This window comes from Lygodium microphyllum, chromosome 22 (genome assembly GCF_053477565.2).
Source record: "Lygodium microphyllum isolate KBCC chromosome 22, Lygodium_microphyllum_v1.1.10, whole genome shotgun sequence".
Taxonomy (NCBI): Eukaryota; Viridiplantae; Streptophyta; class Polypodiopsida; order Schizaeales; family Lygodiaceae; genus Lygodium; species Lygodium microphyllum.
In genome coordinates, this window is record NC_141156.1 from 61,976,441 (window position 1) to 62,120,619 (window position 144,179).

Below are 144,179 nucleotides of genomic sequence, written 5' to 3' on the forward strand. Positions count from 1 at the left end.
CTGAACTCCAATCTCATAAAATAGTCCATACTGCAATGTGGACTTCACATACTTGAGTATGCGTCTAGCCGTATCCAAATGCAATTTCCTTGGAGCCTGCATAAACTGACTTACCAGTCCAATAGCATAGCTCAAATTTGGCCTGGTAATAGTCATATAAATTAAGCTTCCTACTATGCGTCTGTACATAGTAGGATCTTCCAGAAGCTCACCTACATCTGCGCTCAGCTTCACATTCTGCTCCAAAGGAACTAAAATAGGCTTTCAGCATGTCATCCCATATTTGGATAGCATGTCCAATCCATACTGCCTCTGCAAGAGCTGTATCCCACTTGGTGATCTAATCACCTCAATGCCCAAGAAATAACGCAGCTCTCCCAAATCCTTCATCTCAAACTTCTGCTTCAATAGCATTTTCACATGAAGGATATCTTCATCACTGTCACCTATCATAATCAAATCATCAACATAAATGACAAGTAGTATAATACCTTTCTTTTTTTTTCTCACATAAAGTGAGAAGTCTGCCTTGGAAATCTGAAAGCCAATAGTGACAAGATATTGTCCTATCTTGTCAGACCATGCTCTAGGTGCTTGCTTCAAGTCATACAATGCTTTCTTCAACCTGCAAACAAACTCAGGATGAACAGCATGCACATAACCTGGTGGCTGCTCCATATAGACCTCTTCTTGCAAATCACCATGCAAGAAGGCATTCTTTACATCCATCTGATGTAAAGACCATTCCTTTGATGCAGCCATAGCAATGACTGCTCTTACGGTTGCCATCCTTGCAACCGGACTGAATGTTTCTTCATAATCAATGCCATATGTTTATGCATACCCCTTGACTACTAATCTTGCCTTGTATCTGTTCAGAGAACCATCTGCATTGTGCTTCACCTTATAAACCCACTTACAGCCAATTGCATTCTTACCTTTAGGCAAAGGTACCAATTCCCATGTAGCATTTGCTTCCAAGGCATCCATTTCTTCATCCATGGCTTTCTCCCAATTTTCTTTTCCCATGGCTTGCTCAAAAGAAGTGGGTTCTGGTTCCTATATCACTTTGACCATATATGCATAGTGAATGGCTATAAATCCATCATATTTCAGCCTATCCACAGGATACCTAGCTCTGGTAGACCTGCGCAAAGTAGGTTCACTCCCAAGTGCTCTCAAAACATCCCTGGTCTTCCTTACTCCAAGTGTAAGAATAGAATGAATACCCAACTCATCATCAATGCTCTGTTCTGAGCCACTGGATTCACCATCCACATAAGAGTGACCTGCATTCACATCAAACATGGGCTGATCTACCTTCTCTTTTCCTTTTCGTGATACCTGCATACCACTATCTGCATTGCTTTGAGAAGATTTTCCTGATCTCAATCTGCCTGTCCATGGCGAAGAATGTGAACCACTGCTAGAGGACGCTCCAGGTCCACTAATATCTTGTGACTGCTGCTGTGAATTCTGTGCAGCATTACCATTTTGTGCATCTACATTATCAATCACATTTACTGGTTTATACCAGCTACTCATCTCATCAAAAGCAACATCTCTGCTCACTGTAAACTTACGAGTAGAAGGGTTATAGCATCTATACCCTTTTTGCTGCAGAGAATAACCAATAAAGATGCACTTCTCAGCTTTTGGATCTAACTTGGATCTCAACTCATCTAGCACATGAACATAGACAATGCAACCAAAAATCTTAAAATGAGAAATATCTGGTTTCCTACCAGTATACATCTCCTCTGGAGTCATCCCATGTATTACTGCAGTGGGAGTCATGTTCATTATGTAGACTGCTGTAGCAACTGCTTCAGCCCAGTAAAAATCTGACAAGTCTTTTTCGTTGAGCATGGCACGAGATACCTCTCCAATATGCCTGTTTTTCCTTTCTGCAATTCCATTTTGTTGTGGGGTATGACTGCATGAATATTGCTGCTTTATGCCATGCTCCTACAGGAACCTTGCAAACTCATTTGAGAGTACTCTCCCCCTCCATCTGACCTTAGGCATTTTATTTGCATGCATGTTTCTTTTTCAACCATAGCTTTAAGAGTTTTAAAATGCCCAAAAACTTCACTTTTCTTTTTCATAAAATACACCCAAATTTTTCTACTATAGTCATCAATAAAAGTGACAAAATAATGACAGCCTCCAAGAGATGCAGCTTTAGTAGTCCACACATCAGAGTGGATTAATTCCAATGGCTTCTTACTCTCTTGAACATGTCTAGGAAATGGTTTCCTTGCATGTTTTCCAAACTGACAGGCTTCACATACCTTATGCATTTCTGCAACCTTGAATTTAGGCAATCCTGCAACAATATTTTGGGCCTGCATTGATTTAAGTCGTTGTACATTAACATGACCAATGCGTTTATGCTAGATATCAATATTTGCAACTACACCGGTCCCATGTGCAAACATTGCTGCACTCAATTCTGGCATGTTTGCATCCAATGTAAACATTCTGCCCTTCTTCTTTCCTTTTGCTATCAAGCGACCTTTATTTTTCATATCCTCAGCAAAGCATCCATGAGTATTAAATCTGACCTGCAAGCCCTGCTCAACCATTTGACCAACAGAAACCAGATTCTTAGTGATATTCGGGACATGAAATACATCGAACAGGTATTTCTTTTTCCCATCCTGCATAGAAAAAGGAATTTTTCCAATCTACATAATAGGATATGCAATATCATCACCAGTCTCCACAAATCCTGGTTTTTCCATTTTCCTTGCATCCTCCATCCATTTTGCATGACCTGTCATGTGGTTTGATGCACGTGAGTCAACATACCACACATCGTTGCTTTCTTCTGCACTTGTCACAGAATTGTTCATGTGCTGCACCATAAATAAATACTCATTTCTATTATCACCCTGTCTACTAGAAGATGCATAATTCCCTTGTTGCAATTTCCCATTCATGATGTCATTCTGGTTTTTATAATAGTCTTTAGCCATATGACCCATTTTACCATAGTAGTAGCATTCAACATTGCTGTTTGCATTTTGGCCTCTTTGCCATCCACCATGACCTCTTTGGCTCCCCTGCCTCTAGAGTTACCATGTCCTCCTCCATAGGACTGGTTTTCTTGATTTTGCTGCATATTCTGATTTCTACCACGGCCTCCAAATCGGCCTCCTCCACCTCTGCCTCTACCTCTGCTAGCATTTGAGTAGAAGACAGCTTCTTTTGAAGTTCCTCCTGAAGAAGATGCACCACCATTTCTCTACTCCTCAGAAATTAGAAGAGCAATCAACTCCTCAAAATCAAGAAATCTTTCATGGACGGAAATGGATGTTCGGAACTATGTATAATCCTTTCCTAGACCATTCAAGGTCACAGAAACTAAATCATCATCTTCCACTGGCGACCCAATGGAAGCAAGTGCATCTGCAATTTTCTTCACCTTCATGTGGTAGTCATTGATACTCATATTTTCTCTTTGCACATTATGCAACTCTTGCTTGAGCTGCATTTTCCTGGCTTGCGTATTTGTGCTATACATTTTTGACAAAGTATCCCATGCCTCCTTTGGCGTACTTGCATCCTGAATATGCACAATCATAGAGTCTGAAATACTGATAGACAGCCAATACATAACTTTCCTGGCTCTCTCATGCCATGCTTTGAATGCCTGCATTTGCTGTTGATTGGGAACATCAGGAAGAACTGGTTCTTCTTCATTTCCTGCAACAAATTCCCAATATCCTTTTTCCATAAGAAAATTCGTCATTCTAAACTTCCATGCTTGGAAGTTGTTCTTGTCAAGCTTTTCAGTTACAATCTGTGAAAGAGAATCAGACGCCATTACAGAATACTGCAAAAAATTCTGTCACTGCAGAGAACGCAGCTTCAACCTCACAAGGAAAAATCTGCAAAACTGACGAAAGTGGTATTTAACCACATAGCCACTTCCTAGTGTCGATTTTGCATCAACAGGCAACAAGGATGATTTTGTAACTCCCAATGTCTCTGCGCACAGGCATACTATGCAATTTCTACATTAACTTTTCACCGACCTGTAGAACAGTGGCTGCACAGCATAAAACTGGGCCTTTTCCTGAGTGCGTGCAGAAAACTTCCGCCTCCAAAACAGGCCCCGAAATGGCCTCAAATCAAAAAAACAGGGTCGCCTAGGGCTATAGCCCTTTCCCGCAGCATATACTACCCTGTTGCTTCACCGCAAAGGGCGTCTCAACCTGAGACAATGCACTCTTGCAATTTCCGGCTGTGCTACTGCAGAGATCTGCTCCCAAAACAGAAAATGAAAGCAACACTGCTCCTCTTACCAGAACACCGCGAGCTTGGCTTGCTTTCTTGAGCTCCTTACCACGAACAAGGCTCTGATATCATGTCAAGATTATGGGAGAGAAGGAAGGAGTCTCACTTGTAGCTTTCTTGCTTGCACAATGGGGGCATACACACAAAGGTGGAGGCTGAAAACAGTTTTTCTCTTCTTAGTTGTGTAAGCCAAAAAGAAGTCACATACAAAGAAATAGAAGAACCCTATATATGGGTCTCAAACCAAACTCAACTAACTAAGGTGGCATACTAACTGAGCCACGAACTAGAGTAGATAAGGATAGCTGTCATGTAGCTATTATTCATGGGCGGTGTACCAACCGCATCTGCAACTGACACGTCGGTGACATAAATGCACAACGGTCACCCTGGCATATCACGAGTGGAGCTCAATATCTCAACATTACTGGTGGCTTGGACGCCTAGATTTCCCGCGACTTTCTTCTTAGGAGCCATTCGCCTCACGGAGATTGGGCAGTCCGGACCTTAGCGGTTTCTGTTTGACACGTTCGGTTGGGAAAGACCGCTGGACGGGGTTCGTTGCCGAGAGAGTGGTTTGGGTGACTTGTGGCGAATACTCTCTTCTCTCTCTCTTCTTCTTCTTTTCTACTATTTCTTTCTCTCTCTCTTCTTCGTTCTTATTCTCCTACTCTCTCTCCCTCTCCTTCTCTTCTTCTCCTTTCCTCTACTCTCTCTCTCTCCTTCTCTCTTATTTTTCTACTCTCTATCTCGTTCTCTTATTCTTCTCTTCTTCCACTACTCTCCCCTTCTTCTCTTCTCTTTTTCACTCCTTTTTCTATCTCCTCACTCCCTCTCCTCCTCCTCTTCTCTCTCTCCATCCTTTCTTTTTCCCCACTACTTCCTTTTTTTTCTACCACTCCTTCTCCTCTCCTTCCCCTCCTTCTCTTCTCCTACTTCCCTCCTTCTCCTCCTCCTCTTCTCTCTCCCTCTCTCTTCCTCCTCTTCTCTCTCTTCCTTCTTCCCTCTTTTCTTCTCTCTCCTCCACTTCTTCTTCTTCTCACCTCCTCCTTCTCTCTCCTTCTTCCCTTCTCTCACCCACTCCTTCTTCTCACCTTCTCCTTCTCTCTCTTCCCTCTACTTCACCTTCTTCTTCTCCTCTCTCCCCCTCTTCCTTCTTCTCCTTCTCCTCCCCTTCTTCTTCTCCTTCCCACTCTCTCTCCTTCTCTTCTTCTTTCCCTCCTCTCTCTCTTCCCTCTTCTCCTCCTCTTCTTCTCTCCCTCTACTTCACCTTCTTCTTCTCCTCTCTCTCCCTCTTCCTTCTTCTCCTTCTCCTCTTCTTCTTCTTCTCCTTCCCAGTCTCTCTCCTTCTCTTCTTCTTTCCCTCCTCTCTCTCTTTCCTATTCTCCTCCTTCTCTCACTCTCTCTCTTCCCTCTTCTCTCTCTTCTTTTTCTCCTTCTCTCCTTCTTCTCCTTCTCCTCTTCTTCTTCTTCTCCTTCTCTTCTTCTCTCCCTCTCCTCCTTCTACCTCTTCTTCTTCTTCCCCTTCCCACTCTCTCTTTCACAACGATCACCGGGGGGGAGACATGCTGTAGATCCGGAGGGAGGCGCTGATGCTCACGGCTAGCAGGGGGGGCTCCTACACATAAGGTGGGGGGCCTGTGCCTGACGAGGAAGGGTGGTCTTTATAAAGGGGGGGAGGGGGCGCAGCTGTCCGCCGCCACCTGGAGGCTGCATGCCCCCCCTTCTCCCACTTCACTCCCTTTCTCTCTCTCCTTGACCTACTGGGGAGAGGGAGAGGGATTAAAAAATTTTGAAAAAAATTAAATGGGGGGGGGGGGGGGGGGGGGGGGGGGGTTCCTATGGAGGGTTAGTACGAGTTTACGGGGGAGGGGAGGAGACATTACATATCAAACCTAGTTGGAGCACATAGGCGCAATGGACTACTAGCAGGCAAGCCTAGCCCAACTAAGTGACGCACCACTATTGAGAACGGACTCGCCTTTTGAGCTGCGAAACCAGGAGAGACTCACTCTTCTAGCAAAGATGGAGAGTTTGATTTTGAGTCAAATGTCAGCTCAGATAATGATATTGAGATTTCTCAACCTTCCAGAACTAGACACACCAAGGGGGGTCCACTCGTCCACCTAAGGCGCCGACAACTAAGGGAGGAACGACGAAAGCTATCTAAGGAAACACAGGTAGAGGAGCAATGAAAATCACAAGACCTACCAAAGTGATTCACGAAATTCAAAAAAGGAGATAGGGTAGTGATCTTGATGGGGGCCAAACGGCAAGGGCAAGCAAGCGAACCAATCGAAGGGCCCGCCAAGGTCAAGCAAGTCAATTTATCTAGGGAAGGGGAGACAAATCAACCTGTCTTTATAGCCGATGACTTGACTGAGAAAGAGGAAGCAAGTCTCATCGCTCTCTTACAAGAGTATATAGACATCTTTGCTTGGTCCCTCGAAGAGCTCAAAGGGGTAGACTCGAGTGTGGTGACTCATAATATACCCATGACACCTGACGCAATGCTAGTCAAGCAACGACCCTATCCCATGAATCCAAGGCATGCTCGCACCGTCAAGAAAGAAATTGACAAGCTAATGACAACAGGATTCATCTATGAAATTGAGTACATGGACCGTGGTTATCGTATTGAAGAAGAATGGAAAGAATAGAGTGTGTGTCAATTACAAGAAGATAAACGCTACTATGAAGAGAGAGAACTATCCATTGATGTACACTGAGCACATGCTCGAGAGAGTAGTTGGAAAAGAGGCCTACAATTTTCCAAATGGCTTCTCTGGATACAATCAGGTGCAAGTGCATCCTAATGATAGGCATAAGACCACAGTTGCCATTGAGTGGGGCGTCTTTGTGTACATAGTCATGCCCTTCAGATTGACTAAAGCACCAGCTACTTTCCAACGACTTATGTGCACTATATTCAAAGACATACTTAGGAAGGAGTTAGAGGTCTTTGTAGATGACCTATATGTTCACTCTACTTGGATTGAACACTTGGACAAACTTCGAGCGGTCTTTGAATAGTGTCGACTATATCGTCTCTCATTGAACCCCTTGAAGTGCCAGTTTTGGGTAAAGCACGGATGCATATTAGGGCACATAGTGTCGAAGAACGGCATTGCCATAGACTTCTTGAAGGTCAGGGTCATTGTTGATCTTCCACCCCCGACGATTGATTACAAGGGCGTTCTGTGCTTCTTAGGCCATACATGGTATTATCAGTGGTTTGTGTTGAACTACTCATTGATTGCTAGACCTCTATATAAGATGCTGATCATATTCAAATGGACCAAGGAATGCCAATGCGCAGATGAGAAATTGAAAAAGGCTCTAATCATGACACCAATTCTACGAGCCCCAGATTGGACACTCATGTTCCATGTGCACATTGACGCTTCGAAATTAGCCGTATGAGTTGTGTTGTGCCAACTTGGTGAACACAACCTACATTACCCAATGAGCTTTGCTAGCAGACAACTCACTAAGACTGAAATAAATTACTCAACGACGAAGAGAGAGGGCTTGGCCATAGTATTTACTGTAAATAAATTTTGGCATATCTTTTGGCTATGCCTTTTACTTTATTTATTGACCATCAGGCCATGTTAAATCTTGTTAATAAACCTTGTGCTACATGACGCATCGCTCAATGGCTACTTTTACTTTTAGAATTTGACTTCTATGAGGTGGTATGTAAAGGGAAGCAACACTACATGGCTGACCATATATCTCGTATCAGACAAGGCATTATAGGCGAACTGCAAGACACGCATCTATTCCACTTATCCAGTGAAAGAGATTTGTTTAGAGACGACATGACATCCTATTGGGTAGATGACATAGTACAAGTGCTTGAGCACGGACTACCACAACGACAATAGAAAAGGCTTGACTTAGGCGACTCATCTTGAAGATCCAACCTTATCATTTGATAAGAGGCCAACTTTATAGGTTGGGGCAAGATGGGTTGCTGCGCAGATGCGTATGTGAGCATGAGATGCATGACATACTCACACGAAGGCACACGACGGAATCGCAGGAGGATAGTTCAGCGGAGACACGACAACTTACAAGGTGTTGCATTCCCAGCTGTGGTGGCCTACTCTTTTCCAAGATGCAACACAATTTGCAAAGCATTGTGATGAGTGCCAATGGACTAAGGTCCCTATTCATAAGGATCACATGGAGCTAACCCCAATCATTGTACGACAACCATTTGAGAAATGGGGGATTGACTTCATCAAACCCATTAGTCCCATGGCACAGTATTCACAAGCCAAATATATCATTGTTGCCGTCAACTATCTAACGAAATGGACAAAAGTACGAGTTACGAGAAAAAATGATGCTAGAACTACTGCCAAGTTCTTATGGGAGTGACTTGGTGACATGTACATGCTATTGTCATGCTTCATGTATACAATTGATGCTTAGCGGGATGATTTGACAGTCCTCTTTGACTAGCACCTATTTGTGTCATGACGTTGTCAGTGAAGTATGCATCTCGGTTGGTTATGTATTGAGCTTCTATTACATTGTTCAATCTTCATTTCCTACTGTCTTTTACCCCAGTGGTACACTTTTGACCCCAAATGCTTCAACACCATAGATCCCAATTCAGAGTTGACTGAGCTAAAAGATGTAGTAAAGACCTTAGAGACCCTTGAGAGTGGCCAGCAACTAAGCTTGGAAGCACACCTAGCTGAGAACGTATAAGGGAGTGAGAGACCTGTATCTGCCGTCCTGCATTCACACCCCACAACTATTTTTGACACTTGAAGTGCACTGAGACCCACTCTATGTATGATGGTTATGCCTATGGGATATATAACAGTCTGACACACTAATTCTTTGACAGTTTTTTATGCCAGTCACATTTTCACTCACTGCTAGCTGGACCTATTACTTGGCAATTGCAATTTTTCTTATATCAGTGATTGCCCCTCTTTGGCATTGATCTCTTATTGATGTACTTCATTTTCAGCATGTTGTAATTGCAGTTTACTGCACTCTTTATGCAAGCATTCACCTTCATTCGATAGTTCTTTCCATTGACTTTGTGGACAGCTCATTACTTGGTCAATACCTCTTGTTTTCAACTTGATCTGGCAATGGTTTTAGAGTTGTTTGTAGTAATCCTTTTGTGCACTTGTTTGCCTTCATTATGGCTTGTGGCTCCAATGGTTGTGATATCTTTAATATTGACAAGTTGAATGGCACCAACTACAGCTACTGGAAGGCTCGAATCTAGCAAGTTTTAGTGCAAAAAATACAAGTTATGCCTTTGAAACATAAGGGTGTCAACCCTGAACTTATTGATACTATAGAGAATTGGGCTAAATTAGATGAGTTATGCAAGTCCATCATCATATTATCCCTCTCTAAGCAGGTGTTTTATAATGTTTTCTCTAATGAGTAGTCCACATGAGAATTATGGGAAAAGATTGGCAATGTCTATGACTAATAAAGCCTCGCTTCTCAGATGTATTGGCTAAAGCAACTCATGGACCTTTACATGAAGAAGGGCACTTTTATGTCAGCTCACTTAAATGAGTTTCATTCCATTATCAATCATTTTTCTTCGTAGAAGATTGAATTCAAATGTACTTTTCTTCCTTTATTCCTCTTAGTTACACTACCTGAATCATGGAGTACCTTTCATACTGTTATGTGTGCCAATATACCTAACTAATGGGGTATAGTTGCATGATGTAAAGGGTGTACTCTTGACTGAAGATGTTAACAAAAAGAATATCGATGTTTCTCGCACCTCTCATGCTTTGATAGTTAGGGGCAATAATGGTAGGAGCGATAATGACTACCGTAGGAGAGACTCTCAGCAATCTCGCTCTCAGTCCTCACTGGACAATCTCACAGTAAGTCACGTGGTCGTAAGTCCTCATTGACTTGTCATTTACTATGGAAAAGCATGGCATATTCAACTAGAGTGCCATAAGATGCATGATGACAAGTGCAAAGAAAAGGGCAAGGGTAAAGTACAAGATAAAAATGGTAATTGTAGCATTGTCCCTAGCAAGTCTAGTGTTAAGATTGAAGAGATTAATGTTGTGCAGACTGATTCTGATGATGATTTCATACTTGTAACTTCTTCTCTTGATACTTCACACTTGACTAATACTCTGTCAAGGTATACTTAGTGTTGACTAATACTCTGTCAAGGTATACAAAGAGTGGTTTCACTCATATCGCAATTTGATTGGATCTGTCCATTTGGATACTAACCTGGCACTCGAGATAGTTGGTATTGGTGATATCCAGCTGCAGTTTGGTTCCAATTGGATCTTCACGATGTACACCATGTATTGACTCTCACGAAGAGCCTTATCTTTGCTTGCACTTTGGATGATGCAGGTTATGTGGTTTCTTTTGGTGAATCCTCGTGAAAGATTACCCATTAAAATCTTATCCTCGCACATGATGCTAAGTCTGACACTCTCTATCCCTTACTTGTTATTGGATCAGTTGACCGTATTTTGGTAGTGGATGTAGTTCCACATGTATTTCTTTGGCATTGTTACCTTGGGCATATGTCCTTAAAAGGAATGAAAATGCTTACTTGTTTGCAGTATCTTCCATCCCTTGACTATAAATGTTTTGAGTCTTGTGATCATTGTTTAGATGGCTGGCAGACATGTAATATGCATAAAAAGTCTGGTATGACATGCATGGGTGAGCTTTTGGCTCTTGTTTTTTCGGATGTATGTGGTCCCATGTCCTGCAAGTCGTTAGGTGGTGCGAAGTATTTCGTTACTTTCATAGATGACTATACACATAAGGTTCGGGCATATCCTATTAAGCAAAAATTGAAAGTCTTAGCTACATTTCAACGTTGGCTTGCTTTGGTTGAGAACCAGTCTGGGTATAGGTTGAAATGATTAAGGTCAGGTAATGGGGATGAATATGTCTCTAAATCCTTTGAGTAGTTTTGTGACAAGAGGGGTGTTAAGTGTTGGTTGACCACCACTTACACCCCACCCCAGAATGGTATGTCTGGGCGCATGAATAGGACAATTTAGGAGCAAGTTTACAATATGCTTAGCCAGGCAAGCTTAGCATAGTATTTTTGGACTGAGATAGTTACTACTGCCATACACTTGATATATCGATCCCCATGTACTGCTCTTGACTAATAAGCTTACAAGGATGCTATCTGGTTAGGCTGCCTAGTAGGAGGTAGACTGCGAAGACAACACACATTGAGGTGAGTTACCACTTCAAAGAGGTCATTGAGAACATATCGATTGACCTTTTCAAGATCTCAACAACTGACTAAAAACCTGTAGATTTGCTCACTAAAAGTCTCTCAATGGAGCATTTTGCCTTCCTTAGGAAGTTGACAGGCATTGGATGAGACGATGTCTTTCCTCATCCTGTTGTACTTATGTACATTTGCACTTTGTCACCTTTTTTTCTTGTTCCCTCCTCCTCACGAGAGGCATATTTGCCTTTAAGTGGGAGGTTGTTGGGCATAAACTTACATGTGCCTAGCCGCCCATATATTAGTTACATTGACAGTACTTGCATACCTGCACACATGTACAGTGTAGGTCGTGGGCACCCATCACTACCACTTCATTCTTTATTCTTTCAATGACATTTGAATAAAGGAAAGGCTCATCACACATTGTGACTGTTGGAGTTCTCACATTGTGTGTGTGTGTGTGTCTCTCTCTCTCTCTCTCTCTCTCTCTCTCTCTCTCTCTCTCTCTCTCTCTCTCTCTCTCTCTCTCTCTCTCTCTCTCTCTCTCTCTCGCATAATGGCCTTTAAGTGGGAGGTTGTTGGGCATAAACTTACATGTGCCTAGCCGCCCATATATTAGTTACATTGACAGTACTTGCATACCTGCACACATGTACAGTGTAGGTCGTGGGCACCCATCACTACCACTTCATTCTTTATTCTTTCAATGACATTTGAATAAAGGAAAGGCTCATCACACATTGTGACTGTTGGAGTTCTCACATTGTGTGTGTGTGTCTCTCTCTCTCTCTCTCTCTCTCTCTCTCTCTCTCTCTCTCTCTCTCTCTCTCTCTCTCTCTCTCTCTCTCTCTCTCTCTCTCTCTCTCTCTCTCTCTCTCTCTCTCTCTCTCTCTCTCTCTCTCTCTCTCTCTCTCTCTCGCATAATGGGTAATTATATTAATTTCAAAGAGCATACAAGTGTTACAAAAAGTGACTAAAGAGATGGCAACACACCAAGGTGCCAGATCATGCCTAATAAGAAGACTTGTATGCTCCATGTTGCTCAATTGCCACCGAATCCAATCCCCTCCCCATGCGCATGGGCTGAAAGCAAGGTCTATTTTGGCCTTCTTTGTTCCCAAGAAGAGCTCCCAATACTATGTTTGACCCGCTAGAAGTAAATTTGAAGATTACCATGCACCATACCATTTGTAAGAGGGGCTTTCCACAACCCCTTTTCAAAGCATGGTGCACATTATGATTTCTACCATGCCTTTTTCACATAGTTAGCCAAAAGGATATCAAAGATCATATTTGCATTCATTAACACCTTGAGACATCAACGTATATCTGATTACTGGCCACATGCTATCAACTATTGAAAGGATCAACAAACGCTTCATAACTTACAAAGCGCATAAAACCAGCTTGATTTTTTTGGACCTCTACTATATTTGTCTTATGTGCTTGTCATAAAGGGGCCGTGTAAAGATGCTCTAAAAGCATACACCCTAATAGACAATGCTTAGAAACCAAGCAATCGTGCCAAAATTTTTGGGTTGATTTATGCTAGTGCAATCTTGCTCTCTAGTATAGCTACTACTAAATCGATGATTTGGGTGGCTCTAAGATGAAGAAAACATGGTAGCCTCCTAATCATAATTCACAAAATATATAGAAGCTCTAAGAGATGCTCCAAGTGAAGGTTGGAAAGAGGAGATAGAAGCAATCCACAAGTTGCAGGGTGGATTATGACCACAGACAACATCATCCACGTCCTATCAAAAACTTAGCATGCCGCCAACCATAGCCTCCTCTCCAAGCTCAAAACCAAGGTGGTTTCGTATGTTTAGTATGATTTGATTCATCCGTAAACTAGTGTGGTATAGAACATACACAAAAACTTCAAGAATAAAATGCATTGTTTCATACGTTCATTAAAAAATACATGTAGAGTTATATATATGTAAATATAAAAATACATATAAAATGTGCAACTTGAAAATAGATCAATCATCACATAATTTAAAGGTTTGTGAATTAGAGACAAGTTTAAAAAACAATTGCAAGGCTATATAGGTCTAAAGAGTCTAGACTCCAAACTAGAGTCATGTATTGAGCGCTTTAAAAAGATCCATCAATGGCAAATGCTCATGAAAGGACTCAAAATGTATAATGACAAATGGACTACGTGCAAAATGTCTAGACTCATGAGGACACCTCATCATCAGTCTTAGACATATCAAGTGGAGAGCGGCCTCACTAGAAGAGACCTCAAATGGCTCACCAAAATCGCCATCACTTACAACATTCCTAGCATCATCATACCCAGGCTCCCTAATTAGAGCATCCTCTGCAACAATTGCACATGCAGTAGAGGAACTCCCAGAGCCTCGCCTCACATAGGTCCCGATAGTTGGTGTAGGGCCGGTCCTAGTGCTCACAACTCCAGCAGCAACTCGACGGCCCTTATGCGTACGTGAGAATCAGTAGTCGATCTCCTCTAGCTCCATGTAGAGATCCCTAGAGACGGCCTCTTACTCCTCATTTCACTCCTTGTTGACACTCTTCAAGATAGCCCCGCTTAACTTGATCTCATCAACATTTACCTAATTGAAACAAAATGATAATTTGCATATTTAGAATCTAACTCATTGTTTAGAATACATAATAAGTGGAATACAACTAGTTACTTCTTACTTATCTAGCCATGGATATCTCATGCATAGTTCGAAGCGTACGCAAGTTAGAGCGATAATAAATCATTCTCTCATGCGCACTAGCTAAACAATCCTACATTAGACAAAAAATTCAAATTGTTTCAAAATTCAAATCCAATGATCACACAACAATTCAGCTTTAGGTGACAACTTACAAGTGGATACTTACAACTTACATGTACAAGCACTTTAAGAACAATATTTTGGACAATGGATACTTGATAGCCAGATTCCCACCAAAAAGAGACTTGACCAAAGAGACCTTCCAATATAGAGTGCAGGTAAAAGCAGTTCATGTTTGGTTACTATAATTTATGGTTTCTTGCAAGAATGTTATATGCTTATCTTCATCTAATGCCTTCGAGACGTAGACATCTCTATCAATTACCAACCCTTGATTCATGAAAATGAATGGAGCTTTATAACCAAGATGTAAAAGTGCAAACATGAGTCTTCTCATCCACTTTCGTATGTAACTCATCTCTTCTACTTATTTCTTAAAATTAAATATTAAATTAGATCCAAAGGATTTTGAAGATCTTTTAGATTTATTTTCTTAAAAATTTTCTATATTTTTTGTAGTTGGACTTGAATATACTCAATGATCGAAGTATATTCAAGGATATAATAATGCAAAACAAAGTATTTATCTATATGAGTGATTTTAACAATTACTTTAAAATATTGAAATAAAAAAACTAAGGTAAGAGTTTTAATTTAAAACTTTAAGGTTTGAAAAGAACCTTTATTTAAAACCTTAGATACATAAAAGCTATAACTCCAAACTCATTTTCACTTTCATTCTCTACTTCCCTACACTTGTGCTCTCATTCCTTTTCTCTTTGTGTGCCATGGCTACCACTCCCGCCTTTGAGGCCGAGAGAGTTTGTCAATGTCTTCCTCATTGTCCTCTTATACCTCAGTGCACAAAACATATATAGAAAATGCAACATCATGCTTTATGAGATCCACCGTGATGTGGTCCTGGGATGAGATGGGCACTGCACTAGCACGAAGATGCTACCCCACTTGCACAAGGGCTTCATTTATTACCTTTGCATGGCTTGATTCAACACATAAACTATATAAGAAATCTATGGGACCAAAAACACCACCCGTGGCTTCCTATAGTGAGGCTTACCTACACACCTTTTGCTTCCAACGATGGCAACGAAGCTTGAGGCCATTGAGTGGCATAGGCTAGAAGAAGGTATAGCATTAGGTATAGAAGAAGGTATTTTGGAAGCATCCACTTCCATGTCAAGGGAAACCACCTTCTCCTGAGCTTTTGCCATGCTCAATGACATATGGCCACTTTGACAGGAGAGGAAAAATTACTTCTTCATAATCTCATTGGCCATGGATTGAAGGATGGAAAGACATGGGCCACATTGACCACGCACCTTGGGCGAGTGGATGATGAGCCTTATCACACACTACTAGTAGTCTTTCCCACAAAACTTGTAAGTCCAATAGTAGCGATTTGCATTGCTTGAGGCCTTCACAAGATTAACGGTGTAGAGACCAAAAGCTTCATGAAAAGGCTTCGGCATTATGAATAGGGAAAGGGAGAGGAAGAGGAAGAGGGAGATGGATGAAATGAAGAGAGAGGAAGAGAGAGGGAAAGAGATAGGGAGAGAACATGAAGAGGAGGTGAGGAAAAGGGAGAGCAAGAGAGAAGGGGAGAAGACTCAAGAGGAGGAGAAGGTATTGGAGGTGCTTCAAGCTTGAGCTCAAGAGGGGAACTTGGAAGATTGAAGGAGGCAGCTGATTTTTGGGTGGAGAGGTGAGAAGGGGGGGCTGCCCTTTATAGTGGGCTGAGATGAGGGAGAGGAGAGGAGAAGTTAGAACTTCAGCCAACGTTCAAGTGCAACGTGCCAATAGCCACAAAAAAAGGGCAGAAAATCCAATTCATGCGCTTCTAGACTCTTCAATGGTGGGATCTGCTGGGCGCAGCACAAACACACGCTTCACTGCTTGAAACCGTATGGTACTATACCATCCGGTACATTCCATGCACGCACGGAATGCAACCCTGCTCAGAACAAACTCCAAGACACTCAGAAAATACTAAACAAAAGATGGCTTCTGCATCCATCCATAGTCTCATATAGATCCAAATCTCGTTGGAGTAAATATCTCGGTCTGCTCTGGATACAAGAAGTGATCCTTTTATATCATAAATCGTATGGCTACACCCTGCAGCATTTGATTATGGTTATCAGATTAAGCTCAAAACGAATATATTACCCTATCCCTTTACGAATTCTCATTAAGCTTCACACTGAACAATTCAGTAATCAAAAGCACCATAGAATCAAAATGGATGTTAGCATTTTGGTTTAGTTATCCATGCCACCCTTTTCACACCATGCACACCAAAGTAGCATCAGCAAGGCTCAACCTTTAATCCCAGCAATCAACTTTATGTTGGATAGTTAACACTGTTGGAATTATGCCATGTCTGCTGATCAAAAAAGCAGACTTTGGCTCGTTCTTGATTTCCACACCTTTCACACCTATTAGAGTTAACCATCCAGACTTTGGTCTCTTTCCTTAAAGTTTATTCAGATAAACAATGATAATATTAATACGAAATTACATATACAATGCAGACCAACACTGCCCAGGAAAAATAGCAAGCAAATTTTATATTTGCACATCTATCACTAGGTCTATGTCACCATTCTCTACTAGAAATTCCTTTCGAATCATCTTTCCATCACAAGTGTCTACTGTGACAGAATATGTGCCATGGTAGCCCCTGAAGCAGAAACATCCTGCTTTATTGGTTTTCCCCTCAAAGTTTGAAGTCCATTCCTGCTTTAATTTTATGAGAGCTTTCCCTGCCTCGTTAATTGTCCCATCACCATTCACTAAATGTGCATCCTCCCTGTGTATCATTGTTTCCCAAAATCCCCATAGTAAAACACCTTGCACTGCAGGATGAGCATACGCTTCTCGCAGAACTACTTCCAGATCATCAGCCCTTATGTAATCATTTGAGGATGACACGTCTAACTCTGTGAACCATATTGGAAGTCCAACCATGGCCAGTTTATCCAAAGCATTGCCTATGATGGCACCAATTGGTGTACAAATATGGCCCTGTAGACCAATTCCATGAACAGGAGCACCCATGGCCTGAAGCTCCTGAACCTGTTGAATATACTTCTCTGGAGAAGCACGAGCATCACATCCATCTTCCACATGGTAATCATTCACAAAAAGCTTTGCAGAGGGGTCAAATTGATGAGTAGCTTTAAACATATAAGGCAAAATCTCTGCGCCTAGACGGTCCTTAAAGAACGATCCATGAAGCATCTCATTATTTACATCATAGTGTTGGAACTTGCCTCTAAACCTTGGGACCAAGTCAACAATTCGCTTTTCAACAGCCGTAGCTAACTCTGCTTGATCCAGTGCTTTTATCCAGTTCTGTACAGCATCCTCTGTTTCCCAAAATATACAATGTCCTCGCATTGGAATGCCATGTTGTAAGCAGAAATTGCAAAGTTCCTCTGCATCAGTATAGTTCAGCTTATTGCGCTCTTTTTCTGTCCAATACCACTTCAGCTCATTCTCAAAGACTGCCCAATTAAAGGTTTTTAGGAAGAACTCTTTGTACAGTTCATTTTCAAGGGCGTAACGTGTGATACACGAACCCAGCGGGAATGAGTTCATTTTCTGTTCAACTTTCACAACTCCATCTGGCAATGGCTGCCTGTTCTTCCCTTTAACCTGGATTACCACATCTCGCTTGCGAACCTACCCACAAATTACAAAACAGGAATTTGTTTAAAGCATATAAATTGTGCATTCATGCAAAATTCACTAAACCAGTGCTTACAATGTAAGCGAAGCAAAACATCATCACCTACTTAGTCAGTAGCATTTTACAAATAATGGATGACCTGCATTATCATGTCTCATGACTGTCTTAACTAGCAAACGGTTTTTTGTAGAAGAATGAGAGTTGAACACTAGGATGACTTGCAATGCTACTGAGGTCTCATAGACCCTCTTATGACTAGTGCAACTTGTAAACTTTTTATAGAAGAATAAAAGTTGCACCCTTTTCTGGAACGATGAATAAGAAACAATACTTGGTGATGCGGAGGTAAAATGTTGCCTTATCATTGATGCATGGGATTTTGTAACTTTTAAGGGCAAAAGTTTAAGATCCTTCCCCCACAAATTGGGGAGGAGAAACTCAAAAGATTATGATGCTTTTTAGTTATTTATGCCAAAGGTCTGTTTCTTCCATAGCATGATCATGAGTAGCCTTGTAATTCTGACTCTAAGGTGTACAAGGGAGTGAGTCATGTGGGAAGTATCTAACACACATGTAGAATGGCTATACTTCACCAAACACACTCTCCATTACCATCTACGGAAGGAGTATAACTCTACTGACATGGATGTAGTCTCCAAAAGACAATGTTTCCTTTTGCATAAACTTTGTCATGTGACCCTCTATTGGCCAAATATCTCCCTCTTCTAAGAAATGGAAAAAAGGGCCCCCTCTTTAGGTGAGAGAGAGACGGTAGACCATTTTATAAAATTGTTGGACTGGCCGACCATCATGGAGTAGCTAACACTCAAACTCATATAATGTCGGCATAGTAGGTTCTGAGGGCACTTGTTGGACAAATTTGAAATATTTTTGGGGCAATTTGTTCAAGAGTGGGGAGGACTTCTCGTGTACTTGATCATGCTGCCTGAAAAGTACTTCCACTTCATGCAGCACATCATCTTGTTGCCCTGATTAACAACCTTCTATGAGTTCAAATGTCAGTTCTTGCGTGAGGAAACATAGAAAGTAGGACGACAACTGAAACACAAAGAAAGAGATTCAAGAGATATGGGTGGGATAGGAGGGGAGTGTGAAAGAGAAGTGTCAACTCCATGCTCAAAAGAAACAAAAGATACAGCGCCTACTAATGTATATTTGTGTCTCGAGCCTCCTCGATTAAAATTGACATAAAATTATCCGGATCTTGCACACCAAAAGGAAAACAAGAGAGGGTTTTGATTCATATGACTCAAAGGGGTTATACGAACTTGACACTAGGCCTAGTTGAGATGAAGAAGATGGTTGGCTAGTTGTCCCAAATGTTGTATGTCCTCCTTGATTGGAGAGGTAGCTAGCCTTACTAACTGGTCCGAATGTAGTAGAAAAGCTGGTAAGAGGGAGGTGCATAGCTCCTCATCTAGGGAGAAGAATTGAAGATTAAGGTGAAGCATCGTCTTCCTCAAGGAGTTCATAATGCCTCCTTAAGGCCTCCAGTGATGGAGAAGCATCAAAAGGCATTGTGAGATCCCAAGGAGTCTAAGATATTGTGAAATGGTTATGTGTCATCCATGTATCTTGCATAAAACCAAGCCTCCATAATACCATAGGATACTCTTTAAAAGAGTATCACCTTTGAAACCATGTGAAGATATGCTAGGACTTGCACCAAGAGACACAAAATCTACAAACTTGACTGAAACACAATAACTCGGATAATAATGTAATAAACGCAAAATATAAAACGTAAAAACGCAAGAAAACAAATAGAAACACAAACAGAGAAGAAAGAGAACTCTGAAGTGAATAAATCAATGTTGTAAATGAAGAGATGCTGAAGGGCAGAGTTGTCTAACAGCCAATGTGAAACGTCCCCCTAGGATCCAACCTGCACACAAGACATGACACAAGCCAAACCCACCATAAAAGGGAATGGACATCAAACTCGCCTCCCAATCATAAAGCCAAATGGGCTCACCCCTAAGCCTGGGAACTAGCAATTTCCGAATCACGACCACATCCCAAGAGTTCGCATACCATACCACCAACCCATACAATCCTAGTGTATGAATGCGTCGGCCAATGGGCCAAGAATCCAAGAGTGGTGATCACACGATAATGTGCGCAATAGGGCCTTAAGTCCTATAAATAGGACTCAACTGCCCTAAACTCGAAAGTGTTCTTAGTGCATTCACACTAAGTCACTTCGTAATCATCATGACCAATCCTACAAGCACCCATCCGGATGTCCAGGGATATAACACTTCTTTCCTTATAAATGATTGTTGTCCTTAGCAATATCCTCAAGGACGAAGTGACGAAAATGACTTTTCAATGAACATACGGACTCCCAAATAGCCTCCACCTCTGAGAGAGTTTTTCCACTAGACCAAATACTCGAGATAAACAGTCTGATGGGATCGTTTAGTCGTGAGATTAAGAACCAGTTTGGGTTCGAGTGGAACATAATGAGTAGTATCCTCAAGCCACGGGATTTTCTCAATCAGGACAATGTGCTTACCGTGTCTGAATCGTTCTTTAAACGACTCACATGAAACACAGGGTGAACTCAGATTTCCAAAGATAAGCCCAACTCATAGGAGATGCTACTTATCTTCTTGGTAATCTGGAAAGGACCGCAATACCTGGAAGACAATTTATAGTGCTTATCCGTAGTCATGGAATCGAAGTCCCTTGGAAATAGAGGGTAAATCCACATGTCTTCCTAGAGCTCCCTAGAAGTACGATGTTAGTTAGCATAAAACATGGCACAATCCTGGGCCATTTTAATGCTTTTCCTCGCAATCATCAATATCTCCTGCATATCGTATAGAAAGTCGATTACGGATTGTATTTTCACTCCCCTGAGCTCTATAGAAATTGATGGTTCCAGCTCATAACCGTACATAAGCATAAATGGGCTATAACCAATAGCCAAATGCTTAGCACTGTTCCAAGCAAGCTCAATCCGAGGAAGATAATGCTCCCAATCAGATTGTCTATGGGAGAAATATGCACGAAGCATATCCTCCATGATTTGATTTGTCCATTTGGTCTATCGGTCGGTTTTTTGGATATTCCCAAGACGAGAAAATAATGGAGTTTCCAATTTTTGGAAGACTGTTTGCCAAAAATGGCCAGTGAATTAGCATCCTATTCAATGACTATTTCATCAGGCAAACCATAAAGTCTATAAAGGTATTCAAGAACGAGACCAACAAGCTTTTTGAACTCATTAGAAACATGCTCTCCCCCATTATCAATTCTTATAGCTTTTAACTTAAGCCCTTTCTCTGTGGTAACAAAAGCATGAAACCTTTTAAAAACATCCAACGCTTCCTTTTTGCTCTTTAACACATACACCCATGACTTTCTACTAAAATCATTAATAAAAGTGACAAAGTACCGTGCACCCCTACATGAATTAATAGGCATAGTGCACACATCAGAGTGTACTAAATCAAGAGCATTGGACTTCTTAATGACACTAGAATAATAAGGAGACTTCACATGTTGCCTTTTATATCAAATCTCCCTAAAGAGGAGAGAACCTGAAGGCATTTTTCACTCATATGGCCAAGTCTTTCGTGCCAAAGTTCCATCTATGAATGAACTTCAGCCATAGCCAAGAACTTGCCAGGTAATGCTTCACAATGCAAATAATACAAAGTCCCCCTTTTGCTGCCTTTAACAATCAGCATAGAGCCCTTGTGGACCTTCCAAGATCCACCACCAAAGGTAGTAAAAGACCCTCTTGCATCAAGTTGCCCATCTGACAATAGACTTTTCTTTATGCCAAGTACTGACATCCTGTAAAATTAGCTCTCGGCCATTTTCAAGGACCAAGTGAATGGTATCTATACCCTCTTATCTCACACACATAGTTGTTGCCCAAGTAAACCTTGCCTAGGCAACTTGCATTGTATATAGAAAATGACTCCAAAGAGGGAGTAACATGAAAAGAGGCACCGCTGTCCAGTATCCATGATTGGGACAACCCATCATGGGCTCAAAGTAAGGCATCTATCATCTCCTTTTTGGTGATATGCATATCACTTGTTGCTGCCATAACATCTACATCATTGCATGAGGCTGCAACAACTATCTCTCCACTGTCAAGAGGTTTTTCAATGACCACACTAGATGCAACATTTGCCTTTACAACTTCTTTTGAGGAAGAGTTGTCATCGTCTTTCTTGTCATCCTCCTTTTTCTTTCCCTGTTGTTTCTTTCTTTCTTGCTCTTTCTTGTAGTGTTGGCAATTGGGCTTTTTATACCCTTTACACCCACACTAACAGCAAGTAACATCCTACTGTTTGCCCTTGCTTTTACTCCTTTTGCCTCTATTTTTCTGCACTAGCCCTCTTCTCTAACCTACCTCGTAGATGATAGATTGAACCACTGCTTTCTTCACTGGACTTTCTTTTGATCTCCTCATTGAGGATAGAGCCCCTAACACCATCAAAGGTTAAAGTAGTGTTATTGCTGAGTGAAACAACCAAAACCTCCCAGTTATCAAGCAAAGTCATCAACAAGAAAATAGCCTTTAGTTTATCATTGAAGGGTTGCAAACCAGAGTCCTGCAATTGACTCAAAATCCTTGTGAAAGCTCTCAAATGCTCAAATGCTGGCTTAGACTCATCCAACTCCATGTTCACAAGCTTGCGCATGAGATGCACTTGATTCATTGGAGTTGTATTTTCATAAGTATCCGTTAACTTTTCCCATACAGCATAAGTTGTATCGAGACACTTAATGTCTATAAGTACATCATTAGCACAAATCCCTATGGTATGTAGTAGCCAATGCATGGCTCACAGTACCCAATGTATCTGGATAATGCAAGTGGAATGCCTAATCCCATGTATGGCAGCATAAGCATGATGTCTGGGACACAAAGCAGGCCATATGGATATGTATCGGCACCCCCAGGGACTGTTGAAGCACAAGGATTTGCTACTGGTCATGTAGGTGCTTCAAATAGTGCTGGTTTTTATGCAAATACAGCCAATGCACCCTTTTTGCAGCAGCCCATTTATGATAACTTGACTCCCATAGGTCCGCCGAAGGACCATGATGAAGGTGGCAAAAGCGTGAAGTTTGAGCCTTTCAGTGGTGCACAAGATAGGCTGAGAGCAGGATATTGTAGCACTGCTTTTGCCAAACTGCAAAGTTATGTGCACCTTCAAGCTTCTTTATGTGCATCAGATTACTGCTGTCATTGCTACCAGCCATGATTTTCAGCTCAAATGTGACCCAAAAACTAGCAAATACAGGCCCAAACTATCACCCAAGTGACCAAGGTACAAACAAGTACCAATCAGCAATAAATGACTACGCAGAAGCACGGATTTCAGATCTGTAATTAAATTTTCAAAAGCACCAAACCATGTGCTACAGCATTATCCAACTGATTACAGCTGTTCCAAGGGCATATGCATCACATTACATGAGGAATCCCAAAATTTCAGCTGCAATTTCTGTCGTACATGTACCCATGGGCAAAATTTGACACAAACGGTCAAAAGCCCTAAAATTTTGTGCTCAAAGCATCAACCACACATCTACATTTTCTCTATCATGCATAGAACAGTCCAATTTTGCCAAAATAGAGCAATTTCAGCATAACCCCCAAATTTTACCAAGTGTTGATGTCCAAATTGCATGGAATTCAACCTGCATGTACATAAAATGGCTAAATGCTGCACAAATTTTGCCCAAACTGCAAAAGCTCCAAATTGCACGGGGTCTGATGGGCATCAATGTCGAGAAATTGGGTAAATTTCAGCCCAATTTGCGCATGTACATGAAAAGCCCCAAATGTCGGGGACAAAATGTCACAAATTCCTGCAATTTCTGAGACAAATTTGCTTGTCCTGCATCAAATTCCCCAAATCTAGGAAAAGGCCCAAATTTCTAGGCCAAGAATGCACAAAAATTGGAAGTTGTGCCTCCACGCGTGAACCCTCACGTAGGAAAACTTTTAAAAAAAAGAAATTTTGAAGAAGAAAAAAAATGTTGAACGGTGAGTCAACGGACCCGCCATGCAGGTCGCCACCACGCACTGGACCTGTCCCATCGTGCAGTGCGCCTCCAGTCCCGTCGCATGGTCGCCGTGCAGCGCTGCAGTCGTCGCGTCATCGACAACTACCCTGTCACCTGGTCTCCAGCCTATCAACTGGTCTCCAGCAATCATCTGGTCTCGTTGCGACTGACTGTCTTCTGCCGCTGCCCACTACCTGCATGTCACGTCGCAGCCCATTTCGCTGGAGTCGCCGGTCAGCTGTGACTGGCAACACAATGCCTGCAGCTCGCGCATGTGACTCTCCTGCTCGCCTTTGAGCTGTCTCGTCACCACACTAGTCTTTTGCCTCAACCTAACGATCGTCTGTAGCACCTTACGCTCTGATACCAATTTGTAGGGACTGGTTAGGCACGGAGATCGAGACAGATTGTCGTTGCGCGCAGTGAGAGACAGAGAGAGTGAGAGAAAGCAAAGTAGAGAGTGAGCACGTTTTCAGGTACAATGACGAGTGTGTACCTTTAGTTTTTTAGATAGATATATATGTGTAAGTACAAGTGCTAAGGGTGTGTTCACACCCGAGCACATTTAAAAGGCACGAGGCCTTTATTTCCAACAGGCAACCGTATTTATAGATGTTTAAGAGTGCCCCAAAAATTAGGGTTTTGGGGGGACCATTAAAACTCTCTCGAACCACGCACCAATTTTGTGTTTTTCATTAATTAATCCTGTTTTGGGGCTATTTAAAGATGCTAATCATTTGTAAAGCATATTTTAGCTCACATTCCCCTCTTAGGCCTAAATGAGCCGAAAGGGAAGATTTACAATGTTTACCCCAAGGCGTCCCACCCCAAAGCAACCAAGGCATCAGACAAAGGGTGCAGGTCGGCTACCCAGTGGCCTACCAAGACTACAAAGGCAATGGTTATCTTACCAAGGGAGTTCAAGTAGTCACCCTAGAGAGAACAGGGCATTAGACATAGAGTGCTCGTCGATTGCCCAATGGCCTACCAAGCCCTACAAAGACAAATGGAACCACATTGTACTTCTTCTTTTTTAAGTTGAAAGTTCATTTTATGGGTGGCAACTGATTAAGTAATAGTGACCCACAAGATGGAAATAGACATGGTATACTTAACACATCACAAAACAATACAAGCTTACCCATCCACTCGAGGATTGCAATGACGAGGGAAAGGTGATGAAGTATCATGTGAAGAAGGATGGTATTGTAATCTATTAGTGGAAACAGCTTAGGATCCGTCCAATGGTGCTCTGCACAGAGGGATATTTAATACACTACATGCTGAAGAATGCTCATGGAGTAGGTGCTCTGAAGAAAACTGCTAGTGTTTGCACTGAGGGGACACAGAGTGTACGACCATGACAGAAACACAAAGAGACATGCGTAGACACAGAGAGCAAAACTCAAACCCTAAATGCAAAACTCAAAACTCAAACACAAATAGAACAAGGGAGAGAGAGAAGACAACTCTGAAGTGAATGAATGTTGTAAATGAATGTAAGAGTGTACAGTGTGCTCAAGGGCAAAGCAATGTCGGAGTGTGACATCCACTGGAGATGGATCCCAAGTCTATGACCACCAATCGAAGTGTCTAAGGAGGTAGATGCTGTAAACGCAAGTGACAGCAGATGTTGATTAGCAAATACAAACATTAGGAGTGTGTGTGATAGTTGGCGGCTGTCCCAGACAGCAAATGCAGATCTGGAATTGCCACAGGATGATGAACAGCTGATGCCTAGACTGCACAGGTGCAAACGCAGGCTGAAACAGTGTCTGATGTGGCTGGCGATGACTGGATGATATGATCGCAGCAAATGATAATGTCGCCAGCAGCTGACATTAGCATGGATGAAGGCACCAGCAGCAGGAGCAAACACGGATGGAGTGGCAGCAGCCACGAGGGCTGGACAGCCACATGGGAGGAGGCTGATGGCTGAAATCTGCACATGGAGTGAGAAACCTGAACAGCCGGAATAAGACTGAATGGGGGCAGCCTGTCTATTTATAGATATGGAAAGGTGCCCCAAAAATTAGGGTTTTTGGGAGACCACTGAAACTCTCTCGAACTGCTCCCCTTTTTTAGGGCTTTTCATTAATTAGGTGTGTTTTGGGACTGTTTAAGAGGCTAATCAGCAAGTAATGCATGTTTTAGCTCAACACTCCCTCTCAGGCCCAAAACAGAGCCAAAAGGAAGACCAACCAATGTGATGTTTATTGACCCCAAGACGTCCCATCCCAAAGCAGCCAGGGCATTGGACAAAGGGTGCATGTTGGCTGCCCAATGGTCTATCAACAGAGGAGCGATGGGTATCTTACCAAGGGAATCCAAGTAGTCACCCCACAGAGGACAGGGCATTGGACAAAGGGTGCATGTCGGCTGCCCAATGGCCTACCAAGTCTTACAAAGGCGGATGGAACCACATTGAACTTTTCTTTTTTTTTTTTTTTTGAATGAGTGAGTCAAATGTTATGGGATGAAGCCGCTTGAGTAATAGTAACCCAAACGATGGGAGTAGGGAGTAATAGTGACCCAGAATAAGTACTTTTTGGGCAACTTTTCAAGAAGAATGTAACATGATCGTCATCTGACTTTGGAGAGCCAGTAGTGGCGAACTCGGCAAGTAACCACCTATATTCAACCAACTTGACTTTCAGATCATCACCTTTCTTAATAGAGAATTCTTGAAGCTCAAAGTCGAGATTGATGTGCGGAGTACGATCACAAGCCACATAGCGGTCGGAAAGGTGACTCCAATACTCTGATGCGAGCGGAAAGTGTTGCAACTGAGAGTGAAACTCAGGAAGCAACCCTTGCATCAGCTCAACATTGGTTGTGGCATTGCGGGCTCTCCATTAACGGATGTAGTCAAAGTGAGCTAATTGAGGATCCGGCATAGGCTCTAGACCAATGATGAGGTCCCAAAGACCCTGAGACTCAAGCACTGGTTGCATGAAATTAGACCAAGTGGTGAAATTTGACCTGTTAAAACATGTATTGTCCATGAAGGCATTTTTTCCCGTTGCAACAGGAGTGGTAGTGCTCGGAGATGGATAGTGTGAAAAAGTGTAGTGTGGGTAGGATGGGGGAGTGGAGTACACTTCGGAATGGGTCCCAGAGTGCCCACCAAGCATACGGGTAGTGTGCAAAGTGGATCCATAGGTAGGGATGGGCTGACTAGGCATGGGAATGGCAGCCACATGAGGAACCCAAGGAGGTGGGATGGGAACACAGGGAGCAAAAAATGGGAATCCTTGCGTAGGTGTAACCCAAGGAGAGTGTAAAGACGCACCATAAGCTGAGAATGGAAACCCCTACGTTTGAGTGGTCATGTGAGATATGAAGCTAGGGATAGTGAGGGAATGGGAACAGCCTGTCTATTTATAAATGTCAAAGGTGCCCCAAAAATTAGGATTTTTAGGAGACCACTAAAACTCTCTCGGACCACTCCCCTTTTTAGGATTTTTCATTAATTAGGTGTGTTTTGGGGCTGTTTAAGAGGCTAATCAGCAAGTAATGCATGTTTTAACTCAACAGGTGCCACTTGGGCAAAGTCCCTCATGGAAAAATTGTTCACTTACCCAAGAGCTCTAGTGCAAAGATTACGAAGGAAGAGGAGCCTAAGGATGTCAGTCTTCATCTAGTGCCGAGAACCATGTGGATGAAAATAATGAAGCATCCCTATGCAAAGAGCAAGGATAGAAGTCACCACCGTGATAGCATCAAGAGAGATGTTGCACAATCTGCTGAGAAAGCCTCCATGCCAATAGAAGAGCAAAACTCCAAGTAGAGGGAACCATTAAATGAAGGGTGCACAGCTCTTGTCTCCAACTCATGAAGAACTGACACAAAGTTGCATATTAGCCTTACACTAAACTACAAAACTGTGCAAAAGAGATCAAAATCTGCAAGCATAGAGGTGAATAGTGAGATGCTCTAACAAACAAAAGTCAAAGTACAGAAAAGCAAAGCTAAGTGGAATGCAATGAGTATGTAAATATGCAGTGGAAGTCTACAAAGAGAAAGCCTAAGTATGTGGCCACCATCGTGTGTATCAAGGTGGGAAAGTGGTCCTAGAAGGGCAATGGATGCCCTAGGCATGGATGTATAAGGTGCAATACACGAGCCACTAGCAGACCAATCAACAATCCTTCAAGAGTAGTGAAAGATATAGGTTGCAGAGGCTATCCACGTGCCACATGTCCAATAGCCACTGGGGCAGATGGAGTAGAGGGTGTAGCAATGAGAGGCATAGCCCCACTGGACTAGCCGGCCGGAGTGGAGACATCGTAGCAGTCTGCTAGGGTTTTCTAGATGGAAGTCCCTAGGCCTTGGTACAGCACTCCTTGTCCAAATGACCCAATCTCTAGCAATGTGTGCAAAACCTATTTTTCTAAGAAATTTGTTGCCAACAAGGTTGTGTTTCTTTGGTTCTGTCGAAGGAAGGGGTGTCACCCTTGCTTTGGCTTGCCTTTGCATCTTACGAGTTCTTGCCACTATTGGTTTTCCCTCTAGAAGAAAAGGCAACCAACCCTCGCCCCTCCGAATGGATGTGTATGGAGGACTTCTTGTGGACTTGATCATGCAACCCCATGTAACACAAAAACTGCCACTCAAACTCGTGGAAGATTAGCAATCTAGGCGGTGAGATAATGTGTTGAACAAAATGAAAGTATTTGTCAAGCAACTTGTTCAAAAAGAACGTGACTTGAAAATTGTCTAACTTAAAGAAGCCAATAGTGGCAAACTCAACACGTAACCGCCAATATTCGTCCAACTCAACTTTCAGATCATCCCCTTCCTTAATGGAAAACTCTTGAAGCTCAAAGTCAAGATTGATATAGCGAGTATGATCTCGTGCCACATAGGGGTCAATGAGATGACTCCAATGCTCAGAGGCGAGGGAAAATTGTTGTAAGTGAGAGTGGAATTCACTAAGAAAACCCTGCATTAACTCAACATTGGTTGTGGCATTACGGGCTCTCCATTAAGGAATGCGATTAGGGTAAGCTACTCTAGAGTTTGTCAGTACTAACGACGAGGCCCCAAAGTTCTTGAGATTCAAGCACGTATTGCATGAAGTTCAACCTAGTGGTAAAGTTTGACCCATTAAAACGAATCTTATTTGTGAAGGCATTCTTAATCATTGCAACAGGAGTGGTAGTGCTAGGAGATGGAGAATGTGTATAATGGAGGTAGGGTGAATAGGGGGAATAAGGTGGGAAGAGAGAAGTACTATTGGAAAGGAATCCCAAAGTGCCCACCATGCATACGAGAAGTGTGCACAGTGGTTCCAAAGGTGGGCATGGGCGGACTAGGTATGGGTATGGTAACCGCATAAGGAGACCAGGATGAATGGATAGGGACACATGGAGCTGAGGAAGGAAATCCCCGCATAAGAGTGACCCAAGAGATGTGTGACGACAGTCCATAAGCAAAGGATGGATATCCCTGCATTTGAAAGGTCGTGTGTGTGTGTGTGTGTTTGGGAGGGAGGGGGGTTTTGGGGTTTGTGAGTATCTGAGGATAGTGAGGGGGATGCCCATCAGAGTCGTCCCAAAGTGTAAAGATGTGGAAAAGTGGGGATATATGGAAGATACAATGTTAAAGGGTAGCATTCCCCCTAACGATACACCTGGAGGTGTAGTGAATGAAGAGTAGGTAGATGGTGGGACAGGGAATGAGAAAGTGTTAGGAGCAGAGATCAAAGATCCAACCCCTACTATGCTTTGAGCGCAAGTGGATTATAATCCAAGATGTTGAAATATCTATAAGATGACTAAAACGTGAAGACAAAGAGGGTAAAGGTGAAGGTGTGTCTACCTCCTCTTCAAGACCATAATGCCTTCTCACAGCCTCCAATAATGAAGAAGCCTGATAGAGCATCATAGGATCCCTAAAAGAAGGTGCTTGAGACATAATGAGTCAAAATAAAGTCGCATATGAGTCTTGCACAAGGACTAGCCTCCACAATCACCACAAGATACTCTTTAGAGGAGCATCGGCTCTAATACCATATGAAGATATCCTAGGGTTTGCACTGAGGAAACACATGTATGACCACAATTGAAACACAAAGACTTAGACAATGATAAGCAAAACTTAAACACAAAGTCCCAGAGAATGCATGAATGACCCAAAAAGAAACAGTGTCCATTAGTAAACTGCCTAGCGGCAGCATCACCAACCCAATCTGAATCATTGTATGCCTATAGATGCGAGTCTCCCCCCTGGGAAATAATAATGCATGTGGCTGAGTACTTTGCAAATATTTGAAGATCCACTTAACAGCTTGCAATGTATAGTCCATGGGATATGCATGTACCAACTTACCTGAGATACTACATACTAAATGTCAAAGCGTGTGTTGCAAAGACAAATAAGACAGCCAACAGCTTGGCTGTAAATTGCAACATCAGACATCTCTTCACCATTATGCATAGACAGCTTTAAGCTTGGCTCCATAGGAGTGCACATAGGTTTGCAATCTTGCATATTAAACCTATGTAACAGCTTACCACATACTGATATGACTGTGACATAATAATACCATGCTGATTTTGGGTGAGCTTAATCCCCAAATAATAGTGTAGACAGTCCATATCAAACATAGTAAATGTAACATACTATGACTGTGACATAATGATACCATGCTAGTTTTTGGTAAACTTAATCCCCAAATAATAATGTAGACAGTCCATATCAAACATAGTAAATGCATGTTTTAATTCAGCTTTAAAATGTGCATTTTTTTCTCTATAGGTCCAATGAGCAACATGACATCTACATAAAGAATGATAATCAACAAGTCCTCCCCTTCATTCTTAATGTGTAGAGTGGGAGCAATTGAACTATTTTTGAACCCTTTGCTGGCCATATAAGCATCAATTTTAGAGTACTATGCACGAGGAGTCTATTTAAGACCATAAAGAGCCTTATGCAGCTTGCATACCATGTGCTCTTTCCCTTTAACCACAAACCCTAGAGGTTGTGACACATAAACATCCTCATGAAAATCCTCATTCAAGAATGCTATCTTAATATTTAACTAATGTACTTTCCAACTGTAATTTATAGCCACAGCGATTGCACATCTCACCATACTCGTAGAAGATGTAGAAGCAAAGGTTTCCTCATAATCGATGCCCTTCTTTTGTGCATAGCCTTTTACTATCAACTGTGCTTTGTACCTATCAATAGTGCCATCAGCCTTGCATTTGAGTTTAAAAATCCATTTCGCGCCTATGGTCTTCTTACCAAGTGGTAAATCCAGAAGTTCCCATGTAGAGTTTGTAGCAATTGAGTCTAACTCCTCTTGCATGGCTTGCATCCAATGTACATCTTACTGAACTTCGTCCAAGGAAGGAGGCTCATCATCATCCAATAGTGAGCTCATAAACACATGCTCATCACAATCAACTACTTCCGTTATATCAGCCAAATGTGCCCCCCCTACATCATGTGCTACATGCCTAGCAGCCCGTCTAGTAGCTGAGGTAATGGGGCATCCATCTTACTCTCCTAGAGAGTTTGCAATAGCCATCTCGGGACTGTTTTTGTTGCATTTACAACAGCCCTTTCATATTGAGCTGCTGTATCCACTACATGTGGCAAACCCTCATCAATACCCTTATGTTCAGGAGCATATGGACCAGCAACAGCTTGCTGCAATAGGTCTATCCCGCCATTTACAATAGGCACGGACTCCAAAGAAAGTGATAAAAGGCCTTCAAAAATATCACCAATGTCATGTGTGGCTGGCATTTGAAATTGGTCATGAGAAAATGCTGCATTTTCAGCAAATATGACATCCCTACTAACAAACACCTTCGCACGTGGGTCGTACATGCGATAGCCTTTGCTTTCCAAACTGTAGCCAATAAAAATGCATTTTACAGCCTTATCATCAAGCTTCCCACAACACTCTTTCAGTACATGTGCGTAGGCTATGCAACCAAACACTCGTTCTAGTCAGCTTTGGGTTTCTTTCCATGCCAAGCCTCAAATGGAGTGATCGTTTTCAAAGCCTTTGTAAGTACCCTATTCAATATATATGATTTACACATTGGAGCCCTTCTGACCAAAATTTGTGCGGCAACCTCTTGCTTTTTAACATACAACGAGTCATTTCCGTGAGAGTGAGATTCTTCCTTTCAACAACTCCATTTTGCTAAGGAGTCGTTCTAACAGTGGCTTCATCGTAATGCCATGATCCAACAAATATGTCTCAAATGCGCAAGACATGTACTCCCCCTCTCTATCTGTATGAGGTGTTTGCACTTTTAAACCAGTTTCAACCTTAAGCTTTGCCATAAGATGTTTAAAATGCATGAATACATCACTCTTAGACTTCATCCCATACACCCATATATACCACAAGTAGTCATCAATAGATGTAACAAAATAAAGGTGACCCCCTAGTGCACGTGTCCTCATGGGACCACAAACATCACAGTAAATAAGCTGCATTTTTCAGATAACACGTACTGTACCATCCTTTCTAAAGACAAGCATGTGTATCTTGCCCAAGATACATCCCTCACATGCATGAGGAGGTGGAGTTTGAAGAATGCAAGAGGAAGCAATCAAAATATGCACGTAGATTAAGGTGTGTGCAGCAATATGTACCCACTAGTAGACTTATGAGTATCTAAGTCACTTGCCATGTCCACATCACAATACCCCTGCAAATCTAACGTACCCTTTCCATAGCAAATACATTTTCTTTGTGTGCCCTTAAGGGTACTATAAGATGCATTTCAATGCTTCCCAATGTGCTTTGCTAGGATTTGACATAAACCTACTCACAACTCCCACTGCATGAGCAATGTTAGGTCTAGTGGCAACCATAGCATACATGAGTGAACCACAAGCTGAAGCGTAAGGAACACCCTTCATAGAGCTAGTTGCATTATCATCTTCTGGGCAATCTTCTTTCCTAAGCTTAAGATATGGTGGTAAAGGAACACCAAGGTAGAAAAACGATCAAGTACTTTGTTGATGTACTTTTCTTGTAAGAGAAACAGGAGCTGTTGCTCTCTATCTCTCCTCACATCCGTGCCAAAATGTGTTCATCTGCACCCAAGTCCTTCATGGAAAAGGCTGCATTCAATTGTTTTTTCAATGCATCAACCTGGCTTTTATTCTTACCAATAATAAGTATATCATCCACATAAAGCACAAGTATAATAAGGCTTCAATCATCAACCTTCTTGATATATAAGCAATGATCTACATTGCTCCTTTTAAATCCATGTGAAAGTATGAAGGCATCAAACTTTTTATACCACTATCTAGGAGCCTATTTCAAACCATACAAGCTTCTCTTATTAAGCTTACATACCAAATGCTCCTTTCCTGGTATAACAAAGCCTTTTGGTTGCTTCATATACAGCTCTTCTTCCAAATCACCATGCAAGAATGCAGTTCTAGCATCCATCCAATCAAGTTCAAGATCCATAGATGCTATGATAGCAAACAATACCCGAAGAGTGGTCATTTTGATAATAGGTGAAAAGACTTCCTAAAAGTCAATCCCCTCTTTTTGTGTACAACCGTTAGCCACAAGCTTGGCTTTGTATTTGGGTTTGCCATCCACGCACTTGATATTATAGACCCATTTGTTAGGAATAGCTTTCCTATCTTTGGATAATGGAACGAAATCTCAAGTATCATTCTGATACAATGACATCATTTCTTCCTGCATAGCTAGCTTCCACTTTTTCTTTAACTCACATGATAATGCCTCTTTATAGGTAAGAGGCTCACCTTCGTCTGTGAGCAAAATGCAGTCCAAAGAGGGATCAAGCCTTTATATAGGTCTCCTAACACAAGTAGATCTTCTTACCCAATGATCTATGTTATCAAGCAATGGATCCACATCCAAAGGAATGTCAATGACCTCATTATTTGGCTGCTAAACTACATGTTCAGGCTGCTGTCTTTCATTTTCTCAGCATGCTAATTTTGTTGCCCAAGCTGGTTTTCAGCATCCCTTTGCTGCCCATTTTCATCTAGCTCAATGATGATACATTGATTATCATAACCAGCATCAAATGGAGCTGAATTTTCAGTGGCTGATGGCTGTTTAAATAGCTGATCATGCTGAAATTTCACTTTCTTTTTGTCCAAGTCATTAGAGATATGACATTTTTCAGCAGCTTTGACTCATTAAATACCACATCCCAACTACGTAGCACCTTTTTCATGCTTGGAACCCAAACTCTATAGCCCATTACACCTTCATATCCATAACCCGTAAAGATGCCTCTATGGGACTTCATGTCAAGTTTGGTTCTACTATTAACAAATACATGTACATAGCATTCACAACCAAAGACCCTTAAGTGGTCATACGAAGCAGGTTTGCCATACCAAACCTCTTTAGGGATGCCACTTTGAAGTGCACGAAGTGGAGATTGGTTGCAAATATGCACTGCGGTTTTAAGTGCCTCTCCCCAAAACGATTGCGGGAGATTAGTTGTGGACAGCATGCACCGAATCCTCTCACATAACGTGCAATTCATTCGCTCAACCACACCATTAGATGACGGATTACAAGGAGCTGTAAGCTCCCATTTAATCCCATTGACATCACAAAACTTACTGAATTCTTTAGATACATACTCTCCTCCATTTTTTGTTCTTACGCATTTTAATTTTAAACCCTTTTGAGTACTAGCAAATGCATAAGACCTTTAAAAGCATTCAATGCCTCGCTTTTCTGCTTAAACAAGTAAACCCATAGCTTTCCAAAATGGTCATCAATAAAAGACACAAAGTAACAAAAACCACTATGAATTTTTATTGGCATGGTGCATTCATCGAAATGGACTAAATCCAAGATACCTGCCGTCCTAGAGGCTCCATGAGAGTATGAACTCTTTACATGTTTTCCCAAAACACAGTCATCATAAAAGTCAAGCTTTGAGTTTTTTACATCAACTCTTTCAAGTGAAGAAAGTGTCTGCAAACCCTTTTGGCTCATGTGTCCAAGACGCTTGTGCCATAACTCCATGTGTGACTGCACTTTAGCAACTGCAACAAACTTTCCAAGAAGTGCCTTGCAGTAGAGATAATATAGAGTTCCCTTTTTACCACCTCTAGTAACTAGCATAGACTCTTTCTATATCTTTCACATTTCACCACCAAAAGTAGTAAAGTAAGGCCTGATGTCTAGCTACACAATAGAAAGCAAACTCTTCTTGATGCCAAGTACATACCTAACATCATGAAGGATCAATTCCTGACCATTTTCAAGAGCTAGGTATATGGTACCCATTCCTTCAATATCACATGCATGGTTGTTGCCTAGATAGACTTTCCCAAGATTACCTTTTGCATAAGAAGAAAAACACTCTAAAGATGGAGTTACATGAAATGAAACACTGCTCTCAATAATTCACGATTGTGACAAATCATCATGAGCTGACAACAAAGCATCTATCACATCCCTTTTAGTGATATACATATCCTCCACTATCATAGCATGTGGATCTAAATATACAAGCACCAAATCAGCATCTTTATCTTATTTTGTCTCCTCAATAACAACATTAGACACCACATTTTCTTTTCTGTTTCTTTAGGGGTAGAGCTGCCATCCTTTTCATTGCCTTTTGCATTAGCCTGCTTATTGCCTTCTTGTTCCTTTTTATAGTACTTGCAATCTGATTTTTTATGCCCTTTGGTCCACACTAATAACAAGCGATTTTTGTTCTTATTTGCAGCATTTGACCTTTTTTCAATTCTTCCTCTTACGTTGTAGGCTAATCCATTGTTTTTTCCACTTGCCTTGCGTCTTATCTTTTCATTGAGAATAGAACCACACACGCCATCAAATGTCAAGTTGGGGTTGTTGCCCAATGACACAACCAATGCTTCCCATGAATCGGATAAAGTCATGAGCAAGAAGATAGCCCTCAATTTAGGATCAAAAGCTAGCAAGCCTGCATCCTATAACTGACTCAAAATACCAGTGAAAGCATTCAAATGTTTTAAGGCAAGCCTAGACTCATCAAGCTTCAAGTTGACCAACTTTTGTATGAGATGTACCTAATTGACAACAGTTGTATTCTCATACGTAGACTTGAGTTTCTCCCAGGCAATGGCAAGTCCCTTGATATCAACCAAGATATCATTTGTGACAGCCATTTTAATGTAAATAATGGCCTTTTTATTCATTTTAGCCCAATCCTCATCTAACAAAGCAATAGGCTTATATTCTACCAAGGCATCATCACAATCCTTCAGAAAGAGTACACCCTGCATATGATCTTTTCAAAGATCAAAGCCTTTGCCCTCAAATTTACGAATCTCAAAGAGATTCTTTGTGACAGATGTAGATGCACTCTCAGCCATCTTCAGCAAAGAAACTACAATAAAATGCGGAATACTTTCAGCCAATAGGAAGGTTGTTGAATCCAAAGGTGTCCAAGAAGCAGATATTTGCTGCAATTTCAATCCCAAGAGTTTATTACAGCACGTACATGAACCAAATCTGATTCATTTGAATGAATGAAAGCTCCCACTTCAATAATACATCACCATAATGCCCAAATGCAATAACCCAAGTGATGTATGTACTACCCTTCACTGCATAATGAGCATACAGAAATACATGTACCAAGAGAAGTTGCCCTTTTACAACATTTGAAACATCCCAAGTTCAAATTTCTCCCACTCAACAGTTAACCTACTGTAATTTCACTATCAAAGCTCAAATCAGCTCAAAATGCATCACCAATGTGAAAAGCCCCAAAATTTTTGCAGTGAATCTGCCCCAATTGCATCAATACATCCTCCTGAGCATCAAATACGGGCAAATGTTGCAGAAATTTCACGAATTCCACAAAATCCCAAATTTCAAGGTCCAATTGTGCACAAATTTTAATGAAATCGGCTCAACTAAGTAAAATTTTACTTTTATATGAAAAGTCCCAAAATTTCCAAGGCATGTGCACCCAATGTCTGCAATTTCTAGGTCAACAATCATTGTTATGCGTGTCCAGCACCAAATTTGGGAAAAGCCCCAAATTTTCAGGTGCAAATTCGCACAAATCTAAACCCTATGCTTGTGTGCGCAAACACCTGGTAAAGGAAATAGAAGAAAAAACTGCATAGTAATAAAAAAGAGGAAAAAAACGAGTGCTTGTCATGACGTTGACCAGGCCTTGTCAATCACCAGACCTGCGCACGTGGTTTGCTGGACCTGCCTGCCAGATCATTTGCTGGACTTGCCTGCCACGTCATTGGTTGGACCTGCCTGCAAACTCGCCTGCTTGTCCAACTGCCTTTTGAATGCGCCACCAGCTACAATTCGTGCCCTGCAAATTGCTGCCAACAGCTGTAACCTACAAAAACTGTCCCGCCTGCTGTCACGATGATCACGACTGCAATGACTACTAAACATGACTACCAGCACCGATTCTCATGCTATGGTACCAGTTTGAAGAGTACAAGAGGAAGCAATCAAAATATCTGCATAGATCGAGGTGTGTGCAGCAATTGAGAGAGAGCAGTGAATGAGAGTGAAGAGTTGAGGGATAGGTGTGTACCAATGTGGTACACAAAGAATTAAAGAATGTATTTATACTTAGGGTATTGTACACTTACACCCGCAAGGGTGTGTTCACATGTGTAAAGTAATATACGCTCGGGAGAGCATAAGGACCTTTACACCCAACAGAGTCTCCCCTAGAGGCAATGCATCTACCATATGACACCTCTGAAGGGTCATCAAACTCACAAAGCTCATATGTCCATAACAAGCATGCCAAATCTCCGCATTCTGCATAGTGGGCATAAGACTAGTGACTACCACAACACCATGAGATTGTCTGTCATAAATGTCTAACAAGAATAAACCCTTGTACAGGGTATCAGACAGCTTAAGTACATAGTCCACCTCTCTATCTCTGACAATACATTTGTTATCCTCAAAGATGGCTTGAAAGCCATGCTTATTGAAGGAAAAAATAGATAACAAGTTCTTTGTAATGCCAAGCACAAAAAATACATCAAGACGTATGAAGTCTAAACCATCTACAATAGTAACAATGACTGTCCCAATGCCACATACATCATAATTGTTGTTGTTCGGACCTATGACACACTTCCCAGCAGGGGCTGGATGCAAAGAAGTAAACAAGCACTTCCTAGAATTGATGTGCTTTGAAGCACCACTGTCAAAATACCATGTTTGCTACATTTCAACAACATTAAATGTTGAATTAGCCATAGAAGAATCACAATGGCATGTGAGAAATGCACAATCCTCCTCTACCAAGTTGGCTGAAGCATCACCATCTGCTAATTTGTTGGTTGATGCCTCTTGGACAGCCAAATTGGAGCCTTTCTTCTTCTCCTTGGCCAATCTCTTTTGGCACTCATCAATATAGTAACCAAACTTCTTGCAATAGTGGCATTTTTATCTTCTTTTTAGACTTATCTGAGTTTTAGACAGCCTTGTTGATGATTATCCAACATCATCTTTCTGCTGATTTTGTGCATTTTGCCTAGCTTTACCCTTGCCTTAGAACTTGGAAAGCATAGCCACATCACCTGAATGTAACGCAACATTCAAAGAGGTATGAAAACCAAGATATGACTCCAAAAGAGAGTTCGGTGTGATATTCACCAATTCAACATCCTAAATAATCTCATCAACATTGAGCAACTGCTCACACAAATCCTGTATATGAGTAAGGTGATCCATCATGCTATAACCCTCATCCATGTTTACATTTGCCAACTCTCTGTAAAGATAGGAGATCCTAACCTCATTGCCGGCAGCAAACATATGCTTAAGTATGTCCCATGCTGGTTTTGAGGTCATGCAAGACCAAATATACGGAATGATGGCCCTTTTTACTAACAATGCTATCAAGGGAAGTGCCTAAGAATCCTTTGAATCCCATTTCCTTTGATCCTCTGTAGGACGGAAAGGAGGGCCCACAGTAGTAGCACCAACCTTCTATCCCTGAGCGTGACACTAAGATGTCTGACATGCGAGAAGTCCTAATCACTACAAGTTACCTGTAATATACTCCCACAAGTCCTTCACAACAAGAAGGTTGCGGATCATAAAACTCCACAATGGGTAGTTGGAGCCATCAAGCTTGTCCTCCTAAGTGAGGACACCAAGGATGTTGCTCTGATCATTGTTTTCCTTACGTGCCATGCTGCTAGAAATGAGCAAAAATCTGCAATCAAATACTTTGATGTTGAAGTATAGTGTGTGTACTGCTCAGAGTACCAAAAATCCCTTCCCATTATCAAACAAGTAACAAACTGACACACAAAAGCCAAAGTGTGCACAATGTCACCCAAATCAATGCTTAGCCACAAGAATAACAGCAATGCATTGCTGTATATTACTGTAATACACCTACCTCGTAATGCGTGCACAAAAAATTACAAATTCCGACAACTTAATGCTCATTTGTAACATCCCCGTGTCCCCCGTGCCTGCCCCCCAATAGAACTGGAAGAATAAAAGACCCTTGGTTGGGTTGCGAATAAGGCTTGTCCGTTGCCTTGGTTGACCACTTAATGCTTTGAGTTAGGATTAAGATACCATGAGGTAAAACCCAAGGGAAAGAGCAAGTCAAAATAAGTTAACCTACCAAGAACATTTGCTTGCATGATCTTGTTTGAGATTATTGGGATCTCACCAAATCGCGACCGATCCAAGATTGAATGCTGGGAGCATTCGGGAAAAAGGAACCACACCTTAGCAGTTGGTCGTACAAACGACCTTAGACATGATCGTGATTGTACACTTAGGTACATTATTTGAACTTATTTGCTCAAGGAACTAATTCAAGGCAAAACACTTAATGCTTTAGGTTAAAAGCCTGGAGGGAGAGGCAGGATCAGTTACCTCCGACTGTCTACTTGGCCCTATCCAAAGGGGTTGTTAGCCGCGCCAAGTATATGGACCTAACCCGCCGCGAGAGATCTCTCCGTGGGTGCTGCTTGGAGCGGGAGGACGCTTGGGTGCCAGCGGAGACTCTGGCCGTAAACTCCTTGCCTCCGGATCCCGCACAAGAGGCCGACGTGACTCGAGATGAGATCTCGAGGCCCGTGTACTAGTCTACGGACGGAACTTGGAGCAGCAATCCTGTAGATTGATGGGACACTGTCGCCTTCGAGCATGATACTTGATGTATTCCGAGATACGGAAGGATTATTTCTGCGGAGGCAGAAAGGGACACTTAATTCTCCTGTATGGGCAGGAGACAAATATTAACATGAAGATAAGTTAAGGAACTGTTTGATCTTGTTTTATCTTGTCTTTGTGTCCATGCCCTAAATTACGTAAAGGAACCTGTGATTAACGGGTTAATTAAGGAAGCTGCTTTTATGTGTCAAACATAATGTGGTAGGTAATTAGATAACTAAAACAACCCCCCAGGGAAGCGTGATGGATGTGACCATCTGGTCCATCCGACGGCAGGATGGTCTCGGTTAGCCAAGAGCTTTCCTCAATGGAATTTATTTGATTATTTGATGCGAACATTAGTTAGACAAGGACCTTAGAACTTATAAGTTGAAACCCTGATTCATACCATTTTAGGGGACCGGAATGGAACTATGCCCTATGGGCAGAGAGGTCGAGCGATGCCTCCCTCTCGTTTCCCATTCTCTTTGAACCAAGTGCGGTATGAGTCTGCTTGGGTCCAATTGTATCTACGCAAAGTGGAGCGGCTGTCGACCGACGCTAGAAGGCTGTTAGGAAGACCCGACTACTAGGAACCCGGACTTCAGGTCGATCCTAGTGGGAACGGCCGGATAAGTTCCATTGCGAGGCAAACTCGAGAGACCCTAGTTGGCAAACCCCGTGTCATTCCTGGGGAGTGCCGGGCAGCGTCTTCTAGATTGATCTCTCGATGGACCGCTAAGACGTGTCCCACAATTTGAGGGGCGGCATGTTACAGTTGGTATCATAGTAAAACTTCATAACGATACATGATTGATTCATGTTTGGTTCATAGACATATCCTAAACAAAAATAACCTAAGTGGTATGGCTTGACTGTCAGACACCTTCTACACCCACGAATGCTGAGATGCAAGAGAAGAAGTTCCTTCTCAAACAAATTAAGCCACCCGAGTTTGATGGTAAGGGAAGGACTGTTCAAGCTGACGCCGAGATCTGGATTAAGTCCATGGAGGACTATTTTGAGGCAGCAGAAACTGCACCTGCTAACCAAGCCATGCTCGCCAAACTTAAGCTTACAGGCGAAGCGAGACTTTGGTGGAAACAATGGTGCAAAGACCAAGCGATCTCGGAGGGGACAGTCACTTGGGATAAGCTTAAGGACGCTGTGTGAGGGAGGTATCTGCCACATGCCTACCGTACACAAAAGATGAATACTCTTGTACCTATGGTCAATTCAAATAATATGAATGTGCTACTCAAAACATTAAGAATAGCGCAGCGGATGCATGGTGGGTCTTAACCCACAGGTCATAAGCCCCATTAGTGCTTGTCTTCCCCAGTTTCTCTCGAGATGAGGGCATCTCGATTCCTCTAAGGGGGAGAGGATGTAACATCCTCGTATCCCCTGTGCCTCCCCCCCATAGGAACTCCCTCCCCTTAATGAAAAAAAAAAATTATAATTAGTGCAATTTTTTTTAACTCCCTCTCTCTCTCCTTGCCAACAGAACGTCGGGGAGAGAGAGAGAGAGAGAGGGAGTGAAGTGGAGGATAGGGGGGTATGCAGCCCCTGCGTGGGAGGGGTGGCGGCCATGCCACCCTCCTCCCCCTCCTATAAAGGGGAGGCTCCCCCTCCCTGCATGGAAGATAGGGGCCCCCTCCTTACTTCGTCACCTTCCCCCCCACTCCGTTGCAGACAGACATCGCCCTCCGCCCTGGTGATCGCCGTGCAGCAGATCTCCCTCGAGCTCGTCACCTCCCCCCCCCCTGCGGTAGCAGCTGCGTCCCTGGGGCTCCAACAGAGACCTCTCCTCCCCCCCACCTCGTCGTCGGGTGGAAACCCCCCCCCCTCGGTGGTCAACATCTGAAACCCCCCCCCCCCTCTTGGGCTTCCGACAGAGAAACCCCCCCCCCCCTCCTCCTCATCCGAAACCCCCCTGACGTGAACAAATAACCCCCCCCCCCCTGTGCTCAGCGAAGGGAAAGAGGGAAGGAGGAGAAGAGGAAGAGAGAAGAAGAGAAGGAGGGAGAGAGGGAAGGAGAAGAAGAGAAAAAGAAGAAGAAGAGGAAAAAGAGAGAGAGAGAGAGAGAAGAAGAGAAGGAGAGGAAGAGAGAGGAAGGACAAGAAGAGAAAAAGAAGAAGAAGAAGAAGAGAGAGAGGAGAAGAAGAAGGAGAAGAAGAGAGAGAGAAGGAGAAAAAGAAGAGAAAAAGAAGAAAAAGAGAGGGAGAGAGGAGAAGAAGAAGGAGAAGAAGAGGGGGAGAGAGGAGAACAAGAGGGAGAGGGAGAGAGAGGAGAAGAAGAAGGGGAAAAAGAGGGAGAGAGAAGAGAAGAAAAAGGAGAAGAAGAGGGAGAGGGAGAAGGAGAATAAGAGAGAGAGAGAGAAGAAGAAAAAGAAGAAGAAGAGGGAGAGAGAGAAGGAGAAGAAGAGGGAGAGAGAGAAGAAGAAGAAGAAGAAGGTGAGAAAGAAGAGAACTTGAAGAGAAATCAGAAGGACAAACACGAAGACTCGTTCGCGGCCATCAAGAAATCCCCTCGAAAATGGTGTCCTCTAACTCTCCCGCTATTCTTATTGCTTATTGTTCATGGTTTTCTTCCATACTTAAAGTGCATGATTATGAAAAGTTAAGTGCATGAGTTGCATGAAATATTGACTAGCCTAGTACATGAAATATTGTTGCGCGAAATATTGCAAATACGGGATGATTGCATGGGAGCATGGGAGTCAAGTGGACAAATAGAATGGATTCTGCATGGATTGACGCACATGAAATGATAAGGTCTTCATAAATTTTTACATAAAATGATAGACCTTCGCATAGAGCAATGCTTAAATTAACCAATAAAAATCACAATTTGCATCTGCAATTAAACTAAACACATGAAATGATAGTCTCTATTCACAGGATGCATTTGCACTGATGCAGGGAAACGTAAGCCATACAAGTACTTGCACATTAGGGTTAGTTACTCATTGACTAAATGTGAAAAGGGTTAAAGATCGTGGATTGTATTAATGCATTAAGAATTCCAAGTGCGAGTAAGATGAGTCTGATCGGAAAATTCTGCATAGTACCACACTAAGAGAGATGGAAGGGACGCATGCATCTAGACTGTATCCTGAAGGACTAGATGAAAAGTCTTGCGTTGCCAAGTGTGTTAATTGAACTTGGTTAGAGGGAGATGAGTAAAGAACTGGAAGAATAAAAGACCCTTGGTTGGGTTGCGAATAAGGCTTGTCCGTTGCCTTGGTTGACCAGTTAATGCTTTGGGTTAGGGTTAAGATACCATGAGGTAAAACCCAAGTGAAAGAGCAAGTCAAAATAAGTTAACCTACCAAGAACATTTGCTTGCATGATCTTGTTTGAGATTATTGGGATCTCGCCAAGTCACGAACGATCCAAGATTGAATGCTGGGAGCATTCGGGAAAAAGGAACCACACCTTAGCAGTTGGTCGTACAAACGACCTTAGAGATGATCGTGATTTTACACTTAGGTACATTGTTTGAACTTCTTTGCTCAAGGAACTAATTCAAGGCAAAACAGTTAATGCTTCAGGTTAAAAGCCTGGACGGAGAGGCAGAATCAGTTATCTCCGACTGTCTGCCTGGCCCTATCCAAGGGGGTTGTTAGCCGCACCGGGTATATGGACCTAACCCGCCGCGAGAGGTCTCTCCGTGGGTGCTGCTTGGAGCGGGAGGACGCTTGGGTGCCAGGGGAGGCTCTGGCCGTAAATTCCTTGCCTCCGGATCCCGCACAAGAGGCCGACGTGACTCGAGATGGGATCTCGAGGGCTGTGTACTAGTCTACGAGCGAAACTTGGAGCAACAATCCTGTAGATTGCTGGGACAATGTTGCCTTCGAGCATGATACTTAATGTATTCCGAGATACGGAAGGATTATTTCTACGGAGGCAAAAAGGGACACTCAATTCTCTTGTATGGACGGGAGACAAACATTAACATGAAGATAAGTTAAAGAACTGTTTTATCTTGTTTTATCTTGTCTTTGTGTCTATGCCCTAAATTACGTAAAGGAACCAGTGATTAACGGGTTAATTAAGGAAGCTGCTTTTATGTGTCAAACATAATGTGGTAGGTAATTAGATAACTAAAACAACCCCCGAGGGAAGCGTGGTGGATGTGACCATCAGGTCCATCCTACAGCAAGGTGGTCTCGGTTAGCCGAGAGCTTTCCTCAATGGAATTTATTTGATGCGAACATTAGTTAGACAAGGACCTTGGAACTTGTAAGTTGAAACCCTGATTCATAACGTTTTAGGAGACCGGAATGGGACTATGCCCTACGAGCAGAGAGGTCGAGCGATGCCTCCCTCTCGTTTCCCATTCTCTTTGAACCAAGTGCGGTATGAATCTGCTTGGGTCCAGTTGTATCTACCCAAAGTGGAGCAGCTGTCGACTAATGCTAGAAGGCTGTTAGGAAGACCCGACTACTAGGAACCCGGACTTCAGGTAGATCCTAGTGGGAACGGCCAGATAAGTTCCGTTGCGAGGCAGACTCGGGAGACCCTAGTTGGCAAACCCCGTGTCATTCCTGAGGAGTGCCGATCGGCGTCTTCTAGCTTGATCTCTTGATGGACCGCTAAGATGTGTCACGCAATTTGAGGGGCGGGCACATTACATCATTCTCACCAACATATCTGAATTTTCCCAAAATTTACTGTTCAATCTGACTGTAGTAGCATTTAAATGTTGTTGTACCACTGATTTCCTGCCTTGGGATGCATGCAAGGCAAAAGCCCCAAATTTCTTCCTGAAATTTCAAAGAAATTGAAGAAATTTTTACCTTACAATCGGAATTTCTCCAGAAATGTTGTCTCAAGACACATGCCCAATAGTAACCAACAGCTGGAATCCACCTTGTGATACATGCCGGAGTCAAAAAACTGAAAAGCCCTAGATTTCTCACTTCAATGTCAAAGAAATTGCTTAAGTTTGGCAATTTTAATGGAGATTCATGCACGGAAACTCGAATCGGGCAAAAGCTCCAACTTTCCTTAAAGAAATTCCAAGAAATTTTAGAAATTGGGAAAGTTGGCCAAAAATCCTCAAATTTCTTGGCACGGAGTGCGAGAAATTGACAATTTCTTCGAAATTAGATATGAGACAAGAAAGATGGATGAGATATTGTAGAAATTTTCAAAAATCCCCAAATTTGAAAAATTAGGGGTTTTGAATTTTTTCTCACTTGAAAACACCAACAGTACCTCCTCCCAAACAACAACTTCTCTTTCTCAAGCTGAATGTTGGCTGGCAACAATAGGACCTTGGCAGAGCAGCACCGACTAACGGTGGCTATTTGGGATTGGTGCATAGAAGCTGCTCTGATACCAAATATTGGAAAATGGAGAGAGAGAGTGAGTGAGTGAGTGAGTGAACACAAGACAATGAGGAAGAGTGGGCAACAATTCCAAAAGATGCAAGTGTTAGAATGATAGAATGAAAGTACAATAGGTCTTCAGTAAGTTAGACCTATCTCTAACTCAACTAGAGTTAATTTAACTCTAGAACTAACTCTAGAAGCAGTGACACAACTTATTAATGTAGTTTTGTTCACACTACAAACCAAATAACTAAAACATTGAGCATGGGCACTGCCCATAGAATTGGCAAATTCTAATATATCCCTTATATATCCATACTTCGAAGGGGATCAACTATATCTTGCTATACGTAGATGATTTACTTATCACACAAGCTTGGATTGTGCTGCCATAGCAAGAATAAAGGCCTAGCTTTGCTTTACTTTAAAGATGACAAACCTTGGCCTGCTGTCTTATTTTTTGGAAATGGAGGTAGTTCAATCTCGAGATAGTATTTTTGAGTTACAACGGAGGTACACTCTTCATTTAGTGGACCAGTATTGCACATATTCGACACGGCCTATGGCCATGTCTCTAGATCCCATTGTCCATCTTTCTAAGGATACCCTAGGTTAGCCCTTTGAGAAGCACACCTGTAGGTTTATGGTAGGGAAACTTCTTTGGGTGATTCACACAAGGCCACATTTAGCTTACTCAATTAGTTTGCTTAGTTAGTATTTCACTACACCAAGAATGTTACGTTGGATTGCATGTCTTCATGTTTTGAGATATTTGCAATGTTCCTATTCTTATGGCTTAACTTATGATTCTAAATTACGTTTACAATACACTAACTCTGATTGGGCACAAGATCCCAATACTCTGCGTTCCCATGGCGACTACCTCTTTACCTTGGGCACCCCATCCATCTCTTGGGTCAGCCACCATAAGCAAGGGACAATGGTAGCTTCCACGGGTAAGGCTAAGTATCAGGCTCTTTTTTATGATACTACGAAGGCTATTTATTTAAGGAGCTTATTGGCGGCACTTCAGTTTCCATACAACTCTCCCAACATTGTCTACTACTACGACAACCAAAGTGCCATTGCCCTTGCGTGCAATCCGCTAATTACACCACGAACGTTGCATGTGGAAATCCACTTCCACTTCACCAAAGAGCAGGTTGAGCTACGCACCATACACCTAGAGTTTGTGCCTTCATCCGACAACTTTACAAATATATTGACCAAGGTGGTTAATTGGCTAGTGTTGCAATACATTCTACCCAAAATCACATCTCTACTTCACATTGACAGAGAGAGGGTGATTCTCTCTAGCTTTCTCTTTCAATAATAAGAGGGGGAAGCTTTTTTCTCTTGATAGTAACAAGATGTTATTTACAATTTCTTTTTCAAACATTTTTGCATACCATACTTTGTATCTTCATCCGCATCATCAAGATGACATGATTGTGAAAGGGCACTTAGGCAAGTGAATAATTCCCCTGTGAGGGCATTGTGGCACCATTAGATAGCATTTTGCATGAGCATGATCACACCTGCGTTGCCTCTTGCATAACTCTAGTACATTGGTATTCTGTTCTTGTAAATATGCACCTATGCGCATTTATCCCTTTTCGGTCTTTCTGAGTGGTCAACTCTAGATCCACCATATTCGTGGCATTGTTGATGGCAATCTGCAAGGTAGTCTCGCTTGCTTACTTAGCTTTGCTAGCTTGTTGTCCGCACTTTTTTTCTACCTCTCCATATACCCACCATATCTACTTCACACACCCTTAGCCTCTTCCTTCATCATTGATATCCGGTAGTGGTAGGGATAGCTTGCTTATTTTGTGAAAGCCTTTGGGTCTTGCTACGAGTCTCCTGTCTATTAATAGACCGCCACCTCTACTTTTTGCACCAAAACTTATCACCAAAAAAAAAACACAATTCACTATGGTTCTATCCGCCTTTATAGGACTTAGTAGGCCACTAGGCAACCGAAGTGAATCCTTTCTCTGATGCCTTGGCCTCTTGGGGTGACCACTTGGAATCCCTTGGTAAGATACCATCACCTTTGTAGTCTTGGTAAGCCACTAGGTAAACACCATATACCCTTTGTCTAATGCCCTGGCTACTCTAAGGTAGGATCCCTTGGGGTAAAACTACTTTTTTTTTAAAAAACCCCCAAAACCTTTGGGTTGGCCTTCCTTTCTAGCTCAATTTTTGGGCCTAAGAGAAGATGTTGAGCTAACATAAGCATTACATGCTGAATTAGCCAAAAAATGCTTAATTAATGAAAACCATAAAATGGTACATGGTTCAAGAGAGGTTTATAACGGTGCGCAGTACAACGTCCCAAAACTTTCTATAAATAGGTAGGCTGCCCTCCATTCAATCTAATCTTATTTTTGCAAGCTTCAGACTCTCTGGCTTCACAGCCCATGCCATTCACATAGGACATCTCAGCTGAAGCTGCCATTGCTGTCTAGATCCATCAGGCACCTATTTTGAGCCGCTATTGCACAATCTACATCAATTTCTGCTGCATTTGCTGATCAGCCACATCGTCTACAGCAAACGACCTGCTGAGCTGCTGCATTTGCAATCTGCAGTGCTATATGGACTGCCACATCATCATACCTACGTTTTTACTACCATCAGCCTACTAGTTATTGTACATATGTTTTTACTACCATCAGCCTGCCATGTCATTATCAGCTTGCTGTGTTTGCAGTTTTCTCTCTCCTTTGTCTGTTTGACACTGATCCAGCACCACAAACTCCTGTATTTGCTACTATCCAACATCTGGAGGCTGCCTTGTTGCAGTCCAAGATCCATCAAGAGTACGACACACTCATACTCAGCACCTTTGCCTCGATCCTTGAGACACAAGAGTTTGGGATACAATTTTCATTCTTGCACCATTTGTTTGCTGCATGAGCATTGTATATTCAACATTCAGTCATTAATTCAGATTTCCATTGTGTTCATTGTCTCTAAGTTACCCTAACCCTAACTGTATTCTTTTGAGTTTATGCTTTGTTGTACGCTTTCATTTATGTTTCCGTGTTAGGGTATTTCTTCTCACAAGCTACCCCTTTGGTCTTTCAAAGGAAAGATGGCAAGAAAAAAAGCAAACATAAGGACATTTAAAAGTCATCTAAGTCATAGTTGGATAATAGGAAGGCATCAAATCAGATCTCAATAGAATGATGATATTAGTGCACCTTTTCAGTTTGTGCCTTCAATATAGTGAATCGTTCTGTTCTGTCAACTGCAAATATGTGCAAATTAGCTACCATTAAATCAACACCTGCAGAAGGACCTTGCACATAAAGTAACACATTTTCTGGCTTTGTTTCAAAACGGAAGGAGCCTGTAAGCTCTTTCCAACAATCTGGATCTCCTTCAATTTCACCACCATTCATCCACTTGCCATCCACACCCATTGCCACATTCACCTTTTGCAGTCCAACACCCCCACGACCTACCCGTACCCAAGCAGAGACTTGGTAAGGAACAAACAACTTGATCTTTTCAGTAATTGTCTGTGATGGACCTTCCCAATCATGTCTCCGGTTCTTTGCCACTAGAAATTTTCCTGTTACTGGTAAATCAATTTTCAAGGTATCTCTGGCAGCTGGCGGAAGTATCAATGGAGCTCCAGTTTCGATGGTTAAACAACATGAGCCAAGTGAGTTCCATCCATATAAGCCACTTGAAAAGTTAGGATTCTCTACAATATTTTCTCCAAAGTTTGCATCCTGCAGAGGATGGAAATGTTTCAACTAAGATATATAGCTTATTCAAAATCAAAAAGGTAGAATGCTGCAGCTATATTTGCAAAATAATCTTGATCAACTTTTCATAAGTTTTCATTATTTAGCTGTAACATACATTTAAACTCAGTGTACATCAAACTAAAGAAAAAGCCTAGGTAATTGAGGAAAGAAGTATCAACATACGCACTGCAATACACTATATAGGAATCATCATGTGCATGTGAACATGAGCTCTTCAAGATTCCATCTGTAAATAGGTGGGAAAGGGAGGGGTGGGTTGGGAAAAGAATCTTGATCAACTTTTCATAAGTTTTCATTATTTAGCTGTAACATACATTTACACTCAGTGTACATCAAATTGAAGAAAAAGCGTGTTAAATAGACATTTGTACAAGTATCAGGATCAAGATCCCAATCATAAACCAGCACTCTTCTCTTCGATTCTGGTTCAGTTCTTCTATGCCACACGCATATCCTCAATCAATTTTCAGCCATATCCTACCATGAACACTCAAGATTGCCGAACTCATGAACTCTCCCATTCACCAGCAAGACTTCTCTTCATTGCTCCTCACAATAGGCACAAACACAAGGTGTAACAGAATACATATCTGCTGCTCTTGATTCACCATGATCCTTGATCACAACCACTGTGCCCTTCACAGTCTGTCATAGTCACCTTTCTCCCCTTCTGGGATCTGTTTCCATCACCTTGACCTGCATCACCATATCTTGCTGGTGGTTGCACACAGGATCTGACTCTCATGCAATCCTACTGCTCACACGACTCTCTTGGCATGTCATCTTCCCCCAGATATCCCATTGCTTGCCTGGCATATGAGCACGTGTATGTGGGCAGTGCCAGGTGCATTCCAGAGGTTTCCCTTCTGAGGCCACATTTCAAGAACTCTTCGATGCTACACACGAACTATTCCTCCTCAGCTCTTCCAATTGAGGAGATTCTCCTATTTCTACATCCAGTTCTTGGCACCCACACCGAATTCAGCTCCTCCTTCGGCATAGGCTCCATGGTTTGATAGGGAGTTGCTTTCCCTTCTTGATACATTCAGGTTTCAGCTTGTCTTCTATTGTCTTTGACATCGACATCTTTTCCCATTTGTATGCATGCATTATTTCTTGTTGAGGGGCTCTCAATCAAGTGAACAATCCCCTATGACAAGGGAAAAGGGCACTCCTCAAGTGGCACCTCCTGCCATTAGCATTGTGTTCCCTTTCACATTACCCCTTGCATTCACATCATGTTTATGTATTATGGGAGCTTTGGAAGGGTGAAACCCAATTGGGAAGCCTTCCAAGTGAACACCCATGCATTAAATAGCATGCTTCCCTTTTACGTCATCAAGCTGAGATTTGTGCAAACATTATGCACAGCAGATCCCAAACAAGCGAGTGGTCCCTATGCAGCATTCACACCTTTCCTCACTGATCTTCATCCCTAACACCCTTGGGAAGTGCTTCTGCACTATGGTTCCCTTTAAGAGTTTCAAAATATGTATCGATGAGCCAACTCTCAGTTCAAAAAGATAAAAAAACAAGAGTGCTCAATCACCTTTGTGATCACCATAGGGCCTAGGCAGTCCATGACACCCTTGGTCCAATGTCTTCGTCTATTTGGGTCGGCTAGTCTTGGTAGGACAAATGGATGAAATCCACTGGACCACCCCCTGCCCCTTCATCTTCGCTTCCCATGTGTGTATTAAGTCTCTCACAACTATTAGGTGTGCAGATCAGAACTCACCCATGACCTGGGTCCAAGGAGTGGTGGGCTCACCCTTTGCAAAAGTGAAGATTTTAACCATGAATTGGAATCCCCTTAATTTGCACAACGCATGAGATTCTCAACAATAAAGATGTGCTCTGTCTACATAGAAGTACCCTTGTCAAGTACTGCAATTTCCTATTTTTGCTCTCTTGTGCATTAACTGTGTGGGTATGCCTTCCCATTTCACTTGATTTTGGTAAGCTCGTTGTCATTAAGGTTTCCATAATGGTATTAAAGCTTTGGTTTTGACCTCCAGCTAAAACTAAGCTTTGCATGGTGGTTGGTCTTGTACTTCCTGAAGATCTCTTCCTTTAACCTGTCGCAGTTTTATTTTCCCAAGATGCAGCTGCTGCTGGACTTTCACCTGCATGTTGAATGTGCATAAAATATTCGTCTTTGTGTTTTCACTTTCCACCTGCTGCTACCTGGTCGCTTAGGAGACTTAGCACATGATTATGGAAGCATTGATGTTGACACAAAGAAAGAGAAGGGCAAATCTAGCTTTCAGATGAGAGGTTGATATTGTGAAAAGACGGGTCAACAAAGGCATAACACAGAGCCAAGAAGGCATAGCGTAGAGTCAAAAACGAATTGCCAAATTCATTAAAAGATGATAAGACCATGGTTTCAGTTGCTGTTGGGGTGACACTGCCAAATCTGGAAGTACCGGTCAATGCTATCTGGTCTTCTTTTGGAGCTGTTCTTTTTGTGTATACTGCAGATCCAATACACCCAACCCTCCACTTGTTCCAACCACAAAGAGCATTTCAAGCTTAACAAAAATGAAAACTGCAGGTTTGATTTCCCAAATGTGATGGAAAATCAGGCACATGCAGTCCGAGCACGACCTTTTGACTTTAGCCATGTAAATTCTGCAAGGAAGGCAACCTATGCATCCCTCCTAGTACATCAAAGTGCTATCTACAAGGCCATATACACATTGGCGTGAAGCAGTGACTCCCTTCTTTTATATGTGAGAAAATAACTGTGTCAGAGGAGCACGTTGAGACTACAACATTGCAGGGCATGAGCCTGTAGTAAAGCAGGTTTTTGCTGGCTATTGTGCTATAAAACCTTGATTCTGTCATGAAAAGGTTCGCAGATATGAGCTAAGAAACCCCTTATTTAGTCTGCCTTGGTACAGGCAGCTCGTGGTTTTTAAGGCTAAACTGCTGTTGACAGTTGAATAATAGTTGCAAACAAGAAAGGCAATCTACTCATTTTTCCACTCATGACCTTGAAAAAGTATAGGAGTGAGTGAAACACAACACTAAGGAAGACAGAACCTAAGAAGTGTAATAGAAAAGTAGGAATAGATCATAAACTCAAACAATACATAAGAAGAGAAGCACGCACCTCAAAACTAGGCCTTACAGGCGGAGGCTTTATAACCGAAAATATAGAGAAACTGTCAACCAGCAAATCAATCCCTGCTGGTGGACCTTCCATATAAGCACATGCTTTTGTAGGTTTCTTATTCAGTAGGAGGCTTCCTTTTAATGTAACCCATCTGGTCGATGATGCTATTACCCTGTAGCAAAGATCACAAAAGAATGAAAACTGAAATCAGACTATGTCATTGAAGAAAGAAGCAACTATCTTTGATTGACCATGAGCACAATGAGACAAACTTTATTGATGCTGGACAGCACCTGACACTCATAAAACATTATTTCATCCAAATTTGCTGTCTCAAAACCTTTGACAGCTGAAGTGACCCAATCTTAACAAAGAAAATGACTGCAACATTGAGATTTGCAACTACAATAATAAACTATTCTAAACATGTACGCGAAGCTGTCCTTTCAGTGGGACCATACTGAAACATCTAACTGAAAAAGCTCAATAAGAAAGATATACACTCCTCCAAAAATCTACTAACATTTAGAAGAAGGTTCGTAAACCCATGATTTAGCTGAAAGGCCAGATTCGCACTTGCCAAGAGTGATGTACTTATCCCTTTGAGCTTCATCTTTTACCCAAAGGGTAGCTAGCACTTCTGCTGAAGGCATGGCTCCACGGATTTTAACAGTAGCAGAAACTTCGTATTTCTTGTTGGGCTTCAAAAGCCCTGTCACCTCCTGCTCAATGCCTTGCCATCCACTTGTTCTCTTACTTGCCACAGCACAGCAATCTCCTTTGGACTTTAAATTCCTTCCTGAGTGACCAGAGTCTAATAAAGAAATTGTGCAACCTTTACCGTACCAATTTTGTAAACCTTGCTCAAAGTTGGGATTCTTTAGCACCAGTTCCAAGCTGTCTAGATGAGACTTTTCTTTAACAATCTGCAACAGAAGTAGCAACTCTTAGCAGTCAAAAACCATAGACATCAAATATAGAAAGTTAGCATAGGTCAAAAACATCAAAAGTTTAAGGCTTCTTAACCTTGCACAAAGATTCATCTCTTTCTTTTGTTACCCCTTGTGGCCTAATGTCCACGTATTTCACTAGGATATCAACACCAGCTGAAGGCCCCTCTATATAAAATATAGCCTTCTTGGGGATGGCATTGAGTAAAAAGCTCCCATTCAGCTTAGTCCAGTCATTACAAGAAGCTATAACTCTGTTCATCAAGGTTAGATAGAAGAATCAATTAATTAGGGGTTCCCACTAGCAAATGTTATTAGTTCAAAACAAAATGTACCACATTTCACTTATTCAAACAAATACACAAAGCTTACAAATAACATGGACGTGTGTTGAGCTAAAAATGCATTACATTCTGATGAGCTCTTTAAAACAGCCCATAAAGCTTACAAATAACATGGACGTGTGTTGAGCTAAAAATGCATTACATTCTGATGAGCTCTTTAAAACAGCCCCAAAACATGTAAATTACCAAAAGTGCCATTAAATGGGGAGCGGTTCTAGAAAGTTTCACCATCCCACATGCAAAGCCCTCATTTGGAAGGATCCTTCTGCATATATGAATAGACAAGCTGCCCACCATTCAACCTGTCCTTGTCTTGCGGGTTTCAGCCATCAGCCCTCTTCCACTAGCTGTCCAGCCCTCAGCGACTGCTACTATGTGGTCTACAACTGTCGCCCAGCCTCCCACTGCTGCCAGTGATCAGCTGCCATCATCTTCAGGCAGTTACATTGCTGCATTTACCAGTTCCAGCCCCAAAACTGCTGTGTTCTAGCTTCCAGCCTGTTGCCCTTCCATTTCAAGCATCAGCCTAATTTGCATTTGCATCTACAGCAGGTCGTTTTTGTGTTTTCAGCACTTTTCTTCCACCAGTCTCTACTTTGGTGGTTACTACACTCGGGATCCAACTCCAATCGATAAAATACGTCAACTCCTTCCTCAGCCTACTCCCACAAGAGCCACCAACTGTTGGACAACTCTGTCCTTGAGCATTCTGTCCTTTATCTCATTCATTTACAGCAATGATTCATTCACTTCAGAGTTATCTTTCTCCTCTACTCATGTTTGCATCTTGTGTTTAGGGTCTGCATTTATTGTATTATTGTCTAAGTTATTGTGTTTCAGTCGTGTTTGTACATTCTGTGTTTTCTTTGTGTAAACCCTATGAAACCAGTCTTCCTTCCGTGGATGGGTGGTAAATCCCTGATTACAACCTAATTACAGCAGCAAACAATAAATGCAAATCTGAAAAATACAAATTTACCTACTAATCTTGGACAATGCACACCCGATTGGCCCCAAAATTGGCACCCCTTTATTTCTTTAGCTTTATTTAAGAAAGAGTTGATTTGCAATGGGATTCTCCCAATCCCCTTCACAATCCAAACTCCCATTACTGTCCAAAGTGACCAACAAGTCTTTGATCTGATATGCCCCTTGATTCGGGCACTTAATTGGCCTTCACCCACTTCATAGACGATGAAAATGCCCCAAATTCAATGGCTCGCTAATCCTCCACCTGAATTTAGCTGAAATTCACCTTTAGTCCTGAAAAATCCAAGTCTTGGATCTTCCAATTTCTGGCACGCTTCTCGAGGCCGCTGCTAAACCCTAATTTTTGTTGCAAATTAGGATTTATAGCACAGAAATCTGAAATTTCTCTGTCTCTAGTGATCTTAATGCTACAATCTTTGAAGCAAGGCTGTAGAAAGACTGGAAGATAAGAGAGAATGCTGAGGAGAGAGAAAATTCAGACTTTCTTCATGAAGAACTGGAGAAAATCTGTCATTTACTACTGTTGCCTTGTCTCGACAGCTTGTAGATGCAAAGAACCGAAGAAAATCAATCATTTACTATTGTTGCCCTGTCTCAACAGCCTATAGATGCTGTCACCGACTATTGATTGGTCTTCTCTTGCCCCTAGATGCCTCAGAAGGTCCTCCAATGGCTACAAATCACACCAGCAGCATCTCTTCTCTCTCTCTCTCTTGCAGGCTGAAATTAGACCAGCAGCATCTCCTCTCTCTCTCTCTTGCAGGCTGAAATTAGACCAGCAGCATCTCCTCTCTCTCTCTCTTGTAGGCTGAATACACTAAAAATGCCTCTCCAGCCTCTAAAGACGTTTTTCAATCTTACATGGGCATTTTTTACCAGTGGCAGCCTTCCCAAATGGTTTTTCCAGCATTAACCATAATTAAATATTAATTTTCAGTATTTAAATACTGAAAAATAATCTAACTAGTCAATAATTAAATTGGCTAGGCAACTTCCATTCACGAGTGTCTTTGCGCCATCTTTGACCATCAGATTGGCGTTAGGTATTATTAAACGCCACTTCTCTAGTGTCACCACAACTGACACTTAAGGCCAAATGAATGACCTAGGCCAACAACTGGCACCAGATACCACCAAGTACCTATGCGGCATAACTTATGGCAACTTTTGCCTTTAACATCTCATGATTTCCTCGGGTCCCAGGCTCATAAATTTACTCTAACCCCAGTTGCACCTCACATGTGTAACATATACTTAATCATGTGATTAAAAATTAATCCACATGTTAAGTGAGGTTTCAAAAATACGTCCTCGTGACACCCTAACATATCTTCACATGGTATTAGAGCCAATGATATTTTAAAGAGTATCATGTGGTATTGTGGAGGCTTGGTTTTGTGTGAGTTTCATAGACAACACGTAACCATTTCACAATGTCTTAGACTTCTTCTTCTTGGGGTCCCACGTTGTCTTTTCAAGATGCTCCATCATTGGAGGCCTTGAGGAGGCATTATGGACTCAACGAGGAAGACGGCACTTCACCTTCACCTTTACCTTCACTTTCTTCTCCTGTTCCTGACTTCATGACTGAATTCATACACAACAAGTATGGTCCAACTTACCTCCCTCCTACTAGCTTTTCTACTACATCTGGACCGGTTGGTGAGGCTAGCCACCTCTCCAATCAAGGAAGACATATGACATTTGGGATGACTTGTAAACCGTCTTCTTCATCTCAACCATGCCAAATGTCAAGTCCACATAACCCCTCTGAGTCATATAAATCAACACCCTCCCATGTTTCTCCTTTGGTTATGCAAGATTCGGATAATTTTCAGAATGTCAATTTTAATCAAGGAAGCTCTAGATGCAAATATACATCTACAAATATACTTGGAACTATGTCTTCTATTTCTTCTGAGCATGGAGTTGGCATTTCTCTTTCACACTTCCCTCCCATCCCACCCACATCTTCTGAATCTCTTTCTTTTGCATTCAATAATCTAGCATTGCATTGCACTTCTGCATTTAGTACAATAGGAGTTGGTGGGTTTTCCATCTTTGCTCCCAGTTTCTTCTCTCTCTCTACACCCCATGTCATCTATCCTCAAGTGAATGCCACTTTGCACCCTAGTATATCGCTAGGAGAAATACCACCCTTTAACAATGCGCCTCACCCACATCCGCAAGTAAGCACATATGTTTACCCTGGGACGTGGGTGATAGGTATCCTTCTCACTTCCCCTAGACACTCATCTTCTCATCTATGGACCTCCCAGATGCAAGGATTTCCATCCTCTGCTTATGATTCCCTGTCAAACGCTCCATGGATCGCTTTCACACAAGGATCTCCATCCTTTGCCCCATGTGTCCCTATTCCTCCTCCCTAGGCTACTCATGCAATCACCATGCCCATGCTTAATCAATCCATTCCATGAAAGCCAACGATTGTTGGACAACTCCACCCTTGAGCATTATGTACTCTCTCATTCATTTACAGCATCAATTCATTCACTTCAAAGTTCTCTTTCTTCTCTATTTGTATTTGTGTTTTGCATTTTTCGTTTAGGGCTTGCGTTTTTTGTATAACTAATGGAGTTATTGTATTTCAACCATGTTCGTACATTCTATGTTTTCTCTATCCAAATCCTGGCATATCTTCACAATGTGTGAAGGTGCATGTGCGCTCTCTCTCTCTCTCTCTCTCTCTCTCTCTCTCTCTCTCTCTCTCTCTCTCGTAATGAGTAATGAGTAATGAGTAATGAGTAATTTATATTATATCAAATGACTACAAGAGTACCAAATGACTACACAAGTACAAAAGTTTTGATGACTAGAAGAGTACAAAAGTCACTGCAAAGAAGCAGCAAAAATTGTCATATAGCAAAGGACCAAGTCCTTCGTGGAAAGGAGAACAATGTGTTGAATAAGGTCCACCTACCAATGTAGGGAACCTTTCAACTTAGCAAGGTGTCTCTGCACTTGAAACGCAGAATCAAAAAAACAAAAGCATTCCAAGTTGTTGAATGGTGCCAACAACCCCAAAAATGGAGGAAATGAAACAAAATCTTCATATGGCACGCGTACGTGCGCACACACGTCACACACACACACTCTCTCTCTCTCTCTCTCACTCACTCTCTCTCTCTCACTCTCTCTCTCAATCAAGTTACTGCCCTAGTGATAAGCCACTTATTTTATTAACTCACTAACCCAAGTTCAAATCTCCATTTTTTGGCACCTATACTAAATGACCGTGTGAGACGTAGAAGTTGAATCCAAGGCCTTCTAGTCACCATGCGTTTAACTTAACCAACTAAGCTACGTCCCTTTGTTTTCTGTGTGTGTGTGTGTGTGTGTGTGTGTGTGTGTGTGTGTGTGTTATCAGATGACTAAAAGAGCACAAATAAATACAAAATTCGAGGTAGGGTCATTGTAAGAGACTACCTAATGCCAAGATACTAAATCATCTCTGGTCAAGGTATCAACATGCTGAATAAGATCAAGATGCCACTAAAGAAGTCCCTTAAGATTCGCAACATGATGTTGGATGCCCGAGATGGCATCAAAAATGAACGCATTGCAAGTGACCCAAATATGCCAGCAACCCCAAAATCTGAGAAGGTGAAATAGAATCTTCAAATGGGGTTGTGCGCATGCTTAAGGAGATCTAATTGCCAATGTAGAATATCTGTAAGCCTAGATATATGTCCCTGGACACCAAGTGCCAATTCAAAAATGAATACATTTAGGATGACCCAATTGTACCAACAGCCCCAAAATTTTGAGAAAGGAACAATATCTTCGCATGCAAATGTGCGAAAGTGGGAAATTTTTCCCTAGCAAAGGCCCAATCAGAGGGATTAAAAGACATCTCTCTAAATACCAGACTAAGAATTAGATTTTTTGGTCATGGGGCAAAAAATAAATCCGTGATGAGAGGATTCCACATTGGTAGTGCAAAAAAAACAATTGCCATTCAAAATTCGGTGCTTGAAAAGAGCTAAGGTAAGAGAAATACCACCAATCATCACTCTCCAAAGAAAGACTACATTTGAAGCGAGTCTTATTTAGCCAGCCTTTCATCACAGTCATTTTCCACCAAGCCTTAGATTTATGCAAGCCCCAAATAGCATTGGCTTTGGTGACCAGCCAATGGTGATCTTTGATCATGAGGTGATACACCTGATTAGCCGAAGCCTTTTCAAGATCCAATCATCCTGCAATATCCAAATCCTGCCAAGGATTATCAGAGTTAAGGGCAAGAAAGTGTTGTCTATGCTGCAAAACCATCAAAATCTGACCCCATAAGTCACAATAGCCCCAAGGGATCCAAAAAAGCCTTCCACTTGTGCGGAAAGACATCAACACACTGCGGCTTGACAAGGTGGCATTAGCAGTAGAAATCAAGCCCAAACGTGCCATGCACTTGAATTTGGATCAGTATGTGAGAGTGCGCAACGGAAGAAGAACACGAACACAGAGGAGAGGAGAGAGAAAGCAGAGAATGAAGGAAGAAAGTCTGCACTGACTGAGATGAATGCTGAATACACTGAAATGGACAGAGCAGTCCCTACACGCAGCCCGGAGCGTCAGTGAGGGCACCAGAACAGATTGGAAGCAATGGCAGCACCAATGCCGGAGACGGAGATGACGGAGACAGTGCTGAATCTGCAGAGTACAATGCTGGAATGACTGGGGGGGCTGCTATATATAGCCCCCAGGCCAGTAAACTGGCCGACCTGCCAAATCTGGCCGACCTGGCCAGATTTGGCCAACCAGCCAGATCTGGCCGACTTTGGCCAGATCTGGCTGACCTGCCCAGGAAACTGGGCTGACTGCAGAATAACAGCAAGTCGGCCAGATCTGGCTGACCTGCCCAGGAAACTGGGCCGACTGCAGAATAACAGCCCAGTATGGGCTGTATGACTCCCAAAGGCTGCAGACTGACAAGGACAGCCACTAAACGAATTGACAGAGCTCCTCTGTCTCCTGTCAGACTCTGACAGGAGCTCACAACCAGGAGATGACAGACTGAGAATGATAAAGAGCAGGCTAACACCCCCTCTCAGATCCTGGGAGGGTCTGAAGACCCAAGAACCGCATGTGATGAAGCAAAGAAGCCTGAGGCAAAGGCTTCGTAAAGAGATCAGCTGCATTGGCCGCCGTAGGACAATAGACCACCACCAGCTCCGAATCCACGATCCGCTCTCGAACATAGTGATACTGAACCTCAATGTGCTTCGTGCGAGCATGAAACACCGAGTTCTTGGCCAGAGCAAGAGCACTCTGGTTATCCACGTGCAGCTCCGTAGGTCCGGTCTGGGAAAAGCCAATCTCCGCCAATAAGCGACGGAGCCAAACTGCCTCCATAGCGGTCAAACATAGGGCCCGATACTCAGCCTCTGTAGAAGAAAGTGCCACAGTAGGCTGCTTCTTGCTGCTCCAAGAGACAGCACCGGATCCAAGGGTGAAAGCATAACCTGTAGTGGATCGTCTCGAATCCACATCACCTGCCCAATCAAAATCACTCCATCCAGAAAGGGTAATCCCATCTCCATACATGATCCCGAAGGATCGAGTCCCCTGTAAATAGCGAAGAACCCGCAAGGCTGCCTGCCAATGATCCTGGGTAGGAGTCTGCATAAAAGAAGACAATAAAGCCACCACAAAAGAGATATCCGGCCGAGTGTGAAGCAGCCAGATAAGAGAGCCGACAAGGCACCTGTAACGGGTGGGATCTGAAAGGGGAACTCCAGCTGTCAAAAGCTTGGACTCGGGGTCCATGGGGCATGAGATAGGCCGACACTCAGCCATATCAAACTCCGAAAGAAGCTCGGAGATGTACCTGTGCTCCGAGATAAAAATGCCCTCTGCCATCTGATAGATCTCCAGGCCTAGAAAGAAGTGAAGGATCCCTAGATCCGCCATGTCAAACTCCTGCTGAAGAATGGACCGTGTATGCTCCACCTACTGAGTGTCGCTCCCTGTAATGATAAGATCATCCACATACAAGATAAGGAACACAGAAAGAGAATCCACAACCCGTAAGTAGAGGTTGGGATCATAAGCGGAGCGTGCAAAGCCACTCTGTAGAAAGAAGAGGTCAATCCGCTAGTACCAAGCACGAGGAGCCTGCTTCAAGCCATAAAGAGCCTTCCGCAGCCTGTAGACATGATCCTCCTTCCCCTGCACAAGAAAACCAGGAGGCTAGGAAACATAAATCTCCTCCTCAAGAATGCCATTCAGAAAAGCAAACTTGACGTCCATCTGATAAACAGGCCAACGGTGGTGAGCAGCAAGAGCCAAAAGAACTCGAATGGTGGACATCCTGGCTGTAGGAGCAAAAGTCTCGAAGTAGTCCAAGCCTGCACGCTGTGCAAAACCCTTGGCAACAAGCCTAGCCTTATGCTTGTCCAAGGAGCCATCTGCAAGATACTTGGTCTTAAAGACCCATTTCACACCTATCACCTTCCGTTTCGCGGGACGCAGAACAAGCTCCCACGTATGGTTTCGCTCGATGGAATCGAGCTCGGCCTGCATAGCCTGTCTCCAAATATCCTGTGCAAGAGCCTCCTCCACAGTGGAAGGCTCGGAATCTTGAAGAATCTGTGACATAAGAGCATAGTTCACACATAGTGAACTATCCCGCTAGGCCTGTAAACATGCTGATCGACGTGGGCCTGTAGAAGAAGCAAGAAAGTGAGTAACACCTGAATCCTGCATGAGCTGGCGATACCATAAAGGAATCCTGAGAGACTCCTGCTACTGTGAGGGAGACCGCGGGGTCTCCGAAACCTGCAAAGCACCCAAATCAGAGAGGGACTCCCCCTCACCGAGTGAAGGTAGATCCTCCGCATCAGAAGAAGGCTATGTATCCCGTGAAGATCCCGAAGTGGAGGGGGAAGAGCTCGTAGAAGACGGAGTCACATCCACCAAAGGGGAAAGGGAAGCCGAAGGAGGAGGAATAGGGGGGGTGCTAAGGGGTATCCTGGAAGGAAGTGAAGGGAGAGAATCAATCGGATCCTCAGAGGCCGAAGCCTCATCAAAGATCACATACCTGCTCACCTCGACCTTCCGCGTCATCGGGTCATAGAGCCGATATCCCTTCGTGGTCGTGCTATAACCAACGAAGATAAGCTGTCTCGACTTAGAGTCGAACTTCGTCTTCCTCTTCTTCTTGTCCACATGGACAAAAGCATCGCACCCAAAGATGCGAAAATGGGACACGAAAGGCTTCTTCCCAAAGAAAGCCTCATACGGAGTCATGTCCTGTAATGCCGAAGTCGGAGAGCGGTTGCAAATATGCACCGCTGTAGCCACCGCCTCACCCCAAAGGAAATGAGGAAGACTCCTATGCTCCAGCATAAATCGGGCCATCTCCACCATGGTCCGATTCGCACGCTCCACCACACCATTCTCTGATGGTGTGTTCGGATGGGAATACTCCACCCGAATACCATGATCCCTACAAAAATGAGAGAAAAGGTGAGAAGTGAACTCGCCACCGTGATCAGCTCGAACGCCATGAACCTTGGAAGTTGTTTGGGTCTCCACAAACACCTGCCACTCACAGAAACGGGAGTACGCCTCGCTCTTGTACTCCAAGAAATAAGGCCACACATAACGACTAAAGTCGTCCACAATCAGCATCAAATACCTAGCCTTCCCAAGGGAGGCCGTGCCCATAGGTCCGCAAAGGTCGGTGTGAACCAACTCAAGCGGAGAAGTAGCCCTCCTAGAAGCAACCTGAGGGTGTGGCTGCCTGTGCTGCTTGCCCCTCAAGCAGCTAGGGCACAAAGTGTGAAGAGGAGGGAAATCAGGAAGTCCCTCTACCATCTTCCTCCTAGAAGCCGACGAAGAGAATCAAGGTTCAAATGACCATACCGAGCATGCCAAAGCAGCCCAAGCTCATGGGAAGTCCGCGCAGCCAAGGCTGTGAGCGTATAAAGCCCACCCTCCTGTGTACCTGTCCAAAGAGCATCACCTGTAGAAGCATCCTCCATGGTAACTGCATCCTGTGTAAAAATGACTCCGGTACCTAACTGAGTAAGGCCATGCACAGATAATAGGTTAAAACCCAAATCAGGGACATAGAGAACTTTGGCAGAGGAAGACCGCCTGTCAGAAAACATAGGTAAAGTCCCCACGCCTCGAACAGGGACTGTAGAATTGTCACCAATGGTGATGGTACCCCCTCTGGAGCGAAGATCCTGAAGCCAATCCTGACTGAAGGTCATATGTGAAGATGCTCCACCGTCGACGAGCCAAGGCTTCTCCTGTGTGGTAGAAGCTAGGGCTGTATCCTCCTTAACAAAGACATGCACAAACGCAGATTCTATTGTGGCTGGGGCCGCCTTCGAGTCCTTCTCCTTAGGCTTCAAATGGGGATACTTCTGCCAACACTTCTCCTCAGGATGAGTGCCCTTCCCACAATGGGGACACTTGGGCTTCTTCTCCTTCGCATCCTTCTTGTCCTCTTCCTTCTTGTCCTTGGCCTTCTCCTTCTTTTGTTTCTTCTTCTTGCCGCCACCTGTGCCGGCCGTAAATGCCTTGGTGGAGCCACTAGCTCCCACCTCTTTGAGTCGCTCGTCATGCTCCAAGACAAGTGGGGGAAAGCTCCTCCCATAGGAGTGTCTCACGGGTCCTCGAAGTGATGAGGCTGGTATAGAAGACATCATATCGGGTGATGGCAGCTGAGTCAACAGAATCATCGCCATATCCTCAAACGATATCATACGACCAAGAGAGGCTAACTCGCCTCGCATATCCTCCATCTTCGTGATGTGCTCCTTCATGGAAGGAGAATCATCAAGACTGAGCATCCGCAACTTCTTCTCCAAGGAAATCTTGTGGGCAAATGTCTTGTGCCGATACAAAGACGCAAGCTTCTTCCACACTTCCGCCGCGGTCTGTAACTTGTGAACATGTACAAGAACGGAATCATGGAGACTCATAAAAAGAAAGGAACGGGCTCGAGAGTTGAGCCTATCCCATAAGGCTGCACGATCCATAGAGGTGCCATCGGACGAATCCGCGGGGGGATGGTCGATGGGTGAAGAAACAAGCTCCCAAAGGTCAAATGTATCGAGGATGCAGGCCACCTTGCATGACCAGAGGAGTAGTTGGAACCATCCAACTTATCTTCCTTCGGAAAGGAAGGGAGAATCGGCACCTGAATAGAGGGAATCAAGGAAGGCATCCACACATCTGAAGCAGTCTTCACTGAAGAAACCTTCACGGTAGATGGAACCCTCTGAGATGCATGGACTGAAGAAGGACAAGTGCGAGGAGGTTCTTCCCGACGTCGAACCTCATGATAATCCCGCCTCCGCTCAGGGGAATGATGAGAAAGAAGTTCATCCTCTGAGTCATCAAAGCCTGAAAACTGGTAAGACATCTTCCAATCTGCAAAATACCAAAGAAAGTTGTGCCGATGTCGAAATATGACCAGCAATGTGGTCACCAACCACCAAGACGCAGACAGAGAATGCCTACAAACACCTGGATCTGCAAAATGCAAAGATAACTGATGATGATCACCAGAAAAGAGACCACCAGCACCAGGAAACAGCCCGGAAAGAAGTCGCCAGCAGGAAATGTGCCGCCTGGAGTGGAAGCGACCAGTAGAACAGCAAAACGCAGCCTATAGAGAGGTCGCCCAGCAGAAGGAGGGACAGTTTGGTGGAAAACGCAGGGTTTCTGCGTCGCTGGATGACGTGGCAGCCTCTACAGACAGCGTGGACAGGAAAACGCAGGCTGAAAGGCCTCCTGAAGAAGTCGCCTGGCAGTTGTTGATCAGATGGCAGCAGCAGTAAGGTATCTCACTCCTGAGGGTATGTCCTCCGTGCTCTCAATCAGGCGATGATACCATGTGAGAGTGCGCAACGGAAGAAGAACACGAACACAGAGGATAGGAGAGAGAAAGCAGAGAATGAAGGAAGAAAGTCTGCACTGACTGAGATGAATGCTGAATACACTGAAATGGACAGAGCAGTCCCTGCACACAGCCCGGAGCGTCAGTGAGGGCACCAGAACAGATTGGAAGCAATGGCAGCACCAATGCCGGAGACGGAGATGACGGAGACAGTGCTGAATCTGCAGAGTACAATGCTGGAATGACTGGGGGGGCTGCTATATATAGCCCCCAGGCCAGTAAACTGGCCGACCTGCCAAATCTGGCCGACCTGGCCAGATTTGGCCGACCAGCCAGATCTGGCCGACTTTGGCCAGATCTGGCCGACCTGCCCAGGAAACTGGGCCGACTGCAGAATAACAGCCCAGTATGGGCTGTATGACTCCCAAAGGCTGCAGACTGACAAGGACAGCCACTAAACGAACCAACAGAGCTCCTCTGTCTCCTGTCAGACTCTGACAGGAGCTCACAACCAGGAGATGACAGACTGAGAATGATAAAGAGCAGGCTAACACAGTCCTCATGTTTCCCATTCCATGAGAGCAGCCTTGATACAACCAACAATTCCATCTAGAAGGATTTGGCAGCCAAATGATTGCCTGTTGGGTGCCATTGCACCTTCTACAGAACTACCTTCCATGAGGATACCAAATGATTCACCGAGAAAGAGGAAGATATGGAGAACTCACCAACATTATTAAGGATGTGCCATCAAGAGCCCCGAATGGTGGCATTACAAGTCCTCAATCTTCCAAAAAGAAACCAATAATAAAGACCCAAGGGTGATGATCAATGCACATAGCTCGAAGAAGTAACCAACAAAGAGTCACCATATGAGTCTCAGCATCCAAAATAGCTCCTCTTCCTATGGTTTTTGGGTTGCAAACGTGGCTCCAAGAAATCCAAGAATTACCTACATGTAGTGAGTTTTTTTTCCATAGCATGAAGCAGATGTGCCAAATAAGATCATTCAAGGTAGTAGCAATCCAAGGAAAAGGCAGCAAAAAATAAGTAAGCATAGGTAACATGATAGTCTATGTGACTTTGAGACAAACATGGAATGGCCTAGAGAAACCAAGTCATTCAATACATTTCTTCTCCTTCATTCCTATTTTTGGTTTCCATTTACAGCCCCAAAAAGGCTTTCTAGGTGCCTCCCAAGAGACTTCAATGGGCACCACTCGAGACAATCTGTGCCAATAAATACAGCATTGACTCCACCCATTCATAATCCCACTCATTCATTCCTTCCGACATTTTGTCATTCTCTCTCTTCGTTCCTCCATTCTCTCTCCAACCTCTCCACTGTTGTTCACACCCCTCAGGAGGACATTAAAATTCATGGCCAGCTTTCACCATCTCCATCCCTCTTGTTGCCAAGTGCCCTGTCTTCATCATCCTCAAGCTTACATTTTTGGTCGCAGACCTTGTCTCTCCTGCTAGTGACCTCACTCAACAATTGGCATCACCTTCTATAGCTCCAAGCAACTATGTTTGGGGATTTCTAGCCTCCACAAGCTGCATTTATCCCTTTGGTGACTACTCCATCAAGCGTCAGCTCTACTCCACTTAGCGTCATCTTTCTGCCTGTGTTTGAAAGTTCCTCTACATGGCATCAACACTCCATCTGGTATCATCTTCATATTTGTGTTTTGCAATCTGGATGCTCCTATTTCATTGGCGACCTTCACCATCATCAAGCGTCAATTGTCAACGTTTTGCTATCCAAACCCCTTTCTGGCATCAACATCAACTTCAATCAAGAGACTAAATTTGCAGATCCTACTCCACCAAAGATTGGATTTCTTCATCGGACAAGTCATCCTGTTGATCCTCATCTCATCTTCCAGAGTATGTGTTCCTAGCTGGTGATGATCTTCTTTCACTCCGATGGCCTAAGAGAACTACATTCCGCTCCCTCTTCACCTTTTGCATTTACCATTGATATCCTACTATCAAAGGATTGCATTTCACTCCCTACAAGGGCTGCCGCCTAATTCAAACAAGACAATCCACTTATCTTCAGAGCTTCGGCTCCACAGTATTAGCTTGATTTGCTTAGCATGATTCAATGATTTGTCAATCTGAGTTTCTCTTCTCTCTTGTGTTTGTCGTACACACTGTTTCTCCTCGCAAACCCCACTATCTCTTTGGTTTGCTTTCACATCAGTCATATTTTGACATGGTATCAAAGCAAGGGGAGCTTACGCATTCTACATCCCCTCTGTTGAGCTAATTATGCATTAGCTTTACTTAAACAGCCCCAAAACATGCTTAATTAATGAATAAACCTTGTTTATTTAAAAGAAACACAATCTTAGAGAGTTACTGTGTCCCATAAGCACAAACCCACTTGAGAGGGCCCAAACTTTCTATAAATACATATGTTGCCCTCCATTCAGTCCTTAATCTCGTTTTTGCAAATTCCAGGTGTTTCAGCTTGCTATCCACACCCCGTTCGTGGAGGACATCTTAGACCGAAGCTGTCCATTGCTGTCTCCATCAGTTAGCACCTGATTTCCAGCCCTCTTCACGCAGTTTGGAGCTGATTCCAGCCAGGTGACTGCTGTTCCTATGTAGACCTGCTGCCGTACAACCTACCACATCATCACAGTCCTACAGTCTGCGCTTTTAGTCTTTCTCTCTCCTCATTGCTATCTACATCAGATCCAGCTTCTCACTATTGCGTTTGCTGATGTTCGACATCCAGAGGCTGCCTTGCTACGATTCGGGATCCATTCAAAGTATGACACTCTCCAGCTCATTACCCCTGCCCTGATCCTTGAGACATAAGAGTTCGAGGTACAGCATTCATTCACTGCATAGTGTATTTGCTGCATGAGCATCGTATATTCGATAGTCATATCACTTCATTCATTCACTATGTTCATTGTCTCTGAGTTACCCTAACCCTAACTGTGTTCTTTTATCAGTCTTTGCTTTGTCATACGATTTATGTTTATGTTTCTGTGTTAGGGTATTTCTTTACATGGTATCAAAGCCTAGTACTCTCTGAGAAACCTAGACCTTTGATCTAAAAGCTCTACACAAGAAGCAAGAACAACTGTAGGTTCAAATGACTTCAAACACAACAACACCGATTTAGTCTCCAAAACCAACTATGCCGAGAACCGAGCAAGAGTAGGCCAATCAGCTTCCTCCACAAAGTTCCGACATGGTGGAAGACACTTCTGATTACATGGAAGAAAAGCTAGGCAAGCTGACCTCTGAAGAATACAAACTGATCATAGCTTATAGATGAAATAAGATTGAGGAGCTCAAAGGATTGCCCTTCAAGAAAGCTTCTAAATGAAGGTAGGCATAAATTTCTCTCTTCAGATATTGCGTGTAAATCTGATGATGTTATAGCACCTTCGAGACCTCCATCAAGGATGGGCCCTCCTCTTGGAGAACAAGACCCGGAGTACGTTCCTTTCTTCCATCCTCTTCCGTCCACTCCGATGCAAGGTACTTTAGATTCGTCTTTTGTTCATTCTTCTTTTACCTCTTCTACTTTGCAATATTCTGGTAGAGATCATGTGGAAGAAAGAGTCCAATCTGTTGACTACCGAAAAGGTCCTCTTGAGGACCAATTCTTGTATGTTAACACACGTCATAGGGATTATAAGAAAAAGCCAGGTACCTCTTCCTCTAGCCTTCTTTCTTTTCTGTCTAATTCACAAAATCAGAAAGAACTTAATTTTCCTTTTTCTTCATTGCATGGTGTATCATCATCTTTACATTTTCATTTCCAATCATTAATTGATAAAAATGAACAAAATGCATCTGCACCTCACACACCACATTTTCAAAACCCACCCATCCCACCACATTCTTCTACTGCTTCTCCACTTCCATTCACACCATTTACATTTCCATTTCAGATACCTCATGTCGCACCGCACATCACACCAAGGGATTATGGAAACATAGGCACATCCTTTAGGATCTCATCCTTCCCTCAGCCGGGTGGTTTTCCACCTACTTCACACACATTTTCAGGATCATTGCAGCCTGGGTATTCCCCCAGTCTCTCCTGAGTGTGGATCAGCTGACTCCACAGTTTACCTCCATGGGTTTACCTAATGGACCTTCTGGTCATACTACTATGCCCCAGCCTCACTTTGAACAAGGCTTCTGTGTCCCAGTGCCTCCACCTTCACCGACACCTTATGGAAACATTCATATTCCAATGTCTCCGCCTCAATCGGCACTCATTGAACACTCACAATCTACTTTTGCCTACCCACCTCTACCCCCACCCCCCCCTCCTACCTATCAAACATATCCACCTCCACCATCTTATCCCCCACATCCATCTTACTCCACCTTACCCGACACCTCATGGTTCTAGCTCATCTTCTGCCAAGCATGCATTTAATGACAAAACTTGTTTTAACGGGTCAAACTTTACCACGTGCTCAAACTTAATGAGACATGTCCTTGACTCCCAGAACCTATGGGATCTTGTGTAGGGGTTGAAACCCCAACCCGATCCCACACTTGTCTGTCCCATACAAGGTTATCCGCTCATGGAAGACTAGGAATGCCTCCGCTATTGTCGAGCTGATGCAGTGCTTATTGTCTGAGTTTCATTATGAAAAACTCTAGAGTGCGGCTTTCTTATTAATCTAGACAGCAAATGCTATATTAATGTCAGTTTTCGTAGTGTGGATGGTTCAAAAATACTAGATTTTTGGACAAGCTTAGCCAATTTTTTATATTTTAGATATTATCTCTTGTAAAAATCCAAAAACTATAGCCGACTTCTACAATAGAATGACATGTAAAAGAAAGCATATAGCTTGCAACCATTTTGGGAGGATTTTATGTAAAAAGAAGGATTAGCGAAATCGTGCAACGCAGGATCGCAGTTTTCAAGCAACGGACAACACTCCGAAGTGGGAGATAAAGGAGTGATCTAGCAGAATTCTTGCTAGGTGTGCTACTATTTTACCCCCCTTTCGGAGCCAAAGAAAGCATTAGATTAGCGATCTGAGCAGCATAGAGAAATGTATTATTTTATGCACGTTTTTTTCTACAAGAGATTTATCTTCTTATAATACAAAAATAAATTGATAGGCTTCAACTCTGTGAGTATTCTTCTACATCTTATATTTCTTTCTGTGAGTATTCTTCTGCATCTTCTATTTCTATGAACCCCTTCTCTTCCATCTACTCCTCTCCCTAAATCTCCCTTCACCCTGCTGTCTCGTACCCCCGCGGTAGACTTTCGACCCCAAACGCTCTAACATTGTCGTATCAATCTTGACCATGAGCTCCAGCTTTTCAAAATCACTGACCAGGATGACTTGAAAGTCAAGTTGACTGAGTATCGACGTCTTCTCGCTAATTCTCCACTACGGGGACTCCCAAGTCCTCTGACGATCACGTCACATTGTTACTAAATAAACTCCCCAGGAAATATTTCAATTTTGTGGAAGATATAGTTTCAAAGCCTACCATGCCTACATTCTATGAATTTGAGTGTCAATTGTTGCATTACGTACGGTTGTTCGATCAGTTTCATATGAATTCTTCTTTAGAGGGGGCTCTTGTTGCTCATTCTCAGAAAGAGCAGCAAGGGAAGGGAAAACAAAACCAAACCTCCACTCAAAATCAAAATCAAAAGCAAAATCAATCTGGGGAATCACAAGGAACATCCCAATCTCTCAAACCTGGGTGGCAGAATGTACCTAAAAAGAATAGGTATTGTCAACATTATCAAAAGGCTTGCCATTTCGACGACGAGTGTCAATCAAAGGCAAAAGGCACAACACCAAAATCTAAGTCTCAGACCCCCGCCCCTCAGTCGAACAACCCCCAGCAAGGAAGGTAGGGTGATGGCAAGGGGCAGTTTAAAGGTCAGACTCATACTGCCATGCCCAGCCATCTCAGTCGACAACGGTCTCAACTCCAGAGAGCTTGTCTGACTGTTTTGCAGAGGCCCACATCGTCTCCATAGAGAGCCTTGTCCACATCTGTGAGTTGCCTCTTGACAAGGTTACCGCAAAGGCCCACTCCACACAATCGAGCACTTTAGCTCCTATTTGGATTGTGGACAGTGAAGCTACACATCATATGACTCCTATAGAGGACATTTTCCGTTCCCGAGCCCCTCCAACCAAACGGATCCGTGTAGGAAACAACTCCTTGGTCAAGATTCGAGCTCAAGGTTGTGCCAGTTTTGCCACTGACAAGGGTCTGGATCTGGCTTCGTTGGACAATGTATATCATGTCCCTCGGCTTGGGGTGAACTTGTTATCTGTTCAGCAACTTTGCCAGTTGGGGCGAGCAGTTTTTTTAACAGCAATCACAATCGAGGTCCTAAACTCTCAGACTGGTTTAGCGATTGCTCGCGGTATGGCACAGCCTAATGGCCTATACCACATGACACATTTTCTAACCAAGCTGACAGCTGCGAGCTCCGTGTTCCATAGCTTCCAAGCCGAGGTTGAGGGCTTTCCACGCTTGAAGCTAGCTCAGCATTTTCAGCATTTTCGGCATCTTTGCCATTTTCACTTAGGGCATCTTGGTTATGACTCTCTTTATGAGTTGTCACGCCGTGAGCTGGTTGAGGGCCTTCCACGCTTGAAGCTAGCTCGAGATGTCTTTAAAGCATGTCAACTCGGAAAACAGCACCGTACCCCATTCCCTCAACAGACCTCACATCGTGCTAAGACACATCTTAGATTGATTCATGTTGATCTTTGTGGGTCGACATCCACTGCAGCCTTAAATGACGCATTGTCCTTTTTGATAGTGAATGATCATTCTAGGTACATGTGGGTGTATTTTCTCAAGCATAAGTTAGCTGCTTTCACATATTTTTCTGCTTGGGTGCTACTGGTTCATACCCAGACTGGTCCTCGTGTCTGTTGCCTAAAGAGTGATAGCGGTGGTGAGTTCATCTCCCACGAGCTTTCCTATTTCTATAGAAGTATGGCATCTCACGCTAGCTCACCTCTACCAACTCCCCTTCTCAGAATGGAGTCGTAGAGCATAGAAACCGGACAATCATGGAAATGGCACGCTTTAGGTTGTTCACAGTAGAGCTCCTTGAGCGCCTTTGGGTCGAGGTTGTCAACACTTCGATGTATATCCTCAACCGGTGCCCGCAACTGCGGCTCTTCCTCAAAAGACCCCATATGAGGCATTTTTTGGCTCTTGGCCTGTTATTTCCCACTTCAAAGTCTTCGGGTGTCGTGCGTACACACACACGCCTGATGACAAGATAGAAAAGCTCGCTCCCTGAGCTAATCTCCTTATTTTTGTGGGATATTCCTCTGAAGCGAAAGCCTATCGTTTGTTTGATCCTCGGACAAACAAGGTGATTGTTAGGCGGGATGTCGTCTTTGACAAGAGAGATATCATGCAATCCTTTGCACAGAATTCTGATCCAATTCCTTCTTCCACATCATCAACAGTCGTGCCTATTGAGCTTGGTTTACTTCCCGCTCTTGACATTTCCGCGGATTCTTCTGCTCCCAAGCCCCCTCCACGAGACCTATTACCTCGAAGGTACCAACTGACCATGCGGAATTCGGGATCCTACCACTAGATTCCACTCCGAAGAGACCTAGAAGATCTGCTTGGCTTGCTCCTCAGGCATCATTTGTGTCGTTGTTTACAGCTGATTATATAGCGCGTTCTGAGCCGGATATATGGCAAGAGGCTCTTCAGCACCCTCTCCGGGCATAAACCATGATGACCAAGCATCAATACATCCAATAGGACACCCGAATGTCAACAAAGAGCATTATACATAAGCCGTCCTTGATAAAACCTCGCTGCCCAAATAATGTACAGCAATAAATCCGTGCATAAACCGAGCTATGAAAGCTCAAATCAAGTCTCAAAGCATCTCAAAACATTGGGCAAACATCCCCAAAGCATCTAGGCATCAAATACCAAGCCTCAGGAGCATCACATAAGCTAAGAGTATGACATTTTCTTGCTATAATTTCGACAGAAGCATGGCATTGATTATGAAGAGACCTTTGCCCCTACTACGCAGTTGACTTCCTTTCGGTTACTACTCGCACTAGCCGCTCACCACGGTTGGCCGATACATCAGTTGGTGTTAGCAGATATTAGTCAGCTCATGGTGTGAGTCTGTGTGCAGAGGCTGGGCATTTTATGCAGTATTTTATGGCACATTTTTGTGGCCATTTATGATGTATTTTTAGCATTTGTTGCTGGCCGACCAGCATTAAATGCTGGCCGACCTGCATTTTATGCTCCCCACTTTTGTGGCTATTTATAGGGCTCCTCCTCCACGGTCTTTGGTACTTCAGCCATCAGTGGAGATCTTTCTAGGAGAGAGGAGCCGGTGCTGAGGAGCCCACGCAGCCAGTGACTCACCGTTGTATGCTGCTGTCTCATGTTCGATATGGATTTCATTTCCCGAGCATACATCTGAGTTCTCATCTGTCTACTGTGTTCATTCTTTCTTTCTTTCTTCTGTCTTGTGTTTCAGCATTTATTTCAGCATATTCTTCACGCTTCCATTGCTGCACCACTTCTGACATGGTATCAGAGCTCAGGCTGCAACCTATTTGTGCTGTGTTTTCTTGCTGATTTCAGGATTTACACCCTTTTTGCTGATCAGCCAGCTGTCCTTCTTGCTGGCGACTGCTGATTTGCTGCTGGCGACAGTGTTTCAGCATTTGCGTTTTGCGTTTTTCTGGACAGATTTGCATTTACTGCTGTTCACCTCTTTGCTGCCCGTGTTTCCTTCATCAAACTGCTGGCAACAGTCTTTAGCCCTTGTTTCTTCAGTTTGCAGCCTGCGTTTTGCTGTTTACAGCATTATTTTTGTCTGTTTTTCTGATTATTCAGGCCGTTTTTGCTGTTTTTGGCAGTTTTTGACTTATTTTTTCACTTTGTGCAGCAGCTTTTGGCTTATTTTGGTCAGCCTTTGGGTTATATTGCATGTGAACTCACTATTTTTGGTGTTTTTTGGTTGCGTTTTGGCTGTGCTCACTCTCCAAACGACCTTCTTTTCTTCTACTTCTCTTTTCTACCTCCTCCAGATGGCCCCTCCGCGCACCTCAAGTGAAGATAAGTTACATGGACCTGATTACCTCACATGGAGTGCTGTCATGAAAGCTTGGTTTGTGCAGAAGCGGCTATGGTACATCGTCTGTGGAGCTCTTGCTCGACCTCTCCGTCCTTTTCCTCTTCCTGAAGACTTTGATGAGGACAACCATGAGGAAGCGGTGCTCACATGGGACTCGGACGATGCCCGTGCTTACTCGGCGTTGCTTCGGTGTATTTCTAAAGCGGTCTTACCGGCGGTTACCTCCTGTAGGACATCTCCTGAAGTATGGCAGAAGTTGCAGCAGATGTACGAGGCACCTTCCACCATGCGGGCCGTCACACTTTATAGCCAGCTCCAGCAGATGAAGTTTGAGCCGAAAGATACTATTCAGTCTTTTCTTCTTCGTGTTACGTAGGTACAGGACCAGCTTCGGCACATGCAATCTGCTCTTCCCGAGGTGCATCTTGTCGGGACGGTCCTCTACAAGCTCCCCCCGGAGTTTGATGGAGTGGCCAATGCTTTGCGGGCGCAGACATCATCGTCTCCTGTCAGTTTTACACATATGACCTCGATGCTTCTTGAGCATGAGGCATCCTTGAGATTACAGGGGCGGCTTCCGGCACATTATGGAGGTGAGGCTTATGTAGCTTCAGAGAGGGGTGACGGGAAGAAGAAGTCGAAGGCCCAGTGTTACCACTGTGGCAAGAAGGGACATTTGCGGAAGGACTGCAAGAAGTTAGCGGCTTCCAGGAAGAAGGAGCAGAAGACGAAGCGGGATGGTGACTCTACCGATGAGTCCTCTCCTTCATCAGACTCCGACTCCGATCCTCCGACCAAGGAGAAGTCCAAGGCACAGAAGGGATCCTCTTCTTCGGATCGCGGGAAGGGCTTGGTGGCCCCTTCCTCGGCTGCTTTCTAGTGGTGGTGATGAGGTCATCCCTCACGACTCTCTTGTGCCAGAGAGGGAGTGTGAGCGGGTGTTGGTGGGGCTGCCGTGCCTCATCTATATTTTGATACAGGTGCACAGGATCCAGAGAGGGCTGTCCCTGACGCATCGACGGTATCTGGCAGTGAAATCCTAGAGATTGGTGTTGATTTCTGGGTTCATGATGAGCTGTTCTTCTTGACAGAGAGCAAGAGGCTTTCGTCTGGAGCTCACATGAGGGGACACTTTGGTGGTTTGGCCAAAGGCGGGAACTCCATGGTCACATGTTCAGAGACATGTTTGGCAGATTGGCTTTGTATGTCCTGAGTGACATAGGTGACATTACACAGAGAGCTGCTATGAGTCTTCTCTATTTTCAGGTGTTGTTGGTACGATCGACATCGACATCAGATACTCTCCGAGGCATCTTGGTGGTGGGCTGGCCACTCACCGCTTGGACATCCATGGTCCTTCTGGTGTTTATTTGTTGTGTAGTTTATGATTCTCCATCATTGTACTATTTCATTGTATCCGATCACACATGATCTGAGAGAGGGTGTTAGCAGATATTAGTCAGCTCATGGTGTGAGTCTGTGTGCAGAGGCTGGGCATTTTATGCAGTATTTTATGGCACATTTTTGTGGCCATTTATGATGTATTTTTAGCATTTGTTGCTGGCCGACCAGCATTAAATGCTGGCCGACCTGCATTTTATGCTCCCCACTTTTGTGGCTATTTATAGGGCTCCTCCTCCACAGTCTTTGGTACTTCAGCCATCAGTGGAGATCTTTCTGGGAGAGAGGAGCCGGTGCTGAGGAGCCCACGCAGCCAGTGACTCACCGTTGTATGCTGCTGTCTCATGTTCGATATGGATTTCATTTCCCGAGCATACATCTGAGTTCTCATCTGTCTACTGTGTTCATTCTTTCTTTCTTTCTTCTGTCTTGTGTTTCAGCATTTATTTCAGCATATTCTTCACGCTTCCATTGCTGCACCACTTCTGACAGTTGGATGTCAAGAGTGCCCTTTTGAACGGTTTCTTCAAGGAGGAAGTCTATGTGGAGCAACCACCGGGCTTTCCTTCAGGGAACCTTAGGGATAAGGTATTCCGCTTGCATAAAGCTCTTTATGGGCTGAAGCAAGCGCCACGGTCTTGGTTCCATAGGATGGATGAGTTCTTGCAGACTCACGGATACCATTCTACCCTTATGAACTGAACTTATATGTTCAATCTACTGTGGAGGGGTTTAGCTATATCCTGCTATATGTTGATGACTTACTCATCACAGGCTCAGATTATGCTGACATAGCGAAAATCAAGGCTAAGCTTAAAGCTACATTTGAGATGACATGCCTTGGTTTGTTATCCTATTTCTTAGGGGGATGGAGATAGTTCCTTCTGGGAGCTGTATTTTTGTGTCATAGCAGAAGTACGCCCTTCAGCTCGTGGAACAGTACACTCCGCGGCCAATGGTCACACCTCTTAATCCTACTATCCACTTATCGAAGGATACCCTAGGACAGCCCTTCGATGAACATACCTATCATTTTGTTGTAGGAAAATTTCTTTGGTTAATTCACGCTAGGCCAAATTTAGCTTACTCAGTTAGCATACTCAATCAGTATTTCATAGCACCTAGGATGTCACATTGGATTGCACGTCTTCGTGTGTTGCGTTATTTGCGATGTACTTATTCTTATGACCTAACATATGGTTCTGGTTTATGTTTATAGGGGTACACTGATTCTGATTGGGCCCTGTCCCAGCGCCACCCTTGCATAGCATATTACATGAGCATGATATCTTGCATCTCCCTTTGCATTATCCCATGCATCGGTATTCTGTTCATGTAAACATGTATCTGTGCACATTTATCCCTTTTCGATCGTTTGAAGTGGTCGACTCTAGGATCCACCATATTCGTGGCATTGCACATGGCAATCTCCAAGGCAGTCTTTCCCATCTTGCTTGCTTTCTTTGCTTGTCTTGCTTGCTTGACATATTTGCTATACACATATCTTAGCCATTTTCTTCGTCACCGACACCTAGTAATGGTAGGAATAGTGTGCTTGTTTTGGGAAGGTCTTGGGTGACCATCCCTTATCACTCTCCCGTTTGGGACACGAATACTCAATAGGACGAAAACTGATTTGAAACCCTCACTTAATGCTTAATCTATCAAACCTAAAAATCCCTCCAAAAAAAAACAAAACAAAACAAAACAAAGTCCATAGCTGATTCCATCCGCCTTTGTAGGGCTCGGTAGGCCACTCGACAATCGTCGTGCACTCTTTGTTCGATGCCCTATCCTCTCTTGGGTGATCACTTGGGCTCCCTTGGTAAGACAACCATCGCCTCTGTAGTCTTAGTAGGCCACTGGGCAGCCGTCACGCACCCTTTGTCAGATGCTCTAGCTGCTTTGGGGTGGAACACCTTGGGGCAAAAGATAAACTAAGAAAGGGCTTGGCTGGCCTCTATTCTCATGGCACCATTGTTGGGCCTAAGAGGGGGTGTTGAGCTATAAATGCATTGGCTTTACTTAAACAGCTCTAAAACATGCTTAATTAATGAAGAAACCTTGTTTATTTAAAAGAAACGCGATCCTAGAGAGTTTCTGTGTCCCATAAGCACAAACACACTTGGGAGGGCCCAAACTCTCTATAAATACATATGCTGCCCTCCATTCAGTCCTTAATCTTATTTTTGCAGATTTCAGATGTTTTAACTTGTTGCCCACACCTCGTTTGCAAAGGACATCTCAACCGAAGCTATCCATTGTTGTCTCCGTCAGTTGGCGCCTGATTTCTAGCCCTCTTCACACAGTTTGGAGCTAATTCCAGCCAGGCGACTACTGTTCCTGTGTAGACTTGCTGCCATACACCCTACCACGTCATCACAATCCTGCAATCTGCGTTTTTAGTCTTTCTCTCTCCTGCAAGCAGTCCTGCCTACGTTTTTAGTCTTTCTCTCTCCTGCAAGCAATCACGCCTGCATTTTGTCTTTCTCTCTCCTACAAGCTATCCTGCCTGCGTTTTTAGTCTTTCTCTCTCATTACTACTGTCTGTATCAAATCCAGCTTCTCACTGCTGCGTTTGCTAGTGTTCGACATTTGGAGGCTGCCTTGCTGCGATTCGAGATCCATTTAGAGTACAACACACTCTCTAGCTCATTACCCCTACCTTCATCCTTGAGATACATGAGTTCGAGGTACAGTATTCATTCACTCATAGTGTGTTTGTTGCATGAGCATCGTATATTCAATAGTCATATCACTTCATTCATTCACTGTGTTCATTGTCTCTCAGTTACCCTAACCCTAACTATGTTCTTTTATCAGTCTGTGCTTTGTCGTACGGTTTCTGTTTATGTTTCTGTGTTAGGGTATTTCTTTACACCCTTTACCTTACCACCTATTTCCATTGCACCATTGGGAGATACCCTTATCTTTTTCTCCGTCCCACTGTCCCTTTGCAAGATTATCACTCCAGTGCTATGGCCTCTACACAAATCGAAGGACCACCCATTGGATTCACCTCTTGCGACAAGAACAAGCATAAACCTGAAGATTGTCGACATTAACATTTACTCCCTACCCACCGGAGTATATGTCTTCCCCCTGGCACTCATTGTGCCACCTCACCTTTTTGGGCCACATAGCTCATTCTACATCAACTTTCAAGTTTTCATGCTCTAGGCAATAAGATGCATCCGATGCGCCCTAAGTCCTTCGAGCAAAAGGAGGCTCTAAGATCTCATCCAACACTATGATCTCCAAGAGACCACCGCAATGCACTATGGAGGTTTTCCCCAATCGGGTGTAGTAGCTTTTCCAACCACTGGTTCTACAATCCGCTCTACCGAGAGATAGCAATCCACTCCTTCGGGAGATAGTGGTTGTTCAACTCCTTTCTCTCCTTTGGCTCTACAGTCCACTCCACTGAGACAATGACTATTGTCCACCCTCACTCCCAAAGAGCTATCTATTTCCCCACCTCCCTTGTCTTGCTCCAAGGACACCAACTCAGATGCAGTCCTTGAGGAGATTCTATGTGATACCCCTTCCTCCACTCCCTCTTCTACTCAAGTTTAGGAAGCCATCTCTAGGCCCTCCCTAGCCTCTATTCCATTGGAGCCCCAAATACCTTCTTTGGCATCATCAGCGGCATTCCCTACGTCTTTAGATGTTTCAAAGGCCATGATGCATGAGTTTCTTGATTCCCTATCTCTCTCAGAGAGGGATTCACAGGGGGCTCATCTTTTTTCTTCAAAGGGGGATACCATTCCTTTGACTTTAGAGGGGGTTCCTTTCTCATCCTAGGATTCTTCACCCCCCTTGTCGACAACTCTTGGGGTGGATGACATCTCTATCCCACATCGCCCATCTCATCCCCCATTTCCTCATCTATTTACTTATCCTCTTTTCACCATTCACATCCAGGATCTACAGGTTCTTCCTAGTTCAGGGCTTTGGATGTTTTAACCATGGCTTAGTGGCTAGGACTCATATACCTTACAACATGGAGTAACGGAGCTTGTGGCTTCTCTCCGAAGGTTGAGTTTCGGGTTTTATTAGCTCATCTTGTCTATTGTTCTTCACTACATGTTACCTTGCAAGTGGAACACCAAGATCCTCAGGTTGATCTTCTTCTCTCTCGCACTTCTCTTTCTCACTCCTTTTTGAGCTTGAGAGGGGGTATTGAGAAACCAAGTCATTTGTTACATTTCTTCTTCTTCATTCCTGTTTTTTATTTCCACTTATAGCGCCAAAAAGGCTTTCTTAGTGCCTCTCAGGATAGTCGAGATGCCACCCAAGAGAGTCAAGGCACCACTCGAGAGAATTCAATAGGTGCCACTTGAAATAGTTTGTGCCTATAAATATAGCATTGACTCCACCCATTCATCATCCCACTCCTTCATTCCTTCCAACATTCCATCATTCTCTCTCCACATTTCTCCCTTCTCTCTCCAACCTCTCCACTGTTGTTCACACCCCTCAGGAGGACATTACAATTCATGGCCAGCTTTCACCATCTCCATCCCTCCTGCTACCGGGTGCCTTGTCTTCATCACCCTCAAGCTTGCGTTTTTGGTGGCAGACCTTCTCTCTCCTACTAGCAGCATCACTCGACAGTTGGTGTCTACTATAGCTCCAAGCATCTGTGTTTGGGGTTTTCTGGCCTCCACAAACTGCGTTTATCCCTCTCATGATTGCTCCTCTATCAAGTATTAGCTCTGCACCTAGCATCATCTTTTTGCCTACGTTTGGCAATTCCTCCACCTAGCGGCAGCCCTCGTTTATCTAGCATCATCTTCAAATTTGCCTTTTGCATACTGGATGCTCCTGTTTCATCTGGCGACCTTCACCATCATCAAGCATCAACTATATGGTGGCGTTTTGCTATCTAGACCCCTTTCCAGCATCAATATCGGCTCTGACAAACACCTGCTATCATAGGAGACTGCGTTTGCAATTCTTGCTTCACCAAAGGTTGGTTTTTGTCATCAGACATGCCATCCTGTTAATCCTCATCTTCTGGAGTATGCATTCATAATTGGTGATCAACTTCTTTCACTCCAAAACCTAAGAGAACTGCATTCCACTCCCTTGACCATTGTACTTCACCTTCAGTATTTACATTCAATATCCTACTACTGGAGGATTGCATTTTGCTCCCTTCACTATGTAAATTCATTGCAAGTATTGCTATCTCATTTAGACAAGACAATGCAGTTAGCTTCAGAGCTTCAGCTCCACCATATCAGCTTGATTCACTTAACATGATTCAATGATTCATCATTCCTCTTCTTTTTCTATGTTTTTTGAGTTTCTCTTCTCTCTGTGTTTGCCATACACGTGTTTCTCCCTGCAAATCCTACTCTCTCTGGTTCACTTTCACAACAGTCATATTTTGGCATGGTCAAGCTTGAGATCTCCAATAAACAAACTCTGCCTTCAATTTGTGTGAAATCCATTCCAGGAAGTGCTTCAACTAAATATCGACACCAAAGGATACCCTAGATGCCTAGTGGCATTGCCACGGGGTGTAACTACACCCTACCATCCCAATGTCTGCAAGTCCGATGTAGTACAACTGGTAAGGAAGGATTTTGAGGATTAGTATGAAGGCCAATTGCATGCCCAAAAAGATTGATTTCAAACAACCAATGGCTTGTGGAGATTGTCCCTTTCCGCTTTCAAGATCATGAAAGTATCATCAGCCAATGACTAGCCAACAAAGTACTGACCAAAAGGAAGGGATAAGTCAACCAACTGTCTAGTGTCGACCACATGGGATAACATGGTGAGGATTGGATGGGTTGCCACAGCAAAAAACGAAGAGCGCAAAGGACAACTTGTTGAGAAACTACTTCAATTTATACACTTCATTTAGGGTTTCGCACTAACAGCCCCAAAAAGGGTTGGTGTCCACATTTTGGCCATTTTTTCAGTGGACGCTCACACAATGGTGCACCACCCTAGGCAGCTTATGCCTATAAATAGGCAGAGTCACTTCATTTATCCTCTCACCAGCCCCTTCCATTGCCCTCATACCCCTTCAAGGGGACATTGCGGTTCATGGCTCATGGCTGCCTTCATCCTCCTCTTCTACTTCAAGTGCCTTGCTCCAGCATCAAGCTTTGCATCTCATTTTTGCAGCCTGGCTTCTCCTCCATCACCTGGCTTCACTTGTCTATCATAGGGGCTGCTAGGACTTGCATTTTTGTAGCTTGGCTCCTCCTCCATCACCTAGCATCACAAGGGCTATTGGGACCTGCATTTTTGTAGCCTTGCTTCTCCATCACCTAGCACTACTTGTCTATCACAAAGGCTGTTGGGACCTGCGTTTTTGTAGCCCCGCTCATCCTCCATCATTTGGCGTTATCATTATCCACTTGGCACGACACATTCGGGCTACTCTCCTTGCGTTTGATAGCTCCAACACTCTGGGATTTGCGTTTTGCTACCCAGGTCAATCCCCGGCATCAAAGGACTACATCCCTATCTGACCGAGTGTGTAATGGCAAGGGCTCTGTGACACCACCATTCTGCATAACCCACAAACCATCAATATAATAGTGTATATCAAATGTGACATACATGGACCAAAGCTCACAATGTGCATAAATTCCATAAGAAAAGACATGGACCAAGTAGTTAAAAGCTTCTTCCAAGTGTAACTAAACCATGACCACCTCCTGATTGGAATGCTTTGCATAGTCGATACCCATCTGCACATTCAACACATTGTGCAAAATATTTCTGCCCTTGATGAATCCATACTAATGGGGATACACAATGGCAAGAAGATGCTTATGGAGACGATTAGCCATTACCTTCGAAAAAAAATTATACATGGGCCCCATCAAAGAGATTAGTCTCCACTGCTTCAACATTGACAGAGAAGGGACTTTCGGAATGAATTTGATAAACCCTTCCTTCCAAGATCCAAGCATGATCCCCATCTCCCAAATCTACTAACACTAGGCAAAACACGATCCCTAACCAAGGGATAAAAAATCAAACGAACATGGGAAATCTACTCTAAAGGAGCCTATGTGGAACCAAGAAGTTCCAAAAAATAGCTTTTGCACGTATGCACAATGGTCTGTGGAATTGCAAATCTGTAACCATTCAACCTTCTACTTGCTGAAGTCTAACCATGTTTTCTCGGGCTGGCAATGCATGTAAGCCTCAATGAGACTAACAAGAATGATCTTGTAAATTCAGTCAAGGTTTCTACTTTAGCCTGCTGATAAAATCTCATAGCTGAAACTGTTTAATAAGATCAGCCAACCTCGCTGCCAACGAAAGCAGAAAATCGTCCTCTAGAAAATCAAGCAACAAGGAATGAACCATCCGTTACAGCCCGTCAACGCTGCCTGCAAAGGGAAGCATGATGAATGCCATACTACAAAGGTCCAAGCAACCCACTGCACATTATAAATCAATTGCTCAAAGAGTGACTACCCTTAGATTGGAAGTCAAGCAGGGATCTGTCAAGCGATTGCCCCATGTAACCATCAAAAACCTTATGTTTTGGGTAAGACAAATTGAAACGTGATGGTAGCCTGCCTAGAATCTCTGCAAAAGGAGCAATGGGTTGTGCAAGGATCTCAAACTGCAAGGGAAAGTGATCTGACAAAACATATTGTTGCAGTAATCTCATCACCAGAATCTCTGGCAGAAAAGCATGATCCTGCATATTTGCAGCTTTAAATTAAGCTTTCCAAAGACTGGTAGCCAATTCCTCCTAGCAGAACAAGAGCTGCCATGAAACAGAACCTTCATACCTAAGGTGTACATCTGAGAGAAGAAGCTATGTCAAGGACTTTTTCTATTCTTCTATGCTGTACCGGTGCCAGCCACCGCCCATTGTGTTGCTAAACACGAAAAGGCAAAGCACTACAGAACACTTGCTACTATAATGCTGTACACCAAAATGACATGGGCCAACTTTGCAGTCCGTGATAAATCAACTCCTCCCTGCCACTAGACCTCCACTTCTAGTTGATGGCCTCAACTGAGTCAAGCCTAACTTTCCTAGATTAAGAGCAGATAATACTTTTCCAAAACTCCAGTGCAAAAACATGCAACTTGATGCAGAAGAGGGTCTGTGATGTTTTGTAAGCTGGTGAATCGAGAGTAGGTTGATAATGAAGAAAATGAATTTTCATGGAAATAAGGAAGATTTGGAGAAGCCAAACAAAGAGCAGGCATCTCAAACAAGGAATACAACACCAACAAGCTAGTATAGGTTAGCGAAAAGGCAAACACTACTTACTTTCCAACTGGTAAGTATTTTGTTGCAGAACCAGGAGATTCCATTCGCAAAGTTGCCCTTACTTCTGCATGAGTCAGCAAGTTGTTCGAAACCCTCAAGATAACTGTTACATTGTACTTCACATCAGGTTTAACACGGGCACTGAGTTCTTGTTCCAACCCTTGCCAGGTCTCCTTTCTGTTTGTAACAACGCAGATGGGCTCCTCTTCCAACTTTTCACCTTTTGAGTCATGGTATTGTCTAGATGGGTAAAGTGTGCACATATTCCCATTCCATCCATGGACGCCCAGCTTGAAATTTGGATTAAATATAATATTCTGTTCCATTGACTTTCTTCAAATCGGAAAACCTGACAGCAAACTGTGAATCAGAAACTTGAGCCCGGTAAGAGCCTAGAGGTTAAAATAATGGAATGCATAATGGACTTCCAAAATGCACAGAATGCATACAGACTACTTATCATTCAAACCAAATTACTTAAGTTCCACACCATAGACCCAAGCCGGATTCACTTATGGAAGACTGCATTAGACAGATCAGTCACACAATGACTCTCGTAAACACAGCAAGGCCAGATTGTTCCACAAGGTTATTGACATAAGAGCAAAAGATGGAAGCTCAGTACACTTTTACTGTCTGGCTTCTCTTTGAAATCCAGACGATAAGACTGTCACCATCACAAAACTTAGCTTCACTCTACAATATGCACAGACAGAGCATGTCCAACAAGGGTGCATGGTGTGTGCTGGAGCATTGCCCAAAAATAAAAAGAAAAGCTCCTTCCTCCTCTCATCCACCATATCAATCGAACAGTCCACTCTAAGCAAATAACTCAAGTACAACAATCCACTATAAAATAACTTGAGTACCTTCCTCCTAACTCCGCTTAAGTAGAACCAATTTTTACAAATTAAAGTCATGTTTCATCCTGCCACCATAACATGCCTTAGAAGCAAATGTTTAGAAATGTAAATTGTTTCCTTTGTCGAAACTTACTACTGAGTGTTGACTTGCAAATAATGATGTATACACGTGCTTCAAGCAGTTGGACAGAAAAAATAAATAAGATTCTTTTACAGCTATCAAAATTCTGGGATATACTACAGCTTATAGTTATATCCCACTGTTAGCCCAAATATCATTCAAGTAATTTCCTTAGATGATGAGGTTTTATCATAACTCTATAAGTAATTCACACTGTCCTAAGCCCCACTGCAAATTGGTGGAATCTAATGCATGCTTGCATCTATCACATGCCACCTGCTACAGTGTTCACACATGTGCATGAATTCAGTTTCTGGTCTGTAGGAGTACTGATTGCTGGAGAGAAAGCACTGCATGTGACAGAGCTCTACGCATAAATGTTTATGACCCTCCTCTTGTGCCATCCTACAGCTATGCTACCCATAGTTACAGGCACAAGAAAGCTATGAAAGTGCAACCGTACACACCTAGAATCATGGTAATGTCACTAATATAGTAAACAACTCGTACAAATCAGGGTGAAAAAGATGAACATTATTAGTGTGTATTCAACGCCAGGATCCAGCTGGTGTATACATCTCCTTAACATGCAATGCTGGTCTTGCAAGAAGACACAATCTGTTGGCTATCACTTTCCTTCCAGATGTTTGGGTTCATGAAGAACCTGCATATTATTGAGCATGAAATGAATTACATCTCTGCCAGATCGTTAGACCAGAAGGGAATACATTAGAATTGACGTGTAAGATTTAATCTAAGTCCATCTTGTATTCAATTGATAAGTCTAAGAGCTTGTAACCATTTTAAATCAACTGGGGTTTACAACATGCCACCTCTTTCTTTCAGCATCAACCCGTCAAAATTTTGCGTTTTTTCAACTGAAAAACAGATCTCCTGAATGTTGCCGGGAATGTGCACAAGTGCTGTGTGAAAAACTGTTACACCTTGTTTCCCTAAACATAAGGTATGAGAACTGTAAGAGCAGACATTACTGCCGCACAGACACTTCGGATTAAAGAGATTAATAAAATCAGATGCATTTCATCCTGTGGATACAGACACTGTTAAACTAAAGCTAGGTTAGGTTTCACCTTCCAAAATATATGTTTGCTGAATCAGTTCCTCACAAACAGAGACATGGAGCTTTGGCAGGTGATAAAGTAGGCAAGACACATATGACATAGTTCCAAACCTCATCAACCAGCACAGATAGTATCCAGATATTGCTAAAACAATTAGGGCTTCATTCACAATAGTCGCTTCTTTCCTGACATATCACTATTGTCCAATCAACTTCTGTAGCCAAATCACCTTCCATTCTGAAAATACACTTCTTGCCACCCTTCTGAAAAGTTTCCACGCTCCACCTACTGCTTGTTTAATTATGCTTTCGATTACCTGGCTGTACTCCTTGTGTGTCTGCTTATATGCTTTAAACCAGAGACATAATTACCTGTTTCTCAAGGGCTGCAAATGCCGTCTGCAATATAATCCATTGTCTACCGAAATTTAACAGTTTGCATCTACACATGGGGTGCTGCTCACAAGAAATCGGTCAAAAGTACTACTACACATTTTGCGCATTGAATGGTTTGATCATTTCAAGCCATTAGCATCACAGGCGAACAGAGCTGGAACTTGAAAATGTCATAGAAATACAATTTTGGGGAATCGGCTTGGCCTCTTGAGTGCCTGGCGGAGAGCAGTTTGCCTCGTTTAGAATCTTGTCATTCGCCTATGTTAAACAGAATGGTCTGGCTTGTTTAGCAGGCACATTCGAACGAGGCATTATTGAAACTCCGACAGGCAGGCTATGGCATTCTTCAGAATCGCAAGATCACTTGAGAGGCAGGCTTCAGAGATGCAAAATCAGCCTAATCTTAGAAGATTAGTAGAGTGCATTTTAAAAATTCAGCATAATGTTGGTGTGACACATGAGAGCAGACTAGAAATGACAAAACTCCCTACTGCACCATTTGCTTGGCCTGAGGAAGACGGCTTGCAGTAAATCAGAAGCCTTTTCATGACGGTTTCTTTGATGCACACTTACAATTTGCAGACGTATACCAAGCAAAGCTCAGGGCACTGAAGATGGGATGTCGCCGCGTCACAGAGAAAGTGCTCTTCAAGCGTGCGCAGCTCTCTCTCTCTCTCTCTCTCTCTCTCTGTGTGAGAAGAGAACAACGGTACCAATCTGCTGACGGATCTAGTCTCGTCAATGGCGAAGCATACGAAGCCGCAGGGAGCAACATTGGGAGAAGAAAGTGCTGTCGCCATCCCCCTATTGCCGCACGTCACGCGCACGCCATCACCATTCGCGCCATTGTCGTAAGTGAGCTGACGTGCGTGGAACATTTTTGGGAACCAATAATAAAACACCTTGGCCTTTCTCTCCTCATTGCATTTGGGCTGTGATATGCACTTATGTGTGGCTCCAAGCTGCAGAGATAGCGCACATACATCCGTTTCCTTGTGCATACCTTGGCTCTTAAAGATTTGTAAAGCTTCTTCCAAGGTTTATTAATAAACCAACACGAAATCTAGGAAGAACACTGCCTCTTAAAGATTTGTAAAGCTTCTTCCGAGGTTCATTAATAAACCAACACAAAACGTAGGACGAACATTGGCGCAAATGACAAGCATCGGGTATTGCAATCTATGCTAAACTCCTCTCCTACCATGCAGTAGCAATTCAACTTCAAAGGGCTTCACACTATGAGCTTCAAATTACACCTCAAACTATAGTAGCGCAATTTGGAGGCGATCCTTCTCATGTAACAAAAATAATATTATGAAAATTGCTATGAACATCATATGATTTTATATTTATTTATTTTTAGGTTTTCTTTGCTTATTTGTCATATAATCACGTCATGTTACATACAAGCACTACGTATAATACTAGATGTATTACACTTGGTAGATACATGGCAGAGAACTAATATATTTCATATTGTGGTGAGTATCATATTATTAAGGTATGGATAATCTCTACGTGAATTTATACTATAAGCATAATGTACAAAAGTATGTATTTACACAGTATTATAATATATATACATTATATAACTTATATATACAATATTAGAAAATGACTTATATAACTTTTAATTATTTATAACTCTCTAGTTATTACCTTTAGCTAATTAAATATACTTACAAAGCTTTTCACCTAACTAGGCCTTCTAGACGACCTAGAGTTGGTAAATTGTCCAAACTCAAACCAATGTAGACACCTAACTTTCTAACAAGGCAACTCTCACTCCAATTGGAATTTGCATATACTTTTAAAATAAAAGTTGTAGCTATTACCAATATCTATAACTTGTATTCAAGATTGTTTTGCTTAGATGTACATAGTTTTTAAGTTTATATCAGCCAAACTCGACCTCTTAAGCTAGTTTTACAATTTTGTTTAAAAACATTCTCTCTCGTCATTTTCTAATATTTATTTGGTCAAATATTTCTTGTTTCTAGGACATACTTAATTAATATATTTTGTAGATCATTAGAAAATATTAAAGTTTTATTTGATGTATATTATTCTTATCATTCATGATTTTTTAGATATTTCAACCTTAAGATATCCATAACTCAAATTTTACTTCAATAACTAAAATAATAGCTTTACATATTTACATTAAGTAGTTATTATTTGTTATATATATATATATATATATATATATATATATATATATATATATATATATATATATACTTTATCTATATTAGGTAGATATTATTTATTTAATATCTTTGAAAGTTATCTTCATTAAAAGATAAACCCCCTTGATGTTGTTGCCTATGTATTCTTAGTTAGTTCTATCAAAATCTTTTAGACTAGTCGCCCTCAATATGCAAGACTATATATCTATTTTAGCCCAATTTAAAAACATGATTGTTAAAGAGTAACAATACTATACAAGGTTTAGAACAATGCAGTATAGCTAGTGTATTGAAAAGAGGAGGCTAAAATATTGTAAAGTATCCAAATATATAATAGCCTGAAGTTATACTCCTATTGGGCTTCTCCCCTCATAGTCTCATTACTAGATTCATTTTAAATTAAACTATAGAAACATTGAGGAAGACATTGAAATCCTAGTACTTGCAATTATCCTTGACTATGATGTCACTACTACCAAAACAAGTACTCAATGCCACTATTATGTAGTTAAATATGAAACATGTTCTCTTAAGAATCCTAGTAAATTAAGAAATCATATCTAACTCTAAGTTATGATTACCTAATAACTTCCTACCATTCATAATCGCATTAATGTTCAACAGGCATGGATTCACTACACGAGAGGATGTTCCATGAAAATTCTTGGTTGTCTTATTTTCATAAGGATCTATACAATTTTGCCACATTGAGAGAATACACAAATATTTTGGATTTCTCATTAATGTAATAAAGATTCATCGCATGCAAGGTAGCACTTTGGCCACTTATACAAATTTGTTATCAACTAAGGACAATTGCTTTTTAACCCCCATGCAATTTTATAAAATTTGTTATCAAAGCAAGCTTATTTTATATTTATTTATTTGTAAACTTTCATTGTTCATTTACCATATAATCATAACTTGTTATACATAAGCGCTACTTTTGATATTGGTCACATTGTGATTGGTAAATAAATAGCAGGGAACTAATGTGTTCTATGTTGTAGTGAGTAGATTATTAAACAAAATTAGGTAAATTTATATTTTTAAATAATATTGATTTATTTTATTTAAATTTTAAAATATATAGTACTAAAGTATTAGATTTAAGATATGCTTTTTGTCAAAATAATTTTTATTTATAGAATGCCTTGTTGTTTTTTTAATGTGATCCATTTTTTGACAACTTTCCTAACTTTCTTTATAAAAGTAATAAGATCACACACAAAATAGAAAAATAAGGTTTAAACTTTTTTTGGGGGGGAGGGGAGGTTTGCATATTTGGGATGCATGATGATGTAAAAATGTCATGATTTGACATACAAAACTCTCTACTACACAATTGTAGCAAGCTATAAGAAACCCCTTGATACACAAAACTTTGTATTTTGATTTATCCTTGTTTATTTTGTAATTAGATATTATGACATGAATGCAAACAACTATGTTAATCAACATTCCATAATAGAGGATGGCAAACTATGGCTTTTGTCGTGGGAAAGTTGGGTTCTATCATGCGTTTTCCTTTATGTATCTCCAAGTGAAACGAACATACCAAGTTGTGTAGTTGAGTTGTGGCTATCAACTTAGAGATAACTAGCGTTCTGCACACGCTTCGCACACGCAGAATGCTAGGTCGCTTCGTGACAGCTTCGTTGCCTCGAAGCAGCAACTTCGCTCAATAATCTATTTCTCATCTTTCTCTCTCCTCTTTTGCCTCTCTCTCTCTCTCTCTCTATTCTCCCCCCTCTCTCCTCTCTTTTCCTTCTCTCTCCCTCTCCTCTTTTTTCCTTTTTTTCTTCTCTCTCTCCTTTTCTTCTCTTTGCACTTTTCTTCTCTCTCTCTCTCCTCTCTTTTCCTTCTCTCTTTCTCCTCTATTTTTTATTTTCTTTCTTTTTAAATTGTATCTTTTCTCTCTCTATAATTCTCTCTGCATGTTCTCTCTCTCTTCTTCTTCTTCTTTCACTTTCTTCCCCCCCAGTCTCTCTTAAAGTATGTAAATTTTATTTTTTCCTTATATATAATTTTATGTTTATATTCTCTCTCTTCTCCTCTCTCTCTCTCCGTCCCCTTTTCTTCTTCTCCCCTTTCTCCTAATTTTTCTTTTTTTATTTTCTCCCTCTCTCTCTTTTAAATTTTATCTTTTTATTCTGACTTTTCTCTTTTTTCTTTTTCCCCATCTCTCTTTCTCTTTTCCTCTCTTTACTTCTTATTCTTCTTCTCTCTCCCCCCCTCTCCTCTCCTTTCCTTCTCTCTCCTCTTTTTTCTTTTTTTTCCTTCTCTCTTTAATATTTTTCTTCTCTTTTTCTTTTAAATTTTATATTTTCCCTCTCTATAATTCTCTCTGTGTTCAAATTCTCTCTCTTCTTGTTCTTATTTTCTCTCTCATTTTCTTCTTTCTGTCTCTGTCCCCCCTCTCTCCTCTTTTTTCCTTTTTCATTTTCCTCGCTCTCTCTCAAATTTTATATTTTCTCTCTCTATAATTCTATTTCTCTCTATTCTCTCCCTCTCCTCTTCTTTCTTTTTTACTCTCTCTCTCTCTCTCTCTCCTTATTTTAATTAAACAAAAGCTTTACAACAAAAAGTTTAATATGAGAGAGAGAGAGAGAGAGAAAACCTAGGCCCTATGCATGAGAGAGAGGGGGAGGGGGAGAAGAAAAATGTTTAATTAAAAAAAGACTATTCTCTTTCCTCTTTCTCCCCCTTCTCTCTCCATCTTCTTCTTTTTATCCTTCTTCTGCTTCTCCTTCTCTCTCTTTTATTCTATCTCCTTCTCAAAGTGTGTGAAAAACTATGTTCAAAAATTTTTTAATTAAAATTTTTAATTAAAAAATTTTAATCTAAGAGAGAGAGAGAGAGAGAGAGAGAGAGAAACTTTTGATTTAAAAAGGGGAGAGAGAGAGAGAGAGAGAGAGAGGGAGAGGGAGAGAGAGAGAGAGAGAGAGAGAGAGAGAATCTAGGCCCTACACATGAGAGAGAGGAGGGGAAGGGGGGAGGAATTTAATTAAAAAGGGAAGGGGGTTTTAATTTATAAAAGGGAGGTGAGGAAAGGAGGCTTTAATGAAAAAAGGGAAGAGGAAGAGAAAAGGAGATATTAAATGTGAGAAAGAGAGGAGGGGAGGGGGTTTTGATTAAAGAAAAGAGGTTTGGAAAAGGGAGTAGGTTCAGGAAGCCCTTTGGAGGTTCGAGGCTTTCCGAACCTATAGCTAAAATAATATAGTAGTAAGATAGAGACAAACCCGTCTCATTTCTGCTACTCCATATTTGTATTTAATACTCGCCTGCTCTTTTTATTATGGCCAACCATAACCTCCCAAAATGACTCCTTTTTGGCCCCCACCCGCTTACTAGGGCTTCTACACTAAACGCTAGGCCGCTTTGCGGCAACTTTGTTGCCTGGAAGCGGCAAGTGAAGTAGCATGGCAACTTCGCTCAACAATCCATTTCTCATATTTCTCTCTCCTCTTTTGCCTCTCTCTCTCTCTCTCTCTCTCCCCCCCAAATTCCCTATGTCTAATTTTCTCTCTCTCTCTCTTTCTTTGCCTTCTATTTTAGTTTTTTTTTCCTCTCATGGTTCTCTCTCCCTCTCTCCTTTTTTTCTCTCCCTGGTTTTCTTCTCTCTCTCTCTCTCTCTCTCCATTCTCCCCCCTCTCTCCTCTCTTTTCCTTCTCTCTCCCTCTCCTCTTTTTTCCTTTTTTTTTCTTCTTCTCTCTCTCTTCATTCTCTTTTTAAAATTTTTCTTTTCTCTCTCTCTCTCTCTCTCTCTCTCTCTCCCCTTCTCTTCTCTTTGCACTTTTCTTCTCTCTCTCTCTCTCTCTCTCTCTCTCTCTCTCTCTCTCTCTCTCTCTTTGTTCTCTCTTTCTCCTCTATTTTTTATTCTCTCTCTTTTTAAATTTTATCTTTTCTCTCTCTATAATTCTCTCTACATCTTCTTTTTCTTTTACTTTCTTTCCCCCCCTAGTCTCTCTTAAAGTATGTAAATTTTATATTTTTCTTATATATAATTCTCTCTTTATGTTTATATTCTCTCTCTCTCTCTCTCTCTCTCTCTCTCTCTCTCTCTCTCTCCTTTTCTTCTTCTCCCCTTTCTCCTAATTTTCATTTTTTAATTCTCTTCCTCTCTCTCTTTTAAATTTTATCTTTTTATTCTCTTATTCTCTCTTTTAAATTTTATATTCTCTCTCTCTCTTCCCCCCTCTCCTCTCTCCCTTCCTCTCTCTCTAAAAAAATATTTAAATTTTAAAAAGACTTTTCTCTTTTTTTCTTTGTCTCCATCTCTCTTCATCTTTTACTCTCTCTTCTTCTTATTATTTTTCTTCTCTCTCTCTCTCTACCCCCTCTCCTCTCCTTTCCTTCTCTCTTCTCTTTTTTCTTTTTTTTCTTCTCTCTTTAATTTTTCCTTTTCTTTTTCTTTTAAATTTTATCTTTCCTCTCTCTATAAATCTCTCTGTGTTCAAATTCTCTCTCTTCTTGTTCTTATTTTCTCTCTCTCATTTTCTTCTCTCTGTCTCTATCCCCCTCTCTCCTCTTTTTTCCTTTTTTTCCTCTCTCTCTCTTAAGTTTTATATTTTCTCTCTCTATAATTCTCTTTCTCTCTGTTCCCTCCCTCTCATCTTCTTTCTTAGTGCGTCTTTATTACTTTTTATATCACAACTGACAAAAAACAAAACCCTACACCTGTGCAACGCAACACAACCTAAACGTTAGAGGGAAAGGGTGAGGTTAAGAGATTAAGAGGGTTGAGAGGCCTGAGAGGATTTGAATCTTTGAAATATTTGACTGTGCATTGCATTTAGAATTGCGATATTTCAGTTTAAGAGGCTAGTAGCACGAGAAATCGGTGCTAGTCTCCATACATCGAATCATAAGTTTAGTGAGGATCATGAAAGGGTTGTTTTTGCACATCACAAAATGCTGATTTGATAAATATTGTTTGTGCACTAGGATCATATACACTATGCATGACACATGACATGGTATCAGTCCTGGAATGCATAACAATTGTCTTTCTAGGACATGACTTATACGTGGAGTGAAAAGGAGCCTAAAATATAGGTTAGTTATACGGTTTCCTTGGGACTGTTTGGTGAGGATCTATATACTCATGGATCGTACAAAATAAGAAAAGAGTGGAGTTTGAGCGTTATGTTTTATATGTTGAGCAGCACATCTTGGGGCCAATCCCCTTGATGTAGTAGAGCTATAGTGGAGCCACGACAGTTAGCCAAGAGGTGCTTCCCTATGCTTGTGGTACAAGGTGTTATACCTATATGTTATGGGATCTGGAGAAAGAAAGGTAAACGTTGGGGACTGCGTCCTATTACAAACACAAAATCCATATTAGAGTTTAGTGTAGAGTGAGTTTTAGATGGTCCTAGCCACGAGGCTGTGTGGGGTGTCTTGTGTGTCTTAGAGGTCCGGCTAGTGCTAGAGAGTCAATCTAGGGCCCAGTTTAGGTCCCGACAACCCTAGAGACCAGCAAGAGCGGCCAATGACCAAGCTTAAAGCCTTATTAGGTAGCCAAGAATGTAGATGGGAGTGCTGAAGCTGCATTTACCATTCTGCATTGCATCCCATATTGTTTTTTAACACTTGAAGTGCACATGAAGAAAAGTTGAAAGCTTGATTTTACACAATGCACGGAAAAGAGCACACACACACACATACACTGAGTGACAATAAATCAAAGATTGTTTTCAAATAACAAGGAACTCACTTAGACTTAAGAATTTGAATGAATCCACCAGTAGGAGAAGACCCTGAAATTTAAATGGGTAACTGAGAACCCCAAGTGGTAGAAGCAAGAGGAAGACATGAAACATGAGCTAGACAAATCAAAGGTTCAACATCATTGCAAGGATGAATCTACTTGATTTAATCAACCTCATCACACACATTGGTGGAATAAGAGACCACAGATATGGTAGAGACAAGCACGAACCACACACGCAACAAAGAGCTCGATCCGATGGATTTCTCGGATGAAATCCAATAGATTATGAGCAAGTATGACATGCAAACCCAGATGGACTACCACAATAGGCCATCTGAGGATATCATAGCATACCTCGAAGAGGAGAGGAAACTAGCACAGGAAGGTTTACAAGGCCTAATAGCATACAACTTGGAACAGCAAGCTAGAAGCTTGCGACAGAATGTAGAAATGCGAGAGATCCAGTGAGTGTTAGCCTTAGCAAATAGAAATCAAATAGGACCTGGCGTTAGAAGGAGACCTTATGTCGAGAGAGCTTCTTATGAAGTGACTATTAGATAACACGTCAGTAGAGCAAAGTGCAGTGGCACTTGCGACCTCATTGCTCACAAGGCTAGGAGTCAACCAGGACTCCAAGAGCTAGTAAAAAATCCGTGTTGTTGCTAAGCAATTAGACAAGTACTAAGCGAATGACGATTCCTACAGCTTCGTAGAATAGTTCGAGTAGGTTTGTGAGGCCAATGGCCTCACCAATCTCACCCAGCACTTGCAAGCCTTCGGTCTATTCTTAGGTGATAAGGGCAAGACTTGGTACACGAGCTTGGACATAGCAGAGCGAAACAATTTCAACCACCTCAAGAATCTATTTATCAAGAGATTCTTTGAGGCAAGCTACTCAAACAACATCATAGTTTGATTGATGAATGTCAGTCAAAAGGACAAAGAGGTTACAGGGGACTATTTTACCATGTGTGGAGTCTCTTTAAGAGAATCCCATATAATGAACGACCCAACAAACGAGTGGTCTCCACGGTGTTCATCAATGGGATCCGCAGTGAAGAGCTTTGCAAGGCTTTAGCGAGCAACTCCAACCTACGGAGAGATGTCCTAGCTAGGGTTTTTTATGAAGCCATAAGAGTGGATGACTAGCTCAAGGAGAGGAGCTCCACGAGCTTAACTCGAGAAAGTGCTAGTTCTAGATGCTCGAAGAGAGCTGCTACATCTACTAGTGAGCGATTGGCCCCTAACACCCAAGACAAGGGGAAGAGCATAGACCAAAGCCAAGAGCTAGCAGAAATACAGATGTAGATAGCGAATCTACAAGAGATGATGAGGAGACCTATGCACCCACACGTCTAGCGTGTGTATTGTGGCAGAAACCACCTACTAGCCGAGTGTCATGACCCTAGGTCCTGACACTTGGCTGGCAGGACCTAGGGTCCAACGAGTGGTCTCCACGATGTTCATCAATGGGATCCACAATGAAGAGCTTTACAAGGCTTTAGCGAGAAACTCCAACCTACAGAGAGATGTCCTAGCTAGGGTTTTCGATGAAGCCATAAGAGTGGATGACCAGCTCAAGGAGAGGATGTCCACAAGTTTAACTCGAGAAAGTACTAGCTCTAGATGCTCGGAGAGAGCTGCTACATCTACTAGTGAGCGATTAGCCCCTAGTACCAAAGATAAGGGGAAGAGCATAGACCAAAGCCAAGACCTAGCAGAAATGAAGATGGAGATAACGAATCTACAAGAGATGATGAGGAGACCCACACACCCACATGTCTAGTGTGTGTATTGTGGCATAAACCACCTGCCAACGGAGTGTTAGAACCCTAGGTCCCCACCTTGCGCCAATTGCGGTAGGTTCGGTCATGATGCCATGCATTGCAGACTAGTGAGACGACTCCCATACTCACAACCCTGCAACCGACCTTACTTAGGAAATAGGCCATCAAATTTCCTCGAGAGGGGAGCCCCATTGGCTCTCCCGGCACCTAATGATGCCAAACCATCCATTCCTAGGATGGAGATTAATCCCATAGGTATATCCAAGCCACCTAGACCTTACCTCACCCATCCATCAAATGACACTCCAGTCCACTACATGGAGGAGACAAACGATATTGAGCCTTATGTGAACCCTTACGTCTCATACAACAAAGAAGGTAATGTAATCCTCATGGATTATTGACTAGTATCGGTGATGGCACTAGGTAGAGGTAGAGGCAGAGGCCTAGGAGGGTAGACCCATGAGTCACGTTGGACTTGCAATCGCACCTAGGACACAACTCCTCACACTACCCTGAAAGAGAACAAACTAATTGAGAACATGCCAATTTCAGGTGCCTAGAGTGTGGAATCACTCACTTATTTGCCGAATGCCCTAGATGATGGAAGCCATCCTCTAGTCCGATGAACGAGCCATAAGTAACATTAGGGTTGTTTGAAGTTGAGACATTTTACGGAGAGGACACACCTATCCCGTTGCATGTCATGACCCGAGTGTAGACAAAACAGGTCGACATATCACTACCAAGGCCTAGCAACTTAGACGCAACCTCAATTAAAAAGAAGAGCCATAGGCAAAGAAAAATGAAAATTGATGCAAAGATCACGCTCAAAATCGAGAGTGCCACAACACTACTTGGTGGAAAGAAGGTCATAGACGCAGAGGTAGAGACATCCACTCCAAAGACTATTGAGAAAGGGAGTGCTAAGGTAGGGGAGTACCTTAACTTGAAGCGCCAACTAGAAGCCATAGAAAAAGTCAAGGAGTGGGTGAAGGAAACCTAGGAGCACCTTAAGGACACTTCTTTGAGCCCATCTTAGAGGATGAGATTAATGATCTCTCAAGGGTAAGCACACTAGTTTTGTATCCACGACCAAAGTCGAGAGATGCGTCTGCACCTCAAGTAGTGTTACCTAGACAGAGCTTAAACACTATGGGCCATCAAACCAATCAAGGCCATTGGCCAAGGAGCATAGGACTAGGAGAAAAGAAAGTAGCTAGTAATATTCTTACAACGCTAGTGACCACCCCATTGACTCTAAGCTTAGGAGATCTACTTAGGCAGCATCCAACTCTATGGGAAGAACTAAAGCAGTGGGTAGAGAAGGATTGATAGAGTAGGTAAAGTTGACTTACGTGAGCATGATGTAGTAACATAGATACCAAGTCTAATGCAGCACTCAGTGCCCAAGTCGTTACACGTGAATGCTTTTTAGAAGGGCACATAGATGCATGCAGTTCTATCGGTCCTAGCATTAGGAGATGCTATACGAAAAGGGATCGTGGACACAGGAACAAGAGTCAATGTGCTTAGCCACACAGTGCTCTAGGCTTGGGGTAACCCTCTTGTTGAGAATGCTAGGTTTAATGTCACATTGGCCAATGGAATGAAGGTTAGGCCATTCAGAGTGTTGAAGAATTGGCTATTGAAGATCGCCAATGTTGAGTTTTATGTGAACTTCATAGTCATGAAAGGAGTGGATTGCAACATCCCATTAGATCGACCCTGGATGCTCAATGTGCAAGTCATAGAGGACTGGGGCAACAATATGATATTCTTAGGTAACTAAAGGGAAGCAGTGAGAGTGGAGATGGACACCTGGAAGACCACTTCAATCGACTTGGATGCCATCTCTGCCATGTTGAAGGACAATGCATAAGTAAGGAACTCTTACGGGCCACTCACAAAGTACATCCCTTGCCTAGAGGATGAGAGGGATTGGATGCATCTACTTGCTATAATTGATCTACCATTCTCAAATGAGGAAGAGAAATACAAACAAGCATCATAGAAAGTGAGAGTGCCCAAGAAGGAGCCTACAATGCCACTTTGCACAATGGCCAGAAGCTCTTGTAGTCGATCCAAAGCTTTCACGTTCCATATCCTTAGCAATAAACGAGAGCTCCACGAGATCTTAGAGCACTTGATGGACAAGCTAGCTAGCAACCCAACCTCTAATCTCAAACTGCCCAATGATCTCTTGGGTGAACCCAAGTGGTGGTGGACCACGGTTCATGACCTGAACTTCATGTACAATTGGGCCTTAGTCACTAATGAAAAGGAAACACAACATCAAGACCTAGCTGATGATAAGCAATCAGATGAGGAAGATACTGATGCAATGAGTATGAAGATCGTTGTTCCTTCAGTGATGAGGGTGAAGGAGAGATGGATACGATAGAGTACGACATAGAAGGATATGTGATTATACAGATAAGGGCAGACTCCAATTTGTAGAAGAATAACATTTTCAGAATAGAGAGAGGACACATGTGTATGGATTGCGATTGCCCATGGTTGGAGTATATAGGTGCAATTGACTATGAGCAAGCAGGCCTAGCCCATCGTCTCATTATTCATCAAGACAGAGTTACCGTCTAAGCTACAACCACCAAGAGAGACTCCCTCTTCTAGCAAAGGCGGAGAGTTTGATTTCGAGTCGGAAGTAAGCTTAGACAGTAATCTTGAGATACCTCAACTGATGTACCAAGGGAGACCTACTAGTGCACCCAAGGTGCCAAAGGTTGAAGGAAGAACGAAAGAAATAGCCTAAGGAACCGCAAACTGGGGAGCAAAGAAAGCTGCACGACCTGTTGAAATGATTCATGAAGTTTAAGAAATGAAATATGGTAGTAATCTTGCTAGGAGCCAAACGACAAGAGCAAGTGAGTGAACCAATAGAAGGGCCAGCCAAAGTCAAGGAGGTTAATTTAGCTGAGGAAGGGGAGACGCCTTGACTTGTCTTTATAGCCGATAACTTGACCAAGGAGAAGGAAGCCAATCTCATTGCTCTCTTACGGAAGTATATAGACATCTTTGCTTGGTCCCTTGATGAGCTAAAAGGGGTAGATCCAAGTCTAACGACTCACAATATACCCATGATGCTTGATGCAATGCCAGTGTCAAGCAGCGATCGTATCCTGTGAATCCCAATCATGCTCATGTTGTCAAAGAAGGAATTGATAAACTGTTGAGAGTAGGATTCATTTATTAGATTGAGCACACAGACTGCGTCTCACCTAGAGTGATTGTATTGAGGAAAAATAGAAAGATCAAAGTGTGCGTCAACTATAAGAAAGCCAACGCCACTACTAAGAGAGACAATTACCCATTGCCATATGCTGAGCATATGCTCGAGCGAGTAGCTAGTTAGGAGGCCCATAGTTTTCTGGATGGCTTCTCAGGGTACAATCATGTGCAAAAGTATCCTAACGATAGGCACAATACTGCATTTGCCATTGAGTGGGAGGTCTTTGCCTACATAGTCATGCCCTTTGGGTTGACAAACATACCAGCCACATTCCAAAGGCTCATGTGTGCCATATTCAAATATATTCTTAGGAAAGAGTTAGAAGTATTCGTTGTTGATCTGTATGTTCACTCTAATTGGATGGAATACCTAGACAAACTTCAAGTGGTCTTTGAATGATGTCGATCGTCTCATCTCTCATTGAACCCCTTGAAGTGCCAGTTCTCGGTAAAACATGGATGCATCCTACGACACGTGGTGTCAAAGAATGGCATTACCACAAACATTTTGAAAGTTAGGGCTATTGTCGATCTACCATCACCATCTGATTACAAGGGAGTTCAATGCTTCCTAGGCCATATGGGGTACTATCATCGTAGCAAACCGTCTTGCCCTAGCCTATAGAGTTAAACACTTAGATAAGGTTGTATTTTAAGGATGAGTCACCTAAGTTGGGTCTTTTTGATGGGTCTTTCAAGAAGTTAGTGTTCAAGCACTTGGACTATGTCATCTGCCCAATATGGCATAAAGTCAGCTTTAAACAAATCTCGTTCGTTAGACAGGTTAAACAGATATGCATCTGGCAATTCATCCGTAATGCCCTGTCCAGGGGCTTCTCTTGTGGATATGCGAGACATATGGTCATCCATGTAAAGCCACTTCCCTTTGCATACAACCATGGAGAAGTCTAATTCTAAGAGCAAAAGTAACCATCGAGCAATGCGTCTTGTAGCACAAGGTTTATTTACAAGATAAAGCAAGGCTTGATGGTCAACAAAGAAGGTAAAAGATATAGCCAAAAGATAATGCCAAAATTTATTTACATCAAACACCATGGCTAAACCCTTTCTCTTTGTCATTGAGTACTTGTTTCCGTATTTGTGAGTTGTGTGCTAGCAAAGCTCATCGGATAGTCAAGATTGTGTTCACCAAGCTGGCACATCACAACTCCCACAGTAAACTTTGAGGCATCAATGTGAACGTGGAAGGTTATGATACAGTCAAGGGCTCTTAGAATCCATGTGGTGGTTAGAGCATCTTCTACTTAATTGATAGCAAATAGGCACATGCATAGCAAAGTGAGACAAGAACAATGCCTCGCTGAGATTGGTGAAAGAAATATGGAAGTCATGGCCATAGACCAATTTAACATGGCATTTATAAGAAGCCAAAAAAGAGTAGTAGAGCTTAGTATCCATAGGTGGAAACTAAAAAGGCAACAATGAAGTCACACAAACCTCCTTGACAAGTACAATCCTTCTCCAACAGAAGAGATTAGTCATGGACCGGGAGTGGCACATATTGAACCACTATAGGCCACTACCATCAATAGGGTTTCCATTTAGACTGCATAGGAAAAACTCACACACACAAAAACTAGGAAAAATAGGGGAAATGATTGCAAAAAGAAAATGCAGACCTAAAAAAAGAACAAAAATAGTCAAAGAAACCATGACTAAGAGGATTGGACTAGACAGCCCCCCAAGCAAATCACATTCTACAAAAAAAATTGACATGATCTATGTACGTATGTGGCTGAAAGCTTGGTGAAATATAGATAAACATGCATCAAAACCTCATTATCAATCACGCAAAGGAAAAGAAAATATCAAACATACCCTATATCTAACTCTCACCAAACCAAACAAATTAGAATCAATGTGTACCATGACCATGGCCTCATAGACCAATTAGAACACATGCATAAGACCAAACATGACTTAGTAACCCCATCTCTCATATGCGCATCTTGTTTATTTAATGTGTAGTGTAATGGGTAGCTGAAGACTAATTGTATTCCTTTTATTAGGTTAGAACTAATTCAATAATTCATTATTAGTTATCCATTAATGCACAATGAATTAGTTATATCATAACTCTTCCCCCAATGAATTCACATGTATAACACTAAACGTAAAACTTTTCTCAGATACCAATAGAGTTGCAATTTCTAACATTGTATCTCCATAAGAAACTCCTTTATACAAACTGATAAAACATTCATCATCCTACAACAATCCATGACATCTCATGTTTTTCTCAATCTTGTGTGCATATTGTCTTGCCATCATATTGATGTCTACAACTCTCTCATAACTCACAGAGCCTCCTACTAAAAATCTAAAAACCTTGATGAAAAAGCAGCTATGCCTATAGTAATAAGCGAGAGATTTTCCCTCTTACCACCACCATAGTCTCACATTACGATGATACAGCATTGGGTGGTATTGGGTAATCTCTCAACCCAAAGAGTAGCTATAATGTTAGGATAAGGGTTCTAAGTAAACATGGCCCATATGACAGCTTGATCATAGTGCTAATAGCACGTAATGGACCACTATGCTAAGGTGTTGATGAGGTTAGGGGGTCAAGAGATCACAATCCAATCCTACCACCAACGGCCTTCATCTGCACCACCACCACAACTCCTCCATGGCAAAACACAGCAGTCCCTTTCAACCATGTCTTCGGTGCATGCTAAAGCCTGCTATCTACAACGGTGAGTGCCATGGGACTGGCACTCGTCTAGGAGGGGGGTAATGTTAACCCTCAGATGAAAAATGTGAAAAATCTAAATTGGAAGACAAGGCCAAGGCAAAAGTGAAACGGAAGACAAATGTGCGCCAAGAAAAATATGAAAACATAAGAAGTGCAGAAAAGTCCTAAATCAAGGAGAAAGGTACACAAGAAAAAGCGCAAGTCAATAGTTTTGTAAAAGAGCACAAGGCACACCATGATTTATTTTAAGAGCATCAGGCTCTTACTCATACAAATTGTAAAGGTAGATGGGCAGTAGAAAGGAAGCTAGGAAGATAGGATAATGGAAACAATGCCCTAAGCCATGGCCAGCCATGTAAAAAAGGGGATACTGGCCAAAAGGGATTTAGAGTTTTGTATATAAAGTTAAAAAGTGAATGAGAAGCTCATTCTTGTGTGTGGCCAAAAGTAGCTCTCTTCTTATTCTTCTTCTTGCTTGCTTGAGCTTGTGCTTGAGAAAGGGAGTGTGAGAGTGTGAGGGAGTGAGTGTGTGAGGGTGAGAGACTGTGGTAGAGAAGCTCTCCATCTTCTCCTCTCTTCTCCTCTTCTCTTCTCTTCTCTTACTCATGGCAATGGAACTTGGAGTGTAGAGCTTGAGAATGGAGCTCACTTGAAGCTTAAACTTGGATCATGGAGCTACTGGAGTGCTCGAGAGAGGAGGCAACTCGATCGGTCATAGAGGTACACTTGTAGAGATAGATAGCTCATCAACCATGTGAGAAGTAGCCATTAGTGCTCAGCTTGGAACACTTAAACAATAAGCCGTCCGTGGGTCTTGGCGGTTGATCGCCTCTACAATCCGCAAATAGATGAGCAAAGGGCCGAGATGGCCAAGATTTCCTATGCATCCGTAGTGGGTAGTCTTATGTATGCCATGATAGCCACTTGTCCAAATATTGCATTTGCAGTTGGTGTTGTGGCATGCTATATGGCTACACCTGGTAAGAAGCATTGGGATGCTGTGAAGGGTATCATGAGATACCTAAAGGGCATTGCAAATATGTGCATATTCTATGGCAGCCATGATACATGAGTCGTGGGATACACTGACTCTGATTATGTAGGACATGCAAATAGTAGGAAGTCCACTTCTTGCTATGTGTTCATCTATGCTAGAGGTGTTGTCTCTTGGATGTCCAGGGTGTAAAAGTGTATGGCTCTTTCCACCAGTGAGGCCGAGTATATTGCAGTCTCACTGAGGCTTGCAAGGAGGCCATATGGTTAGGCCGTTTGGTTCATGAGCTTGGTATTGATGTTATCCCTACACATGTTATTCAATTAGCCAAGAATTCAGTCTTGCATGCGAAGACGAAACACATTGAGGTGAGATATTACTTCATACATGAGCTCATTGAGGACAAGTCTATTGACCTTTCGACTGACCAGAATCCTACAGATCTACTCATCAAAAGCCTCTCTACGGAGCGCTTTGCCTTCCTCAGGAGATTGATGGGCATGGGATGAGATGACATCTTTCCTAATCCTGTTCTACATGTGTACATGTTGTACTGACTTTTCTTTTTCTTTTTCACTCATCACTGGGGCAGATTCGCCTTTAAGTGGGAAGTTGTTGGGGGTAAATGTGCCTCCGCCTAGCTACCCGTGTATTACTACACTAACAATACCCGTGCCTACACACTGCAGGCGGCGGGCGCTTGTCAACGTCACTTTGTTCTTTATTCTTTTAGTGACATATAAATAAAGGGAAGGCCGAACACACATTGTGACTATTGGAGTTCCCACATTGTGAGTCTGTCTCTCTCTTGCTCTTGCTGTCTCGCCATAGCTCTCATGTGCAAGCTTTGATCCTTCTCACCTTTGAAGCAGCAGTAGAGACCCTAGACAATTCTTAGGAGCAGCCAGGGAATGCGCCTAGAGCCACATTAGGGTGCGAATGAAAAGGGAAGTGGCATGAGTTGCATTTTTCATTCTACATTCACACCCCACATTGATTTTATCACTTTAAGTGCACTGAGAAGCCGAGAGCTTGATTTCACACAATGCATAGAAGAGAGCATACGCACACATACACTGAGCAAGTTTAAGTTGAGAAGTATTTGTAAATAATAAGGAACTCACTCATACCTAATTGTCAAAATGAACCCACTACTAGAAGAAGACCCTAAAAAGTAGCCGAGTGATCAAGAACCCCAAGTGTAGGACCCCAACCAAGGAGCGACACCATTGGAGGAGTGGAACTACCCGACTTGATCAATCTCATAGACAACCTAGTGGAGCATGAGACTGCAAAGATGGCAGAGTCAAGCACTAATCACAGACGGGATAAAGAGCTTGACCTAGGTGGCTTTTCGACTCAAGAGAAATCCAACGGCTAGTTGCCAACTACGATCTATTGACTCGGACACACCACCATAGTAGGACATCTGAGGATATCATAGCGGAGCTTAAAGAGGAGAGGAGACTAGCATGGGAAGCTTTGCAGGGCATAATGAACTACAATCAAGAGAGCAGCAAGTTAGGAACTTGTGACAGAACATAGAAATGCACGAGATTCAATGAGTCTTAGCCCTAACAAGCCAAAATAGGATAGGACTTAACATGGAAAGGGAAAGAGCACTAGAAGGGGATCTTATGCTGAGTGAGCTTCTTATGAGGCGAATCCTAGACAACACTTCCATCGAGCAGAGTGTCGTTGCAATGGCAACCTTGTTGCTTGTAGGTTAGGTGTCAACCAAGGCTCTAAGAGCCAATCAAGAATCCCTATCATGGCTAAGCAGCTAGATAAGTACTAGCCAAACGACGACCCATATGGCTTCATGGAGCAATTCGAGCAAGTTTGTGAGGCCAATGGCCTCACAGATCCAACTTTGCACTTATAAGCTTTCGGCCTATGCTTAGGAGATAAGGGTAGGACCTAGTACACGAGTTTGGACGCTACAGAGCAGATCGACTTCAACAACCTCAAGAGTCTCTTCATTAGATTCTCTGAGCACTCCGATAACCTCTTAGTGCAGCTGATGAACGTCAAGTAGAAAGACAAGAAGGACATCAGAGACTATGTTACCCACGTGCGGAGCCTCTACAAGAGGATCCCAACTGGTGAGCAACCTATCAAAATGGCAGTCTCCAAAGTCTTCATCAATGGGATATGAAGTGAGGAACTCTACAAGGCCTTGGCAGGAAATTCAAGCTTGCAAGCAAGGCACACTAGCTAGGGTCTTTGACGAGGCAATCAGAGTGGATGACCAGCTCAAAGTGAAAAGCTCCAAGAGCTCGACCTGAAAGGAGACAAATTCTAGAAACTCCATAGACTGCAAAACTTCTTTGGAAGGGGAGCCCCATTGGCTCTCTTGGCACCTAATGACACCAAACCAACCATTCCTGGGATGGAGATAAACCCTACATGCATACCTAGGTCACCTGGACCCTATGTAACCCATCCACTGAGTGATGCTCCAATCCACTATGTGGAGGAGCCAAATGACAAAGAACCTTATGTGCATCTCTATGTGTTGTATGACGAAGAGGACAATGCAATCCATATGGATTACCGACCTGTACCAATGATGGCATTAGGTAGAGGTAAAGGCAAAAGATTTGGAGGGCATATCCAAGATCTGATCTTGTGTTGGACTTGTGGACACCTAGGACATATCTCCTCACGCTTCCCCACATGAGAGCAAGCTAATTGGGAAAAGGCCAATCTTAGATTCCCAAAGTCTGGAATCACTCACCTGTTTGCCAAATGGCCTAGACGAAGACTACCCTCTAGTGCAGCAAACAAGCCATCTGTACCATTAGGGTTGTTTGGAGTTGAGACATTTAACAGAGAGGACACACCCATCATGCTACATGTCATGCCCCGCACGCAGACAAAGCAGGCCAGCATATCATTACATGGACCCATCAACTTAGATGTAGCCTCAATCAGAAAGAAAAGTCGAAGGTGAAGGAGAAAGAAAGCTGACGCAACGGTCACACTAAAACTAAGAATGCTACGATGCTACTTGTAAAAAAAAAGGTGACAAACACAGAGGCAGAAACATCAGCTCCAAAGATGGCTGAGAAGGGGAGTCCAAAGGTCAGGGAGTACCCCAACCCGAAGCGCCAACTCGAGGCTATCGAAAAGGTCAAGGACTGGGTAAAAGAAACCCATGAGCACCTAAAGGATGTTGAGCTCATACTAGAAGATGAGATCGATGATCTCTCAATCATAGGCACATCAGTCTCACCTCCATGACCAAGGTCAAGGAACGTGACTATACCACAAGCAATGCCGCTTAAACAGAGCCTACATGCTACGGGCCAACAAACCAATTTAAGCTATTGGCCGAGAGATGCAGAGTTAGGAGAGAGGCAAGCAGCTAATGGCCTCCTCACCATGCTAGTAACCACCTCGGTGACTTGGCCTAAAAGATCTGCTTAGGTAGCATTCGACGCTATGGCAAGAACTGAAGTAGTGGGTTGAAGGACTAATGGAGCAAGGGGTAATTGATATACATGATCATGATGTGGTAACTCAAATACCTAGTTTGATGCTGCACCTCGGTGCCCCAGTCCTTGCATGTCAATGCTTTTTGGGAAGGCATTGAAATGCATGCACTCTTACTGGTCCTAGCTCTAGGAGACACCACAAGAAAGGGGATTGTGGATAAGGGAGTAGGAGTTAGTGTGCTAAGTCATGTAGTGCTCCAAGTCTGGGGTAACTTGCCTATTGAGAATGCTAGGTTTAATGTCACCCTAGCCAATGGAATGAAAGTGCAGCCATTTGGAGTATTGAAGAACTGACCATTGAAGATCGTAGGGATCCAATTCTTTATTGACTTTGTAGTCATGAAAGGAGTGGACTATGACATCCTGTTAGGCCGGCCCTGGATGCACAATGCACGCTTAGAAGACTGGGGCAATAATTTGATATTCCTAGGAAATCGAACAAAGGCAGTAAGAGTGGAGATGGATACATGGAAAACCACATAAGTCGACCTATACGCCATCTCCACCATGCTGAAAGGTGACACGCAAATTAGAAACTCTTATGGGCCACTCACAAAGTATATCCCCTACCCAGAGAATGAGAAAAATTGGATGCATGTATCTGCTACAATCGATTTGCCATTCTCAAATGAGGAGGAGGAGTATAAGCAAGCCACAGAGAGAGATAGAGTGCCTAAGAAGGAGCCTATAGTGTCAATCTACACGATGGCCAAAATCTCAAATGGACGATCTAACCCCATTAAACTCCATGCCCTAAGTAGTAAGTGAGAACTCTTGGAGATCCTAGAGTATTTGACAAGCAGGCCAGCAAGCAATCGAGCCACAAACCTTAAACCTCTCTAGGATCTTTTGGATGAACCTAAGTGGTGATGGACTAGAGTACACAACTTAAACTTAATGCACAATAGAGCCTTAGCCCACTGATAGGAAGGAAAGACCCTATCAAGACCTAGGAGATGACAAGCAGTCTGAGGAGGATAGCTCTATTGAAGAATACAAGGATTGCTATTCCTTCAATTATAGAATCCAAGGAGAATCGAACACAATAGAATATGACAATGAGGGAAAGGTGATACAGCAAGTTCAAGTTGGCTCCAAATTACGTAGAAAGAATGCCTTTAGAATCGAGAGAGGAGTCATGCACATTTACTATGACCGAGCCTAGCTAGAGCACATGGGGGCAAGTGACTACAAACAAGCAGGCATTGCCCAATGGAATGTTTTCCCAATGCTTAACACAGAGTCACCACGTGAGCTATGACCACCAAGCAAGACTCCCTCTTCTAGCAAAGACCAAGAGTTTGTTTCTGAGTTGGAGGTAAGTTTAGACAATGTTTCTGAGGTGGCACAACCACCTAAGACTAGAAACACCGAAGGGGACCTACCAATCCACCAAAGGCACCAAAGGTTGAAGGGAGAACATCATGGTTATCCTAGGGATACACAAGTTGAAGAGCAAAGGAAACCATAGGACCTGCCAAAGTGATTTACTAAGTTTAAAAAAGGCAATAGGGTAGTGATCTTGCTAGGAGCCAAATGACAAGGGTAAGCAAATGAACCAATAGAAGGACCAACCAAAGTCAAGGAGGTTGATCTAGCTAAGGAAGGGGAGACACTTGACAACATGTCTTTATTGCAGATGACTTGACCGAGGAAGAGGAAGCAAGTCTCATGGCTCTCTTGCGAGAGTACATGGATGTCTTTGCTTGGTCCCTCGATGAGCTGAAAGGGATAGATTCGAGTGTTGTAACTCATAATATCCCCATGATCCTTGACGCAATGCCAATCAATCACCAACAATGTACCCTATGAATCCCAAGCATACTCACGTGATCCAAGAAGAAATTGACAAGCTTCTAAGGGCAGGATTCATTTACGAGATTGAGCACACAAAGAATGGGTCTCGCCCATAGTGGTTGTATTGAAAAATAATGGAAAGATCAGAGTGTGCGTCAACTATAAGAAAGTGAACGCTGATACCAAGAGGGACAAGTATACATTAACATATACCGAACACATGCTCGAGAGAGTGGTAGGCAAGGAGGCCTACAATTTTTTGGATGGCTTCTCTCAGAATACAATCAGGTGCAGTACAAGACCACCTTCGTCCCACTGAATGGAGTGTCTTCACCTATATAGTCATGCCTTTTGGGTTGAATAATGCACCTGCTACTTTTCAGACTCATGTGCACGATATTCAAAGACATGCTTAGGAAAGAGTTAGAGGTCTTCATAGATGACTTGTGTGTTTACTCTAACTAGAAGGAACACTTGAACTATGAGCAGTCTTTGAGCGGTGCAGGTTATATCGCCTCTCATTGACCCCTTAAATTGCCAGTTCTAGGTAAAGCACGGATGCATCCTAGGGCATGTGGTGTCCAAGAATGGCATTGCCACGGACTTCTCAAAAGTTAGAGTCATTGTCGATCTTCCACCCCCAATCAATCACAAGGGAGTTCAGTGCTTCTTAGGCCATATGAGATACTATCAACAGTTTGTGTTAAATTATGCATTGATTGCTAGACCCTTGTATAAGCTACTGATAATATTCGAGTGGACCGAGGAATGCCAATACGCATACGAGGCATTAAAGAAGGCTCTAACCACCGCACAAATTTTAAGAGCCCCAAACTAGAATACAACCTTTCATATCCATAATATTCGTAGTGGGAACAGTGTTATGCCAGCCTAGTGACCATAATCTAGACTATCTAATGAGCTTTACTAGCAAAAATCCTCACAGATACAAAAATGAACTACTCCATGACCGAACGAGAGGGGTTAGCCATGATGTTTGCTATGAAGAAATTTCGACATTATCTTCTGGCTATGCCCTTTATTTTTTTCATTGACCATCAAGCCTTGTTGTATCTAGTGAACAAACCATGTGCTATAGGATGCATAGTGCAATGGTTACTTCTGCTTCATAAATTTGACTTCTCTGTTGTTGTGCACTAGGGAAAACAACAATATATGTTTGATCATTTGTCTCACATACCCACGGGAGAAGCCACTGGACAACAGGGCATTGGAGATGACGAATTGCCAGACACACACCTATTCTCCCTATCTAGCGAAAGAGATCTGTTTAGAGCCTACTTGACGCCATACTAGTCATATGACATAGTCCAAGTGTTGGAGCGCGGATTACCTGATTGACCCATAGAGAAGGCCCGACTAAGATGGCTCATTCTCAAGATCCAACCCTATCAGTTAATGGCATGCCAATTGTATAGGCTAGGACAAGACGGATTGCTGCGGAGGTGCATGTGTGAACACAAAATGCACGACATACTAGTTGAGGTGCACGACAAAATTGCAAGAGGAAACTTCAGTGGAGATACGATAGCCCGCAAGGTATTGCAATCTCAACTGTGGTGGCCCATGCTTTTTTGAGATGTGGCACGATTTGTGAAACACTATGATGAGTGCAAATGGACCAAGGTGCTAGTTTGCAAAAGGACAAAACGGAGCTAAGCTCCATTATAGCATGATAACCATTTGAGAAATGGGGGATTGACTTCATTTGGCCTATCAATCCCTCGGCTTGATATTCACAAGCCAAATACATCATCACTGCCACCGATTATCTCACGAAGTGGGTGAAAGCTTGAGCCACCCCTAAGAAAGACGCATGAACCACCACTAAGTTTTTATGGGAGCAAGTAATCTCTCGATTTGTCTACCCCATTGAACTTGTCAGTGATCAAGGCACACACTTCATCAATGAGGTGATTGCTCATCTCCTCTCCACCTTTCTAATCATCCATCGAAAATCCTCACTGTATTACCCTCAGGCAAACGGCCAAGCAGAGTCAACAAATAAGATTTTGGTAAGCATGCTAACCAAGGTAGTCTCTACTTTGTGTAGCGATTGGGATAACAAGCTAATGGCAGCCTTATGGGCCTATCGAACAGCCTATAAAACAGCCATAGGACAGACCTCTTTCAGGTTGACCTACGGAACACAGGCAATTCTACCTATAGAATTCTTCATTCCTAGCAAGAGAATCGCTATTCAAGAAAGATGGGAAGGAAAGGAAGCATGGACGGAATGTTTAGTTGAGCTAGAACACTTGTTGAAGACTCGACTTCTAAAGCCACCCATGCGCTAATTTGTGAAAAGGCATGATGCAAGAGCTCGTTTAACACAAGCACATGAAGCAACGCGATTTCTCATGAGGAGACTTGGTACTATTGTACTTGGTCAAGGAACATAAGTAGAAAATAAAGTTTAGGGGGGTAGGACCCTTCCGAGTTTACACCATAAGCCAGACCCGTAACGTAGAACTCGAAACCCTGGAAGGTGAGGGCATAGGCTTCTTCAATGGCAACCGCATCAAGAAGTACTACCCTCCCCCCCCCCCCCCCCCATCCATTTCACGAACCTTTGATGCTAGAAGCCCATGTCAACATCCCAGTAGCAACCATTATGGAGGTTGAAGACAAGGATGAGGAAGCAGTAGCTTCAACTTACCTACGCATGACCCTTACGGCCCAGCACACACACGCCATTGATGCATTGATCGATGAGGGCATTGAATTTAACGTCCTGACTTACAATCATTAGACTCAAATCGACAAACCATAGTTACAAGTCACTAATGCTAAACTTAGCCCATTTGGGGGCTGCGCATTCACAATTCAGGGAAAGTGCAAAGTTGCAGTCTCTATTGAGTTTGAGACCTTGCCCATGGTCTTTTATGTGTTGCTAAACATGAAAGATGTAGGCATGGAATCTCTGTTAAGATGAACCTTTAAGAAGCAGGCTCACTGTAATGTCGACTACTAGTCACAACATATTCACCTAGCCATCGGCAATGTACGAATCATCATAGCCTTCAACAAGGGCTGCGCGACTTCCTTACAGTCCACAAAGCCACCAGTGGAGAATCCCACCATCAAGCCTAAGGAGGGGGGTCATGACTTGTCCCACCCCACCAAACCTCAACACCACCAAAAAGCCAATCCCATAACTAAAACCCTTGAATACCAGTTCAAATAGGTACTAAAACATCCAAAACCGCCACCTAAGAGCACCCCTACCACGAACTCACAAGCCTAGGACCCTTCCCTTGAAACCTAGGAGGCCCAAAGGAAATTACAGGCCTCGATGAACGGCCGCAATGGGTCCCCAAGACCTTATTGCAAGCCCAAGGTTATTACAAGGATAATACTTGGATTTGGGTGCCTAAACCCTCAATGGCCAAACACACACCCCAAACACCACCTACAAGCTTGACCACACGAAGCATCCAGTGTTGGGGGTAAAGGCGCCTCCGCCTAGCCGCCCGTGTATTACTACACTGACAGTCACTGCCACTGCACACTGCAGGTGGTGGGCGCCCATCACCGTCACTTTATTCTTTATTCTTTTAGTGACAGTTTGAATAAAGGAAGGCTCGGTCACACATTGTGACTGTTGGAGTTCCCATTTCTTGTCTCTCTCTTTCTTGCTCTTGCTCTCCCGCCATAGCTCTCGAGTGTAAGCTTTGATCCTTCTCACCTTTCAATTGGTATCAAAGCACGGCTTCCCGACTCTTGAGCTTGGCTCCTGGCATTCTCAGCTTCCCATCGACTCTCTAGTCGCATTGGGTCTCCTTCCCGGCAGCCATAATTCATTCTCTTGAGCTCCCGTCACTCCCCGGCTTCCCGAGCTTCTTTCCGGCCTATTGAGGCACCATCAGGGCATTGACATTGAGGTATTGCTTCATTCTTTCAGAGATTTATCTCAGTCCACAGGTCTAGGTAAACAGGGTTTTCACAGGTTGTGGGCAGCCATAGCTCACACCTTCCTTCACCTGGATCTTGCTTCCAGCCTATCAAGGCTTGCTGAGGCTTGGTGTAGGCCTTCTTTGTCCCCCATTTGTGCCCCCTTTAGGCCCCATTGTTGACACGTGGGATAGCAGACCCCCCCAGCCAACTCACACTTTTTTTGTGCTTGTTTCAAAATCCGACAAAAAAATCACTCTTTTTGTCATATCTCGGGCATTCGAAACCCGATTCAGGCAAGGTAAGAGTCTAAGTTGGGGTTTTGTGCTTGTTTCAAAATCCGACAAAAAAATCACTCTTTTTGTCATATCTCGGGCATTCGGAACCCGATTCAGGCAACGTAAGAGTCTAAGTTGGGGTTTTGGCATACGCTGGATGCAATGGTGATGTCAGATTTGCCAAATTCTGATGACAGAATATTTTGCAACAAATTTCAGGTCTGAGGCAACATGTATTTGTATGCTTATGGCTTATGTGATGCTTCTACTGATATCTATTGATACCGGTTCACTTGTGGATGTTATGCCTCTTATGTGAGACGCATTTGGAGCTGATTTAGCTCAGCCGTTGATTGTTTTGAACAATCCCAGATCTGTCCAAAACAGGGCAGCCACCTGTTACTTCAATTTTATGCTTACAGGTCTTGGCATTTGATGCCCAATTATGCCCGGTTGGTGCCTATTGTTGGGGTAAAGGCGCCTCCACCATGCCGCCCCGTATATTACTACACTGACAGTACCCACCACTACACACTGCAGGTGGCGGGCGCCCGTCACGTCACTTTATTCTTTACATTCATTTTAGTGACTAGTAAATAAAGGAAGGCTCGATCACACATTGCGACTGTTGGAGTTCCCATTTCTTGTCTCTCTCTTGCTTGCTCTTGCTCTCCCGCCATAGCTCGCGTGCAAGCTTCGATCCTTCTCACCTTTCAACTGGTATCAGAGCTTAGCTTCCTCTTGCTCGAACTCGACTCGGTGCTTGCTTAGCTTCGCATTGACTCCCTTCTTGCATTGGAACTCCATCCCAACAGCCATATCCGATCTCCCCGAGCTCCCATCACTCCCCAGCTTCCCGAGCACTTTCCCGGCCTATTGAGGCACCTTCAAGGCATTGGTACTGAGGTATTTAATCATTCTTTCAGGGTTTTATTTCAGTCTACAGGTTGCATACAGCAAGGGTAGCCATGGCTTCAAACCCTTGAAGCTTATTCCCCTCATATTGTGCCTTACACCTATCAAGGCTCAAAGAGGCTTGTCATAGGCCTTTGATAGGCCCTTCTTGAGCCCCCCATTACCCCCTTTCAGCCCATGTGGAGCAACAGCAAGTTCAGCACCAACAGGGCAGATTGCGCCATTTTTTTTCAGGTTGTTAGCACTCGTCTACTTCAGCTCCATACTTGGCCATTTCTTCTTGCTCTCTACCTTGATCAAGAGGGCTAGTAGACTTCATGTTTGATGTCATTCAAGCTTTGGGCATTGGTCTTGATCATTCGGGGCTGATTTCTTCAAATTTGGGACTGTCACAACAGGCGAAAAATAGGGCAGCAACATTGGCATTAGCATTTGTTGCTTACACTCCATTCTAGTTGTGCTATTTGATGCTTGTATGCGGTCTACTTGATGCCCAAATGTCTTGGGAATGTATCCACATGATTTTGGCCTGAAATATTGGCTGATTTGGAACTATCATTTACTGTTATACAGTGTTGGAAACAGGGCAGCCACACTTGGCATTGGCATTTGATGCTTATACTCTACTCCGGTTACCTTGTTTGATGCCCGTATGCGGCCTACATGATGCCTAGTGCCTTGGGAATGTATGCACATGATTATGCCATGATTTTGGCCTGAAATATTGGCTGAAATTTCTCAGTTTTGATAGTCAAACTTGGCTGTAATAACAGTGGGCTGAAGGTACTTTGGATGCTTTGTCACTTACCTATTGGTACCGGATGTATGCTTTGGGATTTGCCATCATGACATTTGGGGACGACTTTGAGCTCATGTTTGAATCTATGGAATGTATTTGAGCTATGCATAAGCTCCATCTTGGTTGGTATTCACTAGCATTTGGACCGACTTGGCATGCTCTTGGACCGCTTATGCCTCATGTCTATGCTTGATAGTTAGGCTTTATACATTACATGCTTTGGTTCGTGATATATGCCGCTTGGTTCATCTATGCTTTACCGACATTGGGAGCTTTGCCTTGGATGTATTTGAGCATTTCTGACTCAGTTTGATCATTTACTTGGTTGCTATCGGATGTCATTGAGTTGACAGAGATCTTATTTTGGGATTATGTATTGCTCGTTGGTTGCTTCCATCAGTTGCTTCATGTATGTCATGCTCTTGGGATGCGTATGACGCATTGACTTGGTCACTTGTCACTGGTACTTTGTCTTGGGTTTCTTGAGCCCTTAACTCGTTTGTACGCCTTTTATGCTAGTGGGAGCATCTTGCATGCTTACTTGACCTTGAGCAGGGATTACATGCTATTGGAGCAGTTACATGTATTGGAGCAGTCTATGTCATTGAGCAGTTACAGATGTATTGAGACTTTGGGATTATACTCTGACAATTGGATGTTGGATTGAGTATATGTATTGGTTCACAGGATGCTTATGAGCTGAGTCTCAGTTTTGGATCTGCTTTCTTTTGAGCAGACACCTATTTGTGTCAGGTTTTGGCAGTTGCAGGTACATTTTGCCTAGATTGTCTGGGGGTGTGCCTCTTACTGGCAGATGCTATTTGACATCTCTCGGTGTTATGCTCATGTATTTTCACTGTCATTTGGCTTTGCTTTCTCCTCTTTATGCCGGCTTTGGATCTAGCATTGTTTAGTTGACATTAGATCCAGTTTTGGGACAGTTTGCTCTCATTATTGCAATTCTGAAATTTATTACAACAAGCATTTATTGGTGGACTGAGCAGTATTTTTTATGCTAAAATATATTGATTTGGTGTACCGCACCTAGTACTAAGTGGGCAGTATTTTTTGGCATACTTTTCTCGCCATTTAGAGCTCATTTCAGTGGATTTTGGGCACTTTCTGTAGTAAAACAACAAGCAGTTTTAAACTGTCTGTGCATTTCCAGCCTGCATTATGGCGTCCTCTTCGACTGATAATGCCATATTTAACATCACAAAGTTGGATGGTACCAAGTACTCTTATTGGAAGAGTCAAATTTGGCAGGTCTTGGTGCAAAAATCTCAGATTAAGCCACTTCGGTTGAGCGGGGAGCAACCTGAAACTATGAACAATGACGACTGGCTTGAACTTAATGAGCTATGCAAGTCCATGATTGTATTGTCTCTCACTGAACAGGTACATTATAATGTATTTGAGGAAGCACAGAGTGCATGGGATCTATGGAATAAGTTCAAGAATCTTTATGATAAGAAAAGTCCGACGAGTCAGATGTACTGGTTGAAGCAGCTTATGGATCTGCGCCATGAAGGATAATGCGACTATGTCTGCTCACTTGAGCCAATTCCATGCTATACTGAAGAACCTGACTTCACAGGATATCACCTTTGAAGAGGAAGTAACTCCTCTTTTCTTGCTTGGGACTCTGAATGAGTCATGGGATGTATTCCGCACTGCCCTATGTGCCTCTAGTGCTACTCTAAAATTGAATGATGTTGAGAGTGCTCTTCTGCAGGAAGAGGTTAATTGCAAAAACTTGGATGCCTCTCGTGTTTCACATGCTTTGACAGTTAGAGGCAGGAATGACATGAATGATCGTGGTCATGGCCGTGGCCGTGACTCGCAGAAGGGTCGGTCTAAATCTCATGGAAAGTTGCGTAGTAAGTCGTGTGGGCGCAACGCTAATGTCACTTGTCATCATTGTGGGAAAAATGGCCATATCAGACCACAGTGTCATGAGTTGCGCAATGAGAAGCGCAAGGATAAGGGGAAAGAGAAAGTGCAGGAGAAGTCCTCTGATCGCAGCATAGTACTTACGAAGTCCAGGGTCAAGACTGAGGAAATTAATGTCACGCAGATCGAGGATTCCGATGGTGGTGATGAGTTCATACTTGCAGCTAGTTCTTCTGATGCCTCACACTTGACTGAGACACCTAGTATGTATGCACAGTGCTGGTTATTGGATTCAGGTGTGTCCTTCCATGTGACACCTTACCGTGAGTGGTTTCAATCTTACCGTACTGTATCTGGATCAGTCAGACTTGGAGATGACATGCCTCTTAATATTGTGGGCTGTGGAGATATTCAGTTGCATTTTTCCATTGGCAGTTCCTTTTTGCTCAGGGATGTATGTCATGTACATGCGCTTATGCACAGTCTTATGTCTGCAGGACAATTGGATGATGCAGGGTTTCATGTCTTTTTTGGGGATTCTGCCTGGAAGATTACCAGAGGCAGATGTGCTTGCTAGAGGCGCCAAGGCTGGCAGCCTCTATCCTCTTATTGTATCTGGGTCTTCTGTAGACCATGTTTTGGCAGTGGGCTCTATCCCACATGTATCACTTTGGTGCATGCCCATTTGGGACATATGTCTTTGAAGGGAATGAAAATGTTATCTGGTTTGCAGTATCTTTCGCCTTTGGACTATGTACGTTTTGACTCGTGTGATCATTGTCTTTATGGTAAGCAGAATAGGTCTACGCATAAGAAATCGGGTAGGCTATGCATGAGTGAGCCCTTGGCTTTGGTGCATTCAGATGTTTGTGGGCCCATGTCGTATATGTCTATGGGTGGCGTGAAGTACTTTGTTACCTTCATTGATGATTTTTCTAGGAAAGCGTGGGCTTATCCCATAAAGCAAAAGTCCGATGTCTTGGCAGTCTTTTAGCGTTGGCTTGCTCTTGTTGAGAACCAGACTGGGTATAGGATGAAATGCCTTAGGACTGACAATGGGGGAGAATATGTCTCACATGCTTTTGAGCAGTTTTGTGATGACAGGGGTATTAAGCCTCAGTTGACCGCCCCTTACACCCCCGCCCAGAATGGTTTGGCTGAGCGCATGAACAGGACTATTCAGGAGCGTGCCCGCTCTATGCTTAGCCATGCAGGCCTACCACAGAGCTTTTGGGCTGAGGCAATTAGTACGGCAGTGCATGTCATAAACCGATCGCCTTCTAGTGGATTGGATTTCCAGGTTGCAGAGGAAGTTTGGGCTGGTAAGCCACCCTCTTATGCACATCTCTATGTCTTTGGATGTGAGGCATTCTGCCATGTGCCCAAGGACAAGAGGAGTAAGTTGGATCCAAAGAGCATTAAATGCATCTTTCTTGGTTATGGTGATTTAGGAGAGATGGGCTATCACCTATGGGATCCGCAGGCGCGGAAAATAGTATGCAACCATGATGTAGTCTTCCATGAAGACAAGATGCACAGGCAGCCTGAGAAGATAGTTGAGATCCACAGAGTGATCTTTTAGGAGGAGCCTAGAGCTCCTGCACAGCCAGTTGGACATCCTATAGTTACAACAGATGCTCATAGTCAGGGTGTTGGACAGGCAGCTGGGCAAGCAGCAGAGCCTGCAATGAGACAATTTGCTAGAGACAGACGTCCACTTGATAGATTTCAGCCCTATATGCATTATGTTTTGGTTACAGATGCAGGAGAGCCTTTCACTTATGATGAGGCTATGTGTAGGGGTGACAGTCACTCCTGGGAGAGGGCTATGCAGTTTGAGATCGACTCCTTGCATAAGAATGAGACTTGGGATTTGGTTGCCTTGCCTAAGGGCAAGAAGGCTTTGCCATGCAAGTGGGTGTACAAGCTGAAAAGTACCCCTGGACACCCCAAGCCGGCATACAAGGCTAGATTGGTAGCAAAGGGTTTTAAGCAGGAGTATGGTGTAGACTTTGATGAGGTATTTTCTCCTATGGTTAAGATGACCACCCTGCGCTTGGTCTTGGCTTTGGTTGCTCAGCTTGACTTAGATCTATATCAGATGGATATCAAGACGGCTTTCTTACATGGGGACTTGCATGATGAGATCTATATGGAGTAGCCTAAGGGCTTTGCAGAACCTGGCAGGGAGCACCTAGTGTGCAAGTTGAAGAAAAGTCTTTATGGCTTGAAGCAGGCACCTAGGGAATGGTATCATAAGTTTGATGCCTTTATGCAGTCACAGGGCTACAACAGGAGTGTTATGGATCCGTGTCTTTACACGAAGAAAGCCTGTGATGGTTCATTGCTTATTTTGGTACTCTATGTGGATGATATGCTGATAGCAGGGAAAGCTCATGATGAGCTAGATGCTCTTAAATCTCAGCTAAAGAAGAGCTTTGAGATGAAGGATTTGGGACAGGCCTCTCACATACTTGGTATGCGGATTAGACGCGACAGACATCAGGAATTCCTCTACTTGTCACAGAGGGAGTATATTCATAAAGTCCTTGAGCGCTTTCGCATGCAGGACCTAAAGCCTATTGGCTGTCCATTGCCTTCTTATGTGAAGGTATCACAGGCTGATTGTTCGCAAATAGATGAGCACAGAGCCGAGATGGCCAAGATTCCCTATGCATCCGCAGTGGGTAGTCTTATGTATGCCATGATAGCTAGTCGTCTAAATATTGCCTTTGCAGTTGGTGTTTTGGCACGCTATATGGCTACACCTGGTAGGAAACATTGGGATGCCGTGAAGGGTACCATGAGGTACCTGAAGGGCACAACAGATATGTGTATTTGCTATGCTAGCCAGGATACAGGGGTCATGGGGTACACTGACTCCGATTATGCAGGACATGCAGATAGTAGGAAGTCCACTTCTGGCTATGTATTCACCTATGTTGGAGGTGCTGTCTCTTGGATGTCCAGGGTTTAGAAGTGTACAACTTTGTCTACCACTGAGGCCAAGTATGTTGCAGCCACTGAGGCTTGCAAGGAGGCCATATGGCTAGGCCATCTAGTTGCTGACCTTGGGATTGATGCTATACCTACACTGCATTCGGATTCTATGAGTGCCATTCAATTGGCTAAGAATCCAGTCTTCCATGCGAAGACAAAACACATTGAGGTGAGGTATCACTTCATACGTGGTGTCGTGGAGGACAAGTCTGTTGACCTTGTCAAGATCTCCACTAACGAGAATCCTGCAGATCTGCTCACGAAAAGCCTCACTACTGAGCGCTTTGCCTTCCTCAGGAGATTGATGGGCGTTGGATAAGATGTTGCCTTTCCTCATCCCTTGTACCTATGTACAGTTGTACTGTCTTTTTCTTTTATTTTCTCTCTCAATGGGGCAGATTCGCCTTTAAGTGGGAGGTTGTTGGGGTAAAGGCGCCTCCGCCGTGCTGCCCCGTGTATTACTACACTGACAGTACCCGCCGCTGCACACTGCAGGTGGCGGGTGCCCGTCACATCACTTTATTCTTTACATTCATTTTAGTGACTAGTAAATAAAGGAAGGCTCGATCACACATTGTGACTGTTGGAGTTCCCATTTCTTGTCTCTCTCTTTCTTGCTCTTGCTCTCCCGCCATAGCTCGCGTGCAAGCTTCGATCCTTCTCACCTTTCACCTATACATACGGGAATGTATGCCTATGGTTTGTCTATGGATTTGAGCTTAGATTGAGCATTGATTTTCTCAATTTACAGAGGTTATATGCTCTTGGAAACTTCAGGGCTGAAGCTATTTATGCTATAGTTGGGTTATGCCTATTGGTCACGGGGTGCTCCCAGCTACTTGATATGATGTCATGATATATTTGGCCTATGCCACATGTCTTATTTATGCTCCGGAATGCTTTCAGCTGAGATTAGAGCTCGATTTGGGTTTGACTGTCACTTGTTTGCATTTGGCATTTCATCTATGATATGGTTTATGCCTAGGCTACCCAGTATGGGTTATGATGTCTTGGTGAATGCTTTATGATTTGGCTATGGATAGCAGTTGTTTGAGCTCGTCTCGACATTCATTTGAGTATTCCCTTGAGCAGTTGGACATTGAGTTGGATTTTTCCAATACGACTTGGATTTTTCCATTACGACCTTGGATGATATTGAGGCATTGTCGTGGTTACATGTCTTGGTTACATGTCTTTGGTACTCTAACTTGGTCTGATTGAGCTGTTGAGCTCATTTATTTGCCTTTTGTGCCAGTGGGAGAATCTTGTATGCTTGACCGACATTGAGCAGGAGGTTTATGCTATTTGAGCATTTTGCAGATACTTGAGACTTTGGGATCTCTTACACTTACATGTTGCATGGTTCATGCACTGATATCTTGGAATTGCTTTTGACCTGAGCTTGGACTTTGCACTCTAGTGAGCATATACCTACTGGTGTTAGGTCTTGCCAGTGTTATGTATACTTTGCCCTATTGTCCAGGGGTATGCCTACTCACTGACGGATGCTTTGGTGACATGTTTGGGTGTTTGCTCAGGGTCTTGATGACTATGTGGTGCTGATTTATGCCTGTTTATGGCTCGTCATGTCTTGGCTATCATTTATTGACTTGGTGTAGTGATTTGGTCAGCAATTGACTCTCATAGTACTCTACTATCATTTATTATAGCAAGCATATAACTCCGGACTGACATGGATTTTTCATGCTGAAATATTATGAAATGATGTACTTTCACTAGTACTTGGTGGGCAACAGCTTTGATTACACTTTTCTCACCATTTTCTCTCGATTTTGGTGATTTTTTTGTCATTTTCTACAATAAACAGCAAGCAGTTTTGAACTGTCTATAGTCTTCTAGCCTGCATTATGGTGAGTTCGTCCACTGATCATGCTATTTTCAACATCATTAAGCTCGATGGTACGAATTACTCTTATTGGAAGAGCCAGATTTGGCAGGTATTGGTGCAGAAATCGCAAATCAAACCTTTGAGGTTGAGCGAGCATCCGCCTACAACTATGCCAGATGAGGAATGGCTTGAGCTTGATGAGTTATGCAAGTCCACTATTGTATTATCTCTCACAGAAAAAGTTCATTACAATGTATTTGAGAAAGAACAGAGTGCATGGCAGTTGCGAGATAAAATCAAGAATCTCTATGACAAGAAAAGTCTATCGAGTCAAATGTATTGGCTGAAGCAGCTTATGGATCTACGCATAAAGAAGAATGTGACTATGTCTGCTCACTTGAGCTAGTTCCATGCTATACTCAGGAACTTGACTTCGTAGGACATCACTTTTGCAGAGGATGTCACTCCTCTTTTCTTGCTTGGTACTCTTAATGAGTCATGGGATGTATTCCGTATTGCATTATGTGCCTCTATTGCTACCTTGAAATTATCTGATGTTGAGAGTGCTCTTCTGCAGGAAGAGGTAAACTGTAAGAATTTGGATGCCTCTCATGTGTCGCATGCTATGACAGTTAGAGGCAGGAATGATGGATATGGAAAGCATGGCAGTGGCAGTGGCTATGGACAGGATTCTCAGAAATCTCGGTCCAAGTCTTGTGGAAGTCACGTAGCAAATCCCGTGGCAGGAATGCAGATGTTACTTGTCACCATTATGGGAAAAAGGGCCATATTAGGCCACAATGCCATGAACTGCGCAATGAAAGAGGCAAAGATAAGAGGAAAGACAAAGTGCAAGATAAGTCTTCTGATCGCAGCATAATGCATGCAAAGTCTAGTGTTAAAATTTAAGAGATCAATGTTATGCAGCCTAAGGATGTTGATGATGATTATATCCTTGTAGCTTCTTCTAGTGCTTCGCAAATGACAGAGATACACTCTATGTATGCATAGTGTTGGCTCTTGGACTCAGGTGCGTCCTTTCATGTGACACCTTGCTGAGAGTGGTTTCATTCATATTGTACTATTTTGGGTTATATGCGCTTTGGGTGATGATAGCTCTCTTGATATTGTGGGCATTGGTAATGTTAGACTGCAGTTTCCTTCTGGCAGCAATTTTGTTATGCAAGATGTACATCATGTACATGCTTTGACACACAGTCTCCTGTCAGCTGGACAGCTTGGTGACGCAGGTTATCATGTATCTTTTGGAGACTCTGCATGGAAGATCACTCGTGGAAGACTTGTGACCCCAGAACGGTTTGGTGGCTAAGCGGATGAATAGAACCATCCAGGAGCGTGTACGCAGTATGCTTAGCCATGCAGGCCTACCATAGAGCTTTTGGGCTGAGGTAGCTGTGCATGACATAAACAGATCACCTTCTAGTGGTTTGGATTTCCAGGTTACATAGGAGGTATGGACTGGAAAACCTCCCTCTTATACGCATCTCCGTGTCTTTGGATGTGAGGCATTTTGCCATGTGCCCAGGGACAAGAGAAGTAAGCTGGATCCTAAGAGTGTCAAATGCATTTTCCTTGGTTATGGGGATGCAGGCAAGATGGTTAGTGTCTCTAGGATCCGCAGACGCAAAAAGTCATCCGCAATCATGATGTAGTCTTCCATGAAGACAAGATGCATCGGCAACCTGAGAGAGTTATTGAGATCCATAGGGTCATATTTTAGGAGGAGCCGAGAGCTCCCACACAACTAGTTGGACAGCCTACATCTATAGCAGATGCTCATGGTTAGGGTGTTGGACAGGCAGCAGAGCCTACCGTGAGACGGTCTACTAGAGACAAACGTCCATCTGATAGATTTCAGCCCTCGATGCATTATGTCTTGGTTACAAATGCAGGAGAGCCTTTCACTTATGATGAGGCTATGTGCAGGGGTGATAGTCACTCCTGGGAGAGGGCTATGCAGTCTAAGATAGACTCCTTACATAAGAATGACACTTGGAATTTGGTTTTCTTGCCTACGGGCAAGAAGGCTTTGCCATGCAAGTGGATGTATAAGCTGAAAAGCACCCCTGGACACCCCAAGCCGGCATACAAGGCTAGATTGGTAGCAAAGGGTTTTAAGCATGAGCATGGTGTGGTCTTTGATGAGGTCTTTTCTCCTATGGTTAAGATGGCCACCTTGCGCTTAGTCTTGGCTTTGGTTGCTCAACTTGACTTGGATTTATACCAGATGGATGTCAAGATGACTTTCTTCCATGGGGACTTACATGATGAGATTTATATGAAGCAGCCTAAGGGCTTTGCAGAACCTGGCAGGGAGCACCTAGTGTGCAAATTGAATAAAAGCCTTTATGGCTTGAAGTAGGAACCTAGGGAGTGGTATCATAAATTTGATGTCTTTATGCGATCATAAGGTTACAGCATGAGTGCTATGGATCCATGTCTTTACACGAAGAAAGCCCATGATGGTTCTTTATTGATTTTGGTACTCTATATGGATGATATGCTAATAGCAGGGAAGGCTCATGATGAGCTAGATGCTCTTAAGGCTCAGCTCAAGAAGAGCTTTGAGATGAAAGATCTAGGACAGGCCGCTCACATACTTGGTATGCGCATTAGATGTGACAGGCATCAGGGACTCCTCTACTTGTCACAGAGGGAGTACATTCATAAAGTCCTTGAGCGCTTCCGCATGCAAGACGTAAAGCCTATCGGCTATCCATTGCCTTCTTATGTGAAGTATCACATGCTGATTGTCCGTAGACAGATGAGCAGAGGACCGAGATGGCCAAGATTCCCTATGCATCCGCAGTGGGCAGTCTTATGTATGCCATGATCGCCACTCGTCCAGATATTGCCTTTGCAGTTAGTGTTGTGGCATGCTATATGGCTACACCTAGCAAGAAGCATTGGGATGCCGTGAAGGGTATCATGAGGTACCTGAAAGGTGCTGTAGATATGTGCATATGCTATGGCCGCCAGGATATAGGAGTCATGGGGTACATTGACTCTGATTATGCAGGACATGCAAATAGTAGGAAGTCCACTTCCGGCTATGTATCCACCTATGCTGGAGGTGTTGTTTCTTGGATGTCCAAGGTGCAAAAATGCACAGGCCTTTCTACTACAGAGGCCGAGTATATTGCAGCCACTGAGGCTTGCAAGGAGGCCATTTGGTTGGGTCATTTAATTGCTGACCTTGGTATTGATACTATCCCTACACTGCATTCGGATTCTATGAGTGCTATTCAATTAGCCAAGAATCCGGTCTTCCATGTGAAGACGAAACACATTGAGGTAAGGTATCACTTCATACGTGGGGTCATTGAGGATAAGTCTATTGATCTTGTCAAGATCTCGACTGACCAAAATCTTGTAGATCTGCTCACGAAAAGCCTCTCTATAGAGCGCTTTGCCTTCCTCAAGAGGTTGATAGGCGTGGGATGAGAAAGTTTTTCTTTTCACTCCTCACTAGGGCAGATTTGCCTTTAAGTGGGAGGTTGTTGGGGGTAAAGGCGCCTCCGCCTAGCCGCATGTGTATTACTAAACTGACAATCACCGCCACTGCACACTCCAGGTGGCGAACTCCCGTCACCGTCACTTTATTCTTTATTCTTTTAGTGACAGTTTGAATAAAGGAAGGCCCGGTCACACATTGTGACTATTGGAGTTCCCATTTCTTGTCTCTCTCTTTCTTGCTCTTTCTCTCTCGCCATAGCTCTCGAGTGCAAGCTTCGATCCTTCTTACCTTTCATCCAGATGAATCAAACATCAATGCCACAAAAGCCCCTAGCTGCAGGGCATATTGCCCCTCCAAAACCTAAACCCATCACAACTCAACAAGTCTATCAACCCAAACCATAGCCCGCTACTCCTAAACTACCTCAATCTCATCATGCTAGTACCCCAACCACTACCCAAGCCTCTAGTAGCACTCCACCCACCACATAGGCTGCTCCACCACTAGCATTGCAACCAGAGCTACACCCCGACAACTATGGGACTATCCATCCCCACCAAACCTCACACACCCGCTAGCCTTAGACCATCTTACCAGCAGAAATCCATTCTAACCCCGGTTGTCGACCTAGCTGAGAATACAGGCGATGACTTGGTTGCCTGCCTCAGACACTTGGATGCCACATTTACCATGCTTGCTAAGAGTTATGATTGACTTGACTTAGGTCTTTTAAACGAGCCTCTAGCAATGGAAGTGCGCACGCTACCCTGATCATGGGAGGAATCTGAATTCATATTTATAAAAACTGCCTAGGCAACCAAGGAACTCATTGCCACCGAGCTCTCCATTGAACAAGCCTGCAAACAAAGCCTAATCACCTCTTATGTCAAGAGCAAAGCCCTTGCCACAAACCAAGAATTTATGCAGTTGAAGCAGCTTGCTACCAACAACTCCTCTTTCTTACTCAAATGGTATGCTCTTCAACTTCAGTGGGAATAAGAAGGCTGCCAAATCATGACCAATGCTGAGCAAGGGCGCGCCATTGAAACCTCTGAGTATGATCCCACTTACATAGCTCCTACCTCTTTTAAGGTGTTGGCCACCACTCGCAATCAATCATTGGAATATCATGTCATGAGCCACCCTTACCTAGATCACGTCCTTACTAAAGAAGAGCTACACATTGCTAGCAGGATCAACTCTGGCGATCTTATCATTGATGTCTTAACCTATATTACATGCGTAGCCACCAGACCTTAAGATATGGACCACCATGCTCACTTGGAATATAACCCACAATTTTATGCCTGGCTTCTCCAAGGTGATGTGATGGAACACATGTGAAGATCTAATAAAATGAGCTAACCCATGCTTAGCTGCCCTCTGATACCATGTTGAAATATGCGGGATCTAGAGCATGGCAAATGCAGAAGCTATGGAGGTTGAAAGAGGAAAAATAAACTCATGAAGATAGTGAGCCTGACAAATACAAATTGTTACACAAGTAAATTAGGTTCCAAGTTTGAGACTTGGACTCATAAACACTATCTTGTGTATTGACAGTGACATGACACTTTACTGGAAAGAAAAGAGTACTATCATTGCATTAGAAAAAGAGTGCAAGTACAATGCTTTATAGGAATTGAGTGGTGGTACTTTCTCCTACTATGCATATGGGATTCTGGTCCTGAGCCCTCACTGCACCTCACAAAGGGACTAAAGTAGGTGTGATTGCAAATATTTCAACAGTGCAAACATAAGGGGCATCATAGCCATGGTACTTGCCAACCCATCTACCCTCATTAATGTAACCATTGTTCCAGATGGAGGCATACAATAACATTGGTATGGAAGGGAAGCTCTTGCCATCCTGCTTCTCTGTGACATGGACACAAGCACCGTCGATGAGCCATTCGATGGGGGATGGGCTCTAGTAGATGTACTCATGGAAACCCTTAGAGGAATCAAACCCAAGCCCCAGGAAATCGAAGTCGATCTCGTCCTAGTCACGAGGGCCCTTGATGAGGGAGGAGAGGTAGAAGCTGTAGTTGATGTTGCTGGTATTGCTTTCGAGGCATCGGATCTGCACTGAGAAGGTGTTACCTTCAAAGCAGTTGTGGCTCTACCAGCGTGTGCTGCCCCGCTCATCCATGATAACTATCACTATGCTCATCGATGACCAAACATCCCTATTGCACTGATGAGAGACACAATATTCTTCTCCTCACTCTGCAGGCAAGGAAGAGAAAGGTGCAAGTAAAGCAAGTGTAGCAGCTAGAAACACTGTAGTACGTCGATGAGAGGTCAGTCATCTCTCATTCCTCCTTCTTGCACTTGCAAACCTCTAGGCAGTAGTCATAGTCGGACCACAATCTCCCATAGCCTCTGTGTCTGCAAGAGTGCATGATGCGGAAAGGAAGCTACTAAAGAGGCCAGTGCAGAAGTGGACGCCATACCCTCTCTCTCTCTCTCTCTCTCTCTCTCTCTCTCTCTCTCTCTCTCTCTCTCTCTCTCTCTCTCTCTCTCTCTCTCTCTCTCTCTCTCTCTCTCTAAACACATGCCTTCACAGTAATACTACAGTTAAAGCCCTAAATTTAAAGACCTAGCCCTTAAAGGCCATTCACACCAACTAATCCTCTCTCCGCCGACACTCACTCATTCACACCTTCACTTTCATACTTCAAGACTAAAATCTATTTGCATTGAAAAAGGCCAATAGAACCCTATATGCTATGTATCCCAAAATCTATGTCAAAGAGAGCTTGGCAAGACAAGGCCATGAGCTCATTATTGTATCCATTTATAAAAGCATAAAAGCAAAAAGGAGAAGTACCATGCATCAACAAAGGGACAAGAATCACAACAAAGGCAAAGAGCATGAAGGCCAAGAAAGAGTCCAAGAAGATTAAAGACTGCACCAAAGAGTGCGAAAGAAGCACTAAGAAGATGAAGAAAATATTCTTTGTTGTCGATAACAAAAATCTTCCCATAGTGGATCTAGTTCTCATAGTGGATGTAACAAACCCTACCAAAAATGTAAAGTTTCAAGCCTTAACTTGACTACGTTGCCAAAGAGGTAGTCTCCCGGGCCATGTCATCATGAAGGGGGGGCAAAAGCCAGCAAGGGTTAGAGATTCATCATTTGAGGGGGGGTGTTGGGAATAGCAAATGATGCTTGCCCATAAGTGGCTTTGTATGAGAGATATGACAAAGATGTATGCTTTAGAAGCTCTAGGAAGAGTTGTCCAAAATCCCATAAGCACATAGAAGAAAAGTGGTACTATCCATAAAGCTATAAAGGTATGTACTTGACACTCATTTCAATGCAATGGTACAATCAATTTGAGCCACTCAAGATTGTGTTTATGAGTCCTAGCTAATCTATCTTGGAACCTAATTCACTTGAGTTATAATTCCTTATTCTGATAATGTATCGTGTGTATGATTTGCGTCCACCATAACTGATCTAGCTCTAGATCCATGTTCCTTGACTGAATTGAGTATTTGGGAGCAAGGAGAACTCCAAACCTGACCTTCGAACAATCATCCCTCTTCCCATGGGCCCTAGATTGAGTCCTACTAGTGGAAGTAGTAGACATAATAATTCAAATAGCCAACAACTTGGCAAATTGATGGGTCGCGGAGCAAAGCATAGTTATCACTTGATGGAGGTGGGAAGTTTCAAACTACTGCATGACAAGGTGTACCAGATCCCCAGGATGGTCCAAGGCTATGAAGCACAACCCAAGTGGCAGAGGAGGATCTGGGATATGAACCTTGATGCATGGATGGAATTTTGCATCACACTTCGTGAAGAAATGAACAATCCTATCTACATGCCCTACCCTCGTAGGCACTGAGTGGACTACAATAGGGAGGAGCATGGTAGGTATGACTTCCCCAAGATCTACAATGCCAATGCAGAGAATCCCAAGGAGTGGCTAACCTTCAAGGCAGGAGACATCCATCCTTCAATCACGCGCTTCCTTGAGGATTTCTTAGCATGTCTAGACCCCGCTTTCATCACAACTTATAATTATCTTAGGACCATTAGGTTTCTACTAAAGCAAAAGCCAGCCCACCGAGGAGGTCCACCTACCTCCACTCTTTTTTTATCTCAACCTAGGAATAGATAGTTGTGCCATGGCCCTGGCTAATGATGAGGGCTACGTTATTACCCTCTTTTTGTATGAAGGTGCTCAAAGACATGAATGATAGTCGATTTTACAAGGTGTGGACATCTCTTTTTGTCAACCACACCTTTAAACGTCATAGGTAATCTCAAGATCTACATGCAAAGTCGTGCCTTTTTTAGCAAATCTCTTAGACCACCCAGTGAAGCATCATCAGAAGAGGACTGGGGTACAGCCTAAGAGCACCGATGTATCTATCAAAAAAAAAAAGAAAGAGAAAAAGAAAATAAAAGAAGAAGAAAACAAAGGAAAAGAAAGAGAGGGAAAAGACCAAGTCCCTCAAATTATTCGAGTGCCACAATCACTGCACCTAGGATTTTTTACCTAGCCCCATTCGCCACTTTACACTTGGGGCACCTTAAGGGTAGGACTTCTAGACCTGTCTCCCTAAGCCGTGCACCGCACTAACAATGATGCACGAATTGGGTCCTCAAGTGTGGAAAAACACCGCAGGGTTCAACTCAACTCCCAATTCCACTAGCACAAGCACAATGCACCACACGACAAGGTAGACACTGCCCATAGGTAGCGCACTTCTTTTCTTTTCAGGTACAAAAAAAGTTGGTAAACCACCAACTTCGAAGGCCGCATCATTCACTCCTCCACCACCTCGGCCTCCACCACCTCAACATTTTGATCAACTTCTCTCCAATGACTAATCCCCGCAAGGCCCCACCATCATCAACTCACCCACCACCTTTTAGATCACTGAACCCTCATCAACATAGACACAAAGTGCCATGGGACTGGCACTTGTCTAAGAGGGGGGTAATGTTAACCCCAATTCAAGACACCAGTTCAAGATGGAGAAAAAGAAGTCCAAGAAAACTCCAAATGCGGACACAAAGGAAGGAGCAGGAAGGGAAATGGTCAAAAGCACAAGGGCGGCCTCAAAAGCTAAGCCAAAGGCAAAAGCACATTTTTAAATGCAAGGCACCCATAAAACATTTGTAAAAGAGTGCTAGGCTCTCTCCTGTGCAAATTGTAAAGGATAGAAGGGCATAGGTAAAGAGAAAGAGCAACTAGAAGGGAATGGGAAAAGAGGACCTTGCCATAATGGTCGGTCATGTAAAAAAGGGGATGGGTTCCCAAAGGGATAAGGGCTTTGTATATAAACTCAAAAAGTGAACGAGAAGCTTGTTCTTTGGTGTGTGGCAAAGTAGACTCATCTTCTTCTCTCCTTCTTGCTTGCTTGTGTGTGCTTGAGAGAGGGAGTGAGTGTGTGAGGGTGAGGGATCAAGGAAAAGAAGCTCTCCATCATCTCCTGTCTTCTTCCCTTCCCTTCTCTTCTCTTGTCTCACATGTGGCTATGGAGAATGGAGCTTGAGGGTGGAGGCTTGCTTGAGCTTGCATCACGAATTGTGGAGCTATCGGTGTGCTTGGAGAAGGAGAGTACTTAATTGGGCATCGAGGTAAGCTCACTACACTCGTAGAGAGGGAATGTGTGTCGGCTATGTGAGAGGTAGCCTTTAGTGCTCGGCTTGAAACGCAGTCCGTGGGTCTTGGCGGTCAAGCGTGAGCTCCCAACAACATGCTCAGGCTACTTATGTATTTTCTCCTCAGGAAAACAACCTAATGGTTGCACAATACCTTCCAAGTTTGCAGATCCCATAGACAATAGCCCATCTCACCTACATATCCATAACTAAGAAAGATGCATTTCTTATTGTGAGACTATCCACATGACTCAAAACAAGACTGCATGGCGGTCATTACCGCTCCTGCTATTATTTCGTTTGATTGTCAAAGCATAAGAGATGTGGGAAGCATCGACATTCTTTCTATTAACCTCTTCATTTAAGAGTGTACATCTACATCCTATAACTTAAACCATCACTAGGCATGTTTATACACATAGTAGTACAAAATGTATCCCATGACTCAAGAAGTGTAACCAAGAGGGAAAAAAAGAAAGATTGCCCTTGAATTCAATCCCCTGCAAAGACAAATGGCTGAGAATAGATTGAAACTCATTTAAGTGGGTTGACATGGTAGTGCACTCCTTCATGTGAAGGTACATGAGTTGCTTCAACGAATACATCTGAGAAGTGGGGCTTTGCTTATCATAAACATTGCAAATCTTATCCCATAAGTCCCATATGCACTGCCCATATTAGAGACAACATTATAGAAAACTTGCTTTAGAGAGGAACAAAATGATGGTGGACTTACATAGCTCATCTAATTCAACCCAATCCTTTGCATTAATATGTTCCAGCTTGACATCCTCATGGTTCAAAGGCTTAACCTACATTTTCTACACTAAAACTTGCCAGATTTGGGCCTTCCAAAGGGAAAAACAAACTATTGTTATGACCTACAAATCAGCCCCAAAACCTCTACTTGATCAGGTTAAAAACAAAGGATACTAACCAGTGTCCACAAACTCAATGCAAAGAACTACCAAATGAGATAATTGCTTGCATAAATAGTGCAATAAACTGTAATTACAACATTCTAAAAATGAAGTATAGTAGTAATAAATCAATGCCAAAGAGGGGCACTCACTAATACAAGATAAACTAATTGCTAGGGAATAGTTGCAACAACTAGTAGTTAGCAAATATGCAACTAGCATGGAGAACATACAAAAAATCAGTATGTTAGACTGAGTTATATTTCATAAGCATAACCATCATGTATAGAGTAGGTCTCATGAGTAGAGACCAACCAAAGGCACAATGGACTAATCAATGTAACAAAAGGTCAATACATAGCCAACTAAGATGCTTATATCACTAACAACATCATGGCAAAGATAGATGCCGGTCCAAAAGCAATGTCAAAACATCCTAGTAAGCATCAACTGTGTACATAAAGCATGATGAGAGCATGTACATGTCACCAAGTCCCATGGTCTCACTATAAGACCCTCAAGCTCAACTCCATAATCAAATGCTCAATGTAACATCCAAGTATCAAGTAGTAGCTCCCATTAGAACAAAATTCGAATGTTAGATGAGCAAACAAAGCTCAAAACATCATGTGGAAGGCATCCATACATCGAAGATCCAACGCATATATCCGAGAGCATCTGACCCAAGTAGCTTACAAAGCTCTTACTATAGCATCAAATGACTATACATAAGAGTGAATGACAATCAATGTCAAGAGTCAAAGATCCAATCTTAGCTCAAGGGCATGTAAAGAGCATAACCAAGCATGTAAGAGCAATAATTTATTCTAGTGTAGCATCCAAAGTGCTCAGGAAGCATAAACAAGCCATAGGCATGAAGTTTTTATGATAAAATAGCATTTAGCAACCCTGCTCATTATAGAAATAAAAGCCTCTATAAAATTGAGCAAATGAGTGCTCAAATTAGTCCCATAACATTCCAATACATTAGCATAGCATCCCCAAATGATCTAGCATCAAATAGACATGAATATGCATCATATGACCATCACACAATAGGGCTCAAAACAATGATCAATGACCTCTAACAATGTCATAGAACAAGCCTCAAGAGGTCCTGAGGAGTGTTGAAGCAATGGATGATGAATATGAACCTCAAATGGTGAGGCTATGGCTACCAATGAAACCTATGAACTATAGGTATTCTCCACAAATTGAAGCAAGGTTAATGCTTTGAGCTCCTCAATATTGATGCAATGGCTCTAATACTAGTTGAAGGGAGTGAGCCCTAAAGTGGAAGCACAAAGCAAAAGTAAGAGCTATGGTGGAAGGAGCAAGAGCGTGAGAGAGACACAAACAAGATGTGGGAACTCCAACAATCACAATGTGTTTGGGCCGACAATGTGAATTGTGGAGCAAGTGGAGGCTATCTAGCATAGTTTGGGCAACTATTAAATTATTGGTAAGTAAATTTAGGTTTGGAAGCCTACGTAGAGCTTTGCAATATACTGTCTCAAGGATGAATCATTCACCACAATTCAAGCAATTTTGAGGTGGTCAAGGACATTTTGAAGGTAGGTGGTCATAGTGAATGCATTGCACTTTTTGATGGTATAGTCTAGAAGTTTTGAGTGACTCAATCATCCTAAGTAGTTCTTGCTACTACTTCCTAACATCTACAATTATATATTGGGTTTCCTTGGTCTTTGTGTGGTTTTCTCCTATCGACATATCCTGATAGGATCCGTGTGGCCTTTTATCTATGTTGCATTTGTGGTGAAGGTCATCCACACAAACAACCTCATTCAAAATACTATTGATGTTGGAGTGGTCAAGTTCAAAATTCCCATCCAAGGTCTTGTACATCCTTTCATTGTAGACGCCCTTGATGAAGGCTTTCATGACTGCTTGGGCAATGGGTCTCTTTATGGTCGACATCCATTTATATAGGCTCCATGGGCATGTATGGGTTATTTGTGTGGTTGTGCCAAGGTGGGTATCCTAGGATGGGTTGTGTGCTAAGGTGTGATGGTGTTTATTATGAGAGAGAGAGACTATATGTAGTGTAATTGTGATGCACTCAAGTGTGCTAAGTGAGTGCACTAGGTTTTTGCAAAAGGATATGTGCAATGGGATGGAAGTAGCGCATAAGGTTTGTCATGCACTAGGATAGATGTGAGCAGTCCTAAGGATGGAGCTTATACCTAAGTGTGCACATGGTGTTGTGAATGTATTGTCCTAAGATATTGTGTAGAATGGGTGCCCATTGGTGTGCACAATACACAAGTATGAGTGCATATGTGCACTAACATGTTTCCAAGCACACTTATGTGCACTACGATTAGGCTCTCATGTCCTACTATGTATTGGTGTCTAAGTGTAGGAGGGTATGCCTAGTGTTGTATTGTGTATAGTATGGAGGAGGTGCAGAAAGATCAGAGTGTTAGAATGGTTTGGTTGGATTTACTAGTGCATTTGTACACTAAGCATAGTACACAAGTACAATGTTTGTGTAATGAACCAAATACAAGTAGATTAGCGTCTCTCTCTCACACATAAAGTTTGACAATTCTCAATATTGGTTGCATACTTAGTGACTGCTAGTAGTTTATACATCATTTGATGGCAAATGCTTTGACTTAACCATCATTCATTGGTAGTTGGTGGACAACCCTCCTCTTTGTTGATTTCATCTAGTTAGACACTATCGTGGTCTCAATTTTGGTATGCTTTGTTGCCATTTACAGAAACTTATTCGTCTTGGACTATGGTTTCATTTATTGCATCATGGCTAGTGGATCGAATGATAGTGCTATCTTCAACATTAACAAGTTGGATGACATAAATTATAGCTATTAGCAGAAAGCACAAATCTTGTAGTTTCTAGCACAGACATTGCAGATTAAGCCATTGAGACATGAGGGGTCTAAAGCGTGAATGCTTTGATGCATACGGTTGGACGAGTTATGTAAATCTACGATTATTTTGTCACTCTCTAAGCAAGTTTTCTATAATGTTGTCTTTGAAGACTACATTACCTGGTAGTTATGGGAGAAGATATGCGATATCTATGACGAGCAAAGCCCTACTTCACAAATGTATTGGTTGAAGTAGACTTTAAGGAGATTGACCACAAGAAACTACATGCTACACAATAAAAAAAGATCATTATCCACTACAAATTATGTAATTAAATGCATGGCAATAAAGGAATCTTACATCTTCTTGGATGGTTTTTTGGGCCATAACTAGATACAAGTTTGCTTGTTGTATGATTGGCCCAAGACCATCTTCACTATCAAATGGGAGTGTTTGCCTACATTGTCATGCCAACATCTATATGCTACATGTCCTACTACTAGATGGCTTCAATTTCTACTAGAGTCTTGACTTTCTAATGTTAGGGATAAAGGTGCTTGCGTCTAGCTGCCCATGTATTAGTTACACTGATAGTACCTTCACACCTATCTAGGTGATGGGCATCCATTATTGACACTTCATTATTTATTCTTTTAGTGACATTTGAATAAGGGAAGGTCAATTACACATTGTGACTATTGGAGTTCTCACATCTCTCTCTCTCTCTCTCTCTCTCTCTCTCTCTCTCTCTCTCTCTCTCTCTCTCTCTCTCTCTCTCTCTCTCTCTCTCTCTCTCCACCATAGCTCTTAATTTTGCTTATATACTTCCACTCCGGGCTCACTTCTTTCATCTAGTGGTCCTATGCAAAGTAAATCAATATTTTATTGCCGACCATATGTCTCGTATCACTAGCGGTAGCAATTAGGATTAATGATAATCTCTCTGATGCCCATTTTTTCCACATTCAACAAGAATCCTAACTCTTCAAGGTTCCCATTGGGAAAATGACATTGTTTATATATTGAAAAATGGGTTGCCATAGTGACCCATTGAAAAGGAATGTCTTACTCGTCTTTAATCAACACTGGACCTTATCAAATGATTCGTAGCACCCGGGAGAATGAGAAGAGGCTAAGGTAGGAAGCCAAAAATCTAAATTCTATTGAGGATTTAAACATGCGAAAAAAGAAAAAAAGGAAAGAGGTTGATCTAAGCTTATGACATCATCAAGAGAGTCTAATGAAGGGGATGGAAGAGCAACATATGATTATTAGAGCTGCCAAAAATAGATAAAAAAGAGAGTAGAAGAAACTAGAGACCCAAATGAAGTAGAGTCAAGGATAATGTGAGAGACTAATTATGGCTTCCATTGAGGAGGTCTTACATAAGAAGGATCAAAACAAAGCTAAAGCCATAGCAGTAAGGTAGGACCTTCAAAAGAGATTGGATGAAACTCATGAAGTGTATATGAAGTTCCTAGTTGATTGTGAAGACCAAGTGCAAGAGCTCCAAACTCTGATCAAGGAAAGGGATTTGAGCTATAGGAAAAAAACTTTAAGCTTCGAGAGAAAGATAAAGCACATTGAGGTCAAGAGGAGGACATAAATAAGCTATGCAATTAGTTGCTTAATATGAACCAAATATTGTCAATGACTTCCCTTGAGTCATCCCAAGAAAAAGCTAAAATAGACTTAGATGAACAATGGATAAAATAACATTAGCAGTGGTACAAGGCTAGTGGAAGGCTATATATGCAAGATTACAAGAAACAATTGTTGCTAGCTTGACAGGGGCTATTGCTTAAGTGGAAAGTGAGACACACAATTTATATGAAACAACCTTCACAAAGTTGTTCAATGACCTAAGTGCAATATTATATAGTGAAAGACAAAATAAGGTGCAATTGGAAGCTTATAAGTTTGTAATGGCAAAGCATTAGAAGCTATTTAGAGAGTTTGGCATTGATGGCTTGTACTCCATATATGGATGATCCTAAAGCATTCAAGGCTCAACTAGGGTCAATCTCAAGTACGTTGGAGAGCATGGAGCATATCAAAGAGATCAATGTAATGAATGAGGAACCAACCAATGATGACCTACTCCACCACTAAGGAAGAAGAGATATGAAGAACATGAACTGATGGCTACAAAACTTTAATAACCCTATCCATCACTTTAGAGCCGCCCACAGTCATGACACTCACTATAATATGCCAGAATTTGACACAGGGGAGTCAGAGGAGTGCTAAAAAAAAAGAAGTGGAAGACCTAGAGCAAAAGGAGGCATAGATAGCTATTATACAAACCTTAAGAGCTTTGTCATAGAAGGTAACATAGCATCCCATCTCCCATGAGCTCCTACCATAGGAAGAGGAGAATCTAAATGAAGTTATGCAGAGATACTAGGAGAAGCAGGAATCCAACGCTACAATAGTATTTGATTTTAAAGTTAATGAAGAAAGCAAGTTTAAACGGCCTCTTCCCTTATGCATAGTACAACTCATACATATGGCTAAAACGCCATAATGAAGTGACTAGATCTCTTAGATGTCATAATCTATTGGAGATCCTGTGTATGACAATGAAGGATGGATAAATACCTAAAATTGAAGCCCAATGAAGCATGGCTAGGTCTCCAAAATGATGCAAGAAGACTTGGGAAGCCTTTTATTACTTGTGAGAAGAACGTGTAGATTCTCTCAATTGTGCTTACCCATGGTGGCATGGCAAGAGTACTAGGAGAATGAAGATGGTAGGTACAACTTCTTGAAGATTACTAACATAAGAGCCAAGCGATAACATCTTTGATTTGCACAATGGTGTGGGTGGTCTGGTGTTATTTGGATACTAGGCTATCCACAAATTTACCCTCAAGACATATGGATGCTAGAGTAAGAGGGATTTTTTAGGGTGGGAGCATAGAAATAAGATGGAAAAGTGTAGTTTCTAAAGCTAGATGTAATCTATTGATGGGAGAACATGCTTACCTAAACTTTCCATGTTGTAATCATTGTATCGGTTCAACTCATATCCTTGATCACATGCTCCTTCATCTTTGATTTTGCTTCCTTATGGCCGTGATGGAGAGAAGACACCCATGATGAGCTCAAGGAGATGAAGAGAAGAAGAAGGCTTCTCATTCCACGTGCCTCACTCTCCCACACTCTCAACTCATGCACTCTCGCTCTTGAAGGTACTCACCAAAGAGATGGGATAGGGAAGAAGAAGAAGAAGATAGAACGCAAGGAGCTTTACATAGCCATGTTCCTCGCTTTACATATATTATCACATTCCCTCTCCTTCACTCTCACATTCAAGGCACCAGAGTTGCAAGAAATCAAGAGAGCAAAGTTACCACACACATGGATAGCTTTTTCCATTAATTTCATCATTTTCATACATAATTTGTAGGGTTGGGGCTTTGCCATCTCCCTTGGGCATCCTACCTCCTTTTTGTGCTCTTTTGATCTGACATGCCACATATTCTATGCACCTAGACCTTAGTTTTATTTTAAAAATTGGCTAATACAAGTTGTAACCTCAAGGTGCCATTGATTGATATAATTTGCATGTGAGAAAACTCGACTCTCGACAAAATGTCTAATGATTTTTACAAAAATTGTTTCCTTCTTTAAAATTTGTGGGTTCTTTTCTCCTTGAAGTTAACATTATCTCCCCTCTTAGACCTGCAATAGTCCCATGGCACTCTCGCCAAAGGTATCATGCTATTATTGACAAGAGACATTAGAATAATCAACAAAGGATCTTAGGAGAGGAAAGATAGCATGTTGATGCAAAGGGGTTGAGAAGTAGGCTCAAAATGATGATGCTAAAGAACTTGATGCTTTGGTAGGTTGTTTTGAAGAAGGGAGGAGTGATGGTTGGTCGATGCTCAAGGGATTGTGAAATCTATAGGCCACCAATGTTGATGGGTCTCATGAGGACTCCATTGCATCTGATATGTTACTTGTGCTCTCCCTATAGGGTGTGTGTACCTTACTTGTGTAGTGGGGTGTGTACGTCCACGTGCAACTGAGAGTTGGATCAAAATTGAAGTAAACTTGGAATATTCACCCACACTTGAGGACCCAATTGGTGTGAAGTTGTGGTGTTATGTTGTTCTCAGGGTGATAGGCCTTAGGCCTTTCGAGCATACTTGGGATGTCCTGCCCTTAATGTGCCATGAGGTTGTAATATATGGGAGTGGGCTATGGTGTGACCCTAGGTGCGGTGCAACATGCCTTTCTATTTTTATTTTTATTTTCACTTACTAAATACAAGTGATTACACGAGGGAAGGCATCACTTAAAGAGTGACCTGAGTGTATGCTGAAGACATCCCTTATTGAGAAGATACTCCTTAACTAATTCATGCAATTGCAATGACCACTCCAGATAGAAGGGGTGTATGCACATGGTGAACTTGCTATCCACAGTGTTTTCTAACAATTGTGTACAAAATGTTGCTAGTGGTGGGGTTTGGAGATGAAGTTGAACCATCACCATTTGATTGATGCCTACATTTATTTCAAAGAATAATGGTGAGACCCCATTTCATAGAGTGTCACTAGTTATTGCAAAAGCCCGATGAAGAGCCAAGGATAATTGCAGGTAGTGATGAAGGAGGGATCAAGGTAGCTGGTAAACACTTCTAATAGTCAAAGGAGGGCATGAGGTCTACAAGTTGGAACTCCGTCGTCGACTACGCAAAAGAGGTACATCATTGTAGCAACTGACTACTTCACAAAGTGGTCAGAAGCACGTGCAACAAGGAAAGATGATGCTAAAGAAACTGCTAGTTTTCTTTTAGAGCAGATAATATGCCGGTTTGGTCCGCAATGATTGGAGGAGGTGCTTTGGTTCTATGAATCCTTCTAGTGAGGTAGTGGTGCAAGAAGATACATTTGGACAATCGGCATAAACACGACTTGCTACTTAGTCAAGAAGGGAATGTGTTTGATTGCTCACCTTATTAGTACTTGTTGATGAAGCACTATTACAAGTATTGGAAGGCCTATAATCTAGGACAAGGTTGAACCCTTTGGTTCCATTTCCCCAATGCCACAAATCATCGCATTTCTAAGACATGAATGGCATTGGCTTTTTGCCCCTTTTCTTATTACATGTAATTATAAATTTTCTCACATATTTCAAATAAGAAAATGTTTTTTTCCTTTAATTAAAGTTTAGGGATACATAAAAAACATAAGGCTAAAAAGAAAACACAACATTTGCACTTCTTTTGAGATGATGCTTTGTGTCTTCACCGGAGGTGGGAAATAGGGTCTCATGAGTGTGGATATGGCTATTAGGCTTGAGATACGAGATGAATAAAGGGGACCTAGCCACTCACATTATCGATCAAAACAATAGTGCCCAACTTGTCCCCCTCCTGAGCCATGTCATGGACTTTTCACTCATTGTTGGTGATGGGTAGCCTCTTCTTAATGTGGTGGGGGTGGAGGAATCGAAAAAGGACTTCAATGAGGTGGTGTGGACCTCTTCTCCCTTCCATTATTGCAAGCAAGGCATATCATAACGCCAAGCAGGGAATTATACACCAAAAGCATATTTGTTTTGGAAATATGTGGTTGCAAACAAGGTCATAGGCATCTCCACGCCAGGTCAATGTAGCATTGATGGGGGAAGAGGGGTGTGTGTGCACGCGTGTGCACGCATGCACGCACGCACGCACGCACACACACACACACACACAGATGTAACATGAAAAATCTACATTTATTAATAATTATGTTGGTTCATTCAAATTTTATATTGATTCTTAATCTTTGGGATCCTGCACTTTTAGTTAGAAAAAGCTTGTGAAGTACTATTAAGGGCTATAGCTGCATGCTCTCATTTATTGCAAGGGGTACCATGATCATGGAGCCATTAGCATTCCATTGGAGCTACTTGTATGTATTTATTCTTCTCAATGTTCTAGCTATAAGGATACGAATGATGTGCTCATTGGAAGGTTTAAATTTTAAGTTTAAAGGAGCAAGAAGAAGAGGGAGGTGGTGGTGAGAGAGTTGGATGAGGATAAATTGGCCGATATAGTTAAAGTTAGAGGAGTAGAAAGATATATAGTTAGTAATGTAGTTAATGGTATTCAATAGTATTTGATAGGCAATCCTTAATTTCACCATTAGTTCTGTTAGCTAGTCATAAGAGTGAATTCTATCAATTCATTAGTTAGTGATGGCTAGTGTTATAGTTAATTAACTACTTAGTAAGAGACAATGTCTGTATTTAGTAGAGCATATGTGTGTAAATGTGAACACAAATTAGTTAATTAGTTCATAAACTAATTTGTTAACTATTTATTGTTTACTTAGTTAGCTAATAACTAATTAGGTATAACTTGACTCTTTAATTTAGTTAACTAGTTAAAAGCCAATTAATTAATATCAATTAATGATTAATTAGTCAATTAACTACTTAACATATTAGTTATTTAACCAATGATGACCAATATCTAGTGTCATAGTTAATTAGTTAGTGATAGCTAGTGTTGTAGTTAATTAACTAATTAGTGATAGAGCACATGTGTTGGTGGTGCATTAGTCAATGATATCAAGTAGAGAGTGTGTGAGTGAGAGAGCTAGAGATGTAGTTATTCAGTTACCTAATTATTTATCATTAAATATTTCATTATTGGTTGTAATTAATTTTGAGCATAAAACTAATTATTGTTATGCTTGGAATAAATCCAATTTGCTCATTCAATTTTGTCTCATAATTGAAGGTTTCACTTTACCAAAGCCAACTTCATACATATAATGTTTCACAAGGTTATTTACTAGTTTTTTTCCTTTCTATCATAATGAATAGTAAAGGAAAGTAAATAAAAGCAAAAAAGAGCACATATCGTCTCGAAAGATGGGGGAAGGACACCTTCCCCCATAATTACAAGACAACAAAGAGACATGTGCCAACTTCTCGACATGCTATTTGTATAGTATGTTTATGTGTTTATTGTGTTATTGATATGCTCTTACAAAGTTATAAGTTGATTCTTAACTAAAAAAATTAGTGAAATATGAAAGCCACTACATCTCAAACTTTGACCAAGCAACTTTCTATTTTTTGATTTTAGGTACTGCAAGGTACTCTTCGTCAACACGAAGTCGCAGACTGCATGACAAGTTTCCAGCTAAATCTAATTAGCTTCAAAAACTTGTGAGCATTGTTCATCTGATGTTACATACTTTATAAGAGTTGTTTCATTTTTCGTAGACACGGTTAAAAAAAAATACAATTAAGCAAGATTAATAGCACACATTAAGAAACACACATTGAGTTCTCATACATAGTTGAAAAGACACACATTCATTTTGCATAAATATGGCTAAAAGCAACTTTAAACTGGTAAGATTAATGTGATTCATTAAGTAAATAGTTACAATTTCTAGAATAAGTTACTCCATGCAGCACTAGCATTGTAGTCAAAGAATATAGAACTTATTTTTTAATGTAGAGACATCGATTAATCTCATATTGATGAAAACATTCTAAACATGGCTGCAAGCGTCAGCCTAATGTTAAAAAATGTCATTAGAGTAGATGCGAGTGTTTGGTCGAGTAGCAATGTGTGGCACCACCCTTAGGAGGCTATTGTGATTTCTTCAGCCCAATGCTAATAAATGTCATTAGGGTAGATGCGAGTGTCTGGTCGAGTAGCAATGTGTGGCACCACCCTTAGGAGCCTATTGTGATTTCTTCACCCACAATGAGAACTCTTGTACCAAACTTTAGCTCCGACAGGAGATAAGGGCAACCGTCGATCCACCCGCGCGATCGGACGGCCCAGATTGCGTCGGGGGTTCAGGCGACTCTTTCTTCTCTTTTGCCCCCGCATTCCGTTGCCCTCTCTTTTTCGTCAGCCATAGCCCGGAGCTTCAGACCTAGTGCAGGCCTCGTCCTGCCCGCCGTTTTGTGCTTCAAGCTTGTAGATCGCACTGCCATCAGCATCCCGGTGTCCGCATTCGAGCGTCCTGCCCGTCGCAGCGGATCGATCTGTCCAAGTCGTGATTTTCTGCTCTCATCGCCATGTTCGGCCGCGCTCCTAAGAAGAGCGACAACACAAGGTACTATGATATCCTCGGCGTTAGCAAGACTGCCTCAGCTGATGAGCTGAAGAAAGCTTACCGCAAGGCCGCCATCAAGAACCACCCGGACAAAGGGGGAGATCCTGAGAAGGTTAGTCCTGGCTTCACCCGAAGCGTAGTATTATCATGACAGATGCTGCCGTTTATTTGCATTTGTAACTTTCATATGCCAGGGAAGGATCGGCTCAGTATCCACTTGGATGCTTCCTAAATAATGAGCCCTAGATCCGCTTCTTTTGGCGTTTGTAACACATACAGACTGGAATAGGTGGTCCGTTGCGTTTCTTCGTGTGATTGAGCTCTTTTTACAACTAATGGTTTTGTAGCATTGTGACCTAGACTTGAGAGGTATAGCCATATGTAGAATAGCACCTGATTGTTCGTCTTGCTAGTTTGAGTAGGCAATCCTATTTACTGCTTTGGAAGGTATCGCTCGTCCTAAATACTTTGAGTATTGCATCCATTTCTATTGTCTTTGATGCGACAAGTTTGGATGTAGCTACATAAACCTGGCTGACTCTCCTGTGGACTGCAGTTTAAAGAATTAGCTCAAGCTTATGAGGTCTTAAGTGACCCCGAAAAAAGAGAAATCTATGACCAGTATGGTGAGGATGCCATTAAGGAAGGAATGGGTGGAGGTGGTGGTGGTCACAATCCATTTGACATATTTGAGTCCTTTTTCGGAGGAGCCAGCCCCTTTGGAGGTGAGACTTCTACAACTTGTTATTGTTTCAATCTGTGTGCCTGTTTTAGCTGTGCAAGTTCACATCTTGATAAGAGCCTCTCCCAGCAGGTGGCAGCAGTCGAGGTGGGAGAAGGCAGAGGCGAGGGGAGGATGTCGTACATCCTTTGAAGGTGTCACTTGAAGATCTATACAATGGGACCTCTAAGAAGTTGTCATTATCAAGAAATATTATATGCCCTAAATGTAAAGGGTAAGATCAGTCATGTTTTGAAATTGCTGACCGCTCCATGGTGGAGTTTTCTGATGCATTGTTTGTTCCAATTTGACTTATGTATACATGCAGCAAAGGTTCAAAAACTGGTTCCTCTATGAAATGTGCCGGTTGTCAAGGATCAGGGATGAAAGTTTCAATCAGGCAGCTGGGCCCTAGCATGATACAACAAATGCAGCATGTGTGTCCAGACTGCAAAGGCTCAGGTAAAGCAGTCTCAGCATTTACATTGGTAACTCAAAGTGTGGGTTGCAGTAAGTTGAACATTTTTGTTGTCTTGCAGGGGAAACTATCAGTGAGAAAGACAGATGTGTGCAATGTAAAGGTGAAAAGGTAGTGCAAGATAAGAAGATGCTGGAAGTGCACGTAGAAAAGGGAATGCAACATGGGCAAAGGATCACTTTCCCTGGTGAAGCTGATGAGGCGGTAGGTGGCTGCTTCTATTTTTTTGGAATGGATAGATAGACCTAAGCATGTGCACATATTTGCGTAGGTGCTCAAAGGTGACTAGTTATGACTTTGTGCAGCCTGATACTGTTACCGGTGACATTGTATTTGTCCTCCAACTCAAGGAGCATCCAAAATTCAAGAGAAAGGGCGATGATCTTTTTGTTGAGCACACTTTGAACCTAACAGAGGCTCTTTGTGGCTTCCAATTTGTTTTGAGTCATCTTGACTCTCGACAACTGCTTATTAAGTCATCCCCTGGGGAGATTGTAAAACCAGGTTTGCCTACTTGTTTTTTTCTTATGGTGAAGTTGGCTCGTGCATGGACAAGTTTTTATTGCAACAGTTTGTGCTTTCTGTTGAAGATCTTGCATGGAATAGTCTGCTGGTTCTGACGAGCCTTATGTTCCTTGGCCTTGCACTTTGGACTCGGCCACATTGAATGCTGATATTTTGATTATTTAGGTGTAATTTCAAGAATTAGAGCTGAAAGATACCTGAGTTTGGAAATCTTGTATATTCTTTGTGATTGGTGCATTTACTTGCATTTCTTTGAGTTGTAGATGTTCTTGAAGACTTGCTCGAGTATGAATTTCTTAGTTAGTTCTCAATCAACTTGTGCCGGACTGGTTTAATGGCTGCTGTTAAAAAAGTTATGGAGTAGTGTCACAAGATTGGTTTTATTCAGAAAATGATATCTGTGTCTAGGAATTTACTTCAGGTTTAGTTAGAATAGTCCTGTGAGATTTTAATATTAACCTTGTTTGATCAGGACATATCTTTCACATTCTTTGTTGTCGTATTTATTGATCCAAATGTTCTACTAAGTTGGGTTGTGCAAAGTTAGAGGCACTAAGATGGTTTAAACTACCATGTTGGTTAGCTTTGTGAGCCTATTTGCCTCCGCTAGTTTGGCTATGTTCAATTTGTCGGGCTTTACTTGCTTCTATTGGTTTCACTAGTTTCCTAACATGTGTGCGTGCTTAATTCTGACATTGCTCGTTGCCTCTTAGGCTTGCATCCTACAATGAAGTGATTATCCAGGAATGCTTAGTAGCATTTTGATATGCAAAATTGCAAGTAAAAATTTCCTTGCTTCCTACACATTCCATTTTTAATGCCTGAGTTTATGATTTATGCTTGAAATTATTCATTAGGTTGACCTGTGGCTTTCATGCTGAGAGAGACTCCCATTGTGCTCAGTAGACAGTTCTCAGTTCCCATTCAGGTTACACACACACACACACACACACACACACGTGTGAGTGTAGATCATGCGG

The 144,179-nt window shown here is 42.7% G+C and overlaps 2 protein-coding genes across 6 annotated transcripts in view; one reads left to right on the forward strand and one right to left on the reverse strand.

The window, feature by feature from the left end:
* Positions 1–16,797: 16,797 nt before the first annotated feature.
* RXF12 (glycosyl hydrolase family 10 protein / carbohydrate-binding domain-containing protein) lies at positions 16,798–86,812 on the reverse strand. 4 transcript variants are annotated; one of them, XM_087662621.1, is made up of 7 exons: positions 86,610–86,810; positions 83,436–83,784; positions 53,510–53,687; positions 53,060–53,409; positions 52,481–52,655; positions 48,787–49,323; positions 16,798–18,003 (listed from the first exon to the last, which is right to left on the reverse strand). In XM_087662621.1, the coding sequence occupies exons 2-7, from the start codon at positions 83,759–83,761 to the stop codon at positions 16,885–16,887; spliced, it is 2,685 nt and encodes an 894-aa protein (XP_087518747.1). In that variant the 5' UTR covers positions 83,762–83,784; positions 86,610–86,810; the 3' UTR covers positions 16,798–16,884. The 4 variants fall into 4 exon arrangements, with proteins under 4 accessions (XP_087518747.1, XP_087518746.1, XP_087518748.1 ...); XM_087662620.1 differs by having other exon boundaries at positions 86,470–86,810; XM_087662622.1 differs by lacking the exon at positions 86,610–86,810 and adding an exon at positions 85,511–86,392.
* Positions 86,813–141,245: 54,433 nt separating this feature from the next.
* LOC148017211 (dnaJ protein homolog) overlaps positions 141,246–144,179 on the forward strand; it is a 5,324-nt gene continuing 2,390 nt past the window's right edge. The window contains exons 1-6 of one of the 2 annotated variants that reach the window (XM_087663430.1): positions 141,246–141,587; positions 142,032–142,200; positions 142,287–142,431; positions 142,525–142,658; positions 142,736–142,878; positions 142,980–143,178. In XM_087663430.1, coding sequence (XP_087519556.1) covers positions 141,438–141,587; positions 142,032–142,200; positions 142,287–142,431; positions 142,525–142,658; positions 142,736–142,878; positions 142,980–143,178 — 940 coding nt within the window. In that variant the 5' untranslated portion in view covers positions 141,246–141,437. The remainder of the gene's footprint in view (positions 141,588–142,031; positions 142,201–142,286; positions 142,432–142,524; positions 142,659–142,735; positions 142,879–142,979; positions 143,179–144,179) is intronic. The other variant, XM_087663431.1, reaches the window with a different exon arrangement.

Excerpts from the sequence above, each read along its gene's own strand:
- RXF12 (XM_087662621.1), bottom strand. The coding sequence starts at position 83,761 with ATGGAACAGAATATTATATTTAATCCAAATTTCAAGCTGGGCGTCCAT. Across the intron at positions 52,656-53,059 it reads AAGTACATCACTCTTGGCAA|GGTAATAGCATCATCGACCA; the intron begins GTGCGAATCTGG and ends TCTTTGCTACAG. Across the intron at positions 18,004-48,786 it reads TGAAGGCACAAACTGAAAAG|GTTCGCAAGCGAGATGTGGT; the intron begins GTGCACTAATAT and ends ATTTGTGGGTAG.